General features: G+C 45.5%; 3 protein-coding genes and 3 pseudogenes across 8 annotated transcripts; 3 read left to right on the top strand and 3 right to left on the bottom strand.

The window, feature by feature from the left end:
- Window positions 1-10,355: 10,355 nt before the first annotated feature.
- Window positions 10,356-10,798, bottom strand: LOC102120857 (large ribosomal subunit protein eL31-like). The gene has a single exon (XM_045364470.3). It carries the CDS (start codon window positions 10,781-10,783, stop codon window positions 10,406-10,408), a length of 378 nt encoding a protein of 125 aa, XP_045220405.1. The 5' UTR covers window positions 10,784-10,798; the 3' UTR covers window positions 10,356-10,405.
- Window positions 10,799-30,401: 19,603 nt separating this feature from the next.
- Window positions 30,402-52,982, top strand: AHCY (adenosylhomocysteinase). Of its 3 annotated transcripts, none has more exons than XM_045362789.3 (10): window positions 30,402-30,479; window positions 37,307-37,497; window positions 38,743-38,818; window positions 40,807-40,956; window positions 41,791-41,903; window positions 42,386-42,593; window positions 42,686-42,773; window positions 42,872-42,989; window positions 47,305-47,499; window positions 52,086-52,982. In XM_045362789.3, the coding sequence occupies exons 2-10, from the start codon at window positions 37,363-37,365 to the stop codon at window positions 52,215-52,217; spliced, it is 1,215 nt and encodes a 404-aa protein (XP_045218724.1). In that variant the 5' UTR covers window positions 30,402-30,479; window positions 37,307-37,362; the 3' UTR covers window positions 52,218-52,982. The 3 variants fall into 3 exon arrangements, with proteins under 3 accessions (XP_045218724.1, XP_045218723.1, XP_065379081.1); XM_045362788.3 differs by lacking the exon at window positions 30,402-30,479 and adding an exon at window positions 30,583-30,697; XM_065523009.2 differs by lacking the exon at window positions 30,402-30,479 and adding an exon at window positions 30,924-31,005.
- A 10,804-nt stretch (window positions 52,983-63,786) lies between these two features.
- Window positions 63,787-142,799, bottom strand: ASIP (agouti signaling protein). Of its 4 annotated transcripts, none has more exons than XM_005568758.4 (4): window positions 142,597-142,799; window positions 72,872-73,041; window positions 70,517-70,578; window positions 63,787-64,144 (listed from the first exon to the last, which is right to left on the bottom strand). In XM_005568758.4, exons 2-4 carry the CDS (start codon window positions 73,029-73,031, stop codon window positions 63,968-63,970), a joined length of 399 nt encoding a protein of 132 aa, XP_005568815.1. In that variant the 5' UTR covers window positions 73,032-73,041; window positions 142,597-142,799; the 3' UTR covers window positions 63,787-63,967. The 4 variants fall into 4 exon arrangements, with proteins under 4 accessions (XP_005568815.1, XP_065379083.1, XP_065379082.1 ...); XM_065523011.2 differs by lacking the exon at window positions 142,597-142,799 and adding an exon at window positions 141,972-142,117; XM_065523010.1 differs by lacking the exon at window positions 142,597-142,799 and adding an exon at window positions 122,624-122,825.
- Window positions 83,538-87,342, bottom strand: LOC102115869 (actin-related protein 2/3 complex subunit 5 pseudogene; annotated as a pseudogene).
- On the top strand, window positions 111,661-115,661 carry LOC135965298 (exportin-T pseudogene; annotated as a pseudogene).
- Window positions 115,708-116,909, top strand: LOC123567134 (exportin-T pseudogene; annotated as a pseudogene).
- Window positions 142,800-143,180: the final 381 nt, after the last annotated feature.

The following is a 143,180-nucleotide window of genomic DNA, read 5'->3' as shown; positions in this document are numbered from 1 at the left end:
AACTCCTGGCCTCAAGTGACCCTTCTACTTCCACCCCTCAAAGGGCTGGGATTACATATATGTGAGCCACTGTGCCTGGCTGAGGTTTCTTTTCTATGTAGATGCATATAGAGTTACTACTTTTTGTTTGTTTGTTTGTTTAGATGGAGTTTCGCTCTTTCGCCCAGGCTGGAGTGAAGTGGCGCAATCTCAGCTCACTGCAACCTCTGCCCTCTGGATTCAAGCAATTCTCCTGCCTCAGCCTTTTAAGTAGTTGAGATTACAGGCGCATGTCACCACGCCTGGCTAATTGTTGTATTTTTAGTAGAGATGGAGTTTCACCAAGTTGACCAGGCTGGTCCTGAACTCTTGACCTCAGGTGATCCACCCGCATCAGTCTCCCAAAGTGCTAGGATTACAGATGTGAGATACTGTGCCCAGTCGAATTACTAGTTCTTTATAACATCTGCACAGTATTCCTTAGTATGTATATTATGAAGATACACTTAAGGAGGCTGGATGTAGTGGCTCACGCCTGTAAACCCAGCACTTTGGGAGGTTGCGGGGACGGGGGTGGATCACGAGGTCAGGAGTTCGAGACCAGCCTGGCCAACATAGTGAAACCCTGTCTCTACTAGAAATGCAAAAATTAGCCAGGCAGGGTGGCACGTGCCTGTAGTCCCAGCTACTCAGGAGGCAGAGGCAGGAGAATCTCTTGAACCCAGGAGGTGGAGGTTGTAGTGAGCAAAGATCATGCCACTGCACTCCAGCCTGGACAACACAGCAAGACTCCGTCTCAAAAAAAAAAAAGAAATAAAGAAAAAAAGCATCATTATGTAGGCATGATTGATAAATCACTGGCCATTGGTGATTAACTTCACTTTGAGCCCCTCCCTGGAGGTTGGGGATGGGGCTGAAACTTCCAACCCTCTGACCAAATGGTTGGATCCTCTGGAAGCCAGCCCCCCAGCCCTGTGGTTATCTTGGAACTTTCCCCAAATCTTCTCATTAACATAAACTCAAGTGTGTTTGAAAAGGGGTTGTTATAAATAACAATCTTTTTATCTTTCACCTTCGGGCACAGGAGGCGGAGGTTGCAGTGAGCAGAGATCACGCCACTGCACTTCCGCCTGGGTGACAGAGCGAGACTCTGTCACAACAACAACAACAACAACAACAAAAAAAGAAAAGAAAATACAACCAAGAGCCTATGTGGTACCAGCCTCCATCCTCCATCCTCTGTGCTTCACATGTTGCATTTCCACCTTTCTGCTTCACAGTCTGTGCTCATAGCATTTTTCCTTTTTTTTTTTTTTTTTTTTTTTTTTGAGACAGGGTTTTTATCTGTCACCCAGACTGGAGTATAGTACAGTGGTAGGATCATAGATCACTGCAGTCCTGAACCCCCAAGCTCAAACGTCCCAAGTAGCTGAGACCACAGGTGTGTGACCACCACGCTCCACTAATTTTTAAATTTTTTGTAGAGATGGGGTCTCCCTGTGAAACTAGTCTTGAACTCCTGGGCTCAAGCTATCCTCCCTCCTCAGCCTTCCAAAATGTGCTGGGATTACAGGCCTGAGCCATTGTGCTTGGCCCTATCTCTCTCTTTTTAGATTTAAAATTTCAATCTCCAGATTCTCACCTTCTTGTCTTTCAAATAAGGATAATAATCTCAACTTCGTAGGGAATTGTGAGAATTAGAGGGAATGTTGTTGAGGTGCCTGGCATTCAGAAAGTGCTTAATAAACAGTGCTTAATAAATGATGCCAGTAAACAGTTCTGATTTCATTATGAGATATTAAACGGGAACACTCTTGGCACCTCACTCGGAGAGGCTGATCACATGTTACTCATGGAAGAATACATTCCTTGAGACCACAAACACTAGGAAAAGGCCAAGAGAATCACAGAAACACTGGCCGTAACACTGTTAAGCCAGTAAAATAGCCGGGCGCGGTGGCTCAAGCCTGTAATCCCAGCACTTTGGGAGGCCGAGACGGGCGGATCACGAGGTCAGGAGATCGAGACCATCCTGGCTAACACAGTGAAACCCCGTCTCTACTAAAAAATACAAAAAAAACTAGCTGGGCAAGGTGGCGGGCGCCTGTAGTCCCAGCCACTCGGGAGACAGAGGCAGGAGAATGGCGTGAACCCAGGAGGCGGAGCTTGCAGTGAGCTGAGATCTGGCCACTGCACTCCAGCCTGGGCGACAGAGCGAGACTCCGCCTCAAAAAAAAAAACAAAAAACAAAAAAACACTATTAAGCCAGTAAAATAACATGAGCAGCTCCTGGGCTGGAGTGCAGTGGCACCATCGTCGCTCACTGCAGCCTCGACTTCCCTGGTCTCAGGTGATCCTCCCATCTCAGCCTCCCAAGTGGCTGGGACTATAGGCATGTGCCCCCGTGCCCAGGTAATTTTTTTTTTCGTGAAGGACATGATAGTTTATTTTTAAAAATTGTACCACACTGATCATGATGACCACATACACATGATAATGGCTTTTCTCTTGGGTTTAGCATTGCAGTATTTTTGCATACTGCAATGTTTCAATAGGACCAAGAATGTTAGAGGATAAAGATCTTAGATGAAAATGAACACTAATAATTCTAGTGTTCTCCCGCATAGAATTAATGTAAACCCCTTATGAATCAGTGGCGTTATAATGTTATATGGTTATGATGAATGAAAGTTCTCAGGAGGCTGAGGCAGGAGAATGGCGTAAACCCAGGAGGCGGGGCTTGCAGTGAGCTGAGATCCGGCCACTGCACTCCAGCCTGGGCAACAGAGCGAGACTCCGTCTCAAAAAAAAAAAAAAAAAAAAGTTCTCTTAGAAGTAGGCAGCATGAATTTATACCTGCATAATTTATACTTATACTTCCTTATACTTTCATCTTTAGTTTTTATAATTTAAGCTATGTCCACCCTGGCTAAAGTACAATCATACAATACACCTCAGATAATTTCCATGCTACCATTGCACAAGTTTAGTTATTTTACTATTAAAAAAAAATCAATTTTTTTTTTTTTGAGACAGAGTCTTGCACTGTCGCCCAGGCTGGAGTGCAGTGGTATGATCTTGGCTTACTGCAAGCTCCGCCTCCCAGGTTCATGCCATTCTCCTCTCTTAGCCTCCCGACTAGCTGGGATTATCAGCCTCCTAACTAGCTGGGATTATAGGCGCCCACCACCATGCCCGGCTACTTTTTTGTATTTTTAGTAGAGATGGGGTTTCACCGTGTTAACCAGGATAGTCTCGATCTCCTGACCTCATGATCCACCCACCTCGGCCTCCCAAAGTGCTGGGATTACAGGCGTGAGCCACCACTCCTGGCTTTTTTTTTTTTGAGACGGAATCTTGCTCTGTCACCCAGGCTGGAGGGCAGTGGTACGATCTTAGCTTCACTGCAGCCTCTGCCTCCTGGGTTCAAGCGATTCTCCCATCTCAGCCTCCTGAGTAGCTAGGATCACAGGTACATGCCACCAAGCCCAGCCAATTTTTTTTTTAAATTATACTGTAAGTTCTAGGGTACATGCACACAATGTGCAGGTTTGATACATAGGTATACGTGTGCCATGTTTGGTTTGCTGCACCCATCAACTCATCATTTTCTTTTTTTTTTTTTTTTTTTTTTGAGACAGAGTCTCGCTCTGTCGCCCAGGCTGGAGTGCAGTGGCCGGATCTCGGCTCACTGCAAGCTCCGCCTCCCGGGTTCACGCCATTCTCCTGCCTCAGCCTCCCGAGCAGCTGGGACTACAGGCGCCCACAACCGCGCCCGGCTGATTTTTTGTATTTTTAGTAGAGACGGGGTTTCACCGTGGTCTCGATCTCCTGACCTTGTGATCCGCCCGCCTCGGCCTCCCAAAGTGCTGGGATTACAGGCGTGAGCCACCGCGCCCGGCCAACTCATCATTTTCATTAGGTATTTCTCCTAATGCTATCCCTCCCCCAGCCCCCCAACCCCCAACAGGCCCTGGTGTGTGATGTTCCCCACCCTGTGTCCAAGTGATCTCATTGTTCAATTCCCACAGATGTGTGACCACATGCGGTGTATGGTTTTCTGTCGTCGTGATAGTTTGCTGAGAATGATGGTTTCCAGCTTCATCCATGTCCCTGCAAAGGACATGAACTCATCTTTTTTTATGGCTGCATAGTATTCCATGGTGTATATGTGCCACATTTTCTTAATCCTGCCTATCATTGATGGACATTTGGGTTGGTTCCAAGTCTTTGCTATTGTGAATAGTGCCGCAACAAACATACATATGCACGTGTCTTTATAGTAGCATGATTTATAATCCTTTGGGTATATACCCAATAATGGGATTACTGGGTCAAATGGTAATTCTAGTTCTAGATCCTTGAGGAATCGCCACACTGTCTTCCACAATGGTTGAACTAATTTACACTCCCACCAACAGTGTAAAAGTGTTCCTATTTCTCCACACCCTCTCCAGCATCTGTTGTTTCCTAACTTTTTAATGATTGTCATTCTAACTGTCATGAGATGGTATCTCATTGTGATTTTGATTGGCATTTCTCTGATGACTAGTGACGATGAGCATTTTTTCATGTGTCTGTTGGCTGTATGAGTGTCTTCTTTTGAGAAGTGTCTGTTCATATCCTTTGCCCACTTTTTGATGGGTTTTTTTTTTTTCTGGTACATTTGTTTGAGTTCTTTGTAGATTCTGGATATTAGCCCTTTGTCAGATGGGTAGATTGCAAAAATTTTATCCTATTCTGTAGGTTGCCTGTTCACTCTGATGGTAGTTTCTTTTGCCATGCAGAAGCTCTTTAGTTCAATTAGATCCCATTTGTCTATTTTGGCTTTTGTTGCCATTGTTTTTGGTGTTTTAGTCATGAAGTCCTTGCCCATGCCTATGTCCTGAATGGTATTGCCTAGGTTTTCTTCTAGGGTTCTTATGGTTTTAGGTCTAACATTGAAGTCTTTAATCCATCTTGAATTAATTGTTGTATAAGGTGTAAGTTAGGGATCCAGTTTCAGCTTTCTACATATGGTTAGCCAGTTTTCCCAGCACCATTTATTAAATAGGGAATCCTTTTCCTGTTTCTTGTTTTTGTCAGGTTTGTCAAAGATCAGATGGTTGTAGATGTGTGGTGTTATTTCTGAGGCCTCTGTACTGTTTCATTGGTCTATATATCTGTTTTGGTAGCAGTACCATGCTGTTTTGGTTACTGTAGCCTTGTAGTATAGTTTGAAGTCAGGTAGCATGATGCTTCCAGCTTTGTTATTTTTGCTTAGGATTATCTTGGCAATGTGACACCCAGCCAATTTTTATATTTTTAGTAGAGATGAGGTTTCACCATGTTGGCCAGGCTGGTCTCAAAAGCCTGACCTCTGGCCGTGGTCTCCCAAAGTGCTGGGATTACAGGTGTGAGCCACTGCTCCTGGCCCCTGGCCCCTGGCCCCTGGCTAATGTTTTGGGATTTTTTGTAGAAACAGGGTTTCACCACATTGCCCAGGCTGGTCCTGAACTCTTGGGCTCTGTGATCCTCTGGCCTCTGCATCCCAAAGTGCTTGATTACAGGTGTGAGCCACCATGCCTGGCCTAAGCTTCTGGATTTTTGATGAAACCATGAAGCTGCCATACCAGTCCTGGACAGCCTATCCCCAGGCCAACTTCCAACTGCTTTGTCCATGACAAATGTTTCTTTTTTTTTTTTTTTTTTTTTTTGAGATGGAGTCTTGCTCTGTTGCCCAGGCTGGAGTGCAGTGGCACGGTCTCGGCTCACTGCAACCTCTGCCTCCAAGTTCAAGTGATCCTCCTGCCTCAGCCCCCTAGTAGCTGGGATTACAGGCACGCGCCACCATGCCCGGCTAATTTTTGTATTTTTAGTAGAGACGGGGTTTCACCATGTTGGCTAGGCTGGTCTCAAACTCCTAACCTCAGGTGATCCACCTGCCTCGGCCTCCCAAAATGCTGGGATTACAGGCATGAACCATTGCACCCAGCGCCGTTTCTTTTTGGATACACTTTTATTTTTTCCTTTCTGTTTTATGCAGCTGAATCTAATATTTGTTGACACAACATTTAGTTTAGGCAAGGTTAGGCGATGCAATTCTGGTCACTAGGGAAGTTTATTGACCAGTGGTGGGAGTAGGAGGAGAAGGAGAGCGTATCTGGAAAAGTTTTCCCATCTTCTGCCTCTGGCCATTTTTATAAAGGGGTGATATTTGCGTCTGGAGTAGCCATCTTGTGAACATGTGGGGAGCCAGTTTGATGATACAGTCAGTACCTGAGGGCAGGAGAATAGAATGACAGCAAGAACCTGGGACCTTGATGAAGTCCACAGAGCTGCCACTGAATTAATACACCTTGAGCCACCTAGCCTCCAGATTCTTATTACATGGGATAATAGCATCCCCTCTGTTGTTAAACCCAGTTTGAGTTGGGTTTATGTTATTTGTAACCAAAATTCTGACTAGAGCCAGCAGTATGATATGGTCCAAGGTATGGCCATTGCAGTGGGTGGCAGAGACAAAGCGGAGGCCAAGGCCAAAGTGTATGATGGGTCAACCTCCTGGGATGTGAAATCTTCAGAGGAGATGGCAGGCTTGGGAGGAAAGGAAGAGTTTGGGGCAGGGGCTGAAGTCCTCAGCAAACAGAGAGCGGGAGGATGGCAGGAACTGCTTTTGTCTCTCTTGACTGGAGCAGGGGAAGAAAAAAAAAAACTGGGCGGGTACAGTGGCTCATGCCTGTAATCCCAGCACTTTGGGAGGCCAAGGCAGGTGCATCATTTGAGGTCAGGAGTTCAAGACCAGCCTGGCCAACATGGTGAAACCCTGTCTCTACTAAAAATACAAAAATTAGCCAGTCATGGTGGCACCTGTAGTCCCAGCTACTCGGGAGGCCAAGGCAAGGGAATTGCTTTAATCCGGGAGGTGGAGGTTGCAGTGAGCCCTGATCACACCACTGAACTCCAACCTGGGTGACAGAGCAAGATTCTATCTCAAACAAAAACAAAAACAAAAACAAAAAACAAAAAATAAAACTGCTTTTCTTCTTCTTCTTTTTTTTTTTCGTGGGTTTTTTTGAGACAGGGTCTCACTCTGTCTCCCATACTGGAGTGCAGTGGCACCATCAGGGCTCACTGCAGGCTCTACCTCCTAGGCTCAAGCAATCCTTGCACCTCCTTTGGAGTAGCTGGCACTATAGGCGCCTGCCACCACACCTGGCTAATGTTTTACTTTTATTGTAGAGTGAGGGTCTCTCGCCCTGTCACAAGAGCAGAGGTTTTGATGTGAAGAGGAAGAATGTGTCAAGCAAGATCGAATTGATTGTAAGAAACAGAGAATAATCCTGCCCCCTAGAGATCCTAGTTCGTGAAAAGACTGTTCAAGTCATCTGCCCAGTCTTTCTTCCTTTCTTCTTTTAATGGGATTTGTCTTTTTCTCATTGACATATGGGGATCCTGGTGTGAAGAAGGAAAAGGAAAGGAAGGGGCGTCATCCTCCCTGCATGAGCTCACAGACCTCTGTCCCCTGGCAGCTTCATGACCTAATTTCCTGCCCTCTTCCCTCAGCTCCCTTCACTGCTGGTTCAGCAACCTCCTTGCTACTCCTGGAATGTGCCAGACACATTCTCACCTAAAAGTCTTTGTCCTTGCTGTTTCCTTTGCATAAAATGTCTTTCTCCAAACACTTACTTTGACTCTCAGTTCTCTGCCCTGCAGAGAGGCCTCCCAACACCCTTCCCCACAGTGTCTCCCACCTCCTGGTCACTCCCATCTCTTTTAGTTTTCTTCATAGCACTCACTGCCACTTGACATTACATGGTTCATTATATATTTAGTTTTTTGTTTTTTTAGAGACAGTGTTTCACTCTGTCGCCCAGGCTGGAGTGCAGTAGCACAATGGTAGCTCACTGTAACCTTGAACTCCTGGGCTCAAGCTATCCTCCCACATCAGCCTTCCAAGTAGGTAGAAGTACAGGCGTGCACCACCATGCCTGGCTAGTTTTTACAATTTTTTGTAGAGACAAATCTTGCTGTGTTCCCAGGCTGGTTTTGAACCCCTGGCCTCAAGCGATCCTCCCACCTTGGCCTCCCAAAGTGCTGGGATTACAGGCATGAGCCACTGAGTTCCACCATATTTGTGTATGAATATACACAAATATGTATATCTTTATGTGTGTGTAGATATGTTTTTATACATATTTATTATATATGTAATGTTTATACATATGTAGTATAACTATGTAATGTTTATATATGTGTAGCATAACTATGTAATGTCTATATATATATATATCTCCCCCCTCTAGGACATTAGCTTCTCAAGGACAGGGCTTCACTCACTGCTGTAGCACAGTGCCTGGCCCAGCTAAGAAAAACTAGCTGAATTAAATGTAAAAGAGTTTAATTGAGCGAAGAATGGGCAGCCTCCCAAGCCAGTGTAGGCTCAGAGACTCCCATGCAGCTGTCACTGGGAAGGGGTCCTGATCTAGACTCCAAGGGAGGGTTCTTGGACCTCACGCAAGAAAGAATTCAGGGCAAGTCCGTAAAGTGAAAACAAATTTATTAAGAAAGTAAAGGAATAGGGCCGGGCGTGGTGGCTCACACCTGTAATCCCAGCACTTTGGGAGGCTGAGGCAGGCGGATCAAGAGGTCGGAAGATCGAGACCATCCTGGCTAACACAGGGAAAGCCTATCTCTACTAAAAATACAAAAAATTAGCCGGGTGTGGTGGTGGGCACCTGTAATCCCAGTTACTCGGGAGGTTGAGGCAGGAGAATTGCTTGAACCTGGGAGGCGGAGGTTGCAGTGAGCCGAGATCGCGCCACTGCACTCCAGCCTGGGTGACAGAGTGAGACTCTGTCTCAAAAAAAAAAAAAAAAAAAGAAAGTAAAGGAATAAAAGAGTGGCTACTCCATAGGCAGAGCAGCAGCATGGGCTGCTCAACTGATTATACTTCTCATTATTTCTTGACCATATGCTAAACAAAGGGTGGATTATTCATGAGTTTCCTGGGAAAGGGTTGGGCAATTCCTGGAAGTGAAGCTTCCTTCCCTTCTAGGGTAACTTCCAGCTGTTGCCATGCATCTGTAAACTGTCATGGCACTGGCGAGAGTGTTTCTTAGCATACTAATGCATTATAATTAGGATATAATGAGCAGTGAGGGTGACCAGAGGTCATTTTCATCATCATATTGGTTTTGGTAGGTTTTGGCTGGTTTCTTTACTGCGTCCTGTTTTATCAGCAAGGTCTGTGTAACCTGTATTTTGTGCTGACCTCCTATCTCATCCTGTGACTTAGAATGCCTAAATTCCTGGAATGCAGCCCAGCAGGGTCTCAGCCTTATTTTACCCAGCCCCTATTCAAGATGGTGTTACTGTGCCTCAACCTATGACTGTAGCCTATGGCACAGCCACGTGGTGGAAGATTTATGAACAGAAAAAGGAAAGTGATGTACAGAAACAACCAGATTGGTTATAGCTTGGCGTTTTTGCCTTATTTCAACATGGTTTGAATGGCTGGCCACATCTGATTGGCCAAAACTCGGTGGTTGGCACAAGAGTAGGCTGCAGTCTGTTTACAATTCCATTTAGGTTATAGTTCACAATGTACAGAGTAACCTTTAGGCTGAACTTCAAAATATGTAAGGAGGCAGGTTTAGGCTAAACTTCACTTAAAAGTCGGTACTGAGTAAATGTTTGTTGTATGAATGAACAAATTAACCACTAATAATGATTGGGATGAGGAGGAAGAAGGCCCAGATGTGCAGCTGTCATCTAAAGAGGCAACTGTGTGTAGGAGGCACTTGACCCTAATAGGGTCCCTGGCTCCTTGCCCGAGTGAGATTAGAAACTTCAGAAAAGCCTTTCTCCACACCCCTCCACCTGGCTCGCCTCATCTTCCCACGTGGTCACAGTCCCCAGAGGTTCATTTGCTTCAAACATCTCTGCAAAGCTCTGAAAGTTTTCTTTGTTTCGACATTTTCTCATTTTTTGCAAGTGTCAGGCATGGACAAGCACCATCTGGAAAACACATAACACTCATGCACACATACACCCTCAATCTAACACACATGCTTGGCCATATCTCATACTCTTGTAACCCTCACCAGCTAACTTACCCACACACAGTCCTAATTATTCACACATGCTTACACTTGACCTTAAGACGGTCTCACTCCTCTATCCCACACAACCACAAACATCCATAGTGTTACAGGAAAGGGGTCCTGATCCAAACCCCAAAAGAGGGTTCTTTGATCTCACACAAGAAAGAATTCAGGGCAAACCCGTAAAGTGAAAACAAGTTTATTAGGAAAGTAAAGGAATAAAAGAATGACTACTCCATAGGCAGAGCAGCCCCAATGGCTGCTGGTTGCCCATTTTCATGGTTATTTCTTTTTTTTTTTTCTATTTTATAACTTTATTTGATGTATTTGACCATCAGCGATTAGTTCTCATCCACATTGACTGTCTGTAGATTTTTGAAAGTGGTAACAGGTACATAGGTAACCAAAGTATAGAGCTTATTTGGTGAATCTTCATCCTCATTACGTTTTCTGGACAACCGCGCATGGATCCAGTATGGGACATTCTTTATTCCTTTGGCCCAGACAGCTTTGTTGAGCCTGGTATCAATGCGCACATCTGGAGTTCCCATCTCCTTCATGGCAAATTTCCGAATCTCTTTGAGTGCCTGAGGGGCACGCTTCTTGAAGCCCACTCCATGGATGCGCTTGTCAATGTTGATGGTGTATTCTCGGGTCACCACCTCGTTGATGGCAGAACGGTCCTTTTTCTTCTCACCACCCTTCTTTGCGGGAGCCATTCTGCCAGGTCCAAGTTGGAAAGCGGTTATTTCTTGATTATATGCTAAACGAGGGGTGGATTATTCATCCCTTCCCTTTTAGACCTTGTAGGATAACCTCCTAACATTGCAAAGGCATTTGTAAACTGTCATGGCTCTGGTGGGAATGTAGCAGTGAGGATGACCAGAGGTCACTCTCGTGGCCTTGATGGCTTTGGTGGGTTTTGGTCGGCTTCTTTACTGCAATCTGTTTTGTCAGCAAGATATTTATGACCTGTATTTTGTGCCGATCTCCTATCTTATCCTGTGATTTAGAATGCCTTAAACCTGCCAGGCATGGTGGCCCACACCTGTAATCCCAGCACTTTGGGAGGCCAAAGCAGGCGGATCACCTGAGGTCAGGAGTTCGAGACCAGGCTGGCCAACATGGTGAGACCCCTGTCTCTACTAAAAGTACAAAAAATTAGCCAAGCGTGATGGTGCACGCCTGTAATTGCAGCTACTTGGGAGGCTGAGGCAGAAGAATTGCTTGAACCTGGGAGGTGGAGGTTGTAGTAAGCCGAGATCACGCCATTGCAGTCCAGCCTGGGTGACAAAAGCAAAACTCCACCTCAAAAAAAAAAAAAAAAAAAAAAGAGAGAATGCCTTAAGCCATCTGGGAATGCAGCCCAGTAGGTCTCAGCCTCTCATTTTACCTATCTCCTCTTTAAGATGGAGTCCCTCTGGTTCACACGTCTCTGACAATCTGACAATAGCACTGCATGTGCCTTCATGTATGCAAACCCTGCCCAAGTTTCCACTTATACACCCACTCACAATGACAAACACACACACATTCATTCCCTCAAGCTCAGCTCCTATGGCATGTGCACATGGACCCATTCTAACACTTGTCTTTGAACACCTCTCCAGCTTTCATCACACACATGCAAACAGGCAATGGTCTGGGGCAGTGAACCACACTGGTCAGAGCTGAGTATGATGACCGGTTCCAACAACAGTGATACCCACTGAACATCAGTCATGGGCTAGATATCCTGTACTTTGGAGCTTTATCTTATTCAATTCTCACAATAATCCCCTGAAAGCAGTGCTACTATCAGTCCCATTTCATAGATGAGGAAACGGAGACTCATAGGCATTAAATGGCAAAGCTAGGATTCTAATCCAAGCATCTGACTCCAGAGCTCACCCCCTTATCTGGTGCGGGAAAATATATTTTTCAAAAATGGTCACAACATCTCCCATCCCTCATGCTCTTTGTGAAAGCAAAATCTTGGGACCCCAGACTCACTAAACCAAAGGGAAAAGTCACGCTTGAGAACTGGGTCATGCAAACCCGTCTCCCATCTCCCATTTGGTTCCTAAATCAGAAAGCTACTAAGATAAAAGCGACATACCTCTCTCACAATTTGCCCATCTTTACCCTAAAACAGTTCTGTTGAATTTCACTGTGGCAATGTAAATTGATCATTATATTCACAGGCTTTGGACAAAGGACAGACAGAACTCAAAGTCAGCCCTCTGCCCACCTGAGACAAACGCATATCTGATTGCTTCCTCTGTCCTGCTGTTTACATTATCTTATGTAAAAATGCAGATTCACTGAGCCAGACAGAGACATAAGTTACTATTTCTCAACCCCCCTCTCACATGTAAATTGTGTATTCAGTGAAAGGCTGATCAAAGACTAAAAAAGATATAACAATTTGTCTCTCATCTAGCCACATCTTTAAAAAATTTCTTCTTCTCCCCCAGCATCCACCCCTTCCCCTATAAATATTGAAGTCCTCAAAATCATCTTTGGAGAAAGGCATGAACCTGCCTCCTTGGTACACACCCTTAACTTTGGCGAAGAAACCTCCTAAAACGATTGAGACTTGGCTTGGTTATTTTCATTGATTTACTTTTTTTTTTTTTGAGACGGAGTCTCACTCTGTCACCCAGGCTGGAGTGCAGTGACACAATCTCAGCTGACTGCAACCTCTGCCTCAAGTTCAAGTGATTCTCCTGCCTCAGCCTCCCGAGTAGCTGGGATTACAGGCACTCGCCACCACACCCAGCTAATTTTTGTATTTTTAGTAGAGATGGGGTTTCACCATGTTGGCCAGGCTTGTCTTGAACTCCCGACCTCAGGTGATCCACCCACCTCAACCTCCCAAAGTGTTGGTATTACAGGCATCAGCCACTGCATCTTTTTTTTTTTTTTTTTTTTTTTTGAGATAGGGTCTTATTCCGTCTCCCAGGCTGGAGTTCAGTGGCATGATCACAGCTCACTGCAACCTTGACCTCCTGGGCTCAGGTGATCCTCCTACTTCAATTATCTTTTTTTTTTTTTTTTTTTGAGACAGAGTCTCACTCTGTCGCGCCCAGGCTGGAATGCAGTGGCCGGATCTCAGCTCACTGTAAGCTCTGCCTCCTGGGTTTGCGCCATTCTCCTGCCTCAGCCTCCCGAGTAGCTGGGACTACAGGCGCCCGCCACCTCGCCCGGCTATTTTTTTGTATTTTTTTTTTTTTTTAGTAGAGACGGGGTTTTACCATGTTAGCCAGGATGGTCTCGATCTCCTGACCTTGTGATCCGCCCGTCTCGGCCTCCCAAAGTGCTGGGATTACAGGCTTGAGCCACTGCGCCCGGCTCAATTATCTTTATAGTGGGTAAAGATTATCTTTACAGGTGAGTGCCACCATGCTTAGATAATTTTTGCAAAGACGAGTTTTACCATGTTTCCCAGTCTGGTCTCGAACTCCCAGGTTCAAGCAATCTGCCAGCCTTGACCTCCTAAAGTGTTGGGATTACAGGCATGAGCCACTGCTCCCAACCTTTTATTGATTTACATCTTCTAGCACCTTGTCACTCCCGCATCAAGAGGTAGTTGCTGCACTTTGGATGTCTGTCTTCTCAAACTTTAAGTTGAAATTTGATCTCCAGTGTTAGAGGTGGGGCCTGATGGGAGGTATTTGGGTCATGGGGGTGGATCCCTCATGAATGGCATGTTGCCATTCTTGTGTTAATGAGGAAGTTCTCGCCCTATTAATTTCCACAAGAGCTGAATTTTTTTTTTTTTTTTGAGACCAAGTCTTGCTCTGTTGCCCAGGCTGGAGTGCAGTGGCGCGATCTCGGCTCACTGCAAGCTCTGCCTCCTGGGTTCAAGCCATTCTCCTGCCTCAGCCTCCTGAGTAGTTGGGACTACAGGTGCCCACCACCGCTCCTGGCTAATTTTTTGTATTTTTAGTAGAGACGGGGTTTCACTGTGTTAGCCAGGATGGTCTTGATTTCCTGACCTTGTGATCTGCCCGCCTCGGCCTCCCAAAGTGCTGGGATTACAGGTGTAAGCCACCACGCCCGGCCAAGAGCTGACTGTCAAAAAGAACCTGGCATCCCATTACTGGGGATATACCCAAAGGATTATAAGTCATGCTGCTATAAAGACACATACACATGTATGTTTATTGCAGCACTATTCACAATAGCAAAGACTTGGAATCAACCCAAATGTCCATCAGTGTCAGACTGGATTAAGAAAATGTGGCACATATACACCATGGAATACTATGCAGCCATAAAAAAGGATGAGTTCATGTCCTTTGTAGGGACATGGACGCAGCTGGAAACCATCATTCTCAGCAAACTATCGCAAGAACAGAAAACCAAATACTGCATGTTCTCACTCATAGGTAGGAATTGAACAAGGAGATCACTGGGACACAGGAAGGGGATCATCACACACCGGGTCCTATTGTGGGGAGTGGGGGAGGGGAGGGATAGCATTAGGAGATATACCTAATGTAAATGACGAGTTAATGGGTGCAGCACACCAACATGGCACATGTATACATATGTAACTTGCACGTTGTGCACATGTACCCTAGAACTTAAAGTATAATAAAAACAAAAAACAAAAGAAAAAACAGACCTGGCGCCTTCCGCCTCTCTCTTGCTTCCATTCTCTCACCATGTGATGTCTGCACACGATGGCTCCCTTTTGCCTTCTGCTATGAGTGGAGCAGCCTGAAGCCCTCACCAGAAGCAGATGCAGGCACCATGCTTTTTGTACAGTCTACAGAATCATGAGCCAATAAACTGATACAGCAGGTAGAAAGAAATTATTTAGGCAGATAGTGACGGCAACAGAGTCCTCCACAGAGCATCTCTTTTAACAAAAAGCAGCCCAAGAAATTATTTTTTTCTAACAAAGAGCTGAAAAATTGAGCTGCAAACATAGATAAGCAAGCTGGAAGCTTGCATGGGGAAATGCTGGCAGCTGTGCCAATAAAATTCGGCTACCTGGCCACCAGGCATATCCAACAGGGAGGCTCCATCTTCCCTTTCTTTGTTATCCCATGTACAGTAAAGGAATGGGCAACATGGGTACAGGTCAGGCAGAGAATCTACCTGCATAATGAAAGATTAGGGTGGGGACTACCAGAAATGCATGCCCTATGCAAATGGCATACCTGGTCCAACCAATCTTTCACACCCTATCAGATACTGCCTCGTCACCACGCATCTATAAACTCCCCTGTATTTCACCATGGATCTGGCAACCCATTTCTCTGGGACCCCTCTCTCCAGCAGAGAGCTATTCTCTTTCTTTTGCCTATTAAACTTCTGCACTTAACCTCACTCTTTGTGTGTCCGTGTCCTTTATTTCCTCGGCTGTGAGACAACAAACCTCAGGTATCACCCCCCAGACAACAAGGCTGCTTCAAAACCCCTTTTCCTGATAAGTTACCAAGCCTTAGCTATTCGTTTATAGCAACATAAATGAACTAAGATGATAGTGTATGGCCCCTTCCCTTGAACTTGGGTGGGTCTTTGTGACTACCTCAACTAAATATGATGGAAGTGATGCCACATGACTTCAAAGTCTAGGTCATAAATGGTGATACAACTTGTGCCTGGTTCTCTCTCTTAGGATGGTTATCCTTGGAACCCTTGGAACCCAGCTACCATGCTGTGTGGAAGCCGAGGCCACGTATCATACCCTTGCTGGAAGCCCCAACTGAGGTCCCAGGTAGCCAGCATCAACTGGCTATCTTCAACTAGGAAATCTAGGAAATCTTCAAGCTGACTCCAGCTCAGCCACCACCTGACTGCAACCATATGACAGACCTTGAGCAAGAATGGCATAGCTGAGCCCTATCAATGCTCCCTCCCTGTGAAACAAAAGAAATGAATAACAAATGATTGTTGTGGCCGGGCATGGTGGCTCATGCCTGTAATCCCAACACTTTGCGAGGCCAGGGCAGGTGGATCACGAGGTCAGGAGTTTAAGACCAGCCTAGCCAAGATGGTGAAACCCCATCTCTACTAAAATTACAAAAATTAGGTGCCTGTAATCCCAGCTACTCAGGAGGCTGAGGCAGAGAATCACTTAAACCCGGGAGGTAGAGGTTGCAGTGAGCTGAGATCACGCCACTGCACTCTAGCCTGGGTGACAGAGTGAGATTCCGTCTCAAAAAATAATAATAATAAATACATAAATGATTGTTGTCTTATGCCAATAAATATGGGTGGTTTGTTATGCAGCAATGAATCACTGAGGCCAGGGCAGAGAATTACCCACAATCAGCCTCAGGCCACCATGGGGAGGTGATGCCAATCTTTGTCCCTTTCTGGACCCTCTGCTTCTACCCCCAGGGTCCAGGATCTCAGACCACAACCCCCCATCATTGACTCCTTCATAGCAAGTGAATACCAGCACAGCAATCTCCCTATATGGGCATGAGCTCTCCAGGCCCCAGGCTCTCATCCACAGTGGACTCTGTGGTACTTTAGGCAGGTGCTCATCCCTCAGTTTCCTCTTCTGTAAAATGCACCGTCTATTGATCCCAGCCCTGCCCACGCACACAGAGGCTATGAGGAGCCATCCTTGAAGCCGAAGTTTAAGGGGTTATTGTCAATGTTTGCATTTTAAGATCCAGGTTGGCAACTAGAACCACACAATGTCCTAAAAAGACCTTTCAGCACTATCGTATGCAGCATTCCATATATTATGGAAGGGGAAACTGAAATATTAATTGTGAACACAGTCCTGGCATCGAATACATGCTTATGAATATGAGGGAGTATGAGAAGGGAGAAAACAGGCAGGACTGGATGAAGAATCTACTCTTATTTCTTGAGAAGCCTCACTCCTGCCCTCCTCCTTCTCTCTGCTCCTATGGTTCCCTGCCCATCTCCCCTTCCCCTTCTGGGTTGCCCCTCTGCCCAGGCCTGGAATGGGCACCTGGTGTGAACTCCTGAACTTGGGATGCCAGCCCTGGCTGATTTGCCTCCCTAAAGGCCCACTCTACCACCCTCCCAAGAGCTGTTCCCTTAGAACACTTCCTCCACATGCTTACAATAAAAGGCATTTGAGAAGAAACCCATGGCTCTCCAGGATGACTCATTTCCTGAGAGGCTTTGGAGCCCTGGGGTGCTGGTTGGGATGACCACTCTTGCTGTTGCCCTTAGTACCTCAGCCTTCCCCATATTCTCCACCTCCAAGGCAGGACAAGGGAAACTGAGTCACCAGAGTCACAGGATCAGGCTTCCACCCCACCTATCTCCCCCATCTTCTCTTCCCCTTTCCATCTGTATTGGACTCCTAGAGCTGCCATCACAAAGTACCACACATTTGGTGGCTTACAACAACAGAAATTTATTCTCTCACAGTTCTGGAAGCCAGAAGTCCAAAATCAAGGCACTGTCAAGGTGGGTTCCTTCTGGAGGCTCTGAGGAGAGTCTGTTCCCTGCTTCTCTCCTGGTTTCTGGTGACTGCTGGCAATCCCAGGTTTCCTTGGCTTGTAGATGTGTCACTCCAATCTGCTTCTATCTTTGCCATATGGTCTTCTCTATGTCTGTCTTCTTCCCTTTACTTGTCCTGTAGGGACATTTGACTTCGGATTTAGGGGCCACCCTAATCCAGAATTGTCTCAACTCAAAATCCTTAACTTAATTACATCCACAAAAACGCTTCTTCCAAATAAGGTCACATTCACGGATTCTAGGTGAACATATCTTTTGGGAGGAGGGCCATCATTTAACTGAGAACACCTCTTTTCCCCATATTTCTGGAATAAGGTAGAAACCCCTCCTAGTTCCTCGAAACTGGCAATCAACAGTGTTAGTGGTTCCTGGAGTAGTCCCTTCCTGTGGATCCTACCCCTGTTTTTGGCTGGATGGGTTCAACTCCATTAGGAAGAGAGCAGAGTATGTGAGGTTGGTCTATTTACATCAGCAAGAGGAAGAAGACAAAAGGAGGAGATAGGTAAATCATAAGCAACACAAGAATCCTGCAACATGAGGACATTGAGTATAGAAGAAAATGACTCAGTTGGTGCTATGCAAATGAGAACCAAGGTTATTTAATGACAACCCATGCTCATTGGGATGATCCTGGGCCACTGAGAAAACTTCAAGTCAGGGATCAACAACTGATACGGGCCAGGGATGGGGACATATGTTGGCTTGGGTAACTTATGCACCATTCAAAGAGCGCAGCTAACATTTAGCTCACCCGCCCATTGCTATGACAACATAAGTCCAGTTGCTAAATAATTTTCTCAAGAGAAGCTGGAAATATGGGGTTCCATGCAAACTCCCCCAGTTTTTATATTTATTTATTTATTTATTTATTTGAGACAGAGTCTCACTCTGTCTTCCAGGCTGGAGTGCAATAGCATGATCTCTGCTCACTGAAACCTCTGCCTCCCTGGTACAAGTGATTCTCCTGCCTCAGCCTCCCAAGTAGCTGGGATTACAGGCGCCTGCCACCATGCTTGGCTAATTTTCATATTTTTAGTAGAGATGGGGTTTCACCATGTTGGCCAGGCTGGTCTTGAACTCCTGACCTCAGGTGATCCTCCTGCCTCAGCCTCCCAAAGTGCTGGGCTTACAGGTGTGAGCATCTGTGCCCATTTATTTTGTCTGTACTTTCTTACTCTGTCATGGCTTTGCAAATGTGATCCCCACACGTGCACGGTTCTCTCTCTACCCGACTCATTCTGAAGACTTTGGTGGACGCCTCTTCCTCTGAGAGGTTCCCACAGGCCCTAGGCCTAGTGATTCACCCTCTCCCTCCACTTTAGACTCTCTGCTCTGACCTGCCCTGGCATCCATCATCTGTGTGGTGAACACTGGTGAGTCTTTTTACCCCACTGGCTAGGAAATTCCTTGAGAACAGGGCCCAGGTCTGAGTCATCTGTGTTGCCTGGCTTGAGTGGGCAGTTAACAATGTTTGTGGGATGAATGGAAGGGAAGAGGAAGGGAGGGGTGTCACAAACAGCTCCCGGATTACTGGCTGAATCTTGGGCTCCAGGTATCTGGCAGTTAAAGCACTGGTCAGTATTATAGGGCTGATCTTGGTCAGATGCGGTGGCTCATGCCTGTAACGCCAGCACTTTGGGAGGCCAAGGTGGGAGGATCACTTAAGCCCAGGAGTTTGAGATCAGTATTGGCAACATAGTAAGACCCTTACTCTACAAAAATAAAAAATAAAAATAAAAGAGCTGATTTTTGTATAACCTAACAGAGTGTGTGCAAAGGTGAGGGTCTGAATATGTGTGAGTACTTGAGAATGTGTGAATGTATGTATGAAGTGTATGAGTGTGAATATACGTGTGTGTGTGTGTGTTTGAGACAGAGTCTCGCTGTGTCACCCAGGCTAGAGTGCAGTGGTGCGATCTTGGCTCACGGCAACCTCTTCTGCTGGGGTCAAGCTATTCTCCTGCCTCAGCCTTCCATGTAAGTAGCTGGGTCTACATGTGTGTAAAAGCATGCCCCGCTAATTTTTGTATTTTTAGCAGAGACGGGTTTCACCATATTGGCCAGGCTGGTCTTGAACTCCTGACCTTCAGTGATCCACCTGCCTCGGCCTCCCAAAGTGCTGGGATTACAGGCATGAGCCACCGCACCGGGCCTTATTTCTGCAGTATGTATGTACATAGGTGCATGAGCGTGAGTATTGGTGTGTGATGGTGGGATGTGTGAAAGAGTATGTGTTTGAAGGTTTGTATGGATGTATCTGTAGGTGTAAACATGTTCGCAGAATGGAACTCCAGGGGAGCAGGGACTTTGTCTTGTCCTGTTTTTTTGTCCTTGCCTCTAGCACACTCAAATGAACATGTCTGGCATGGGGGTTGCAGCGGGGAGCATGATTGCAGGAAGGGTAGCCCAGTGGTTACCAGCAGCGACTCTGGAGTCAGACAGCATTGGTGCCTCCTAACTGTGGGCGAATCAACCACTAGGAGCCTCAGTTTTTCCATGTGTAAAATGGGTACCTACCTTATAGGGTATCATCTATAAATAGGGCAACATCTACCTTACAGGTAAGTTCAAAGAGCTTAGAATTGTGTGTGGAGCACAGGACATAATAAATTTGGACTAGTATCGTTATACTGGGTGTCACTATCAACCAGCAGTCCCAACAATGTGGCTCATGCCTGTAGTCCCAGCACTTGGAGGCTGCAGTAGAAGGACTGCTTGAGCCCAGGAGTTTGAGACCAGCCTGGGCAACATATTGAGACTTTGTCTCAAAAAAAAAAAAAAAAAAAATTAGCTGGATGTGGTGATGTGTGCCTGTAGTACCAGCTACTGGGGAGGCTGAAGCGGGGGATTGCTTGAGCTCAGGAGTTTGAGGCTACAGTGATCTCTGATGGTGCCACAGCACTCTGGCCTGGACAAGAGTGACACCTTGGCTCAACAGAACAGAACAGAACAAAAACATCCTGATAGATGTTTCCAAGGACTAAAGCCCCTTCAAAACAAGTCCAAAGACCACTTACTACCAACATCCATTATTCTTCTCTGAACCTCAGTTTCTTCTTCTATGGGAGGGAGTGATAAGCTGTATTTTGCCTTCTCCCAGGGCAGGTGGGAGGTTATCAACACAGCGCTCCAAATCCCGCCCCTCGAGGGAAGGGTTTGCACTGGCGCAGTCTGAAGCCAAAGCTGGGAGCAGGGTGCCCTCTCCTGGCACAGTGGAGTTAAGGGCGACTCCAGTTGCAGGGCACAGGCTGACCTCGGAGGCCCAGGGTGCTATCCGCAAAGGAAGGTGGGCAAGAGGGAGCGGGCTGGGGAGGGCACCTTACAGCTCTCCACTCTTGCAGCGTGGAGCTGCGTGCTTCCTTTCTGTCGACTGAGCTCCTCCAAGATCTCGCTCCAAGGACGTCTCCCACCCTGCCCCCGCCCCGTCAGACTGGACCAACTCCCCACTCCTCCCCATTACAAGTTCTCAGAGTGTTCCTTTTGCTTTTCTGTCATCTGAGAAATGAAGGGCAGGGGTAGAACCCCCGGCTATGTGACTCCTAAGGTCCCTGGACGAGGCTCTTAGCAAATACTAGCATAAAAGGGGCGTGGAAGCTCAGACAAGGCTGGGAAGTGAACCCAGAGGTCATCCAGCCCCACTGGGGAACGATCCAGCCTCAACGGGGGACATCAGAGACCTGGATTAGGGGACTCCCTGGCTCCACCCTGAGGAGAGCCAGGACTGTAGGCTGAAGCCAAGGGGCACCACGGCGTGAGTTCCCGGGCAGACATCCGGGAACATTAATTCATTCCCAAATATCGTGTGCAGTCTCCCTCCTGGAAACAGTGAGACGGGCACATAATCAGATGATTTCGATATAATAATATAGAACCACACCACCTCACATCCCCCTTTTGGGGTGCCTCTTAAAGCCTGTCGCTTAGAGATGACCCGCAGCTAGGGAGGGGCGGTCTCTTGTATTCTACGAGCCTGGAGGGCTCCCCCAACCGGAGAAACCGGGGATAGGTGGGCTGGCAGCTCCTGGGACGCCGGACTCACAGCAGAGCCGCCTGGTTTGAGGAGGATTGAGTGAGAGAGGGGGGTCCTGTCCCAGGGTCTCTAAGAAGTCTCCCACCTCTGTACTCCCCAGCCCAGCGATGACTTCGAGGCGGGCCCAGGGGTGCCTGGAGGGAGGGGCGTGAATAGAGCGGGAAAGGAGAGACCCCTATAGGGGTGGACAAGAAGGGAGGGACTCCCCAGAACTGCATAATCCGGCTCCATCGCCATCAGCGGGGTTTCTCAGCGCCTACACCCCTCTCTATCCCATCTCGAAGCCTCCAACTAATCCAGAGTGAGACGCAGGACCGCCGGGAGGCGAGCGGGGATGCTGGAGCCAGGTCAGGCTGAAGCCCCACGGCCAATGGGCAGGCTCCTGCGCCCTCCGCCCCATCTCCGCCCCTCCGCGCCAGGAACCTAATTGTTTGCAAAAGCAAACACGTAAAAAGCAGGTACAAAGGTCGAGAGGAGGGACCGGGACCTGCTTCTGCCTGGGATTTCGACCTTCCCACGCCCTGCCAGAAGCTCCACTGGAGCCTGGACCTGGAGAAGGGACATCAGCAGTTAAGGTCCAGGGCAACTTTCAGCGGCGTGGGCGGGGACCTCCAGGGAAGCACTGTTAGCAGTTTCTTGTACATCCAGCCTGGTATATTTTCTGCATGTATAGGCAAATACCTGTTTGTGTGTTCTTTTTTTTTCTTTTACATAAATAATCGCATACTAGGCACACCGTTCTGCACTTTGCTTTTTGTCCTTCATCATGTTTTGTTGTTGTTTTGTTTTTTAGACAGTGTCACTCTGTTGCCCAGGCTAGAGTGCAGTGGCACAATCTCGGCTCACTGCAACCTACTGGGTTCAAGAGATTCTCCTGCCTCAGCCTACTGAGTAGCTGGAATTACAGGCGTGTGCCACCGCGCCCGGCTAATTTTTGTATTTTAAGTATGGGATTTCGCCATGTTGGCCAGGCTGATCTCCAACTCCTGACCTCAGGTGATCCCCCCCCCCACCCCCTGCCTCAGCCTTCCAAAGTGCTGGGATTACAGACGTAAGCCACCACACCCGACTGTCGTTTTTTAAAAATAGAGACAGGGTCTTGCTTTGTCGCCCAGGCAGAGTGCAGTGGCGCTTAGGCCTCGGGCTTGGGCCACCGCATCGGGCCACTATATCTGGAAGATCATTCCATATTATTAGATAAACAGCTCCTTTAAACAAAAAAATGGCTGTCTGGGTATTCCACCATGTGGATTGTACCAGTATTTATTTAACAAGTCTTCCATGGAAGGACAATCCTTTGTTCTTAACGTCATTTTGCTCCCATGTGCATACATCTTTGGAAGAAATTCCTAGAAGTGGAACTGTTTGGTCAAAGGGCATGTGAGTTTGTAATCTTGTTAGTTATTACCAGAGTGTTGTTCATTAAAGTTGTGCCAATGTACAATCCCAAAAGCAAAGTATGGGGAAGCCTGTTTCCTCACACTCTTACCAATAATGTGTTAATAAACAGTACTTTTATCCATACTTTTTATCCATGTGATAGTAAACTTAAAAATAAACTTAATCAGCCGGGCACGGTGGCTCACGCCTGTAATCCCAGTATTTTGGGAGGCCGAGGCGGGTGGATCACGAGGTCAGGTGTTCAAGACCAGCCTGGCCAACATAGTGAAACCCTGTCTCTACTAAAAATAAAAATAATTAGCTGAGCATGGCTGTGGGCACCTGTAATCCAAGTTACTTGGGAGGCTGAGGCAGGAGAATTGCTTGAACCTGGGAAGCGGAGGTTGCAGTGAGCCGAGATCGCGCCTCTGCGCCTCCCTCCTTCCCTCCCTACCTCCTTTCCTCCCTCCCTCCTTCTCCCCTGCTCCTCCTCTCTCTTTTCGTTTCTTTTCTTTCTTTTCTTTTCTTTCTTTTTTTTTTTTTTTGAGATGGAGTCTCACTGTGTCGCCCAGGCTGGAGTGCAGTGGTGTGATCTCGGCTCACTGCAAGCTCCGCCTCCCGGGTTCACGCCATTCTCCTGCCTCAGCCTCCTGAGTATGCACACCACCATGCCCAGCTAATTTTTTGTATTTTTAATAGAGATGGGGTTTCACCGTGTTAGCCAGGATGGTCTTGATCTCCTGACCTCGTGATCCGCCCGCCTCAGCCTCCCAAAGTGCTGGGATTACAGGTGTTAAGCACCGCGCCCGGCCTCTCCTTTTCTTCCTTCCTTCCTTCCTTCATTCGTTCTTTCCTTCCTTCCTTCCCTCCTCTCTCTCTCCCTCCCTCCCTCCCTCCCTCCCTTCCTTCCTTCCCTCCTTCCCTCCTTCCATTTATTTATTTTGAGACGAAGTCTTGCTCTTGTAGCCCAGGCTGGAGTGCAATGGCATGATCTTGGATCTCAGCTCACTGCAGCCTCCCCTTCCCAGGTTGAAGCGATTCTCCTGCCTCAGACTCCCAAGTAGCTGGGATTACAAGTGCCCGCCACCACACCCGGCTAATTTTTGTATTTTTAGTAGAGATGGGGGTTTCGTCTTGAAATCCTGACCTCGTGATCCACCAGCCATGGCTTCCTAAAGTGCTAGGATCACAGGCATGAGCCACCATGCCTGGCCTAATTTTTTATTTTAAGAGAGGAGGTCTTGCTGTTAATATATTGCTCGGCTGGCCTTGAATTCCTGGGCTCCAGCGATCCTTCCAACTCAGCCTCACAAGTAGCTGAAGTTACAGGGCACACGAAAACTCCTGGCTCATTTTCATTATTAATAATAAAAGGTCAATCCACTAAGAAAACAGCACTGCGAAGTGTGTATGTATGGAACAGCAGAGCTGCAAAATACGTGAAGCAAAAACTAATAGAAATAGATAAATCTGGCCAGGTGTGGTGGCTCATGCCTGTAATCCCAGCACTTTGGGAAGCCGAGGCAGGTGGATCTTTTGAGGTCAGGGGTTCGAGACCAGCTTGGCCAACATGGTGAAACCCCATCTCTACTAAAAATACAAAAATTAACCGGGTGTGGTGGCACACGCCTGTAATCCCATTTATTTGGGAGACTGAGGCAGCAGAATCGCTTGAACCCAGGAGGTGGAGGTGGCAGTGAGCTGAGATCATGCCATTGCACCCTAGCTAGAGCAGCACAGGGAGACTCCATCTCAAAAAAAAAAAAAAAAAGGCCGGGCGCGGTGGCCCAAGCCTGTAATCCCAGCACTTTGGGAGGCCGAGACGGGCGGATCACGAGTTCGGGAGATCGAGACCATCCTGGCTAACATGGTGAAACCCCGTCTCTACTAAAAAATACAAAAAACTAGCCGGGCGAGGTGGCGGGCACCTGTAGTCCCAGCTACTCGGGAGGCTGAGGCAGGAGAATGGCGTAAACCCGGGAGGCGGAGCTTGCAGTGAGCTGAGATCCGGCCACTGCACTCCAGCCTGGGCGGCAGAGCGAGACTCCGTCTCAAAAAAAAAAAAAAAAAAAAAAAAAAAAAAAAAAAAATTGGCCAGGCGCGGTGGCTCACGCCTGTAATCCCAGCACTTTTGGAGGCCAAGGCAGGCGGATCACCTGAGCTCAGGAGTTCGAGACCGGCCTGGCCAACATGGTGAAACCCCGTCTCTACTAAAAATATAAAAATTAGCTGGGCATTGTGGTGGGTGCTTGTAATCCCAGTTACTCAGGAGGCTGAGACAGGAGAATCACTTGAACCGGGGAGGCAGAGGTTGCAGTGAGCAGAGATCGCACCACTGCACCCCAGCCTGGGTGACAGCAAGTCTCTGTGTGAAAAAAAAAAAAAAAAAATTGTCAAATTAATTACCCTTCAGAAATTTTGTTCCTAGTCTTGATACTCTCCAAAATTGGGTATAATTATGGATTTCAAATCTTAAAAAAAATTTTTTTTTTCTTGAGACAGAGTCTCTGTCACCAAGTCTGGAGTGCAGTGGCACAATCTCGGCTCACTGAAACCTCCACCTCCCAGATTCAAGCAATTGTCCTGCCTCAGCCTCACAAGTAACTGTGATTACAAGTGCATGCCACCATGCCCAGCTAAATTTGTATTTTTAGTAGAGATGGGGTTTTGCCATGTCGGCCAGGCTGGTTTCAAAATCCTGACCTCAAGTGATCCACCTGCCTCGGCCTCCCAAACTGCTGGGACTATAGGCCTGAGCCACCACACCTGGCCAAATCTTTTAAAATTTAATGGGTACTATTCACAATAGCAAAGACATAGAGTCAACCTAAATACCCATTAATGGTAGACTGGATAAAGAAAATGTGGTACATATACACCATGGAATACTATGCATGCATAAAAAAGAACAAGATCATGTCCTCTGCAGGAACATAGATGGAACTGGAGGCCATTATCCTTAACAAACTAAGGCAGGAACAGAAAACCAAATACAGCATGTTCTCACTTATAAGTGGAAGCTAAATAATGAAAACGCATGAAAAGAAAGAGGGTAACAATGGACATGGGGCCTACTTGAGGGATGAGGGTGAGAAAAGGGAGAGGTTTAGGAAAAAAAAAAACCTGTTGGGTACTGTGCTTAGTGCCCACGTGATGACATAATCTGTACACCAAACTCCCAAGTTACCAGTTTACCTATGTACCAAACTGGCACATGTACCCCTGAACTAAAATAAAAGTTACATTTTTTTTAATTTAATGGGTGACAAAACTTTGCCATACACTCACCAACAATGAACATTATCATTTTTAATTAAACCTTTTATTTTGAGATACTTGTAGATTCACACGCAGTTGTAAGAAAACACAGAGGGCCGGGCGTGGTGTCTCACGCCTGTAATCCCAATACTTTGGGAAGCCAAGGCAGGTGGATCACCTGAGGTCAGGAGTTCGAGACCAGCCAGACCAACACAGAGAAATCCCATCTCTACTAAAAATAGAAAATTAGGTGGGCGTGGTGGCACGTGCTTGTAATCCCAGCTACTCAGGAGGCTGAGGCACAAGAATTGCTTGAACTCGGGAGGAGGAGGTTGCGGTGAGCCAAGATTTTGCCATTGGCATTCCAGCCTGGGCAACAAGAGTGAAACTCCGTCAAAAAAAAAAAAAAAAAATCTCAGCACTTTGGGAGGCCAAAGCGGGTGGATCATTTGAGGTCAGAAGTTCAAGACCAGCCTGGCCAACATGGCGAAATCCCATCTCTACTAAAAATACAAATATTAGTCGAGTGGTAGTGACACGCACCTGTAATCCCAGCTACTCAGGAGGCTGAGGCAGGAGAATGGCTTGAGCCTGGGAGAGGTGGAGGTTGTGATGAGCCTAGATTGCACCACTGCACTCCAGTCTGGGCGACAGAGTGAGACCCTGTCTCAAAAAAAAAAAAAAAAAAAGAAAGAAACAAAGAAAGGAAGAAAACACAGAGAAATCCCAATTCCCTTTACTCACTTTCTCCCAATGGTGACATCTTGCAAAACCATAGTAAAACATCTCAACTAGGATATTGACAATGATAAAGCAATATCCAGAACATTCCATCACCACAAAGTTTCCTCATGTTGCCCTTTTACAGCCACACTCACCTCTCTCTTGCTCCTGTCGCCTACTTAATACCTGGCAACCACCAATCTGTGGTTCATTTCTATAATTTGGTTATTTCAAGAATGTTATACAAATGAAATGATACACTATGTAATATATTGGAATTGGTTTTTGTCACTCAGCATAATTCACTAAGGATTCATCCAGGTTGCTGCATTTATCAATAGTTCATTCCTTTTTATTGCTGAGTATTATTTCATGGTATGGCTGTACAAATTTGTTTAACTGTTCATCCATTAAAAGAATCTGGCTGGGCATGGTGGCTCATGCCTATAATCCCAGCAATTTGGGAGGCCAAAGCGGGAGGATCACTTGATGTCAGAAGTTCAAGACCAGTCTGGTCAACATGGTGAAATCCCGTCTCTATTAAAAATACAAAAATTATCCAGGTGTGGGAGTGTGTGCCTGTAGTACCAGCTACTTGGGAGGCTGAGGTACGATAATCACTTTGAACCCAGGAGGCAGAGGTTGCAGTGAGCTGAGATCACGCCATTGCACTCCAGCCTGGGCAACAAAGCGAGACTCTGTCTCAAAAACAAACAAACAAAAAAAGAAGCTGAAACAATAGGAAATTGGCTATATCAATTCTGATATATCCATAGGCTAGAATATTCTGTTGCCAGAGAGGTTGCATAAGGGCAGACTAAGGTGCTTGGACCTTCTCCTGAGACCAGCAGTCTCCAAAGTTTTGTTCATATGAACTTAACGGTACAAATATTAGCAAATATTTCATTAGCTGATATCTCAAAGCACAATATACAGTTAGGATGAGAGTCATCACTAATTAATGAGAGGGCATGTAAATTCATATTTCTTTTCTTTTTTTTTTTGAGACAGAGTCTTGTTCTGTTGCCCAGGCTGGAGTGCAGTGGTGCAATCGTGGCTCACTGCAACCTCCACTTCCTGGGTTCAAACGATTCTTGTGCCTCAGCCTCCTGAGTAGCTGAGTTTACGGACGTGCGCCACCATGTCTGGCTAATTTTTGTATTTTTAGTAGATACAGGGTTTCACTATGTTGGCCAGGCTGGTCTGGATCTCCTGACCTCAAGCGATCCACTCGCTCCGGCTTCCAAAGTGCTAGGATTACAGGTGTGAGCCACTGCGCCTGGCCCATAAATTCATATTTCAAAGTGTCTTTTTGATCATTGTTTTCTCAAATTTTATTACATTCCTTACAACATGGCTGACAAAGACCAGCATTCATACCAGAAAGAGTGACCTGTCAGCTGTGTCCTTTTCTACTTGTTTGCTGTGCTGGTAATTTTCACAGTATCTGGAACTTGCCATTTCTTTGCAGGAATATTTTGAAGCCATTTGTCTGTTTCATAGGACAACCTAGTAACATGATCCTACGTTTAGTTAGACTGACACGACTCATTACACACTGCAATGCACTGCAGAATGCTGAAAGGGATGCGTGAGGACCCTGCTGCCCACCCCCCAGGCGTGGACCCTCATTCACTCAGGAAGTCTCTGCTTGACATCTGCCCTCATGACATTGGCTCTCAGACAGAGGTCAGATGTACAGATCAAGTGAGGCCAAAACATTTACTATGTCATACAAGAGCTTAATTCTTATTTTTATTTTATGTATTTTTTTCTAGATGGAGTCTCTCTCTGTCGCCCAGGCTGGAGTGCAGTGGCCGGATCTCTGCTCACTGCAAGCTCCGCCTCCCGGGTTCACGCCATTCTCCTGCCTCAGCCTTCTGAGTAGCTAGGACTATAGGCGCCCGCCCCCACGCCCGGCTAATTTTTTTCTATTTTTAGTAGAGACGGGGTTTCACCGTGTTAGCCAGCATGGTCTCGATCTCCTGACCTCGTGATCCGCCTGCCTCCGCCTCCCAAAGTGCTAGGATTACAGGCGTGAGCCATGCGCGCGACCAGAAGACCTTCTTTTCTCATTTTTAGGTTAAAAAATGAATAGAGGCCGGACGCAGTAGCTCACGCCTGTAATCCCAGCACTTTGGGAGGTGGAGGCTGGCGGGTCACCTGAGGTCAGGAGTTCGAGACCAGCCTGACCGACATGGTGAAACCCCGTCTCTACTAAAAATACAAAATTAGACAGGTGTGGTGGCACATGCCTGTAATCCCAGCTACTCGGGAGGCTGAGGCAGGAGAATCGCTTGAATCTGGGAGGCGGAGGTTGGAGTGAACTGAGATCATGCCACTGCACTCTAGCCTGGGCAACAAGAGTAAAACTCTGTTTCAAAAAAGGAAAAACAAAATTAGCCGGGTGTGGTGGTGCGTGCCTGTAATCCCAGTTACTCGGGAGGCTGAGATAGGAGAATTACTTGAACCGGGGAGGCAGAGGTTGCAGCCAGACTAGATGGTGCCACTGCACTCCAGTGTAGGCAACAGAGCGAGACTCCATTAAAAAGAAAAATTCAGGGGAAAAGAGCAATTAAAAAAACCCATAACTATAAAAATAATACAAATTACAAAACAACTATTTGCATGAACATTTACATTTTATTAGTTATAAGTAATCTAGATATGATTAAACTGTGTGGGGGAATGTGCGTAGGTTATATGCCAATACTACCTCATTTTATACGAAGGATTTGAGCATAGAAGGATTTTGGAGTCCACAGGGGTCCTGAAACCAATTCCCCCTTCCCATGCCTAGGGATGACTGAATTATACAGCAGCAAAAATGAATATACTCAAGCTATATGCATGAGTCTCACAAATATAATGCTCACAGAAAAAAGTAAGTTGCAGAAGGGTAAATACGGTTGATACATAAAGGTTTTAAACACAGAAAGAACTGTTTAATGACATACGGATGCAGTAAAAGTATAAGAAATGTATGCAAACTTATTTAAATTCAGGGTGGTGGTTACATGGAGTAAGGCGAATGTTTGGGATGTCAGTAGGTACCTGACAAATGACAACTTTACTTTTTTTTTTTTTTTTTTTTTTGAGATAGGGTCTTGCTCTTTCGCCCAGACTGGAGTGCTGTAGTGGGATGATAGCTCACGCAGCCTCGATCTCCAGGCTCAAGCGATCCTCCCTCCCGCCTCAGCGTCCCAAGTAGCTGGGACTACAAGCGCCCGCCACCACGCCCGGCTAATTAAAAAAATTTTTTTGTAGAGATGAGGTCTCACTATGTTGCCCAGGCTGGTCTTGAACTCCTGGGCTCAAGCGATCCTCCCGCCTTGGCCTCCCAAAGTGCTGGCTGGGATCACAGGCGTGAGCAACCGCCCCTGGCCTGCAACTTTACTTATAATAATCTGTGTGGTAGGTGTCATTTGGCCCATTTTACCGGAAATTGAGGCTCAGGGAAGTGAACTGGCGTAATTTCAGTTCCGCTGGGTTTTAACACTGAATTAACTGGCTGAACCTGCGAGAGGACGGCCGGGCTGGCTCTCAGGCCTCTCCCAGCGCTCCCTTCCGGACCGGTGAGTGAGACTCCTGCCCCGCCCTGCGCGTTGGGCCCCGCCCCAGCGGCTCATGAATATGCAAGTCGAGGAAGATATTTAAAGGCGCCGGCGCCACGCGTATATCCCTACCAGGCGCCGCCCGCCCAGTGCGTGTCCGTAGACTGAGGCCCAGCCCCCTTCGCCTGTTTCTATCACGAGCGCCTCCAGCATGTCTGACAAACTGCCCTACAAAGTCGGTGAGTTCCAGGACCTGCAGCCGGTTGCTGCCGCTCGGCACCCGCCCGGGGCTTGTTCGTGACGGGGGCTGCAGGGCCGACCCGGGGCGCTCTGGACCCCTGGAATCGCAGGTTCGGCGCGTTTCTGGCCGCGCGCAGCCACCTGGAAGTTGGAGTTCTCGCGCGGCCGTGAGAGGGCCGTTACGGGTGGCCGCGGACTACAAGTCCCAGCATGCCCCACGACGCCGAGGCTGCCGCGCGGGCTGAGAGCCGCAAACGGGCGGCGTGCTCCGTGGGAGAGCACACCTGGCCGCGGCCTGGGACGGCTGGCACCTGCCGGACCCTGCTCAGGGGGCCTACGCCCGGCCTCCTGGGCCTGGACCGGACCCTGTCCAGCTGGGCGGCCCCGACGAGGTTCCACCCCTCTCTGGGCCTCCTACAGGGACGACGAGGGCACTGGTGCCCCGGAAGGTGTATGAAAAGAGGCCTGGAAAGCGAGCCCCAGGCCGGCTCCGGTCCTTTCCCCTGGGACTTTGGGCCAGTTACCCAAACTGTGGGGTCCCCCACCCCGCCAGCAGGGGCAGGCTTGCAGAAGTCTTGAAGAAAATTTGGAGTGGTTAGAAAAATCCTGCTGTCCCACCGATTGAAGTGTGATACAGGGATAGTTAAACGTTTACTTAGCGTTTCCTGTGGGATCGGCCCTGCCTTCTAGGTTTATTTTAGTCTTATGGCTCTGTAGGGAAGCTGTTCTCGTTTTATGATGAGAATCCTGAGGCAGAGGTAACTTGCTCTCTGTCTTACAGCTGGTGGTGATGGAGCAAGATTGGAACGCAGGCCATCTAGACCTCTGAGCGTACCCTTTCACCACTGTGTGCAAGCGAATACACGCGGAACAATCCTAATGAATTTTCAGCAAAAACCAGTTCAGTCTGGCTAGTAGCTTTTAAGTAACTTGGACACTATTAGACCGGGTGTGGTGGCTCACCCCTGTAATCCCAGCACTTTGGGAGGCCCAGGTGGTAGAATCACTTGAGGTCAAGCGTTTGAGACCAGCCTCGCCAACGTGGTGAAACGCTATCTCTACTAAAAACGCAAAAATTAGCCGGGCGTGGTGGCGGGCGCCTTCAATCCCAGCTACTTGGTAGGCTGAGGCAGGAGAATTGTTTGAACTGGGAAACGGAGGTTACAGTGAGCCGAGATTGCACCACCACACTCCAGCCTGGGCAACAGAGCAAGACCCTGTCTCAAAAAAAAAAAAAAAAAAAAAAGACACTATTAAGTCTGGAGAATGGCATCCACGTTTATGGGACACTTGCTGTATATCTGGTGATTTACATGTGTTTACAGAATAATCTTCATAGAGGTGGACATTATCCCCTGATAGAGCATGAAACTGAGGCCCTTGGGAAGTGACTTGCAAAGATTCAGTTAAAGTAGTTCATCAACTTGCTACCAGAGTAGACTGTCTCCATTGTGTGAATGCTGAAACTGAACCCAGAAAAGTTATGTCAAGGTCACATCAATAGTAGAACTGGAATGGGGGCTTGTCATACTGTGGAGAGATTAGTGGGTCAGGATTGGGGCCATTGGGTTACGTGAGTGGAGATAAAGCTGGTTTTGGGAGAGGGGGAGCTTAGATGGGTGGGAATGGAGGAAGGAGGCCCTGCTGTATGCCAGATCTTGATCATATGGCATTTTCTTTACTTGGGGTGTAGAGCAAGCTAGGGATGATTATCCTCACTTTACAGATGAAGAAACTGATGTTTAGAGGGGCTCTTGCTGTTCCTCTTGGGTTGTCCTGGGGACAGGTGTTCCTGTGACTTCTGCAAGTCCTTAGCTCCAGAGATTGGAGCATTTACCCTCTCCTGTGCCCTTGGAGTTGAGGGTCCCACAGAAAACCGTGGGGCTGGCACAGTGTCCTCGAGGGCACCGAAGGAGTTACTTTTAGGTGGAGGGACATGTAGTGGTGGAGGGGTGGAGCTTAGCAGCACAGGGCATAACCCATTGTCCCATACAGCCGGGCCCCTCCCAGGAGGGGCCTTGAGAGGGGCCTCTGCTGCAGCCCTGCCTGACTGCCAGTTCTGGTTCTGCTGTTAATTGGCTATGGAACCTGCAGCAAACTCCTCTCTGGGTTCTTTCCTCCTTAGTAAATGCTGGGACTCAGGCTAGGTTCAGATTTGTGTTGTTTTTCTTTGCCACCCTTGTCATGTGCCAGCCCCTCTCATGGATCTTCTTTCATTCAGTTCTGATGACAGATATGGTCAGTAAACAGTTGCTGACCCCTTCTCTGAGCCAGGTCATGCTGAAGACACAAAGGTGACCCAAGGACAGGAGTGGCACAGATATGCCATTTTATGTGAGCAGATCTGCCACTTGTCTGTCTCCATGGTCACCACCCCAGTTCTGGTCTCTCTCCTTGCAGGTCTCCCGGGATCTCTTGCTCCACAGATCCACGCAGCAGCCAATGGGGTCTTTTCAAAAGATAAAGCTGGTCTTTGAATGCTGGCCCCCTGAAAACTGTAGACTCCCCACTTCACTGGGACTGAAGTCCCAACTCATCTTACCCCTCTATTTGAGTCACCCTGGTGCCCTCTTTGTTCCTCTAGCAGGGATATACTAAGTTATTTCCTGTTTCCAGGTTTTTTTCAGCACCTACTGTGTGCCAGGTACTGTATTAGGTGCTTGGGAGGAGACTTCCAGGCCGATAACTGCTTGGGTTAAAGCCCTGAGGTGGGAATGAGTGGAGCTTGCCTGAAGTCGGTCAGGAAGACTGTGTTGAGCAGCTAGTGAGGGGGGAAAGTGGAGAGATGGAGGAGGGGCAGGCAGTCATGCAGATGGGGCCCGAAGATTGAGGGAAGCCATTGGAGAATTTGCTTGTTTTGTTTAGTAGAATAATGGAGGTGATGTAACTTACATTTTTAAAAGCCTCCCTCCTCTGGCTACTGTGGGGAGAATGGCATGTTAGAGCATGGGACCAGTGAAGAGGCTGTAGCAGTGTCCAACTGAGAAGTGGCAGTTTATTTCTTTCTTTCTTGTTCTTTATTTTTGGAGACAGAGTCTCCCTCTTTCACCCAGGCTGGAGTGCAGTGGTGCTATTTTGGCTCACTGCAACCTCTGCCTCCCGGGTTCAAGTGATTCTCCTGCCTCAGCCTCCTGAGTAGCTGGGATTATAAGTGCCCGCCACCACGCCCGACTAATTTTTGTATTTTTAGTAGAGATGGGGTTTCACCATGTTGGCCCAGTGGTCTGGAACTCCTGACCTCAAGTGATCTGCCTGCCTCGGCCTCCCAAAGTGCTGGGATTACAGGCTGTGAGCCACCGCGCCCGGCCTGAGAAGTGACACTTTAGATGAAGGTGGTGAGATGCGGTTGGATTGCTTATATATTTCGCTTGTTGAGCCAGAAACATGCGGATTGAGGTGAAAGGGGAAAAGAGGAATCAAATCTTAAGTTTTTGGACAGAGTTGCTGGTTGAATGGTGGTTTTATTTCCTAAAATGGGAAGATTGGGAGAGTAACGGGTAGTGGGGGCAAGGAGCCACGAGGACTCCAACATGACACGTAATAGATCCAATTGGACATCCAAGTGGAGGTGCCATGGAGGCGGTTGGATCACATTGAATCTCAAGTTCAGGGGAGTAGTTTGGGTTGGAGATAAATACGTGGGAGTCATCCGGGTAGAGAAGGTATGTAAAGCCATAAGACTGGATGAGCTTAATTGGTAAACATTAGAGAACTGGGAGATGATGAAGCCCTGAGGGCCCCCAAACGCTAAAGTCTTAGCTAAAGAGGAACCAGGAAGGTAGGTGGAAAAGCACAGGACAGAGTCGCAGAAGCCAAGTAAAGAAGGGGTTTCAGGAAGGAAGACAAGTAGTTTGTGCGATCTGCGCTGCTGGGAGAAACATGGTCATGGGTAATTTTGCATTAGGTGTGGAGGTCAGGCTGGTCTTGGGATAAAAGAGCAGTTTCAGTGGAGTACGGAAGTCCTTAAGAAGGAGAGGGGATGTGGAATCGGGCTCCATGGAGCAGGGATAGCTCATCTATTTTATTTTATTTTATTTTTTTGACTGAGTCTCACTCTGTCACCCAGGCTGGAGTGCAGTGGCATGATCTTGGCTCATTGTAGCCTCTGCCTCCCAGATTCAAGTGATGCTCCTGCCAGCCTCCTGAGTAGCTGGGATTACAGTCACTCACCACCACACCCGGCTAATTTTTGTATTTTTAGTAGAGACGGTGTTTCACCATGTTGGTCAGGCTGTTCTTGAACTCCTGACCTCAAGTGATCTGCCCACCTTGGCCTCCCAAAGTGCTGAGATTACAGGTGTGAGCCACCACGCCTGGCCAGCTCATCTTTGGTAACAGGAAAGAGTGCCTGGTCTGAAGCTGTAGATGACTGCTATAGGTGACTGGTGGATTCCATAGGGGAAAAGTGGCCTGGTTCTGAATTCATCTCAGTGAATTGGAAGGTGAGATTGTTATTCGATGGGGAAAGGTGTTGGAGGGTTGAGGAGAGTAGAAAATGGGAGTAAATTTACTAGGAAAATGTCATAAGATTGCTGCAATGTGCTATGTGTCTTTTATGGTCTTAACAAATGTGATGTGTTGGCCAGGTGTGGTGGCTCACACCTGTAATCCCAGCACTTTGGGAGGCTGAGGCGGGTGGATCACGAGGTCAGGAGTTCAAGACCAGCCTGGCCAACATGGTGAAACCCCGTGTCCTCTAAAAATACAAAAATTAGCTGGACATAGTGACGCATTCCTGTAATCCTAACTATTGGGGAGGCTGAGGCAGGAGAATTGCTTGAACTGGGACCCTGGAGGTGGAGGTTGCAGTGAGCTGAGATCGTGCCACTGCACCCCAGCCTGGTCTACAGAGCCAGACTATGTCTCAAAAATAAATAAATAAATAATTAAATGTGATGTCTTGGTGTGGTTGTGATTGTCCTCCTGCTGGGTTCAGTGGCTCTGGTGCAGTGGAGGGTCGGGTTTAATTGGGCTGAGAGTTTTGCCAAGTGAGTTGTCAAAGGGAAAGGGGGCAGAAGGGACAGCAGAAATTGGTAGGATGAATTGAATAGAAGTTCTGACCTGACAGGCCACAGCCTTGTTGGAGCTCCCTCCAGAGAAGGAGAAACCCAGAAAGATGAGATGTGGTTAGAGTTGGGTGCTTGAAGTCCAGATTTCCAATGACAGCTATCATTGGTGATGGCCTACCGGGGTAGGAGGGCTGGGGTGGGTGGCTTGAGTTGAGGCACAGCCGGAGTGGTCTCTCATGCAGGAGGCATGTTTCATCTCTGAAATTGTTACAATGCACTGTAGGAAGCTGACTGACTTAGATAGTTTTATTATTAAATTCTTAGATTATTAAATTCTCTACAGCATTCTTTGCCTCCCACTGCCTACCTCTTTGGGTGATTGGCAGGATCTAAGCTTCCCTAAAGATAAAAATCATCAGGAGTCTTAGGCCTGCTGAATCAGATTTTCCAGGAGAGATTTACAAGCATGCCAGAGGAGCATTCCTTATCGGGGAAGTCTGCAAACTTTGACCTAGGGACTGACCTAGGGTATGACCTTGGAAATGGACCAAGTGTGATAGGGGAGAGAGGAGGTTGAAATGGATCAGAGGGAAGAGTATTGAGATAGTGAGTTAGCTTGTAATAATATCCTTCTTTCCTGCCTGAGAATTTGAACAAATTCGAGACATTTTAGGTGGCAGATAGCACCTGAAATATACTTTTTATTACTAATAACCTTGAAGCCAGAGGATGTAGATTAGTATTTTAGGTGGCAGATAGCACCCGAAATACTACCTTTTATTACTAATAACCTGGAAGCCAGAGGATATAGATTAATATGAAATCCAAATGATCTTGCTGACTGAACCCTCAGATACATTAGTTACCCAGTCAGTTGCAGGCAAGGTAGGCCAGGGTTGGTTGGTCTCTGGAAAAGCAGAGAACACCAGCTTCCTGTAAGTGGGCAGGTGAGTACTTGCTTGCAGAAAGAAGGGAGAGCTAAGCTGAGCACACCATTTATTCCTGTCAGTTTTACTGGTCAGGCAAGCTCACCCCCCCTCCCCTGGGGCAGAGAGGCCAAGAGCATTAGTTATACGGATGAGTTCCTCCAGCTGAAAAGAAACATCAGGAGGGGGGAAGCATTTTCATGTCTAAAAGGAGATCAAGGAACTGTCATATCCAAAGTGTTAGATAGTGTTGATGAGCATTGAATCACCAGCAGTGATGACTGAGAGAGGGCTATGGAGAACCAGAAGCTAACGTCTTTAGGGAGTGAGGAGTGACCTGGAGGTTGATAGGTGTCAGCAGAAAGGCAGGGTAGTGGGAAGTGTCATGTGAGCTGTTTTCAAAGGGGCACTTCTTTATGTTGTAATTTTTGTGTCCCTGTGTGATTAAATGTGTTCTCCCACAAGTCAGAAAGGGGCAGGTAGGCAGGGACCGTGTCTTTCTTGAGTACTCTGGCTTCATAAATACTTGTTGAACGAGTGAGAGAATGCAGTGACAGTGCTAAGCCCTGGTGTGTTGAGTCCACACGTGGATCGGGGTCCACACACGGTGACTGCCCCTCTGGGTTGGTGGGACAAAGGGGCTCACAGAACTCCCACCTATTTCTCCCCGTAGCTGACATCGGACTGGCTGCCTGGGGACGCAAGGCCCTGGACATTGCTGAGAACGAGATGCCGGGCCTGATGCGTATGCGGGAGCAGTACTCGGCCTCCAAGCCACTGAAGGGCGCTCGTATCGCTGGCTGCCTGCACATGACAGTGGAGACGGCCGTCCTCATTGAGACCCTCGTCGCCCTGGGTGCTGAGGTGAGGCCCACAGCTGTATCACCCCAGAGTCCTTGCCCTCCCTGGATTCAGCCAGGGAAGAAGACAACTGTGCCGGGGTGGGGACCTTCCAGGTGTGGAGCCAACCCCGGGCCTGGAGGGGCTCCTCCCTCTCATTGGGTTTCCTCTCTGTTGCCCAGTGCTGCCACACTTTGTGGTGAGTGTTCTGCAGATTTTCTCCCTGGCTGGGAAGGTCACTGTTGGCTACCCCCAAGGCATCCTCCTGATGGATGCTCTGTCAGGAAAAACTCAATGCCCATGTCCTACTTAGTCCTGTAAGGGCCAGCTTGCCTTGGCCCTCCTGGGGTCACAGGCCTACCCTGGACCCATCATGGTTGGCCAGATGATGGCAGCTCTGATTGGTTCAGCCTGGGTCATGTATGCCAATGAATGACAGCTCTCCTGAGGTCTGAGAGTCAAGAAGCAAGCTGGTTTTGCAAAGCAGGGTAGGACAGTGCAGCCAAAACCCACAGAGGGGCTCAGGGCTCAGTCCTTGGACCTCTTCTTTCTTTTCAGCATTCACTCTTGGCGGTCTGATTTTATAGCTTTAGATACTATTTATCTGGTGATGACTCCCACATTTTTGTACTAGCCTGGACTTCTCCTGGAACTCCAGACTGGCATATCCAGGAGCGAGGGCATTGACGCTACCTGGAAGTCTAGTACTCATCTCAGGCAGAACACTTTCAAACAGACTCAGGATTTTCTGCCCACTCCTCTTCCCGAAGCCTTCCCCACCGGAGTAAATGGAACCTCCACTCCAGCCTTCTGGGTTCTCTCAGTTCAAGAATCTGGGAGTCATCTCCTCCCCACCTTTTCCTCCCCGCTCCCAACCCCTTTTACTCCAACAACTCATCCCTCAGCAAATCCTGTCAGTGCAGCCTTCAGAGTAGACCCAGGATGTGGCAACTACTCATCACCTCCACTGCTGCTGTCATATTTCTTGTCTGGAGTCTTCTTCAACAGTTTCTTCAGTTGTCTCCTTGCTGCTGCCCTTTCCCTTCCACACAGCACCAGAGTGAGGTTTTAAAACCTGAGTTGGATCTCACCTCTGCTCTGGCTCCCATCTACCCACCCAGTGTCCCCAGGCTGTGATCCTAGAGCTTGCTGTGCCTAGATCCCAAGCCTGTCCCCACTACCCGAAGAGCTCTCCCTTTTCCTTGCCCAGCGTCCCTTGTGCTTTTGAGCCACTGGTGACCAACAGCCTTGTTTTGATGGCTCTTCTAGGTGCAGTGGTCCAGCTGCAATATCTTCTCCACCCAGGACCATGCGGCAGCTGCCATTGCCAAGGCTGGCATTCCGGGTGAGTCCTGCTTGCAGCTGGGACATGTGGAATTTGTGAAGGGCCTCTGCCTTCTTTGCTTCACTGACTGCTAGAGCAACAGACTTCCTTACATTACAGAAGGGGAGAGGAGTAACGGCCACAAAATCCTAGCCCAGCGACCCATAGGAAAGAGCTGCTTTGTCCCATCATCGTCTCAAATCCTGTGGAAGTTGTTTATTGACCCAAGTCAAGCCGTGTAACCAGGAAGAGCAAGATCTTATGATTGGGAACTAAATGATGAAGCGGAGGGGAAGTTCATTAAAGGAAGGATGTGGATCTGTTTCCAAAGAACTGGGGAGGGCTACGGGGCAGAAAAAGAGGTTCACTGCCTAGGGTATGGCGGTCTAAAGGACTGAGGAAGGACCAAGACTAACGAGAAAGGAGCTTTCACAGGCTGGGCACATGTCTGCTTGGACTTGGGGAGGGGAGTGGTTAGATCTGACGCAGTGATTAAATAGGACATTCACGATTCCTTCTAACCAACCATAGGTGGAGAGGAGGGGGTGGCACAGTCTCCTTCACAGACTGACCAGGGCTGAATGGGCATGGCACCCATTCCTCAGCCTTGACTGGGCACCATCCTTTCTTCTGGGAAAGGCCTTGTGGCCTTGTTTTCTTTCTTTTTTTTTTTTTTCTTTTCTTTTCTCTGTCTTTTTTTTTTTTTTTTTTTTTTTTGAGACGGAGTCTCACTGTCACCCAGGCTGGAGTGCAGTGGTGCGATCTGGGCTCACTGCAAGCTCCGCCTCCCGGGCTTACGCCATTCTCCTGCCTCAGCCTCCGGAGTAGCGGGGACTACAGACGCCTGCCACCACGCCTGGCTAATTTTTTGTATGTTTAGTAGAGACGGGGTTTCACCATGTTAGTGAGGATGGTCTCAATCTCCTGACCTCGTGATCCACCCACCTTGGCCTCCCAAAGTGCTAGGATTCGCAGCGTGAGCCACCATGCCCGGCCTGTTTTCTCTTTTCTTTTCTCTGTTCTCTCTTTTCTCTCTTCTCTCTTCTCTTTTTCTCTGAGAACGGAGTCTTGCCCTGTTGCCCAGACTAGAGCGCAGTGGTGCGATCTACTGCAATTCTTAAGACCATTGTCTGCTCCAGTTGTGGGTAGGAGCAGCTGGCTCTGCTTGGCCAGCATCCTTTGCTCACAAGAGGATCCTGGGAACCCCACACCTGTGCCCTAGTCATGCCACATGGGAGGAGGAGGAGTGTGGGCTGGTGGTCAGTAACCCTTAGTTCTGGTATCTATTCTGAATTTCATGTAGAGTGACCCAAGTGCATCTTAGCCCCTCTGTGGGCATCTGTAAGTAATGATAATGGTCATGGCTGCCTCACAGGGTTTCTATGAGGAAGAATGAGATAGGGTATGGAGGATTTAGAGTCATGTCTGGCAGAAAGCAAGTACCCCATACATGGTATCTGCTCGTAGTCATTTTTTGGCCAGACTTTGCCTGAGACTCTCCTGCACAGAGGCTGCTGGTGCTCCAGTCCTTTCAGTGCAGAGCAAACCCTGGATCCTGCCTTGTAGATCCTGCTGAGGGGGAGGCATTGTGGGGCATCGAGCTCTGGTCACTTAGAGTTGATGCCTCAGTCCTTGGGGCCCAGGCAGAAGGGGATGGGAAAGGAAATAATTATTTCCTGATATTTATATCTGCGGGGCTGTACATGGCTTCTGTCTCACTTAGTCCATACTATTTATTATGAGCCCTGTTTACAGAGGAGAAGACTGAGGCTTAGAGGAGTGAAGTGATTTGCCCAAGGTCACACAGCTGGCAAGTGGCTGAGCCGGGATTTGAACTCAGATCTATGTGGCTCCAAGTTGTGTTCTTACCACTGCTGAGTCTTCAGAGGGGCTGGAGGTGGCTGGGGATGGAAATTGGGAAGGAGGTAGTTTTGGCTCTGCCAGGGTTATTCCCTGGAGCAAGTACTGGTTGGGGAAGTCCAGGCCCTGATGTGCCACTCACCCTCCAGTGTATGCCTGGAAGGGCGAAACGGACGAGGAGTACCTGTGGTGCATTGAGCAGACGCTGTACTTCAAGGACGGGCCCCTCAACATGATTCTGGATGACGGGGGCGACCTCACCAACCTCATCCACACCAAGTACCCGCAGCTCCTGTCAGGTTAGCAGGGCGGGGCAGGGGGGCTGGGTGTTGGCGGCCTGGGTGGGGCCTGCTTGCCCACATGATGGCCGCAGGCCTGGCAGGACTCCCATCGCCTCAAGCAGCAGGATCTGGAAGATGGGAGGATGGCAGGCTCTGGCATTCATACCGGGGCCTCCTGACTTCTGAGGGTGTGAGGCTAGGGCAGCTGAGCCATTGACCCAAGGGCAGGCACAGGGCCATGGCTGGGAATAGCTGGGAGGGAGCCAGCTTTGTTCAAAGTAGGCACAGGGAGTGCGGAGAGTGCAGAGGCCCTGAGGCAGGAATGGCTGGAGTGTTCAGGAAACAGAAAAGAGGCCCACAGGATAGCAGTGAGCAAAGGGAACCTTCGCTGGGGGGTATGGTGTGAACTTTGGTGAAGGCCAGATGTGTTAAGGCCTAATAGGCCAGTAGAAAAGTGTTTGACCTGATTCTCAGAGCAAGGGAAAATAACTGGAGGGCATTGAGAAGATTTCTCTGAGAAGATACATGTTAGAAATGGCTGCTGCATGGAGGATGGGTTGTGGTAGGGAGACTGGCAAGAAGTGACAGGGTCAGGGACTAGGGCAGTGGCAGTGAGAAAAGAGAAGCTGGGAGTTGCTGGGAGGCACAGTCACTAGGCCTGGTGGTGGCTTCCCGGTAGGAGGGCATCAGGGACTCCTCCCTCACGCTGGTCTGTGTGATTAGGGGGGCCTGTGGGATCAGTCACAGAGGTGGGAACCCAGAAAGAGGAATGGCTTTAGGGGGCAAAGATGAAGAATTTACGTGAGCACAGGTGTGGCATCTCTGAGGCTTGTCTTGTCCTCTTTTGTTTAGGCATCCGAGGCATCTCTGAGGAGACAACGACTGGGGTCCACAACCTCTACAAGATGATGGCCAATGGGATCCTCAAGGTGCCTGCCATCAATGTCAATGACTCCGTCACCAAGGTGAGCTGAGGGGCAGTGACAGCTCCTGCTGCAGTGGCTGCAGCTCAGGGCGAGGCCTCTGAAGAAGAGTGCCCAGGAAGGCTGAGGCTGGGGACATGGAGCCCTCATTTGAGGGGGCAAAAGCGGTTATAGACCAAGGCTAATGAGTGCATTTAAAAGGGATCTCAGAGCTGGGCGTCAGGAACTTTATGGCTTTGGGAAGAAGAGCTTTCAAGTTAAGCAAGGTCTTTGACCGGGCAATCTCTCCTAGTAACTGATGCCTAGGAAGGCTCCACACCAGCAGGGAAAGATTAGACAGAAGCTCTTGGAGCCGATTGGGTTGAAGGGCGTGTGGAGGCATTGGCTGCTGGAGGGGTTCAGCCCAGGCTGGGATGCTTGGTGGGCCCACGACACCCGGGCTCTTCAGAATACCGTGAGGCCATGTGGTCCTGGCCCTAGGGCCTTGCCCGCCCCCATTGTCTCCTTACCCCCTCTCCTTTCAGAGCAAGTTTGACAACCTCTATGGCTGCCGGGAGTCCCTCATAGATGGCATCAAGCGGGCCACAGATGTGATGATTGCCGGCAAGGTAGCGGTGGTAGCAGGCTATGGCGATGTGGGCAAGGGCTGTGCCCAGGCCCTGCGGGGTTTCGGGGCCCGTGTCATCATCACTGAGATTGACCCCATCAATGCACTGCAGGCTGCCATGGAAGGTAGGATAGGGCAAGGGTTGGTAGTCAGCCACTGGGGCCAGAGGGAGGGGCAAGGCCACCATAGATGACCCACAGCCACTGTCTCTGCACAGGCTATGAGGTGACCACCATGGATGAGGCCTGTCAGGAGGGCAACATCTTTGTCACCACCACAGGCTGTGTTGACATCATCCTTGGCCGGTAGGTGCTATGGGGGTCCTGGGGAGTGAGGGAGGAGGGCAGGGTTGGGACAGCTCTCTGTCCCTGACAATCTCCCATGGTCTTGGGCTGTCTGACAGGCACTTTGAGCAGATGAAGGATGATGCCATTGTGTGTAACATTGGACACTTTGACGTGGAGATTGATGTCAAGTGGCTCAATGAGAACGCCGTGGAGAAGGTGAACATCAAGCCGCAGGTGAGAAGCTCCCGCCCTGCCAGCGGGCTGGGCAGATGGGAGTGCAGAGGAGTGCTGGCTGCCAGGGAGGGGAGTTGAGGAGATGGTGGCAACCTGTGCAGGGGCATGGGGAGAAGAGGGCCTAGCATCAGAGCCAGCCGGAGATGGCAACCTTATCCTGAGGGCAGCCGGCATTCCTGAAGGTATCAGGCAGGTGAGCTGTATATGGCGAGCCTGTAGTTTTAGAAAGATCACTCTAGCTACTATGTGCAGAATAAAAGCAACCATGGCAGGTGGTGGGGAGGGAGGCTTTCAGAGGAGGCTCATAGAATCCCTGCAGGGGATGATGGCCACCTCGGCTCGGGGAGTGCTGGGGATGGATGGACAGCATGTAGGGACAGGATGAAGGCAGAGTCACAAATGACACAGCTTTGGCCAGGCACGGTGGCTCACACCTATAATCCCAGCACTTTGGAAGGCCGAAATGGGCAGATTACCTGAGGCCAGGAGTTCGAGACTATCCTGACCAGCATGGTTGAAACTCCATCTCTACTAAAAATACAAAAAAATTAGCTGGGCCGGGCGTGGTGACTCACGCCTGTTATCCCAGCACTTTGGGAGGCCGAGGCGGTCAGTTCACCTGAGGTCAGGAGTTTGAGACCAGCCTGACCAACATGATGAAACCCCATCTCTACTAAAAATACAAAAATTAGCAGGGTGTAGTGGCATGCGCCTGTAATCCCAGCTACTCAGGAGGCTGAAACAGGAGAATTGTTTGAACCCAGGAGGTGGAGGTTGCAATGAGCCGAGATTGCGCCATTGCACTCCAGCCTGGGCAATAAGAGTGAAACTCCATCTCGAAAAAAAAAAAAAGGTGGGGGCCGGGCATGGTGGCTCACGCCTGTAATCCCAGCACTTTGGGAGGCTGAGAGGGGCAAATCATGAGGACAGGAGTTTGAGACCAGTCTGGCCAACATAGTGAAACCCCATCTCTACTAAAAATACAAAAAATTAGCCGGGTGTGGTGGTGTGTGCCTGTAATCCCAGCTACTTGGGAGGCTGAGGCAGGAGAATCATGTGAACTCGGGAGGCGGAGGTTGCAGTGAGCCGAGATCCTGCCATTGCATTCCAGCCTGGGTGATAGTGTGAGACTGTCTCAAAAAAAAAAAAGAAAAAAAATTAGCTGGGCATACTGGTGGGTGCCTGTAATCCCAGCTACTTGGGAGGCTGAGACACGAGAATCTTTTAAACCTGGTAGGCGGAGGTTGCAGTGAGCCGAGATTGCGCCACTGCACTCTAGCCTGGGCAACAGAGCGAGACTCCATCTCAAAAAAACAAACAGATAAAAACAACAAAAAGGGACACAGCTTGAACTGCTGTGTGAGGAGCAGGCCCATGCACTGAGCTGGGAAAGAACAGGTTTGCATTAAGCATTGGGGCACTGAAACTGGAAGATGAGTTCTTGTGGGGGGTGTGAAGTTTTACTTGAGTTGCAATTATTATGGGTTTATTTTTTATCTGATTATAAAAGTAGTATGTTTCTGGAAGACATTTTGGCTTTGGATCTCAAGAGCTTTAAAGTTAAGCAACCTCTTTGGGCAATCTCTCCTGTAATTGGTCCTTAGGAGATAATTAAGTATGTGTATAGAGATGTTCATCTTTTTTTTTTTTTTTTTTGAGACGGAGTCTCACGCTGTTGCCCAGGCTGGAGTGCAGTGGCGCGATCTCGGCTCACTGCAAGCTCCGCCTCCCGGGTTCCCGCCATTCTCCTGCCTCAGCCTCCTGAGTGGCTGGGACTACAGGCGCCCGCCACCGCGCCCGGCTAATTTTTTGTATTTTTAGTAGAGACGGGGTTTCACTGTGGTCTCGATCTCCTGACCTTGTGATCCGCCCGCCTCGGCCTCCCAAAGTGCTGGGATTACAGGCTTGAGCCACCGCGCCCGGCCTTTTTTTTTTTTTTTTTTTTTGAGACGGGCTTGCTCTGTTACTGAAGCTAGAGGGCAATGGCACGATCATGGCTCACTGCAGCCTTGACCTCCTGGGCTGAAGGAGCTGATCCTCCTGCCTCAGTCTCCCAAGTACCTGGGACTACACGTGTGCACTACTACACCTGGCCAATTTTTTGTAGAGATGAGGTCAGGCTGGTCTCAAACTCCTGAGCTTGTTATCTCCCAAAGTGCTGAGATGACAGGTATGAGCTGCTGCACCAGGCCCATCACATTTTTTAAAGGGAGAAGAGCCCATTTAATGTGAGGTCTTTGAGTTGGTGCTGTGCCGTGTTTGAGATATGATACGGAAGATACAGACACAGAGTTGGCCAAAGCCCTGACACCCACCCAGTCATAGCCACACCAGAAGCCCAAGTCCCAGAGAGGCAGACAGGCAGCTCTGTGAACCCACATCCCCTGCACTGCTCCCCTTGGGTGCTCTGCTCCTGCGTGGGAGTTCTCCTTGGCTAGGTCCTGCGCTAGTCTAGGGTGTCAGTTCCCAGCTAGGCAGAGGGCACCTCCATCTCTGCCTAGAAGGCCTGGCACTCATCACAGTGTGGGGGTGGCCAGGGCATGCTTCTGTGGCAGCCACACCCCTGACAGCCAGCCAGACCTCCTTCTGCAAAGGCATCACAGGTGAAACCTGCTACACTGGGGTGATGGGCACCTTTCTGCCAAGCTGCCCTCCAAAGCTGGACTCTATGCCCACCCTCGACATCCTTGACAGTCTTGCCAGCCTTCTGCCCAACCTTATCTCTTGTCCATCCTCTCAAGGGCCTCTGTACTCAGGCCGTATTTGACCACTCCCTGAATACCCACTGCAGCTCCTACTTCTGCTCATCTGTCCAGACAGCTCTGTTTGTTTGGAACAGAACACATGCCCTTCTCCTTGTTCATCTTCTCAGCCCAGCTCAAGAGACCCCTTTCCGGCCAGGTGTGGTGGTTCACGCCTGTAATTCCAGCACTTTGGGAGGCCGAGGCAGGCGGATCACTTGAGGTCAGGAGTTTGAGACCAGCCTGGCCAACATGGTCAAACCCTGTCTCTACTAAAAATACAAAAAATTATGTGGGCATGGTGGGTCATGCCTGTAGTCCCAGCTAGTCTGGAGGCTGAGGCAAGAGAATCACTTGAACCCAGGAGGTAGAGGTTGCGGTGAGCAGAGATCATGCCACTGTACTCCAGCCTGGATGACAGAGTGAGACTCCATCTCAGAAAAAAAAAAAAAAATATTATAAAAAAGGGACCCCCTTCCTGGCCAGCTCCTCAGGCAGAGGCAGTGCCCACACTCTTAGTACAGACCCCTAGTGCAGCATCCATCACTGGCTTTGGTCTCTGACCCCACTGTTGTACCAGGAGTGTAGAGTCCAGGTTGATGTGTCCCTGCAAGGGACTTAGATGGGTATCAGTGAGTGCTTATTGATTGAAGCATCCATCAATGCTTGATGGGCATCAGAGACCTTTCCTTGGACCAGCACTAGGCCTCTGGAGCAGCTGGGAAACCTGGGCTTTGGGGAAATGTTTGGGAGGCCACCTGAGGGTGGAGGGATGGCAAGGGAAGAGCTGAGAGTGGGGAAAAAGCAAGTTTGTGTGTTCAGACAGCTGGGACAGACAGAGGACTGGGGCACTGAGGCTGGGGATTTCCATGTCACGTTCACTCACAAAACCAGGAGTTCTCAACCTTGGCAGTCACCTGGGAGCCACACTATGGGCCACACGAATAGGAGTCTCTGGGAATGAGGCCAGGGTATCCTCATTTTTTAAAGCTTCTGAGGTGATTCCGATGTGAGTGCCATGGCATTCAGCTTTTAGTAAGCTGCATTCAAAACTATTTCATGGTTATTGAGAACATGGGATCTGTCCTCAGACCATCCAGACTCAAATTGCAGCCTCCTCTTAGTGTGTGGCTCTGGACAAGTGACCTAACCCTTGTAAACTTCAGTTTCTAAATCTGAAATGGGGATGACAGCAGTACTGAAATTGCAGGGTTGTTTCTGGGATGAAATGTGGTAGTTACCTGTAAAGGACTTAGGACAGGGCACATGACAGTGATCATAACAATAACATTAGCAGCTGCTTACTGAGTGCCTTGTATGCGCCAAGCAAGTGTGAGCATATGAAGTTCTCACAGCAGAACTGTGCGGTCTGCAGCTTAGCATTTCTTCATAAATATCGGCTAATATATTTGTGCCAGGCCATGTGCTGGAGGTTGTTTTGGGGCAGTTCGGGAATGCCTCATGGGCACTGTTGGAGGCAGGGAGGCCTGCCAGACCAGAGGGTGGGCTGTGGCAGGGGTGGGCTGTGGGAGCGAGGCTCTGCGTGCCCTCACTGTTGCCCTGCCTGTGTGTAGGTGGACCGGTACCGGCTGAAGAATGGGCGCCGCATCATCCTGCTGGCTGAGGGTCGGCTGGTCAACCTGGGTTGTGCCATGGGCCACCCCAGCTTCGTGATGAGTAACTCCTTCACCAACCAGGTGATGGCACAGATCGAGCTGTGGACCCATCCAGACAAGTACCCCGTTGGGGTTCACTTCCTGCCCAAGAAGGTGGGTTTGTTCTTCTATCTGAAGCCAAGGGTCACGTGTCTACTCCCGGGATCCCCACACAGGGCTTGCCAGAGTTTATAAAGTGCTTGTCTGTCTGCCCTCTTAGAGGCCCTCATGGGGTCCTCTACAGTGCAGAAGTCATTCTCCCCATTGACAGAAGAAATTGAGGCCCACAGTGGGGAGTGACTCCCTGGAGCACAGCAGAGCAGCAGGAGCAGGTGGTGAGAAGAGCCTGGGCCTTGGAGCGGGACACACCCCAGTTTGAATCTTAGCCCCACCACTTAGAGGCTGTGTAATCTAGGCAAATTCTTTCATTTCTCTGTGTCTTCGTCTTCTCATCTGTGAAATGAAGGTAATAGCACCCCCCTTCAGGATTGTGAGGATTTCCTGAGATCAGGGTCATGAATCCACACACCCACAGGTACTGGGCAGGTGAATGAGTGACGCTGGCTGAGTAAGGACTGGAAGAGCTGAAGGGGTAAAGGGCTGGTTGCCACCAAGGAATCCAGGTCCATCTGATCCGGGCTTTTGACCTTTCAGGAGAGCCAGAGATACCAAGATCTCTATATGAAATGATTTTCAAATACAGGCAACTCATAATTTTATTTTTATTTTTTTGAGATAGAGTCTCACTCTGTTGCCCAGGCTAGAGTGCAGTGACGTGATCTTGGCTTACTGCAACTTCCACCTGCCAGGTTCAAGCAATCCTCCCACCTCAGCCTCTCGTAGCTAGGATTATAGGCACGTGCTACCACACCTGGCTAATTTTTTTGTATTTTTATTAGAGATGGGGTTTTGCCATATTGGCCAGGCTGGTCTTGAACTCCTGACTTCAAGTAATCCACCCACCTCAGCCACTGCACCTGGCCTCATTATAATTTAAAAAATAACTGGGCGGGTTAACTTGGATGTGTGTATAAACTGAGTGCAGTCTGTAGGCTGCATGTCTGTGGCCTTGTAATAAGATGATACATCCCTGGCTGGGCGCGGTGGCTCACACCTGTAATCCCAGCACTTTGGGAGGCCGAGGTGGGCAGATCATTTGAGGTCAGGAGTTGGAAACTGGCCTGGCCAACCTGGTGAAACGATGTCTCTATTAAAAATAAAAAAAATGAGCCTGGCGTGGTGGTGCACGCCTGTAATCCCAGCTATTCGGGAGACTGAGGCAAGAGAATCGCTTGAACCCAGGAGGTGGAGGTTGCAGTGAGACAAGATCGTGCCACTGCACTCCAGCCTGGCGACAGAGTGAGACCCTGTCTCAAAAAAAAAAAACGATACATCCCTAAACATGGCATCTCACTATGGCTCTGTGTTCTGCGTAACCATGATGATGAAGTCCTCTGACATGAAATCCAGTGCTCACCCTAACACCCCACGCAGTCTTCCCTTCCCTGGAGTCAGGACAGATGTTTTAGTCCTGGCTCTTCTTGGCAGTATTACAGGTGAACTTTGCTTTGTCCCTTACCCTGTCCGATCCTCGGTCTCTGTATGAGCTAAACGGTAAGAGTAGCTCTTGCTCTTCCAGCCTTTGGCTGCTGGAGAAGCTGTGATGGGGTCTATATACCATCCCTTCCTCCTTTGAAAGGCTGGTTCTGTCAACTGAGGAAGATGCAGGAAGAGGCCTGGGGCATCTGCCTCCAGGGCCAGCCAACAACTAATCTCCCTGGAGCAATGTCTTGCTGGACCAAACTTTTTACCCACAAGGACCTCAAGGCATACCTTGTTCTGTGCAACTGGTTGTGGGGTTGAAAGATTCTCACTTGGGCCGGGCGCGGTGGCTCAAGCCTGTAATCCCAGCACTTTGGGAGGCCGAGACGGGCAGATCACGAGGTCAGGAGATCGAGACCATCCTGGCTAACACGGTGAAACCCCATCTCTACTAAAAAAATACAAAAAAAAAACTAGCCGGGCGAGGTGGCGGGCGCCTGTAGTCCCAGCTACTCCGGAGGCTGAGGCAGGAGAATGGTGTGAACCCGGGAGGCGGAGCTTGCAGTGAGCTGAGATCCGGCCACTGCACTCCAGCCTGGGCGACAGAGCGAGACTCCGTCTGAAAAAAAAAAAAAAAAAAAAGAAAGATTCTCACTTGATCCCTATCTGATCCCACCTGGGAGAAATATGGCTGTGAGTTTGGTGAGGAATTGGTCAGGCCTTTGAAATGAGGCCAGGGTTGGAAGTGAAAAAGGCAAAGCTCTCACCTCCTGCCTCAGCACCTGGCCCTGTGCTTACCACTTTTCTTCATCATTGCTAACATGTGGCTTGGGGACAGGACACTCTTGGCATCATGCCTCACATGCTGTATGTAGGCAAGGGACTAGGTAACCTTGGCCAACAAATGACAGAGAAGGCAGCCACCATTTATTAAGTCACCTACTTGCACTAATGACTCTGAGTAGCACTGATCTTTGTAACAGCCTTGAGAGATGAGTGATCCATCCTGTGAATGGGGAAACTAAGGTGTAGAGATTGACTTGCTCTCACAGATGTTAAGTATTGGGCCAGGAATAGAACCTAGCTCTGTCTGTCCAAGGTGTTGACCTTATGACATGACACATACCTTCTGGTTCAGGGTGCTGGGAGAAGGAAAAGTTCTGGGCTAGTCCAGGCCGAGCAGAAGGTTGATTTCAATGTGTACTATGGGGGTTGGAGGCCTTCGTTCTACCTCTGGAACTGATGTGGACTCAGTTCTAGGCTGGGCCCTGGTCCTAATGTTGTCTGCCTCTCAACTGAGCATATCACCTGCAGGCTTGTTGCTTCATCTGAAGATACAAGGATAAACCCCACCCATCCTACTTCTTAAGGGTGTTTGGGAGGCTCTAATGAAACAGTAGATGTGAAACCACTTGGGAATATAAAAGCTATGGGCTGAGCTGTGGTCAAAGGCTGCCATGCCATCATGGGACAGGACAGGGTCCCTCAGCGGTAGGGAGAGGTCTCCCTCATGAGAGAGTTAGAGGCTTGCTTGTATTTAACTCTTGCCTCTGTCCTCAGTTTCTGCATAATCTCTTCAGAGCTGCTCTGGAGGCCATAAGCTGGGATGCTTGAGACACATTTTGGGGCTTTGAAGCCAGATAGACCTGGGTTCAAATCCTAGCTCTGTCATTCACTAGCTTGGTGACTGTGGACAAGTCATTTCACCTTTCTGAACCTTGATTTCCTCATTTTATAAAAGGAGGATGGCAGTGGATTAGAATCCTTTTGGTCACAAGTGATAGAAACACTGTTCAAACCAGTGTATCAGTTATCTATTGCTGCATAACAATCTAACCCCCAGACTTACTGGCTTCAAATAATAAATATTTATTATCTCAGTTTCTGTGGGTCAAGAATTTGAGATCAGCTTAGCTGGCTGCTTCTGACTCAGGCTCTTTCATGAGGTTGCAGTCCAGATTTTCTGCCAGGGCTGCAATCATCTGAAGGTTTGACTGGGTCTGGAAGTTCCTCTTCACATCGCTGTTGACAGGAGGTCTCAATTCCTCATGCATGGGCCTCTCCAGAGGGCTGCTTTTGCATCCTCAGGACATGGCTTCTGGCTTCCTCCAGAGTAAGTCATCCAGAGGAGAGGAAGGATGAAGCCACAGGGTCTCTATGAACTTGTATCCAAAGTCACACACCATCACTTCTGCTTTCTTCTATTCATTAGAAATGAATCACTCGGTGGGGTGGGGGGAGGTGGTGGGGATTAGGCTCTAACTCTTAAAGAAGTACCAAAGAATTTATAGATATATTTTAATCAAAAAAGGAACCAGTTTAATCCAAAAAAGAACTTTATTCTCGGATCTGCCGGGCACGGTGGCTCACGCTTGTAATCCCAGCACTTTGGGAGGCTGAGGCGGGCAGATCACCTGAGGTCAGGAGTTCGAGAACGGCCTGATCAACATGGTGAAACCCCATCTCTACTGAAAACAGAAAATTAGCTAGGCGTGGTGGTGCATGCCTATAATCCCAGCTCCTCGGGAGGCTAAGGCAGGAGAATCAGTTGAACCTGGGATGTGGAAGTTGCAGTGAGCCGAGATTGTGCCACTGCACTTTCGGCCTGGGCATCTGAATGAGACTCTGTCTCAAAAAAAAAAAAGAACTTTATTCTCAGATCCAAACACTGGAAACCTAGGATTCAGTGTCATCATCGCTCTGTCTTTCTGTTTCTCAGATCTGTCTTCATTTCACTTGTAAAACAGACTTGCAACTGGTGAGCTGAGACTGATAAATACCTTTCCCTGTTTAGGAATCCCAGTGGGACTGGAGCACCTTGTCTCTGCCTATCATGGAAAATATGTCCTGTGCATAGATCAATTCCAGAGAAGTGTTTTGGTTAGCTGCTTGAGTTGAAGAATGAGGAAGGGGATGTGATTGATGGTCCTGTCAGGGCTACATGGAGGGGACGGTGTGTCATGGTTCCCTTTTGAGGGGGGCTAGGCAGCCAAAACAACACATTAACTGAGGCTGGATGTGAGGATAGAAAGAGTTAACATGAGTGCCACACATGGCAGATACCCCAACAGAACACTTCTGCCTCTATTGGCAGCCAGATACATGTAGGGATCCCAGAGCATGGCACTGATTGCCAGTCTTTCTTTGTTTCTCCCCAGCTGGATGAGGCAGTGGCTGAAGCCCACCTGGGCAAGCTGAATGTGAAGTTGACCAAGCTGACTGAGAAGCAAGCCCAGTACCTGGGCATGTCCCGTGATGGCCCCTTCAAGCCGGATCACTACCGCTACTGAGAGCCAGGTCTGCGCTTCACCCTCCAGCTGCTGTCCTTGCCCAGGCCCCGCCTCTCCTCCCTAAGAGCTAATGGCACCAACTTTGTGACTGGTTTGTCAGTGTCCCCCATCGACTCTCTGGGGCCGATCGCTCAGTTTTTGGCCTCTGCTGCAGCCATCATACTGTTCCAAATGTGGCAGCAGGAACAGAGGCCTCTCCTCAAGCCTCAGTCATGATGGAGGTCCCAGCCACAGGGAACTATGAACTCAGTGATCTTGGAACAGCGCACTAAGTCAGTCCTTCCTTAACCTCGAAGTCAGTAGTGGAGTCACAAAACCCATGTGTTTTGCCATCTAGGCCTTCACCTGGTCTGTGGACTTATACCTGTGTGCTTGGTTTACAGATCCAGTGGTTCCTCAGCCCACGACAGATGAGAAGGGGGTATATTGAAGGGCAAAGAGGAACTGTTGTTTGAATTTTCCTGAGAGTCTGGCTTAGTGCTGGGTCTTAAACCTCATAACAATGAGGTTAGTACTTTTAGTCCCTGTTTTACAGGGGTTAGAATAGACTGGTAAGGGGCAACTGAGAAAGAATAGAGAAGTGACAGCCAGAGGTTGAGAGGGGCCAGAAAAACACGAATGAATGCAGGCAGATTTCGTGAAATCTGCCACCACTTTATAACTTGATGGTTCCTATCACAACCCTGGGTCAAAAAGAGAATAATTTGACCTATAATGTTAAAAGAAAGCAGGAAGGTGGGTAAATAAAAATCTTGGTGTCTAAAAGAATTTTGAGCCTTTATTTTATAGACAATCCTCTGCCAACAACGTATGCCATGAATAGGGGATTATAGTCATGCTGATGAAGCATTCATGGGGTTGTCTGCGGTGGAATGACTGCCTGTGGTCCTTCGGCTTGAAAGAATGGGTAAAGTGAAGAGGGTATTCTTGTTTTTGCTTTTTGTTTTTCTTGAGACGGAGTCTCGCTCTGTCACCCAGGCTGGAGTGCAGTGGTACAATCTTGGCTCAATGCAACCTTTGCCTCCTGGCTTCAAGTGATCCTCCTGCCTCAGCCTCCCGAATAGCTGAGATCACACCCAGCTAATTTTTTTTTTTTGTATTTTTAGTAGAGATGGGGTTTTACCGTGTTGACCAGGCTGATCTTGAACTCCTGACCTCAAGTGATCTGCCTGCCTCAGCCTCCCAAAGTGTTGGGATTACGGGGGTGAGCCACTGTGCCCAACTGTTTGCAGTATTTTTAAAAGTGCACTAAGTGGGGACTCACATTAAGTTCTAAAGATATGATGTCAAGTAAAACCCTTAAGTCACACTCAGTGGCCCATGATCAGCAAGGCATGAGGGGCTGAAAACTGCTCACTCTGGCTTAGATACTCATCAGTATGTCCTGCCTGACAATTCTTACCTTTTCTTTTTCCCTGAGTGCACACAGTTTAAGTTGCATAAGTTACGTGTGTATGTGATGTGACTCTGCTGTAAATAGTGTACAGACTTTGGTACTTCAACTAATATTAGTACCAAATGACAGGGTACCCACTTCCCAACTGATCACAACACGAGTGGTCAGAATAGGCTGAGATCTTGCACACTTGGGTGACAGGCATCGTGCAAGCATCTTTTAGAGTTTTTTTGTTTTTGTTTTTGTTTTTTTTTGAGACGGAGTCTCGTTCTGTTGCCTAGGCTGGAGTGCAGTGGCACAATCTCGGCTCACTGCAACCTCTGCCTTCCGGATTCACGCCATTCTCCTGCCTCAGCCTCCTGAGTAGCTGGGACTACAGGCACCCGCCACTATGCCTGGCTAAGTTTTTTTGTATTTTTTTTTAGTAGAGATGGGGTTTCACCATGTTAGCCAGGATGATCTCAATCTCCTGACCTCGTGATCCACCTGCCTCAGCCTCCCAGAGTACTGGGATTACAGACGTGAGCCACTGTGCCTAAACTATTTTTTTTTTTTTTTTGAGATGGAGTCTCACTCTTGTCACCCAGGCTGGAGTGCAGTGGCACTATCTTGGCTCACTGCAACCTCTGCCTCCCGAGTTCAACCTATTCTCCTGCCTCAGCCTCCCAAGTAGCTAGGATTACAGATGCTTATCACCACACCTGGCTAATTTTTGTATTTTAGTACAGACAGGGTTTCACCATGTTGGCCTGGCTGGTCTCGAACTCCTAACCTCGGGTGATCCGCTCACCTTGGCCTCCCAAAGTGCTGGGATTACAGGCATGAGCCACCATGCCCGGCCTTAGGTCTTATTTATTCCTCATAGAGACTTGAATTCCCACGTCTGAGGCTCTGAGAGGACCCACGAGCGTGAGCTGACTTTTGTACGTAGTAGGACTTAGACCAAAATCCAAGCCCTTTCCACACCAGCAAGGTCAGGTTTAGGAAGGGAGCCTGGTTTCAGATTTCCCGACACTAGATCAGGAACTCTGGAACTGTAACCCAGAGGGCTGCCCAGAGCCCTGCCTCAGTTCTACTGGGGTGGCTGCTGGGACGATGACTTCACAGTGGGAAAAAGGAGAGGCTGCTGTTCATCTCAGCCAGAGAGGTTGAATGCCTTCTGCTGCACAGCTGCTGCCTGTGTGTGTGCATGCTGCCTTCCCTCTAGCGTGTCTCCTCCTGGATATGGGAAATGCTGTCAGAATGCTTCCTCCTGCCACATCCCATGTAGCCCCCCACCTCCCTTCCAGGAGTTCTGGTTTCTGTCATCCCAGCCTCTTCCTTTCCTGTTCAGAGGTGTCCTGTCAGTTCCCAGAACCTTTTCTTTTGTTTGAGAAAACACAGCCCCTCTTTTCACATCTGGTCTCAGACTTAACTCTGATTTCAGGTCTGCTAATCTGTCACATGTGTGACACTGACCAGGTACCCACAATGAAAGATGATGTGTCTCCTGCTCCACCCCCAATACTCCCACTCCTGATACCCCTGGGCTGTCTCGATCAAAGCTTCATGGGGAAAGAAGGAATTGGCCAGGGGTCCTGCAGTATCCAGGCCTAGCCCTGGCTGGATTTTTTTCCAGGAAAGAGATGGGAAGATGAGGCCTATGGCGGGTGGAAAGTGGCTGTTTATGGAGCAGTGGCCTGAACTTTGGAAAGAGGAGCGCTGGGTCTGCTGCTGACTCACTGTGTTCCCTGCAGGGACAGAAACACCTACTTCAGATGGCTGTCTTGAGGCTCAAATGATAGAACATTAGTGAGGAGTTTTATGCTGAGTTTTAAGGGCCGTGTCAGACACCAGGTGGTGAGAGGGAGCTGTTTTGAGAGCAGGGAATTTAGGATACTTAGGAAATTAGAAAATTAGAGAAGTCATAGAATCTTGGAACTAAGGGAGAACCTTAAGAGTCCTATAGAGCAGAACCCAGCATTTGTATGTGGAGAAACGGAGGCCCACAGAAGTTGTGACTTATCCGGGTCACTCTGCAGGTCTGGGCGTCCCGCCTGAGTCAATTTCAGGGTTCTTTCCCACACACCAAGCCCCATGCCCACCTCTGTGTAACTGGCTGTGGTGGGAGGGGCCTCCTAGGCTAGAGGGGCTGGGATCCCTTTTGAGTCCAGAAGTAATGAGCTTAGAGGGCCTGGAAGTAGCACGGACTAAAACCCAGGAAGGATCATGGGGACTGTTGATGCCAGTGAGAACTCCAGGAAGCCGCTGTCGGGACAGCTTTGCTTTGGGAGTCTAAGGTTCCAGGAAACCCCAGGAATCCAGATTCTTATCCCTGAGACCTACTCAGGACTAACCCAGGGGACCGAGCTAGGAAACCTGCTTGAGATGGTACAGGCAGCCAGGGGTGCACAGTGATTCGGGCAGGCTTCGATCAGTTCCACGTTGATTGCTTCTCCAAACTGGCTCCAAGACAGGCAGGTGGCTCAAGTTGGTCTGGACTCAATCCCGGGACTTTAGGACTTTTGCTAGAAATCTGGTGTGCAAGAGCGACTCCAGAATTCACTCTGTGGGCTGCTTGGACTTAGACCCCCGCCCAGGACTAGAGGCTGCTTCTCCCTGGTGGGAGGAGTTACAACCTTCCCAGGGTTCTAAAGACCCCCAGGTGCTGGGTGCTGGGCTTTTCCTGACAACTTCCATAAGTTATTGGTACCTAAATTCACACTGCCTAGCATCGTAATAGTCTGATCAACCCTGCTAAGTGTTCTCGTACTTGCCTTATTACCAGGGAGAGAAACAGAGAGGTGGGTGCCTCCCTAGAGTATTCACCCACACTATGTTCTGAATGCCCCTCCTCTGCCTGTCTTTCGTGGGGTCCTGAGCCTGCTTTTCCTACTAACTGCTGACTTGTATTTATTCCCCTAAAGCCTGTTCCGTAACCCAGTGTGGTTCTTAGACTTGAGCAAGCCTCAGAACCACCTGGTGGGCTTATCCCCAGTCCTGATTCTGTAGGTCTGGGGTGAGGCCTTATAATGTACATTTTAACAACTTCCCCAGTGTTGCCCAATGCTGCTGGTGCACACCAAGTATAGAATTTGCCTCTGTGCCTGTTGCACAGTAGGTGGAGGTGGCAACTGTAAAAGAGACCCAGCTATCCTAAAAATGGAGAAAAGGTACTTTCTTCAGTGGGGCTGCCAGGATTGGAAGGAATGTGAGTCTGTAGCTGCTCCTTTGCCCCCACGAAGGCCAGCTTGCCTTAGGATGAAGCCAACACAGGCTGGGTGAGGCAGCTCACACCTGTAATCCCAGCACTTTGGGAGGCCAAGGTGGGCAGATCACCTGAGGTCAGGAGTTTGAGACCAGCCTGACCAACATAATGAAACCTTGTCTCTACTAAAAAAAAAAAAATTAGCCAGGCATGGTGGTGCACGCCTGTAATCCCAGCTACTCGGAAGGCTGAGACAGGGAAATCACTTGAACTGGGAGGTGGCAGTTGCAGTGAGCTGAGATCACACACTGCACTCTAGTCTGGGGGACAGAACGAGGCCTCACCTCAAAAAAATGGATGAAGCCAACACAATTGAGAGAGACTGACACATTCCAGAGAATATTGGAGTAGCTGAATCTAGACATGTTTTACACTAACTGGATCTAACCCCTCCCTTTTTAGTGAAATGAGCCCCCCAGAAAGTTACCTTCTTTCCCTAAACCCATCTCAATAGGTTGCTGTCTGACAATTCTGAGTCTCGCTGTAGTGGAGAAGACTTTGAAGACATCATGTTGTAGAAAAACAACAGAGAAAAGAAAATAGAGGGCCTGGTGCGGTGGCTCACGCCTGTAATCCTAGCACTTTGGGAGGCCGAGGCAGGCGAATCACCTGAGGTCAGGAGTTTGAGACCAGCCTGGCCAACATGGTGAAACCCCATCTCTACTAAAAATACAAAATTAGCCTGGCGTGGTGGCGCATGCCTGTAATCCCAGCTACTTGGGAGGCTGAGGTAGGAGAATCACTTGAACCTGTGAGGCGGAGGTTGCAGTGAGCCAAGATCAAGCCACTGCACTCCAGTCTGGGTGACAGCGAGACTCCGTCTCAAAAAAAAAAAAAAAAAGAAAATAGAAAACTTGGGCCAAGTCCCCTCCCAGCTGCACCATGAAGGGACTGGATTCGCCTCTAAGACTCTGCCTTGTCCAAGGTCATACAGCAAGCGAGGGGCAGTGCTGGAACAGGACTTTGGACCATCTGACTCTACAAAGTCTCATTTTCTCATCCAGGCTGGAGTACAGTGCCACGTTCATGGCTCACTGCAGCCTTGAACTCTCGGGCTCAAGCGATCTCCCGCCTCAGCCTCCCAAATAGCTGAGACTACAGGCGCGTGCCACCACGCCTGTCTAATTTAAAAAATTTTTTGTAGAGGTAGGGGCTCACCATGTTTCCCAGGCTGGTCTCAAACTCCTGGACTCAAGCAATCCTCCTGCCTCGGCCTCCCAAAGTGCTGGAATTACAGGAGTGAGCCACCGTACCCCAGCCCCTCTTGATTCTTTATCAGTGCCCTCTCCTGTACCTCCCAAGGCCTCTTGAGTAAGTACTGACCCAAGAAAAGAAGATGCAGCTGCATGTCTCCAGAAGCTCCACTAGTGAGACTACTCCCTGGGGTGGTGTTGACAAGGTCTCATTAGAGAGCTGGGGAGTCACATGGGGAGTCTGTTGGGTATACCTCTTGGGCTAAGTCTCCTGCAAGGTATTGGCTCTATGCAGGCAGAGTCCCCTCTGCCTGGCTTTCAATGGCCTGGTGCTTAAGGGCCTAGGCTCTGGAATGACATGGGCTGGATCTGAATCGCCATGCTGAGGTGCGAGGTCTATCTAGACACATTTCTTAACCTCTTTGAACCCCAGTTCTCTTATTTACAGTGATACTTAGGTCAAGATGTTAATATGGTAGTCTTGGTGTCATGCCTGGCATGAAGTAGCTGCTCCATAAATAATCACTGTTAGTATGGCATGATGATAACTGCAGACCACACAGGCCTCGAGCAGTGAGCAGCAGCCCAATATTTACTATTGCTCTGGTAGCCTATACAGCCAAAGAGTCCACAAATTCCAAAGAGGAGCTCTGGAAAGTGTGAAAAGCCTCTGGACTCCAACGAAGCTATTTGCTGGGCTCCCTGGGCAACAAGAAGGCATAATAATTGTCAGCATCATCATTCTTACCATTAGAAGGTGCCACCTCCCAGACTTTACAACTCATATATCCAGCTGGGAGAGCTACTGTTTCTCTGCAGGCAATCGATTAATAGAAACCTCATTTCTGTAGTGAACCAGAAAGCATTTGGCAATTTTAAAGGATTTTACTGATTAAACAAAAGTCATTCCTTTTCCTCCTTCCTGAATCCAATCCTCCCTCCCAACACACACACCCTCTACTCTTGGTACATGGAAGAAGAAAGAGTAACACATCTACTCTAGACTCATCTTAAATTGACTACAGATGGTTTGGCTAATTCAGTTCAAAGTACATTCTTTTCTTGCCTATTCTGTCCTCTTCACAAATGGGAAGTGGCCCTTGGAGTTAAATTTCTTTCTAAAGTTCCTATTGTATGACTGGGGGTAATTTCTCAACAATGGGTGGTGATGTTAAGATCTGTGGTTGCTCAAAAAGATGGAGGGGCTGGGCTGTGGTGGCTCATGCCTGCTATCCCAGCATTTTGGGAAGCCGAGGCGGGTGGATCATTTGATCACTGTTCTGGGATTACAGGCTATGAGCCACCACACCCAGCCTGAACAAGTCACTTTTGATGCTACCATTTCCACGTTTACAAAGTGAGAAGTAAATCAGTCAGAGTATTTTAGGTGCAAGCAACAGAAACAACTCTAGCTAGCCTGAGAGAAAAAAAAGGTAGAGGGTTAGTCTCCTGGAGAGATTTGGGGACCTCATAGGAAAGATTATACAACGTGCCTCCAAAAAAAAAAAAGGGTCACCACAAGGGCAAATGCATGATTAGGGGTTGGGACTTTCATCCCCATCCCCCAACCTCTGGGGAGGACAGAGGGGCTGAAGGTCAAGTTGATCACCAATGGCCAGTGGTTTAATCAATCATGCCTACGTAATGAAGCCTCCATTAAAAACCCAAGAGGACAGGCTTCAGAGAGCTTCCTGATAGCCAGACACACTGGGGTTCCTAGAAGGTGGCAGGCCCAGGGAGGACACAGAAGCTCTGCACCCCTTCCCATACCTCACCCTATGCATCTCTTCATCTGCAGCCTTTGTAATAGCCTTTATAATAAACCGGTGTGTTTCCCTGAATTCTTTTTGTTTTTTTATTTTTTGAGACACAGCCTGGAATGCAGTGGTATGATCATGACTCACTGCAGCCTTGACCTCCCGGGTTCAAGTGATCCTCCTGCCTCAGCCTCTTGAGTAGCTGGGACTAGAGGCTTGTGCCACCATGCCTGGCTAATTTTATTTTTTATAGAGATGGGGTCTCACTGTTGACCAAGCTAGTCTTGAAATCCTGGGCTTAAGCGATCCTCCCACCTTGGCTTCCCAAAGTACTGGGATTACAGGTGTGAGCCACTGCACCTGGCCTTGCTTCCCTGCGTTCTGTGAGCCCCTCCAGCAAATTAGTTGAGCTCAAAGAGGGTTGTGGAAACCCCAACTTAAAGCCAGTTGTCAGAAGTTCTAGAGGCTCAGACTTTTGACTGGTGTCTGAAATGAGGGCAGTCTTGGGGACTGAGCCCTCAGACTGTGGGATCTGATGCCATCTCCAAGTAGATAGTGTTGGAATTGAATTGGAGGACACCCAGCTGGTGTCCACTGCAGAACTGATTGTTTGCTTGCTGGTGGGGGTAAATCCCCTCATATTTTGGGGTCACACAAGTCTGTTGGGTGTTGATGACTGTTGCGGTGGTGTGAAAGCAGAGGAAAACATGGTTTGAGAATTTTTTCCTGAACAATGGGACTGTCAGTCAAGGTGGACCGCCCTTTCTTGGCCCCACATCAGGTGAATCAGCCTCTCCTGGGAATTATTTTGAATGGTCTAGTGCAAGGACTGAAGAGGTTGGAGCTGACATCCCTGTTGCCGTGCTTGCAAGACATTGTCCACTTGGCTCCTCTAGCACCCCTCAGGGGCTTTTTTTTTTTTTTTCTGGAGGCATGTTGTGTAATCTTTCCTTTGAGGTCCCCAAATCTCTCCAGTAGACTAACCCTCTACCTTTTTTTTCTCTCAGGCTAGCTAGAGTTGTTTCTGTTGCTTGCACCTAAAATACTCTGACTGATTTACTTCTCACTTTGTAAATGTGGAAATGGTAGCATCAAAAGTGACTTGTTCAGGCTGGGTGTGGTGGCTCGTGGCTCATATCCTGTAATCCCAGAACTTTGGGAAGCTGAGGTGGGCAGATCATTTGAGGTCAGGATTTTGAGACCAGCCTGGCCAACATAGTGAAACCCTGTCTCTACTAAAAATACAAAAATTAGCCGGTGTGGTGGCACATGCCTGTAATCCCAGCTACTCGGGAGGCTGAGGCAGGAGAATCACTTGAACCTGGGAGGCAGAGGCTGTGGTGAACCCAGATTGCACCACTACACTACAGCCTGGGTGACAGAGCAAGACTCTGTCTCAAAAAAAAAAAAAAAAAGACTTGTTCAAGGCTACACTATGAGAACTTTGGGCACAAGTTTAAGGCTACGTCCTTCAGGAAGAAATGATCAATCAATGGCCACAAAGGTAGGGTAAATCTTCCTAGGTTAAGTTCACCCCGTGTGTGTGAGACAGAAATAGAATGAATAATGGTGTTGGAGATGGCAGTCCCAGATGCTCCTAACAGTCAAACCGTAACTCTGAGTCACAAATGTGAGTTTCAATTCTGGTCATTAGACCAGCAGAGTTTTGAGAGGCCCAGGACCATGCTCTTAGCACTTTGGGCTTGAGGAGGAATTCTGAAAAGGAGAAGGAGGTGGAGCGTGGTGGCTCATACCTGTAATCCCAGCACTTTGGGAGGCTGAGATGGGTGGATCACTTGAGGCCAAGAGTTCAAGAATGGCAAAACCCTGTCTCTACTAAAAATATAAAAATTAGCCGGTTGTGGTGGTGCACGCCTGTAATCCCAGGTACTCACACACGAGTATCTCTTGAATTCTGAAGTCCCAGCTTGAGTCCTGAAGTCCTAGCTACTTGGGAGGCTGAAGTTGGAGGATAGCTTGAGCCTGGGAAGTGGAGGCTCCAGTGAGACAAGATTGCACCACTGCACTCCCACCTGAGTGACAGAGCGAGACTCTGTCTCAAAACAAACAAAAAAAGCAAAAACCGGCTGGGCACAGTGGCTCATGTCTGTAATCCCAGCACTCTGGGAGGTTGAGGCAGGAGGATTGCTTGAGGCCAGGAGTTTGAGACCAGCTTGGGCAACATAGCAAGACCCCATCTCTAAAGAAAAACCAAAACTGATAGTCTGAGGGAATGGACCACATATGCTAATAATGGTTCTAACCTCTAACAAGGGACAATAGCCATGGGCCACCGGACCATAAGGAGAGGATCCATATTGGACTTCTTCACCACTATGTCCATAGCACTTGGCACACAGTAGGTGCCCAATACACATTTGCTGAATGAATGAATGGGTTGGTCTTCTATGTGGTTTTCTGGACCCAGCAGCCAAATGGCTTTGTTACTAAGGGACTGAGTCTTTAGCTTTGCATCCTGGCCTCACCCTTGGGGACCAAATGATGCCTGCTTGCTTAGTGAACAATGTCTGGAAAACAGGAGGAGTGACTGCAATATCTTCCCAATATGACATTTACTCAGCAGCAGCTGTGGTGCAAGGAACAAAAGGTTCTTGCCCTGTAGGACTGCAGTCTAAATGATAGAAAACAAAACAAGCGTCTGGCAGCTTTCCTGTGTGTGGGGGTGTTGTGTGTTTGTTTCTTGTGTTAAGGAACAGAGAGGGAACACGACACTCACTATCTTGGATTTATAACAAGAATGGGAATGATTATTTCCTTTTTTTTTCTCTCTCTCTCAAACACACGGTTTCACTCTGTTGCCAAGTCTGGAGTGCAGTGGTGTGATCATAGCTCACTGCAGTCTCCAACTCCAGGGCTCAGGTGATTCTCCTGTCTTAGCTGCCTGAGTAGGTGGGACTACTGGCGCATGCCACCACACCCAGTTAATTTTTAAAATTTTTTGTACATATGAGTGGCGTGGCAGGGAGTCTCACTATGTTGCCCAGGCTGGTCTTGAACTTCTGGCCTCAAGTGATCCTCCAGCCTCGGCTTTCTTTCTTTCTTTTTAGACAGAGTTCCGCTCTTGTTGCCCAGGCTGGAGTGCAATGGCCTGATCTTGGCTCACTGCAGCCTCTGCTTCCCGGGTTCAAGCGATTCTCCTGCCTCAGCCTCTCGAGTAGCTGAGCTTTAAGGCATGCACCACTACACTCGGCTAATTTTGTATTTTTTTTTTTTCTTTTTTTTTTTTTGAGACGGAGTCTCGCTCTGTTGCCCAGGCTGGAGTGCAGTGGCCGGATCTCAGCTCACTGCAAGCTCCGCCTCCCGGGTTCACGCTATTCTCCGGCCTCAGCCTCCCGAGTAGCTGGGACTACAGGCGCCCGCCACCTCGCCCGGCTAGTTTTTTTGTATTTCTTAATAGAGACGGGGTTTCACCGTGTTAGCCAGGATGGTCTCGATCTCCTGACCTCGTGATCCGCCCATCTCGGCCTCCCAAAGTGCTGGGATTACAGGCTTGAGCCACCGCGCCCGGCCTAATTTTGTATTTTTAGTAGAGACGGGTTTCCCCATGTTGGTCAGGATGGTCTCGATCTCCAGACCTCAGGTGATCCGCCCGCCTCGGCCTCCCAAAGTGCTGGGAATACAGGCGTGGCCTTTCTTTCTTTCCGTTTCTTCCCCTGGGGAGAGGGGAGCACCTAGGAGGAAATGTGTTAAGACTTAAAGGCGGTTCCTTTCTGCCTGGCTGGTCTGAATTCCCTGGTTTTGGAGGCAGCCTCGGGTGTTCCCCGGTTTAATGGTAGGGGCGGTAGCCTCGTTCCCAACCCCCAGGGCGGGAGCAGCGTTGACTGGGAGTGCAGCTTTGAGGGCTGGGGCGCCCGGGTGTCCTGAGCCCCTGGAGAGCAGCGCGTGCGCAGTCCGCTTGACTCTGTGGCGAAGGCATCGAGAACTTTCGGGACCTTTACAGAAACAGCAGCACACCTTCGAGCAGCCTATATATATTGTATTTCGAGTTTAGCCCAAGCCAGGTCTCCCTGAACTCCCACCTCCTGCAACCTCCGCCCGCCCCCAGTCCTGGGAAGCCGCCCTGTTAGAGATCACCCGCCCGAAAAGCGCCCCGCGTCCCCAAAGCCATGCCCGCCCGCGGCCGGGAGAGGGCGCGCTCAGCAGTTGAGGCTGAGCACGCGGCAGGAACAGGCACTGCGGAAGAAGCGGCACTGGCAGGAGGCGCACGGGTCGCAACAGGCGGGTGCAGGCGGCTTGCAGCTGTCGCGGGTGGCCACGCAGGGCGCAGAGAGGGGGGTCCGGGGCCGCGCCACTTTCTTCATCGAAGCCTCCTTCTGCGTGGGAAACGCCGGGGCTTTATGAGCCGGCCACGCCAGCCCCTCGCGTCCTCACCTGTGCCTGGGAGCTCCTCGGGCTAGGGAGGTCCCGGACCAGAGGTTTCCCCGCCCGATTGCCCACCGCCCACCGCCCGCTCCCCCAGTCTGATTCCTTCACCTCCATCCCCATCCAGACTGACCTGGCTCTTGGCTGGCCCTGGCCCTCTTCTCCCTACTTTTTGTTTTGTTTTGTTTTTTTAGACAGAGTTTCACTCTGTCACCCAGGCTGGACTGCAGTGGCGCGATCTGGGCTCACTGTTCCTGGGTTCAGGCGATTCTGCCACTTCAGCCTCCCAAGTAGCTGGGACCACATGTGTGCGCCACCACGCTTGGCTAATTTTATTTTTATTTTCATTTTCTGTTTTTTATAGACAGGTCTCACTTATTGTCCAGGTTGGTCTCAAACTCCTGGGCTCAAGGGATCTGCCTGCCTCGGCCTCCCAAAGTGCTGGGATTACATTACAGGCGTGAGCCACCGTGCCCGGTCTAAGTGGTCTCTCTTTTAACTTAAAAGGAAACATGAACTTTCTTTTGGCCTTTGAGATTTGGCCCTTGCCTGCCTCTCCAACCCGTGTTAACTTTGCTGCCCCACTGTGCACCGAGTGCAGCAGGTGAGTTCCTGCTGCGGGAACCCAGCAGGAGCTGTCTTGGACACTGCTGTCATAGCTTGCTGCTTCCTTTCTTGGGAAGGAAATAGCCGTTGGGTTTTGTACCTTCCATACAGGTAGCCAGTGGTCATATGTGGCTACTGAGTACGTGAAATGTGTTTAGTGCGACCTAGAAACTGAATTTTCAAATTTAATTTTAATTAATTGAAATGTAAAATGTAAAACTGAAGCAATATAAAAATATTTTTCCCCTTAAACACAACTTTTTAGTTAGAGCTCCATTTCATGCTTGTCAAAACTGAGCACTGGGATGAGATGTGCTGTACTGTAAACTATGCACCAGATTTCAAAGATTTAGCACAACGAAAAGAATAAATTATTTCAATAACTTTTTAAATTAATCACATATTGAAATGTTAACATTTTGAGTATACTGGGTTAAATAAAATATTACAATTAATTGCAGCTTTTTTTTTTTTTTTTTTTTTCTTTTTAAAAATGTGGTTGTCAACTCGGTGTGGTGGCTCATGCCTGTAATCCCAGCACTTTGGGAGACCGAAGCGAATGGATCACCTGAGGTCGGGAGTTCGGGACCAGCCTGACCGACATGGAGAAACCCATCTCTACTAAAAATACAAAAATTAGCCTGGCGTGGTGGCACATGCCTGTAATCCCAGCTACTCGGGAGACTGAGGCAGGAGAATTGCTTGAACCCGGGAGGCGGAGGCTGCAGTGAGCCGAGATTGTGCCATTGCACTCCAGCCTGGGCAACAAGAGCAAAACTCCATCTCAAAAAAAAAAAAAAAAAGTGGCTATAAGCAAATTTAAAATTATTATGTAGCTCACATCACAGTTCTTTGCTAATTTTTTTCTTTTCTTTTTTTGAGAGGGAGTCTTGCTCTGTCGCCCAGGCTGGAGTACAGTGGCGCCATCTCGGCTCACTGCAAGCTCCGCCTCCCGGGTTCACGCCATTCTCCTGCCTCAGCCTCCTGAGTAGCCTTTGTTTTTTTGAGAGCCAGTTTCATTCTTGTCATCCAGGCTGGAGTACAATGGTGCGATCTTGGCTCACCACAACCTCCGCCTCCTGGGTTCAAGTGATTCTCCTGCCTCAGCCTCCTGAGTACCTGGGATTATAGGTATGCGCCACTACGCCCGGCTAATATTTGTATTTTTAGTAGAGACGTGGCTTCACCATGTTGGCCAGGGTGGTCTCGAACTCCTGACTTCAGGTGATCCACCCGCCTTGGCCTCCCAAAGTGCTGGGATTACATTACAGGCGTGAACCACCATGCCCAGTCTAAGTGGTCTCTCTTTCAACTTAAAAGGAAACATGAACTTTCTTTTGGCCTTTGAGATTTGGCCCTTGCCTGCCTCTCCAACCCGTGTTAACTTTGCTGCCCCACTGTGCACCGAGTGCAGCAGGTGAGTTCCTGCTGCGGGAACCCAGCAGGAGCTGTCTTGGACACTGCTGTCATAGCTTGCTGCTTCCTTTCCTGGGAAGGAAATAGCCGTTGGGTTTTGTACCTTCGATACAGGTAGCCAGTGGTCATATGTGGCTACTGAGTATGTGAAATGTGTTTAGTGCGACCTAGAAACTGAATTTTCAAATTTAATTTTAATTAATTGAAATGTAAAATGTAAAACTGAAGCAATATAAAAATATTTTTCCCCTTAAACACAACTTTTTAGTTAGAGCTCCATTTCATGCTTGTCAAAACTGAGCATTGGGATGAGATGTGCTGTACTGTAAACTATGCACCAGATTTCAAAGATTTAGTACAATGAAAAGAATAAATTATTTCAATAACTTTTTAAATTAATCACATATTGAAATGTTAACATTTTGAGTATACTGGGTTAAATAAAATATTACAATTAATTGCAGCTGTTTTTTTTTTTTTTTTCTTTTTAAAAATGTGGTTGTCAACTCGGTGTGGTGGCTCATGCCTGTAATCCCAGCACTTTGGGAGACCGAAGTGAATGGATCACCTGAGGTCGGGAGTTCGGGACCAGCCTGACCGACATGGAGAAACCCATCTCTACTAAAAATACAAAAATTAGCCTGGCGTGGTGGCACATGCCTGTAATCCCAGCTACTCGGGAGACTGAGGCAGGAGAATTGCTTGAACCCGGGAGGCGGAGGCTGCAGTGAGCCGAGATTGTGCCATTGCACTCCAGCCTGGGCAACAAGAGCAAAACTCCATCTCAAAAAAAAAAAAAAAAGTGGCTATAAGCAAATTTAAAATTATTATGTAGCTCACATCACAGTTCTTTGCTTTTTTTTTCTTTTTTTTGAGAGGGAGTCTTGCTCTGTCGCCCAGGCTGGAGTATACTGGCGCCATCTCGGCTCACTGCAAGCTCCGCCTCCCGGGTTCATGCCATTCTCCTGCCTCAGCCTCCTGAGTAGCCTTTGTTTTTTTGAGAGCCAGTTTCATTCTTGTCACCCAGGCTGGAGTACAATGGTGCGATCTTGGCTCACCACAACCTCCGCCTCCTGGGTTCAAGTGATTCTCCTGCCTCAGCCTCCTGAGTAGCTGGGATTACAGGTATGCGCCACTATGCCCGGCTAATTTTTGTACTTTTAGTAGAGACGGGGCTTCACCATGTTGGCCAGGGTGGTCTCGAACTCCTGACCTCAGGTGATCCGCCCGCCTCGGCCTCCCAAAGTGCTGGTATTATAGCCGTGAGCCACTGCGCCCGGCCTCACATTGTATTTCTATTGGACGCTGCTGCTCTAGGTTACTGAATTTTCAGTCTATTTAAATACTGCTTCCTCAGAGAGGCCTTCCCAGACCACTCTTCCCTTCACTCTCATTACCGTGCTGTAATTTCTTCGCACTCTTTATCATCTGAATTTATTTACCTATTTATTGATATACTTGCTGTTCACCTGTTTTGTCCACAAGAATGTAAACTCCATGAGAGCAGGGATAGGATATATCTTTCTTTTTCACTGCTATGTTCCCAGTGCTTAGCATATAAATATATTTGTCAGTTATATATTTTTATCTGTCAATAATCTCATCTTGCTTGTTCACTTTACAGCCAAAAAAATAGGCCCAGAGAAGAGCAGGGACTTCCAAGATCACACAGTACCAGATCCTGCCTCCTGATACCTAATCCAGTGCTCCTCGCTCTGGTTACAGTTGATATGATAAACTGAGGCACACTAAGACAGGAATAAGGTGTGCATTTCAGCAATGCCTCAGTCCAGTGTTTCCCAAAGTGGGAACCTGTGTTAACGGTGGTATGATTTTAGGTGGAACGTTAATGTTAAACGACCCTGAATTATACAATGAGAAAGCATTCTTTTTTCAATCTTTTTCAACTTGAAAGGGCTAATTTGGTGCTAACATGTCCTTAGTGCTGTTCTAACACTTTCTAATCTGCCTTTTTGCTTGAATCAAGCAATTCAAGCAACTTTTTCTTGTAATGTCATGACTCTTCTCTGCTTCTTGGGAACACTTCCAGAATCACTAGTAGCACCTAGTATGGGCCCTTGGTACTACTCAAGGCTTACAATATTGCATTAAACACATTGAAAAATACACGAGAACCGGCCGGGCGCGGTGGCTCAAGCCTGTAATCCCAGCACTTTGGGAGGCCGAGACGGGTGGATCACGAGGTCAGGAGATCGAGACCATCCTGGCTAACACGGTGAAACCGTGAAACCCCGTCTCTACTAAAAAATACAAAAAACTAGCCGGGCGAGGTGGCGGCCGCCTGTAGTCCCAGCTACTCAGGAGGCTGAGGCAGGAGAATGGCGTAAACCCGGGAGGCGGAGCTTGCAGTGAGCTGAGATCCGGCCACTGCACTCCAGCCTGGGTGACAGAGCCAGACTCCGTCTCAAAAAAAAAAAAAAAAAAAAAAAGAAAAATACACGAGAACCTTGAGGGATCACATTTTACTGCAATATGTGATTTACTGGTGAGACTCCTTGTGCAGAGATGATTAGCTCACAGAGCGTTTTAAGCACGTACTCACAACACCAGAGCACGCTGCAGTGGCAACAGGAGGTAGCTTCACAATTATGATGGTAGTACAGTATGTACTACAGTTGTTTATGTAGTTATGATTTAATACTGCATCTTTACATTTAGTTATATTTCTATTTTGAATGGCATCATGTACTGTCTGTGTATTGTATATGTTTTGGGCAATTTTAATTTTTTATAATAGATTTATGTATATTTTATGGTAGCAAGTGGTAAAATAGACTAGTATCTACATATATTTTATGCATTAATGACATACTTTTTTTTCATTTTAAAAAATATTTCTAGGTAATAAGATTCACCTGTTTTTTCCTAATTGTCAGTCTTTAAAAAATTTTTTCCGATTTAAAAAATCAGCTGGGCATGGTGGCTCACCCCTGTAATCCTAGCACTTTGGTAGGCTGAGGCAGGCAGATCACCTGAGGTCAGGAGTTTGAGACCAGCCTGGCAAACTTGGCAAAACCCCATCTCTACTAAAAATACAAAAACATTAGCTGGGCATGGTGGCATGTGCCTATAATCCCAGCTACTCGAGAGACTGAGGCATGATAATTGCTTGAACTCGCCAGGTGAGGGTTGCAGTGAGCCAAGATCACGCTACCGAACTCTGGCCTGGGCAACAAGAGTGAAAACTGAAAACTCCATCTCAAAAAAAAAAAAAAAAAAAAAAAGAAGGCTGGGCACAGTGGCTCACGCCTGTAATCCCAGCACTCTGGGAGGCTGAGGTGGGCAGATCACAAGGTCAGGAGATCGAGACCATCCTGGCTAACATGGTGAAACCCCATCTCTACTAAATATATAAAAAAATTATCCAGGCGTGATGGTGGGCATCTGGGAGGCTGAGGCAGGAGAATGGCGTGAACCTGGGAGGCGGAGCCTACAGTGAGCTGGGATCACGCCACTGCACTCCAGCCTGGGTGACAGAGCGAGACTCCATCTCAAAAAAAAAAAAAAGAGAAAATAAATAAAATAATCAATGTATAAGTGGACCCATGAGTTCAAACCCATGTTGTTCAAGAGTCAATTGTATTTTTTAAGTTTTAATTTTTTTTGTTGTTGTTTTGAGACAGAGTTTCACTCTTGTCACCCAGGCTGGAGTGCAATGGCTCAGGCTCACTGCAACCTCAATCTCCCGGGTACAAGCAATTCTCCTGCCTCAGCCTCCCAAGTAGCTGGGATTACAGGTGCCCACCACCACGCCTGGCTAATTTTTGTATTTTTAGTAGAGACGGGGTTTCGCCATGTTGGCCAGGCTAGTCTCAAACTCCTGACCTCAGTTGATCTGCCCATCTTGGCATCCCAAAGTGCTGGGATTACAGGCGTGAGCCACCGCATCCGGCCTAAGTTTTAATTTTAAATAAATATGTTAAATAAATAGGTGGAACTCAGATGTGGCAAAAGTTGTAAATGTGGTTCTGAAATGAGGTTTCGGAAACACCACATTCATCCAAAAGTATGAGTGATGGTGAAATTTCAGGCAGGGGCTAACTAGAAGAGGAAGCTGCTTTTCATAATCTATTTTGCTCAGTGGACTTCAGCTCCCTGGGCTTCTGTGGGTGTCTGGCTCAGAGCTGAAGCCAGGAAGTCTTTAGTAGCTTTCAGTTTCTTTTGTTAATAGAGGCCTGAAAAATCTCTCATTTAGTTCCCAGCCAGAGCTTGGGGGTCCTCCTTCTGTAAGTCCAGTCTCACCCCAACAGTGAGAACTCCCAGAACTTCCCTGCCCTTACCTTGGAAGATCTCTTCTTTTCTGCTTCTTTTCTGCTGATCTGTTTGGAATTCTTGTTCAGTGCTTCAAAGAGAGACAAAAGGAGGAGAGTCAGATGTTTCTGAGGACGTTGAGTTGCAGTGAAGTGAGAGGGGCAGAGGGGCTCGGGAAGTTGCCAGGTGGGGGAGAGGAGAAGCAGCGTGCCGGATGAATCACACTGTAGGACTCAAGCCAGTAGGTTCTTGCCAGCCCGGATGGTGACCTGGAGCCAGGCACTGATAGCAACGTGTCCTCTGAGGGAAGGCAAATGGGATGTCCAAGCAGGCACTGGGATCTGCCTGTGGTGCTCTTGTGGGGCCTGGTCCCTCGACCTAGGTGAGCCTGGGCCACTCAGAGTCACCCCAAGTGCCTCTTCCTTCATCTCCATTGTGGCAGGTGCAGGAACATTGTGATACTCAGAAAATGGACTCCCGTCTTGCACACAGATGCACCTGTGTTTCCTATTTTCCATTCCTCAGAGCTTTGGAGCCAGGAGGACCTGATTTGAATCCTGACTCTGCCAATATAATGACTATGTGGCTGTCGGTAACTTACTTATCTTCCATGAGACTCAGTTTTTTCATCTGCACAAAAGATTCCATAATATCTACCTTGCAGTATTATCTTGAGGATAAATGAAGTCTGCTTATAAAGTGAAAAGTCTGTTACACTGAAGAGAAATAAATGTTGATGTTCCTCCACTTCCCTGTCTGATATGTGTAGAATATCCTCTTTTCTTTCTTTTTCTTCTTCTTCTTCTTTTTTTTTTTTTCTTTTGAGACAGAATCTCACTCTGTCACCCAGGCTGGAGTGCAGTGGTGCAATCTCAGCTCACTATAACCTCTCTCTCCTGAGTTCAAGTGATTCTCCTGCCTCAGCCTCCCAAGTAGCTGGGATTATAGGTGTGCACCACCACGCCTGGCTAATTTTTGTATTTTTAGTAGAGATGGGGTTTTGCCATGTTGGCCAGGCTGGTTTCAAACTCTTGACCTCAGGTGATCTGCCCACCTCGGCCTCCCAAAGTGCTGGGATTATAGGTGTGAACTACTGTGACTGGCCGATTATTTATTTATTTATTTAAAAATTTCTTTTTTGAGACAGAGTCTGTCACCCAGGCTGGAGTGCAATGGTGTGATCACAGCTCACTACAGTCTCAACCTCCTGAGCTCAAGCAATCCTCCTGCCTCAGCCTCCCAAATAGCTGGAACCATAGGCATACACCACCATTCCCGGCTAGTTTTTGTTTGCTTGTTTTTGAGACAGGGTCTCACTCTGTCACCCAGGCTGGAGTGCAGTGGCACAATCATGGCTCACAATCATTGTAGGCTCAAACTCCTGGGCTCAAGTGATTCTCCTGCCTCAGCCTCCCAAGTAGCTAGGACTACAAGCGCACGCCACCATGCCTGGTTAATTTTTGTATTTTTAGTAGAGATGGGGTTTCACCCTGTTGACCAGGCTGGTCTTGAACACCTGAGCTCAAGAGATCTGCCCACCTTAGCCTACCAAAGTGCTGGGATTACAGGTACATGCCACCATGCCTTGCTAGTTTTTAAATTTTTCCATAGAGACAGGGTCTCTGTATATCACTCAGTCTGGTCTTGAACTCCTAGGCTCAAACAATCCTCATGCCTCAGCTTCCCAAAGTGCTGGGATTACAGGCATGAGCCACCTCACCCAGCCTCAGATATCCTCTTTTCCTAGCAAAAGGCAAGGTAGTAAGGGATATTAGTTTTGAGCTTAGGTTCTGGAGTTAAGCATCTGATTTTGAATTCTGGCTTTGCCAGTTAAAAACTGTGTGATCCATGCTAGTTACTTAACTCTCCTAAGCCTAAAGTTCCTCAACTGTGAAATACAAATAAAGACCATACTCGCCTCACAGTGCCTACCACACAGTATGCCTATGATTATTATCAGGTGAAGTCAAACCAGATCTCCAAGGCCCCTCATATTTTCCCCTGAGTCATCATTCCCAACTCTGACATGACAGGGCTGGTCCATCCTAGTCTTGCATATGTTCTGGAGCATTTTGAAGTTTGTTACTGTTGACAGGAGTTCTGTGATTAAGTTTCAGAAATGCTACATTAAACAAAGTTTAGCAAGTGTCTTCACTTCAGGCCTTTCAGAGGCTCTACCATATGCTAAGCTGCATATTAGATTGGTAGCATGCAGGACTTTCCCAAACCAAATGGGTCAAGGGACACTATTCTCCCAGGATTATTTCGTGGAACGAGCAAGAAGGAGCTGTCCATGGCGGTGGGTCCTGGTAGCACCCCGGGAAGCATGCTTGATTTCCTGCAGCCCCTCTGCTGGGCCAGAGCCCGGAGGCTAGGTGACTTACCCACAATAGAGACAGAAGGGAAGTCCAGGAGGTTCACAGAGGAGTTGCTTCTCAGGCTCCTGTCATCTCGGAGCTTCTCCTCAGGTGGCGGGTGGCTGTAGGCAGTGAAGAAGCAGAGGAAGACCAGCAGGGTGGCCAGGAGTAGGCGGGTGACATCCATCCCAGGAGGCCTGAGTGGGACAGAGAAGGTGGTCAGATGGGTGGGTCGGGGTAATGGTAAGAGGCCTTCCTGCTTTCTTTGTGCTTCTTTGGGCTGGTGTTGTGACTGTGTTAGGCAAGTGTCCTGGTGGAGTCGGAGGGTTAGCAAGGCCTAGGATGGGGAAGGGGAATTGATGAGGGAAGAAGAGAGAAGAGAGATGGGAAGAGGAAGAAAGACTAGGAACAGAAGGAGATTGGAGCAAAGATAAAAGGAATGCATTGCACTGGTCTCTGCTGTCCAGAGGGTGGTGTGTTGGCTGCTTCTGGTTTTTTTAATGTCTGTGGCCCCAGGAGACCCTAGGCCTGGGCAGAGTTGTTGAAGGGCCCCCAGTAGGGCCTCACAGTAGCAGAGGTTTTATTAAGGTGCACAGAATAAGGCTAATAAATTAAGAATCAGTGAGAAAGATGCAGAGGTAAGTGGCTCCTTCAGACAAGCATATATGTTGGCTCATACCCTAGATTCCCAAACCCAGAGAGAACGAATGCAGGTATAGTTTGTGGCAGGAGGATGGACCTGTCAACATAGGCCACCTGGATTTATGTATTTATTTATTTGCTAGCTGGATTTTTTTTTTTTTTTTTTAAGATGGAGTCTCACTCTTGTTGCCCAGGCTGGAGTGCAGTGGCACAGTCTCAGCTCACTACAACCTCCACCTCCCAGGTACAAGCAATTCTCCTACCTCAGCCTCCTGAGTAGCTAGGGCTACAGGCACCCACCACTAAGCCAGGCTAATTTTTGTATTTTTTGGTAGAGACGGGGTTTTACCACTTTGGCCAGGCTAAGCATTTTATATTTTCTAACTCTTTTTATTTTTTTTGAGACAGAGTCTTGCTCTGTCAGCCAGACTAGAGTGCAGTGGCACGATCTTGGCCCACTGCAACCTCTGCCTCCCAGCTTCAAGCGATTCTTCTTCCTCAGCCTCTGGAGTAGCTGGGATTACAGGTGCCCACCACCACACCTGGCTAATTTTTGTATTTTTAGTAGAGATGGGGTTTCACCATGTTGGCCAGGCTGGTCTCAAACTCCTGGCCTGAAGTGATCTGCCAGCCACTGCCACTGCACCTGGCCTATATTTTCTAACTCAAGCTCGTATAGTTTTTTTTCTGTTGTCATTGTTTGTTTTGAGACAGAGTCTCACCCTGTCACCCAGGCTGGAGTGCAGTGGCACGATCTTGGGCCACTGCAGCCTCAACCTCCCACGTTCAAGCCATCCTCCCACCTCATCTTCCTGAGTAGCTGGCACTACAGGCATGTGCCCACATGCCTGGCTAATTAAATTTTTTTTTTTTTTGTAGAGAGGAGGGCTCACTCTATTACCCAAGTTGGCCTTGAGCTCCTGGGCTCAAGTGATCCTCCCACCTCAGCCTCCCAAAGTGAGCCACCACTTGGCCATATTTGTTCATTTGTGTGTATATATTTTATATATATATGGCATTCCCCTTTTTAGGATATTAACTCCTGAATGACAGGGGCTCTCCACCATCCTTTCCAGCTTTATATTTTCTCACAGGAAGCAATGAATTCTGACCAAGCTTGGCTACTTCCTGGTCCCCATATGATGCTTGTCCTTTCCCACCAATTGCAATGCTTAGCTTGCTATACAAACATTTATTTACTTATCATTTGTCAATGGTCATCAAAGCCCTTAGTGACTACGGTACTCATTTGCCCTTCTCACATTTCATATGGCATTTATCCAGTCTGGGAAGTAAGAACAGTTTTAACATTTTAAAATGATGCTATTAAAAAAAAAAAGAGCCTGTAATCCCAGCACTTTGGGAGGCCGAGACGGGCGGATCACGAGGTCAGGAGATCGAGACCATCCTGGCTAACACGGTGAAACCCCGTCTCTACTAAAAAATACAAAAAACTAGCCGGGCGTGGTGGCGGGCGCCTGTAGTCCCAACTACTCGGGAGGCTGAGGCAGGAGAATGGCGTGAACCCGGGAGGCGGAGCTTGCAGTGAGCTGAGATCCGGCCACTGCACTCCAGCCTGGGCGGCAGAGCGAGACTCCGTCTCAAAAAAAAAAAAAAAAAAAAAAAAAAAAAAAAAAGAATATCCAACAGAGACCCTATATGGTCCACAAAGCATAAAATATTTACTATCTGGCCTTTTACAGAAAAAGTTTGCCAACCCCATCTAGATTGTAAGAATCATGACGGATTGGAACAAGAACATCATGTTTGCTCCATCAATATCTATTAACCAGTGGACCACTTAACTATTTCTTTTCTTTTTTAAGATGGAATCTCACTCTGTTGTCCAGCCTGGAGTGCAGTGGTGTGATCTTGGCTCACTGCAACCTCCGCCTCCTGGATTCAAGTAATTCTTCTGCTTCAGCCTCCCGAGTAGCTGGGACTACAGGTGCCCACCACCACGCCCGGCTAATTTTTGTATTTTTTGTAGAGACAAGGTTTCACCATGTTGGCCAAGCTGGTCTCAAACTCCTGACCTCAAGTGATCCGCCTGCCTTGGCCTCCCAAAGTGCTGGGGCTACAAGTGTGAGCCACTGCACCCAGTCCAACTATTTCTTCAGGTGAAGATATTGATGACATTTATTAAAAGGCTAATGTGCCGATAATATTTCTCATTAATTTATCAGATTTCAGATTTGTTTTAGTACAGGACTGGGTCCTAGTGAGACAAGAGCTAGGACTGGTAAGCTTGGATTGTGGATGCAGAGGAAAAATCTACATCATGAATAGTTATCATAATGTTTTGAAACATTATTATACCATGCTGTCTAGAATTCATAAAGATTCAATACAGTAACATTTGGAATATAAATATGAAATATTTGTAAACTAGATAATATTTTAGTTACATAAAATTAAATATATATTTAAAATTTTTATTCTGTATCATTGACCTCTTCCAAAAGCAATATTGTATTTAATTTTTAGCTTCTGATTGTTGCTAAAAAGACCATGTTTCAAATACAGCATCTAGCTTTAATGGGTATTAATTAGGAAGGCAAATCAGAAATAAATTCAACCCGGCTGGGCCAGTGGCTCACGCCTGTAATCCCAGCACTTTGGGAGGCCGCAGCGAATGGATCACCTGAGGTCAGGATTTCGAGACCAGCCTGGCCAACATGGCGAAACCCCGTTTCTACTAAAAATACAAAAATTAGCTAGGCGGTGGCCTCCTGAGTAGGTAGGTGCCTATAAGTCTACCTACTCAGGAGGCTGAGGCAGGAGAATTGCCTGAACCCAGGGCTAGGAGGTTGCAGTGAGCTGAGATCATGCCACTTCCAGCCTGGGTGAAAGAAACTGTCTCCAAAAAAAAAAAAAAAAGAAAGAAAGAAAGAAAGAAATTCAACTTTAAAAAACAAGGAAAGTAAAGGATGAGGATGTGGTGGAATGTGGTAGGGAGAAGCTCTGATTAACAAAAGGCTCTTAGCCGGGAGTGGTGGCACAAGACTGTGGTCCCAGCTACTCGGGTGGCTGAGGTGGGAGAATCACCTGACCCCAGGAAGTTGAGGCTACAGTGAGCCATGATTGTGCCATTGCACTCCAGCCTGGGCGACAGAGTGATACTCTGTCTCAAAAACAAGAACAAATAAGCTCGATTAAGGCAAGTTACAAGAGGCATGTTATTAATTGGGAGGCGGTATGTGCAGTTATTTTATGTCTTTGGGTTTTCCTTACCATAAATAATATACTCATGGGCCAAAAACTGTAATGGGAATTTCTGCAAAGAAGTGAGAGTGGCCAGAAAATCTGAATTAGAAAAAGAGGCCAGGCATGGTGGCTAACGCTCTGTGGGGTTTTTCTCCTCATGTGCGGAGACGAGAGATTGTAGAAATAAAGACACAAGACAAAGAGATAGAAGAAAAGACAGCTGGGTCTGGGGGACCACTACCACCAAGGCGCAGAGACTGGTAGTGGCCCTGAATGCCTGGCTGCGCTGTTATTTATGGGATACAAGACAAGGGGGCAGGGTAAGGAGTGTGGGCCATCTCCAATGATAGGTAAGGTCACACGAGTCATGTGTCCACCAGACAGGGGGCCCTTCCCTGTTTGGCAGCCGAGGCAGAGAGACAGAGAGGACAGCTTGTGCCATTATTTCTTCTATACATTTCAAAGACTTTAGTACTTTCACTAATTCTGCTACTGCTATCTAGAAGGTGGAGCCAGGTGTACAGGGTGGAATATGAAAGCAGACCAGCAGCATGACCACTGAAGCACAGCATCACAGGGAGATAGTCAGTCCTCCGGATGGCTGTGGGCAGGCCTGACTGATGTCAGGCCTTCCACAAGAGATGGTGGAGCAGAGTCTTCTCTAACTCCCCCGGGGAAAGGGAGAGTCCCTTTCCCAGTCTGCTGAGTAACTGGTGCCTTCCCCAGGCACTGACGCTATCACTAGACCAAGGACCGCTAGGTAACAGGTGCCTTCCCAGGCGCTGGCATTACTGCTAGACCAGGGAGCCCTCTAGTGGCTTTGTCCAGGTGTGACAGAGGGCTTATACTCGTCTTCTGGTCACTTTCTCACCGTGTCCCTTCAGCTCCTATCTCTGTATGGCCCGGCCTTTCCTAGGTTATAATTGTAGAACAAAGATTATCATAATATTGGAATAAAGAGGAATGCTACAAACTAATGATTAATGATATTCATATATAATCATATCTATAATCTATTTCTAGTGTAACTATTCTTATTCTATATATTTTCTTTATTATACTGGAACAGCTTGTGCCCTCAGTCTCTTGCCATGGCACCTGGGTGGCTGGCCGCCCACAGGTGTGATAGTACACACCTGTGGTCCCAGCCACTTGGGAGGGTGAGGTGGGAGGGAGGATTGCTTGAACCTGGGAGGTTGAGGCTGTAGTGAGCTGTGATCGTACCAGAAAAGAAAAGAAGAAAGAAAAAGGTGGCAGGAGTTTGGGGAAGATTAACTTAGACCCAGGAACAGGATTGAGAATGAGGGGACTGAATCAACAGTCCAATTCAGTATTACAAGTCTAAGGAGTAGTGGGACAGCTCATGACCAGAGGCCAATATCCATGGGACCAAAGTCCACACTGATCACTTGCTATGAACACTTGATAATGTAGGTACAAGCTCACTTCACCATCAGAGCAGCCACAAGCCTAATGTAAACACTAGTCACTGCACAATGGGCAGGCAGGAGATCTCACCAGGTCAAATCCCCAGCCTAACTCACGACAAGTGAATCCTAGGGGTTAGTTTAAGACAGACCAACCCCTGGCAAAACAGTTCTCCTGGTAGAACCATACAATTGGACTGAGTCTTGGATTGGTGAAGTCTCAGTGGAGTAAATCTTATTTAGGTATTATAGGGAGAGAGTTAAAGACCAGTATTCCCTACCTCAGTTCTGGAGGGATATGTATATTCTAAATGTAATACAGGTCCATAATGTTTAGTTGTATTAGGACCCTTGGGGTCAGATATTTTTTAGAATTCAGAACTTTGTGAATGTTAGAAAAGTAGTATCATCTATATATTATATTAAACCACATATAAGGGTCTGGGAAAGCCCTATAATAAAAATCTTAATGCTTCTATAGCAAAAAGGCACGGATCTTCATAATAGGCAGGATGAATACAGACTATGAATTGATTCACATCAATTCAGGACGCATTTTGTTGCCAAATATCTTCAGATAAGTTCAGATTTTGCTGCCAAATGAGTTGCCAAAGGAGGAACAAAACCTTATAGTTTTCAGGGTGTTGGGATTTTGCAATTACAGGTAAAGGTTTGTGGATCTGTACAGACCTCGTTGCTGTTACTACTCATCAGAGAAACACTCCCTGCTATTAATACAGGACAATGATGCTAGGCCGGGCACTGTGGCTCACGCCTATAATCCCAGCACTTTGGGAGGCCGAGGCAAGTGGATCACCTGAGGTCAGGAGTTCGAGACCAGCCTGACCAACGTGGTGAAAGCTCATCTCTACTAAAAATACAAAAATTAGCTGGGCATGGTGGCGCATGCCTGTAATCCCAACTACTTGGAAGGCTAAGGCAGGAGAATCACTTGAATCCAGGAGGCAGAGGTTGTAGTGAGCCAAGATTGTGCCACTGCACTCCAGCCTGGGTGACAGAGTAAGAGACTCTGTCTCAAAAAACAAAACAAAACAAAAAAAGCAGGACAATAATGCTGACAGCAAGCAGTAGCTGTGTAACTGGGTTTCTCAACTGTCTTTCCACTCCACAGTGATGAAGACTGTTACTTGATCTGTGATATTTCTGATGACAAGTCTCCTTTTAAATTCATCATCTGTGTTAAGTTAGTATTTAGGACTTAAGATGAGTTTCTCTTCAGCGTGGTGGATAAAAAGAAGAATCCAGACACACGAGTAAGATCATCTGGATGAACCTGTCATTTAAACGGCTGTGTGACCCTAGGTCCATCTGAGTCTCAGCTTTCTCAGTTTTAAAATAAGGGGATAGGGCCTGGCACTCACGCCTGTAAGCCCAGCACTTTGGGAGGCTGAGGCAGGTGAGTCACTTGAGGCCAGGAATTTGAGACCAGCCTGGCCAACATGGTGAAACCCCGTCTCTACTAAAAATACAAAAATTAGCTGGGCTTGATGGTGGATGCCTACTACTCGGGAGGCTGAAGCTCAAGAATTGCTTGAACCCAGGAGGTGGAGGTTGCAGTGAGCTGAGATTGTGCCATTGCACTCCAGCCCGGGCAATGGAGCGAGACTCTGTCTCAATAAATAAATAAATTTAAAAAAAAAAAAAAAAAAAAAGAGTGTAGGGAAAAGAAAGAGAGATCAGGCTGGGCACGATGGCTCACAACTGTAATCCCAGCACTTTGGGAGGGCGAGGCAGGTGGATCACGAGGTCAGGAGATCGAGACCATCCTGGCTAACATGGTGAAACCCCGTCTCTACTAAAAATACAAAAAAATTAGCCGGGCATGGTGGTGGGTGCCTGTAGTCCCAGCTACTCGGGAGGCTGAGGCAGGAGAATGGCATGAACTCGAGAGGCAGAGCTTGCAGTGAGCTGAGATTGTGCCACTGCACTCTAGCCTGGGCAACAGAGCGAGACTCCGTCTCAAAAAAAAAAAAAAGAAAGAGAGATCAGGTTGTTACTGTGTCTATGTAGAAAAGGAAGACATAAGAAACTCCATTTTGATCTGTACTAAGAAAAATTGTTTCTGCTTTGAGATGCTGTTAACCTGTAACTTTAGCTCCAACCCTGTGCTCACAGAAACATGTGCTGTATTGAATCAAAGTTTAATGGATTTAGGGCTGTGTAGGATATGCCTTGTTAACAATATGTTTGCAGGCAGTATGCCTGGTAAAAGTCATCGCCATTCTCCATTCTCGATTAACCAGGGACACAATGCTCTGCGGAAAGCCGCAGGGACCTCTGCCCAAGAAAGCCTGGGTATTGTCCAAGGTTTCCCTCCACTGAGACAGCCTGAGATATGGCCTCGTGGGAAAGGAAAGACCTTACACCCCCAGCCCGACACCCGTGAAGGGTCTGTGCTGAGGAGGAGTAGGGAAAGAGGGAGACCTCTTTGCAGTTGAGATGAGAGGAAGGTTTCTGTCTCCTGCTCCTCCCTGGGAATGGAATGTCTCGGTGTAAAGCCGACCATTCTCATTCATTCTATTCTAAGATAGGAGAAAACCGCCCTGTGGCTAGAGACAAGATATACTGACAGCAATACTGCTCTGTTGCTCTTTGCTACACTGAGATGTTTGGGTAAAGAAAAACATAAATCTAGCCTACATGCACATCTGGGCACGTACCTTTCCTTGAACTTATTCATGATACAGATTCCTTTGCTCACGTTTCCCTGCTGACCTTCTCCCCACCTGTTGCCCTGCTACACTCCCCTCACTAAAATATTAAAAATAATAATCAATAAATACTGAGGGAACTCAGAGAGTGGCGCCAGTGCGGGTCCTCCATATACTGAGTGCCGGTCCCCTGGGCCCACTGTTCTTTCTCTATACTTTGTCTCTGTGTCTTATTTCTTTTCTCAGTCTCTTGTCCCACCTGATGAGAAATACCCACAGGTGTGGAGGGGCAGGCCCCCTTCATAAGAGGATAGGACTATATGACTTAGTATAGAGTATGAGGCACAGAGTAGCAACTTGACAAAAATTTGTGAAATGAGTGAAAGAATCTACCTGCTATCCTTAAATTCTATGAATCCTGTCTTAGTCTATTTAGGTGACTATAACAAAATATCATAGACTGGGTGGTTTCTAAATAACAGAAATTTATTTCTCACAGTTCTGGAGGCTGGGAAGTCTAAGATCAAGGTGCAGGCAGATTCAATATCTAGTGAGGGCCTATTTCTTCATAGACAGCCATCATCTCTCTAATCTCACAAAGTGGAAGGGGTTTCCCTTGGGCTTCTTTTTTTTTTTTTTTTTTTTGAGACGGAGTCTCGCTGTGTCTCCCAGGCTGGAGTGCAGTGGCGTGATCTCGGCTCACTGCAAGCTCCGCCTCCCGGGTTCACGCCATTCTCCCGCCTCAGCCTCCCAAGTAGCTGAGACTACAGGCGCCCGCCACCACGCCCGGCTAGTTTTTTGTATTTTTAGTAGAGACGGGGTTTCACCATGTTAGCCAGGATAGTCTCGATCTCCTGACCTCGTGATCCACCCGCCTCGGCCTCCCAAAGTGCTGGGATTACAGGCTTGAGCCACCGCGCCCGGCCCCCTTGGGCTTCTTTTATAAAGGCACTAGTCTCATTCATGAGGGCTCTGCCACCATGACCTAGTCACCTCCAAAAGGCCCCACCCCCTTACACTATCACCTTGGCAGTGAGGATTTCAACATCTGAATCTGAGAGGGCATAAACATTCAGAACATAGCAAATTCCTCATTTCCGATTCTTGCCTCCCCATCACTGTGCCATTGGGCAGCTTAAATAGTTACACAGAGAAAGATTTTATAAGGGCCACTTACTATACTTCCTTAAGAGCTGAAGAATTTACAAATGCATAAGTGTGACTGAATCTGACTAAGCCTGGAAAAGAGGGCATGGAAAGTCATGGAAAGTTTGTACAAGCCCACTGCAATTGTATTTTTTTTTTTTTTAATTATTCAACACTGATATTTTATTTTCTGAAGTTTTATCATTTTTACAAAACAAAACAAAATGAAACAAAAAGCAGGTATCGAAATCAGCAAAGAGTTTATAGAATTTCTGCACCAGTTTGCACATAAGTCAGTGATTACAAAACTGGTGTCCAATGTAAATACTAATCACAAGCTGACTTCCTCCTTGGTCAGGTGGTTTGTTTTGGAACTACTGGATATTTATAACTTTTTATAAGCACCGGTCATTTTTTGAGAACTGATTTGGTTTGTCCAACAAAGTAAACAATTTTTTGCTGTGTGGCAGCTTCTTTTTAAAAAAAAAACACTGAGCTAAAACACAGAACGTGTATTTGTTTGGATCTGAACCAAATCTTCTGAGATCCCAATGACCCTGAAGAGCACTGAAGATATTTATGGGGCATATTAAATAGTATCTTAAATACTAGTTGTGTACCTCATAATGTCTAAGGCAGCTATTATATTTCTAAAGAAAGTAGCATTTCATTCAGAGGCTGCCCAGAGTTTGAATTACACCATAGTTTTTCTTTCTTTCTGCAAATCATTCTTTCTGATTTACAATTTTCCCCAAACAGAGCCATAATATTAGAACAAAAGTTTGATGTTCATGCCCAACAAGCTCTGATATTTTATGGATACATTTGTATAGAGCAAGACTTCTTGCTCTGAACCCTGGGCGACCACAAATCAATTGAGAGGCCATGATTATTGGATGCTGAGAGAAAGTAGCACACTTAAACCCACAGTACAGTTAATCAGGAGGCAAGCAAAAACAAAGCTAGAACTCGGTAGTGGTATTCACCCACCACTTATTCCAAAAACATATTTTGCTTAAATAAGGGAAATAGTCCAGTTTTGCAATGGTCCAGTTTTGCAGTTTTTTTTTTTTTTTTTTTTTTTTGGAGACGGAGTCTTGCTCTGTCACCCGGGCTGGAGTGCAGTGGCCGGATCTCAGCTCAATGCAAGCTCCGCCTCCCGGGTTTAGGCCATTCTCCTGCCTCAGCCTCCCGTGTAGCTGGGACTACAGGCGTCCGCCACCTCGCCCAGCTAGTTTTTTGTATTTTTTAGTAGAGACGGGGTTTCACTGTGTTAGCCAGGATAGTCTCGATCTCCTGACCTCGTGATCCGCTCGTATCGGCCTCCCAAAGTGCTGGGATTACAGGCTTGAGCCACTGCGCCCGGCCTCAGTTTTGCAATGTTAATAACTGCCAGTCTCTCATATTTTTTATAAATATCATTTCCCGACTAGCAGTGAGCTAGGAAACTGGCCTCAAATTCTGACCAAATCTCTCAGTATTAGGTAAAAATAACACAAAACAAAACAAAAAACCAGCCAATAGGGGTTAAAAATTGCACAATTAAACTTGAATGTAAATTATACTATATACAGACTGGTATAAACATCACTGAAATGGTTTTGAAAGGATGAAACATTTATATTTTAACACAATTTCTTCTATATTATCCCAATTTTCATTAAAGGAAAACTGATATGTAATTTTCTTCTTTATAGATATGAAAAAGCAAGAAGGCACAGCTGCGAGAAACAGATGCTACCCACAGGGCAGCGGTGGCATTTGGTTGTTTTGGTCTTTGTACCAGCAATTCCCACTCCCGAGGCAGATTTCTGCTTCCTGCCAATCTACACGGTTTCTCTTGCAGTCAAGACACGAACAATGGACCCTACTCCTCCAGCAGCAAGTGCCTTTTCCTGCCACTGCAGTAACACAGCACTGCTATTGTCAGAGGGGCTCTCAAATCCTTTATAAATACACTTCATTAGGAGATCCACACCATTCTTGTCCGGAGATTGAACTGTCTTTTCAATATCATTAGCTTTAAAAGAGATGAGCACCTTCAAGACAATGCTGCCTGCCCGGTCCTTCACTGCCTGACTCTTGGTGTTGATGGGGAGGTTCTTCAGAGCTGCCTGTAGGGCAGCTGTCACATTTCCTTGCCGCAGGCGGGAGTCCACCTCGCCCTCGTCGGGCCCGGCCTGGCCGTCGCCCCCATCTTCTTCGTCCATGAACTTGTTCTCGTCATATTCATCCACGTCCACCTTCCGGAACCGGGCCGACGACGCTGTTCTTCGACATCCCAATCCCTACCAGTGGCAAAGGCCTCTTCTTGGCGCTGCCTCTACCTCAGCAAGCCGAGCCCAGCAGCCCACTGCCCGGCGCCTGATTCACTTCCCTCTTCCACTCTGGGGCTACAATTGTATTAATAGCAGTGAGTGTGTCCCTCATGAGTGGTAACAGCAATGAGGGTTTGTACGGGTCCAGGGCAATTGGTTGATGTAACCCAGGAGTCTTGTTGATGTGTGTGCACACACGTATGTTAATATGTAAGATCTCTGCTTGAGGGAATATAGGAGACGACAGTGTCGAGAGCATTCCTGAGTAGGGTACACTCAGCGTCCTGAGTATGCACTGAGGGAATCCCCTTAGCGACAGCACTGGGGATAGCATTGTATCTTAATCCTTCAGGGTTAAGGCCTTGTTCCCCACAGCAAAGGAAAGGACTACAGTCTCCCAGTCATGTGGCATGACTAAGTACCTATTGGGACGGAGATGTAGCGAGAGATGAGAACGGAAGAAGAGGCAAAGGCACCTCCACCTCCTGGGTTCAAGCGATTCTCCCACCTCAGCCTCCTGAGTAGCTGGGATTACAGGCATGCACCACCACCAGGCCCGTCTAATTTTGTACTTTTAGTAGATATCGGGTTTCACCATGTTGGCCAGGCTGGTCTCAAACTCCTGATCTCAAGTGATCCACCCGCCCCAGCCTCCCAAAGTGCTGGGATTACAGGCATGAGCCACTGCTCTCGGCCTTTTTAATGTTTTTGAGATGTGGGCTCACTGTGTTGCCCAGGCTGGCCTGAAACTCCTGGCCTTAGGTAATCCTCCTGCTTCAGCCACTCAAGTAGCTGGGACTATAGGGGCACCACTGCACCTGGCTTCCCTTTTAATTTTTATTTTAGCATTGTTTTACTATTTTTTTTTTTTGTTTGTTTAAGCAGTCTTCTTGAAGACAGTGAACAGTGTCAGCTGCTGACCACACTAGGTGTTCGTGAGGCACAACTCTGACAGCCTGCCCTGGGCTTTGCTAGTGACACTAGTCAAGGTAGCCAGAGTGTCTGGGTAGCCAGCAAGCTGGCATTGGAGGGGAGGTGACTGGGCTCAGTTAGTCATAATAGTGGCTTCCACCAGCCCTGCCAAGCACCAATGGCCAGAGACCTGGGGGATCTGGGTGAGGCTCATCCCTTTGAAGGAGAGTGAACAGAAATCAAAAAGTATCAGCTGGACCGCAGCACGGAGGAGCAGCGGCAGACTTCAGCAGACTCATTCAGGTTAGTGCGGATGGAGGCAGGCTTTCCTTTGATCACGCTTTTGAAACAAAGCATATACTTGGGAAGAAAGGGAAATGATAGCAAGAGGGAATTCTTGACCTCGAAATCGTCTGTGAAACGTTGTGCATATGTGATTTTTCAGGGAGAGGGTCCATAGCTTTCTCTGGGTCCATAACGGGTTCTCTGGCCCTGAAAAACCTCAGAATGTTTGTATATGATATTCCTATAACCTGCATGTGGTTCATCCACAATCACAGACACATAAGGGCAGGGGAGGTTGTTGATTTCTTTCAGTTTAGGTAGTAGTAGTGCAGTTCTACAGTGGGGAAAGTGTCTTGTTGAAAGGGGCACATCATTCTAGACTGGTACTGGTTCAGAGTATATTTTAAAAATGTAATACTGAAACAAATTAAAGATTGTAAAAAGTGGCTGGGCGCGGTGGCTCAGGCCTATAATCCCAGCACTTTGGGAGGCCGAGGCGGGTGGATCACGAGGTCAGGAGTTCAAGACCAGCCTGGCTAACACGGTGAAACTCCGTCTCTACTAAAATACAAAAATTAGCCGAGCGTGGTGGTGAGCGCCTGTAATTCCAGCTACTCAGGAGGCTGAGGCAGGAGAATCACTTGAACCCGGGAGGTAGAGGTTGTAGTGAGCCAAGATTGTGCCATTACATTCCAGCCTGGGCAACAGAGTGAGACTCCATCTCAAAAAAAAAAAAAAATTATAAAAAGTATGATCCTGTAAATATCAAAACATATTCAAATATGTACATGTTTGCATATGCAGAGAAAAAAGTCTGGAAGGATAAACATTTAAGTGATGATTGCTCCTTAGGAGTGGGATTGAGGATGGAGAGTGAAGTAGAAACCTGCATGTTTTCCTTTATGTACTTCTGTATTTGAATTTTAAAAATAAGCGTGTCTTATTTACTTTTTTATTACTTTGCAATTAAAAAAACAAACAAACAAAGGATGGCCAAGTGCAGTGTCTCACACCTGTACTCCCAGCACTTTGGGAGGCCAAGGTGGGAGGATCGCTGGAGTCCAGGAGTTTGAGACCAGCCTGGGCGACACAGGGAGACCGCGTCCCTACAAATTATTTAAAAATTAGTCAGTTGCAGTGGTGTACGCCTGTGGTCCCAGTTACTCAGGAGGCTGATGTGGGAGAATTGCCTGAGCTCAGGAGGTTGAGGTTGCAGCGAGCCATGATTGTGCCACTGCACTCCAGCCTGGGCAACAGAGCAAGTCCCTGTCTTAAAAATAAAAATAAAAACAAAAACAAAGGATGATATTATAGAAATAAAATACTGGATGCTACCTGACATACCCTGAAAAGATTTAAAGAAGCTGGATGGAGAGTCATATACAGTTTGTGACAATGATGTTGAGGAATTTGTAGGACTCTCCTTCCCTTTCATAGTTCAAATTCAGGGTGGAGTTTGCTCTCAACAACTACTGCTCTGTCACCAAAACATACAGCTTGTTTGTCGTGTATCTTCTTTCACCTGAGGCCCCTTTTTGCCCTGGGATACTCTCAAACTCTATTACCCTTCTGGTTCATCGGCCACTGTTTCTGAAATGCTAAAACTTGGGAAAGGCAACACACAATTTTGTTGGGGTTTAGTTTCTTAGCCAAACTAGCTGTCCCAAATTCTGAGGGTCAGGGCCCAGGGGAGAACCACCTGTCATTATTAGTTACCTCAATTCTGCATACCAGATGTTCAGCAGCTGCAGGGGGACCCTGCTTCCCCCAACATCTTCCACCTACCTGGGTTATGTTACAGCTGCGGCAAGAGCCTGGCTGGGGTGAGCATAGGAGGCTAGCTGAGGGACTTTCAGTAAAGTCCACTCAGGTTTATCAGTAATGTCCATGATCAGACATAATTTCTGGGGTAGCATGAGGGTGGCAATATGTTTCATTTACTTAGTGTCGTCCTAGAATAGCCAATCAATCATCACATTTACTTTTATTTATATTTTAATTTTTTAGAGACAGGGTCTTGCTCTGCTGTCCAGGCAGTAGTGCAGTGGCACAATCATAGCTCACTGTGGTCTCAACCTCCTGGGCTTAAGTGATCCTTCCACCTCAGCCTCCTGAGTAGCTGGGACTACACGCACACGCCACCACGACTGGCTAATTTTAAAATATTTTGTAGATATGAGGGTCTTGCTATGTTGCCCAGGCTGGTCTTGAACTCCTGACCTCAAGTGATCCTCCTGCCTCAGCCTCCCACACTGTTGGGATTACAGGCATGAGCCACTGAGCCTGGCTAACAAATATGTTTTGAATGCTATTCAAAAGTCTTATCTGATGGTTCCCTTCCAGGGGAGTTAATCTCTCTTCTCTGAACACATTCTATTATAATTATTTGTTCATTTGTCTGCTTCTTCTAGACTGAGGATTCATCAAGGGCAGGACCCGTGCCTTATTCATCTACATACCCACTACTCCATCCCCCACCACTCCCAGGCCACACCAACCCAGGGCCTAACATTGTGCTCAGCGCAAAATAAGGCCTCAGGAAATGTTTCTGTCAACTGAATCAAGTTACTGTATGTTCGATATATGTGAAGAACAGATGCCTTACCTTTAAATGGCTTTCAGTACTTCAGGGAAGAGAGACAAGTAACTAACAAAAGGAGGAGGGAGAAGTGCTAGAGTTGAGGCACAAGTGAAACAAATGCCTTGGGTATGCAGAAGAGAGTGGTTCCACGTATGGGGTCTTGGGCCTCTCTAATTTCCTCAGACCCCTGATTTCGGTCTGCAGCTCCTAGAGAGCTCCACACTCACCTCTGTGTGGCTCCTGCTGGGCCCCCCTCTCTAAAGTGGTTCTGTATAGCAGGCAGGAGTGCCCTTTCTTCTCCACACTCTGCAGCCTTTTCCCTCTGGCAGTCTCCTTGAATTTCCTGCTTTACAGGGTGGCTTTTTTTTTCTTTCTGAGACAGCGTCTTGCTCTGTCACTCAGGCTGGAGTGCAGTGGTGCCATCTCAGCTCACTGTAACCTCTGCCTTCAGGGTTCAAGCAATTCTCCCACCTCAGCCTCCTTTGTAGCTGGGTCGACAGGCATGTGCCACCAAGCCTGGCTAATTTGTTTTTTTTTTTTTTGTATTTTTGGTAGAGATGGGGTTTTACCATGTTGCCCAGGCTGATGAATTATTCGATTTTTAAGTTCTTTTCTAACGTTGACTTGCTGTTATTCCAAATAAGTGGCATCCCTTTCAGAGAGGCTACAGCATATTCCGTTGAATATTTCTTTCTTTCTGTTTTTATAGATAGGATCTTGCTCTGTCACCCAGGCTGGAAGGCAATGGCAAGATCATAGCTCACTGCAGCCTTGACCTCCTGGGCTCAAGCAATTCTCCCACCTCAGCCTCCCAAGCAGCTGAGACTACAGGTGTGAGCCACCATGCCAGGCCAATTATTTTTTTAGTAGAGGTGAGGTCTCACAATGTTGCCCAGGTTGGTCTCGAACTCCTGGGCTCAAGAGACACTCTCTCCTCAGCCTCCCAAAGTGCTGGAATTACAAGGGTGAGCCATTGTGCCTGGCCTGAATATTTCTTTTATTGTGAGGATTTGCCCTCTGAGAATAAATCTGACCTCTGAAAATAGACAATGATTTCCAGCTAACTCTGGGAAGAATAATAATATTTTTGATTGAAAATGAGCTATGGCATAAGTAATGGGATTTTAATAACTTAAAACTGATTTTAGTTTTTAGCTAATACAGCCAGAATTGAGACAGTCAGTAGAATGTTTTTCCCCAAAGTTGTAATATTGAGATGTCATAAGTTCATTCTAATGCTGCAAGTAGATTAAAATATCTTTGAATTCTAGACATGCCTTCAGAGGCATTTTTTTTTTTTTTTTTTTTTTTTTTTTTTTTGAGACGGAGTCTTGATCTGTTGCCGGGCTGGAGTGCAGTGGCGTGATCTCGGCTCACTGCAACCTCCACCTCCCGGGTTCAAGCGATTCTCCTTCCTCAGCCTCCTGAGTAGCTGGGATTACAGGTGCCCATCACCACACCAGGCTAATTTTTGTATTTTTAGGAGCGACAGGGTTTTACCATGTTGGCCAGGCTGGTCTCGAACTCTTGATCTCAGGCGATCTGCCCTCCTTGGCCTTCCAAAGTGCTGGGATTACAGGCATGTGCCACTGTGCCTGGCCCTCAGGGGCAATTTAAAAGTCACACAAGACAGGGCACCAAGGCTTATGCCTGTAATCCCAGCACTTTGGGAGGTGGAGTCAGGAAGATTGCTTGAGACCAGGAGTTTGAGACCAGCCTGGACAACATGGCAAGACCTCATCTCCACAAAAATTTAAAAAATTAGCTGGGCGCGGTAGTGCATGCCTATAGTTTCAGCTATCTTGGGAGGCTGAGGCAGGAGGATCACTTGAGCCTAGGAGATCAAGGCTGCAGTGAGCTGTGCTTGTGCCACTGCATTCCAGTCTGGGGAACAGAGAGAGACCATGTCTCAAAAAAAAAGTCATATAAGAAAAAGCACTGGCAGGGTGCAGTGACTCACACCTGTAGTCCCACCATTTTGGGAGGCCGAGGCAGGTACACGACAAGGTCAGGAGTTCAAGACCAGCCTGACTAACATGATGAAACCTCGTCTCTACTAAAAATATAAAAAATTTGCTGGGCATGGTGGCATGCGCCTGTAATCCCAGTTACTCAGGAGGCTGAGGCAGGAGAATCACTTGAACCCAGGAGGCGGAGGTTGCAGTGAGCCAAGATCACACCATTGCACTCCAGCCTGGGTGACAGAAGGAGACTCTGTCTCAAAAAAAAAAAAGCATTATATAATATAATATTCATAGCTTTCATAATAAGATGGAAACCTGTTTCAATTGAGGACCATGTGAGGTAAATATCAATTTAAATCAGTCTTTTCTGAAAACGGCTATTTAGGAGAGAGGCATATACTATGTTAAACACGGCAGGGTACATTGGCTCATGCCTGTAGTCCCAGCTACTTGATAGCCTGAGGCAGGTGGCTCACCTAAGCCTGGGAGGTTGAGGCTGTGGTGAGCCGTGATCATGCCACTGCACTCCAGCCTGGGTGATAGAGTGAGACCCTGTCTCAAAATAAAAAAAACAAAAAAGAAAAAAAATAATGACAACTCAAACTGAAACAAAAAAACCTAAAAACATAAAATGTTAAACTTACTAGATTTTTAAATTAAAGACAGGAGTACAAAACAGGCAGAAAAGGAAAGGAGAGAGGAGAAAAGTACACAGGAAAAGAAATAAATAGAAGAGTTGTGGGAATTGGAGTTAATCAGTAAAGGGAGCTTCACGTTTATCTGCAATTTTTAAAAATATAAAAGATGAAGGCCCGGCGCAGGGGCTCATGCCTGTAATCCCAGCACTTTGGGAGGCCGAGGTGGGCAGATCACTTGAGGTCAGGAGTTCAAGACCGGCCTGGGCAACATGGCGAAACCCCATCTCTACCAAAAATACAAAAAATTAGTCAGGCATGATGGCATGTGCCTGTGGTCCTAGGAGGCGGAGGTGGGAGGATTGCTTGAGCCCAGAGGCAGAGGTTGCAGTGAGCTGAGATTTCTGAATCCAGTGGGACTGATTGCAAAGGAGACCCAAGGAACAGTGCTAAGTTAGATGCCGATTACCCACTTTAAGTCCTTTATTGTGGAGTCTGTTCATTATCAACAGAATAGAGTACTGTGAATATATGCCTGATGTTGCTCATTGTAGACAATGGTGAGAGAAGAATTTTCCAAAGGAACTTGCAAAACTTACTGTAGAAAATTCACCCAAACAAGAAGCTGGAATTAGTGAGGGTCAAGGAACAGCAGGGGAAGAAGAAGAGAAGAAAAAACAGAAGAGAGGTGGAAGACACCAAATAAAACAAAAAAAGACCGTGCCACAAAAGGTTAGAGGCTAGAGTTTCTTATTCTGGCTATAAATTATGTGAGTAAAATTCTGCTAACCATTTAAAAATACTGTACACCCATGCTCAATATATAGTCCTGGAAATAGCAATTGAAACATCTCTTCTCACAAGAGAAAATGAGAGTTTTAATGGTGCGTTAGATGAATTTAAACTTTAAATCAGATGCTGCAAATTGGAAGGAAGACTTGTGGTGTTCTAAATTGCTGTGAACACTTCTAAGAAACTTAGAGCCCATGAAACCATTATTTATTGCCATGCAAATTATAATCTTGAATGAGGAGTTTTTTTTAAAAAAAATAAAGTATTAGAAAAATGTAAAGTATTTGAAAGATGTAAAATTAAAACATGAAATTCTGCATTAACTATGAATTTTACTAAATAGAATTACTTTTGAAGCACATTTATCCATTGAGACTATCTTGTATGTGTTACGTATGTATTGTGTTGGTGCTGGAAGATGTCTGTGTGCCTGTGTCATCATGTGCTCCACAGTTCTTAGCAAACGCAGTTTCAATCCATAGATAGCCAGCAGTGGATGTTACTATAGGAAAATGCAGGATTAAAATTGTCCTTGCGTTAAAAAAAATCAGAATAATTTTTTCTTAACAACACTAAAATTATTTAATCTCTTGGGCTGTATCTACATACACATACCGATTTCAGTATTGTGACTGCATTGGCTAGTCTAATTGTTATGCCTAACAGATGCCAAATTGAATAATATTTTAATGGGTGGTTTGAATCTTATGTAGACAGCCTGCTTCAGAACTCTTCTTTGAGACCAAGAACCATATAGCAGGCTCAGACTGTCTGAAGGGCCCTGAGTTAGAATTTGAGAGAAGACTTGAGGCTGTGTCCCTTCTCAACGGACAAAAGGACAAGACTCCTTCAGGCAGCTGTTTGTCAGTGTGAAATCTGTCACCCTGTTCCACTGAAACAGGGGTCAGAGTCCAGGGTTCCTAGCTGTTTATTCCCACAATGTACAAGGAATACAATGCTGATAGGCGATGCTAAATGATTGTTTTAGATCTCCTGACATCATTCCTTTTAGGCTGTTTTATCTATCATTACTCAACAAAGACCTTAGTGGGTACAATATTGATTTTGTTTATGCTCTCCAGAAATCACTTCTCTGCATTTTCTCCTTCTCAGTAATCATGTCTTTTGATTTCTGAATTCCTTTACCTGGGGTGCATTGTGCACAAGCACTCATTAAGCATAGCTGAAGCTGAGCTGATAGTCTGTGACAGCTCTCAACAACTTTACAGCAGAAGGAGGGAAGAGGCTTTGATGTGAGATGAAATTTTCTGCAGAAGAGGATTAAGTCAGAACCAAGGAGGTATAGCTGAGCAAATCTTAAGACTGTGTATGCATTAGTTCTATTTGGAGAAAGTAGAAAAGGTTTTGAGACAGACATTTATGAAAGTGTTTTTCATTTTGTTTTGCTTTGTTGTTTGTTTTTTGAGTGGGTCCCAGTAAGGCATCCAAAATAACCACAGGAAACCCAAAATGACTGGCTGGGTGCGCTGGCTCATGCTTGTAATCCCAGCACTTTGGGAGGCTGAGGTGGACAGATCACCTGAGGCTAGGAGTTCGAGACTAGCCTGGCCAACATAGTGGAACCATGTCTCTACTAAAAATACAAAAATTAGCCAGGCGTGGTGGCATGTGCCTGTTGTCCCAGCTACTCAGGAGGCTGAGGTGAGAGAATCGTTTGAACTCACGAGGCAGAGGTTGCAGTGAGCCAAGATCAATCCATTGCACTCCAGCCTGGGCGACAGAGTAAGACTCCGTCTCAAAAATAATAAAAATAAAAACAAAAATAAAATAAAATAAAATAAAAATTTAAAAAAGAAAACCAAAAAAGACTTCAATATGCCATCCCATTTAGCCTCTTTAATCTCCTCCAATGGAAACAGCAGAACAAAATGTTCCATATCACTGAAGCAGAGCAAACTCACCCACAATTGCAAACATTAACCTGAGCTTCCTTTAATGGGCATTACAATGTGTGAAAATGGATATCCATTCAGAAAAGTCAAGCATTTACAAAGGAAAAGGAGAGTCTGCAATAAATGGAATTTTGGTCATCTGTTTCATCTCTAATAAATATGAAATGAACAAATGCTACATGTGCAGACTGATCCCCAAATCCTAAATTCTGCTCTGTAAGAGTTATTAGAAATCTGAAACTACAAGCAACTTTCTGAAGACATTTAAAGAAACACTAAAGTGTGACTTTGGGGTCAGGGTTGACATTTAGGAATACTTCTTTCTTAGATATACATATACATATATTTATTTATTTATTTACTGCTAGGCAATGGAAAATGCACAGAGTAAAGAGAAAGAGGCCGGGCGCGGTGGCTCACGCCTGTAATCCCAGCACCTTGGGAGGCCGAGGTGGGCGGATCACGAGGTCAGGAGATCAAGACCATCCTGGCTAACACAGGTGAAACCCCGTCTCTACTAAAAATACAAAAAAAAATTAGTCGGGCGTGGTGGCGGGCGCCTGTAGTCCCAGCTACTCAGGGAGGCTGAGGCAGGAGAATGGCGTGAACCCCGGAGGTGGAGCTTGCAGTGAGCCGACATTGCGCCACTGCACTCCAGACTGGGCGACAAAGCGAGACTCCGTCTCAAAAAAAAAAAAAAAAAAGAAGCCACTAGTTAGCAAAAGATCAACTGCTTTCTTCACTGAACTCTTCTTAACTACTCTGACCCACAAAAGTGAATCAAAAAAATCTGTTTAACTTTCCAAGAAAGGAGGAAAAACTGTTAAGTTCTTTAAACTTTCCAAAGTAGCAGCAGCTTCACTCATTCTGGAAGCAGATTAAAGTTGCCATCTAAACTCATATGCTTTCCCACAAAGAGCCCAGGCCAAGGAACTTCCTTTTTCACCTTGCAGCAGTGGAGATTTGCTGCTTACTTGTCTATAACTTCAAAGACAAGAACAGGAAAACAGCCAATCATACTATAAAATTATTTCAAACTTCACCACATCTCCCAGGCAGGAAGGTTCTTACAGACCCACAGTGAAAAGAAGAAACGTTTCATCAACTGAAAGACAGCTGTAAGCAGACCAAGAGAGGTTTTACAAAAGAAGCAAAAGTAGAGGGTATCCTTTATTTTACAGAGGGGCTCTCTAGCAACCCAGTTCATATAAAACTAAAATTTAAAGAAGAAAATAGAATCTCTGTAGGCGGCAGAAGAAAAGAAAATTGTTTCCTCCTACTTACAGCGCAAGTGACTATCCCTCTAAGGCTAGGCAGAGCAGAGGGTCTCTCCTGTCCTTGGATAGCAGAGGCAAGTCGTGTTGCTGTGAGACTTTTTAAAGATCCCAGTAACTCCCAGCAGCTGGATTCCCCATCTCATCTCTTTGCTTTCAGCCAAGCAAACATCATGCCTTCATACTCATTCTGGTTGCCAGAAGTCTTGTGGTCTGTTCTTCTATATTTCTCCCCATTCCTTAGAATTGGAATTGATGTTGACATGGAGGTTAAAAGGGATTGGAAGGGAAGTGGTTGCATCACGGACACTTCATCGGCGAGTTTAATGAGAATTTAATTCAGAATGGATCCCAAGAGACGGAATAAAACTAAGTCTAGTTGAGTTAACCTAGAAAAACAAGTCCTGCCAAAGAAGGGTCTAATTCAGCTTCTTTCAGAAATTCCGGGTGAGTTAAGGAGAAACTGGTGGAGAAGTTAAACTTTGATGGGCAGATTGCCAAGGCCCAGCCCACCTTATTAGTAAAATCTCGTTGGGACCCTTTTTTGCGGGAATATTGGTCTCATAATTTTCGGATTTCAGTTGAAGGGCTGTACTTACGTGGACTCAAAAACTATGACGCTGCAGTTCTTTTATTCTCCTTACTCAGTTGGCTTTTCCTTGGATCAACTAGAATTTACAAGGTTATGTGAAAGCTGATCATGCATACTGGGTCATTCTTGTCATACCCAACTAAATCAGAGTCTAGGGGCCAGGAGGGAAGAAGCACTTGGGGCACAGCACCTGCTCCATGAATTAAATTTTTCACAAACCCAGCTGCTAAAATGACCCTGCTGTAACCCCAAGAGCAGTTTAGTAGCTGCTGAAACATGACTTTAAGAATAGTTTTGCCTACCACCATCACTCACCAATCAGAGTTTGCCAGCTCCCAAATGCTTCCTTTTTTCTTTTTTTTTTTTTTTTTTTTTTGAGACGGTGTCTCGCTGTGTCTCCCAGGCTGGAGTGCAGTGGCGTGATCTCGGCTCACTGCAAGCTCCGCCTCCCGGGTTCACACCATTCTCCCGCCTCAGCCTCCCGAGTAGCTGAGACTACAGGCGCCCGCCACCACGCCCGGCTAGTTTTTTTGTATTTTTAGTAGAGACGGGGTTTCACCGTGTTAGCCAGGATAGTCTCGATCTCCTGACCTCGTGATCCACCCGCCTCGGCCTCCCAAAGTGCTGGGATTACAGGCTTGAGCCACTGCGCCCGGCCTCCTGTTTTCTTTTTTTTAAACCTTCTTTCCAAATGCTTCTTTAGTGCCAATAAACTTCCTTTCAAAACAATACAGAACATTTCTCTAATAAAACTCCCAACCTTCTTTCTGTTCCTCAGACACACTGAAGACCAACTGGTTAGTGTGTGTGCCTCAAACTGCAATCCTTGTTCCAGAATAGAATGCTTTAAAGTTAGAGATTTATCACTGTTTTATTTTGACTTCAACAGTCACAATTTATTGCTTCCTGGATAATGTGGAGCTTAGAGGCTCTGCAGAAGAAAGTAGGTTATTATGGGCCCTGCAATAAACGTTGTTTGGTTTTGATGTGATGGGTGTAGAAGAGTGGGATAGGAGATGGCACACCCCTACATTGATTTATCCTTATTTCTAGGAACCAATTTCTTTTTGGTAATTTGTAGAGACAAGGGCAACTGGAAAGATAAGTGAATAGGGAGTCAGGAGATCTGGATTCCAGTTTAGGCTTTGTTACTTTCTCTCTGATCTTGGACAAGTCACATAAACTGAACACTGCTATCTCATCTACCAACCACACTGGGCTGAAAAGAGGATCCAATGAGATAATGTAGACACCTTGAAAACTGTGAAGCATTCCACAAATGTGAATGTTTTCCAAATTTTAGTTCATTATATGACCCACCAAGTAAGGCTTTGGATAAATAATTTGATTGGGAGGCCGAGGCAGGCCGATCACCTGAGGTCAGGAGTTCGAGAGGAGCCTGGCCAACATGGTGAAATCCCGTCTGTACTAAAAATACAGAAATTAGCCAGGTGTGGTGGCGGGTGCCTGTAGTCCCAGCTACTCGGGAGGCTGAAGCAGAAGAATCGCTTGAACATGGAAGGCAGAGGTTGCGGTGAGCCGAGATTGCACCACTGCACTCTAGCCTGGGCAACAGAGCGAAACTCTGTCTCAGAAAAAAAAAGAAAAAAGAAAAAAAAAAAGAAAAAATATTTGAACGTGGGGTTGGGAGGAGAAGAGGAACATATGGAGTCTGATGGATACTAGGTGGTGGGATGGGGGATGGGAGTGGAACTAAGTAGAAAAGAAAAAGCAGGGAAAGAAAGCAGAAAATATATCAAGTTTCTAGAGAAAGACTTGTCCGAGGTGTCTTTGGGGGCTTACATTACTCCCTTAGAAATAATTAGCCAGGAAAGTATTCTGGGAAGATGGCAGAGTAGGAAGCTCTAGGATTCTGTTTCCTTACCTAACCAAAACTTGTACTGGCAGAATCTGTAACTATTTTAAAGCCATGGAGTCTATTGAAGGCTTGCAACTTCTAGGGGAAGGCTTGGATGGCAAAGTGTCCTTGGCACAGAGATGGCCTATAACAATAAAAAACAAACAACAACAATAACAAAAAACAGTAACAAAATAAAGTAAACCCTGAGGAAAGGGGAGAACCTGGTTTCTAGAGTTATCACATCATTAAACTCAAATGTCTAGTTTTCAACCAAAAAATCACAAGGCATACAAATAAAAGAAAAAATATGGCACATTCAAAGAAAAAAAGTCAACAGAAACTCTAAAAGTCCTCATGGCAGACCTACTAGACAAATACATTAAAACAGTTATCTTAGAGATGCTCAGAGAACTAAAGGAAGATGTGGGGAGTGAAAAAAAAAAAAGTACAAGTAAAAGGAGAATATCTAAATAGAGATATGGAAAACCTAGAAAGAAACCAGAAAGCACAATAACTTTTTATAGTATTGATTAGTACAATAACCAAAATTTAAAATGCACTAGAGGGATTCAAAGGCAGATTGGATTAGACAAAAACTTTGGAGGCCAGAGGCTGTGGGCCAATAAATTCAAAGTTCTGAAAGAGAAAACTGTCAACCAATACTCCTATATCAGATCATCTCAATTGATTCAGGAAGAGCATTTGACAAACTACCACAGTTTCATAATAAAAAACACTCAACAAACCAGGAATAGGAGAAGACTGCTTCAACATAATAAAAGCCAAAAGCCACATATGAAATACCCACAGCCAACATCATACACAAGGATAAAATAATGAAAGATTTTACTCCAACATTAAGAACAAGACAAATATGCCTGCTTTCACCACATCTATTCAGAATAGTACTGGAAGTTCTACTTAGAACAATTAGGCAAGAAAAAGAAAGCAAAGGCATCCACATTAAAAAGGAAGGAGTAAAATGATCTCTGTTCACAGATGATATGATCTTAAAAGTAGAAAAGCCTAAAGATTCCGCAAAACACTGTTAGAACTAATACATGAGTTTAGCAAAGTAGCAGGATACAAAGTTATATCAATTACATCAGTTACATTTCTATATATTAACGATGAACAATCTGAAAAGGAAATTAAGAAAATGATTCAATTTACAAAAGCATCAAAAGAATTAGGAATTAACGTAGCCAAGGGGGTGAAAGATGTGTACAATGACAACTATAGAACATTGCTGAAATAAATTAAATAAGACATAAATATAAGCAATCTACAGATTCAATACAATTCCTATCAAAATCTCCAGGAGGTTTTTTTGCAGAAATAGAAAAAAAAAATCCATTCTAAAATTTGTATGGAATCTCAAAGGACTCCAAATAGCCAAAACAATCTTCAAAAACAAGAATAAAGCTGGAGGACTCACACTTCTTGATTTCAAAACTTACTACAAAGCCACAGTAATCAAAACAGTGTGGTACTTGCATAAAGACAAACATGTAGAAAAATGAAATAGAATAGAGAGCCCAGAAATAAACCTTTATATATATGGTCAAATGATTTTTGACAAAGGTGCCAAGGCCATTTAATGGGAGAAAGAAGAGGTTTTTTCAACAAATGGTACTAGGAAAACTGGATATCTACATGCAAAACAATGAAGTTAGACTCTTACCTAACACCACATACAAAAACTTACCCAAAATGAATCATAGACCTAAATGTATTAATAAGACCTGAAACTATAAAACTCAAGAAGATTTTTCCAGGCAAATAATTTTCCTCCACACTCACCTTATCTAGAGTTTCCCAAAATTCTTCAGCTGCCTTCGTATCAGCACTTGCATACTCCCCTCTCACATTCACATTATATAATGCATAATGATTTATTTTTAAGATGGGGGTCTTGCCATCTTTCTCAGACTGGTTTCAAACTCCTGGGCTCAGGCAATTCTCCCACCCCAGACTCCCAAAGTGTTAGGATTACAGGTGCGAGCCACCGTGACAGGCTGAATAACGATTGTTTTTTATTTTTTTGAGACAGAGATTTCACTCTTGTTGCCCAGACTGGAGTGGAGTGGTGCGATCTCAGCTCACTGCAACCTCCGCCTCCTGGGTTCAAGCTATTCTTCTGCCTCAACTTCCCAAGTAGCTGGGATTACAGGCACGCACCACCATGCCTGGCTAATTTTTTTGTGTGTATTTTTAGTAGAGACAGGGTTTCACCATGTTGGCCAGGCTGGTCTCAGACTCCTGACCTCAGGTGATCTGCCCGCTTCAGCCTCCGTGCTGGGATCATAGGCGTTAGCCTTTGCGCCAGGCCATGACCATGATTCTTGAATCATTTAAACCACCTAGAGCTAGCAGTAAATTCAACATCCTAGTCAGGTTTAGCCTTTTCTGTCTGTCTTTCTTTTCTTTCGCTCCCTCCCTCCTTTCTCCTTTCCTTTCTCTCTTTCTCCTTCCTCCCTCCCTCCCTTCCTTCTCTCTTTCTCTCTCTCTTTCTTTTCTCTCTTTCTCTCTCTTTCTCCCTCCTTCCTTCCTTCTCTCTTTCTCTCTTTCTCTTTCTTTCTCTCTCTCTCTTTCTTTCTTTCTCCTTCCCTCCCTCCCTCCCTGCCTTCCTTCCTACCTTCTTCCCTCCCTCCCTCCCTCCTTTCTTTCTTTCTTTCTTTCTTTCTTTCTTTCTTTCTTTCTTTCTTTCTTTCTTTCTTTCTTTCTTTCTTTCTCTCTCTCTCTCTCTCTCTCTCTGTCTCTCTCTCTCTCTTTCTTTCTTTTCTTCTTTCTTTCCTTCTTTCTTTCACAGAGTCTCACTCTGTCACACAGGCTGGAGTGCAGTGGCATGATCATGAGCCCACTTCAGCTTTGACTTCTGGGCTCTAGCAATCCTCCCATCTCTGCCTCCTGAGTAGTAGGGGCCACAGCCATGCACTACCATGCCCAGCCAGACTTTTCTCTCAACATCACAAACAAACTTTGTTTTGGCCATGATTGTTATCATGCTAAGAGAGATATGCTTCTGTTGCCTGGTCTTCAATCTAGGTCATTAGAAGTTTCTCCATATTCCATATAGACCCTTCGTGAACTTTTGTTAGTCTCATTGCCTTCAGTGAAGCAGATTCTTTTTTTTCTTTGTTTTTGAGATGGAGTCTCACTGTGTCACCCAGGCTGGAGTGCAATGACATGATCTCAGCTCACTGCAACCTCAGCCTCCCCGGTTCAAGCAATTGTCCTGCCTCAGCCTCCCAAGTAGCTGGGATTACATGTGCCTGCCATCACACTCAGCTAATTTTTGTGTTTTTAGTAGAGACAGGGGTTTCACCATGTTGGTCAGGCTGGTCTCGAACTCCTGACCTCATGATCTGCCCACCTTGGACTCCCAAAGTGCTGGGATTACAGGCGTGAGCCACTGCACCCAGCTGAAGCAGATTCTTTAACAGCTTTGGTCACTTTGCTCTTGTTCTTCAAGATGGTAGCTATGGTGGAATGGGACATGCCTGACTAGTGAGCAATAATCATCACTGACTTTTTACCTTTGTAGCTCTTAATTACTTTAAATTTCATTTCTAGGTCAATCACTTGATGTGGCCTCTTACTGGCAACACTAGCCATGGATTTTGTGTGCTTTAGGAGCCATGATGAAAACAACAACATGAGACTGAATCAAATGCAAGAGAAAATAGTGTGCAAACAAGAGATGCAGTAAGCATGAAATATATGAGGATACTGTGGGTATAACATGACATACTGTTTTACAGTAAACTGTTTGGTTGTTTTCTGAGTTTCGCTCTGTCACGCAGGCTGAGTACAGTGGCGCGATCTCGGCTCACTGCAACGTCTGCCTCCTGGGTTCAACTGATTCTCCTGGCTCAGCCTCAGCCTTGGCCGCCCGAGTAGCTGGGATTACAGGCGCCTGCCACCACCCTTGGTGAATTTTTGTATTTTTAGTAGAGATGGGGTTTCACCATGTTGGTCAGGCTGGTTTATAGGACCACTGTCATATATGCAGTCCGTCATATACACTTGGGCAACAGAGTGAGGAAGAAAGAAAGGAAAGAAAGAAAGGGAGGGAAGGAAGGAAAGAAGGAAGGAAGGAAGGAAGGAAGAAAAAAAAAAGGAAAGAAAGAAAAGAAGAAAAGAAAAGAAAAGAGAAAAGAAAAAAGAAAGAAGGCTGATAGTGCCACTGGATGCCTGGCCCCAACCACAACTCTGGAAGACCTATTGCATTAAGGGCCAATTAGCACAATGGTCTAAAACAAAAGCTATCACCTTTCCCTTAGGACTGACTAGTTATGCTATATTTTTACTGATTCTTAGGCACTAGTGGCCTTGTCTAATACTTAGAAGATTACAGACTGGCAGATTAAAGGCACCTCTCTTTGGGTCATGAGCCCTGGAAACAAATGGCAGCCACTAAACAGTCTGGATCACTCTTGTGGTGTACATGGTAAGGGCTCATTCTCTGATGAGACCAACTAGAATCAAGCTTTTGATCAAGCTTGTGTCAATCAGATGGCCACAGTTGCCACCTAGATCCATCATCACACTGGAGATGGCAACATCATCATCAACTAGGCACAAAGTAAGGGATTCTGTGTTTCTGATGCAGAAGCTGCCACTACATGCCAGACCTGTGACCTCTGCCAAAAGTTAGCCTATTTATCTCATGGTGAAAGAGGCCATATTGCACTGAGTATTGACTGGCTGCAGAGTGTTCACTGGCTCCCGGTAAATTGGTGACATCAGACCTTTGACCTCGTCCAAGCTATTCCACTTGTATCTTATTGCTGTTGACTTTTACTCAGGTAATGGTTTTGCTGTTCTAGTCTGATCAGCCAACTCTGGCTACATCATTGTGGCCTTGAAACTAATCTGTGTCATGATTTTGGCTTTCCGGATGGTGATAATACTGCATTTTTTAGTGCAAAAACTCATCAACAATGGGTTTATAGTCAAAGTATTTGGTAGCCAATTCATTCCCCTTATTATCTTCAGACTGGTGGTATCATTGAGAGATGGAATAAACTTTTAATTTAAAAAACAGCTTTATTGAGATGTAATTCACACATCATAAAATTCACCCTTTTGAAGGTTTTTAGTATATTCACAGAGTTGTGCAACCATCCTACAGTATGCAGTCTTTGTGGCTGGCTTCTCTCACTTAGCAAAATGTTTTCAAAGTTTATCCATGTGGTAGCACATATCAGTACTTCATTCCTTGTCACGGCTAAATTGTCTCCTCTTAGCTTTACTGGTTAATGATTAGAATGAATAGGATGGATAGTTTTATAGACCTCTTTGGAAAATTCAGGGTTCTACCTGACCATTCCTGGGCATAATGTACCTTTCTTTTCCCTAACAGCAACTCCATTCCAGCCTGAGTTTTAAAACTTCTGAAGGACAGCCCAGGAAAAAATTGATCTGGAGGATTCAAACGTAATTCCAGTACAGTCACGTGAATTCTTTGTTAGACTGACAAGGTCTTGTCATGAGGACAATGACCATTCGGTTGAGTACACTTCTCACTAAGTCTTCAAATAGTTGCCCAAGCTGGGTAGGATTCGAGATATAACAGGTCTCTGATTTTTTTTTTAAAAATGCTCTTGTTGGCCAGGTGCAATGGCTCACGCCTGTAATCCCAGCACTTTGGGAGGCCAAGGCAGGCAGATCATGAGGTCAGGAGATCAAGAGCATCCTGGCTAACAGAGTGAAACCCCATCTCTAATAGAAAAATATATAAAAAATTAGCTGGGCCTGGTGGCAGGTGCCTGTAGTCCCAGCTACTCAGGAGGCTGAGGCAGGAGAATGGTGTGAACCCAGGAGGTGGAGCTTGCAGTGAGCCGAGATCACACCACTGCACTCCACTCCAGCCTGCGCGACAGAGCGAGACTCTGTCTCTGTCTCAAAAAAAAAAAAAAAAAAAAAAAAAAAAATCTCTTGTCCCACTCACAATTGACTCTTTCAGATGAAAAGTGTTGGTGTGAGTGGGGAAGAATTGGAGAAAAGGTGAAGTTATAGCTACTGGGTTGGAATACACTGATTTTGTAACTGTGGAAGGAGAACAACGATCCCAGTATCTGGATGGAGAACACGTTAAACCTCAGGAAGTATGGAGAGGTAGGGAACAGTTAATGTTCTCTTTGTCCCTTAGATCCAGCACGGCAACCTGGCAAACAGTTACATGGTTTGTTTGAGGCACACTGTCATCAGGCAGTCAATCTCATCTGCTGCTGGATTTGTCAAACCAGTCCATGTGCTATGAAAACAGAGAAATTCATGTGGACATGCCTGACACTATGCCTTCTATGCCTGGTGCTGTCAAAGGTGGACAAACAGACTGGCACAACTATATTTTAATCTGACTGATACAAAATCATATGCCTCTCCTGATGCCTGAGTGGCCTTGGTTATGCTATGTATGGTGATTGAGACTGGCCTTAAACTGTATACTGGATGTCTAAAATAAGTCCCTGATCCACCTGGGACTTATTCACAGATGGCTGAATCTGGGACTCTGAGGTCAATACTGCAGGTTTGTCTCATCTTGCTGCTTGGGGATTTATTGACAGTGATCTATGCTGTATGAGATAAATTGAATGGATTTGGTTCCAACCTCGACTAATCAGATTAATCAAAATGGCCTGCAGAATGGCATGCTCAAGTGAAAATCTCCCAAGAAGCCAAGATGATGTAGAACTGAGGGTGGATGCTGTTGAGAGACATTCTGCCATGAGTCTCTTATGCTCCTCCTCATCTTATAGAGTATACCAAGAATGTAAGGTATTGACTGCTCTTTAGCCAGGCCATTTCTCAGGATTATCTTTGCAGCAAGCAACTTTGAGGTGTGAAATAATATCTCCCTGGGTTAAAAAGCAAGTTTGCTTACTGCTTTCTATAAAACAGTGGGTTCTCCAAACTCAGTGCTATTGTCATGTAACACATTTACCACATGTGTAGACCTTCATCTGGGCCTTTGTGTTGTCCCTGTTGGAGTTAGGGAGCAAGAGCTGATGCAAAAGTTAATGCTCATGCTGCTTGCTGTGTGGTGAATAATAAAGTTCATTGTCTCTGACCTAAGTCTCATGTCTTCTGTTAGAATTCATGAAACAACAACAAGCTAACTTACTAGCTTAAAAGTAGGGTAAAGTCAAATCCTACACCTGACATATATGAGAGTTCCATTTACTCAATGTCCTTGTCAACACTTGTTATAGTCAGTCTTTTTAATTTGAGAAATTCTAATAGGTACATAGTAGTATCTCATTGCAGTGTAATTTGTATTTCCCTAATAAGCTTATTTCCATCTGTATGAGCTTATTTCAATTTGTATATTTTTTGGTAGAGTATCCGTTCAAATCTTTTGTTCATTTAAAAAACATTCCAGCACTTTGGGAGGCCGAGGCGGGTGACCTCCTTACCTGAGGTCAGGAGTTCAAGACCAGCCTGCCCAACATGGTGAAACCCCGTCTCTACTAAAAATACAAAAATTAGCTGGGTGTAGTGGCACATAGCTGTAATCCCAGCTACTCAGGAGGCTGAGGCAGGAGAATTGCTTGAACCTGGGAGGTGGAAGTTGCAGTGAGCCAAGACTGCGCCACTACACTCTAGCTTGGACGACAGAGTGAGACTCCGTTTCAAAAAAAGAAAAAAAAAAAGTAGGCGCACATCTAGTTTATTACATAAGTATTTTTAAATCAGTGGTTTTTGTATATGCCACCAAGAACCCATTAAAAATGAACAAAAACAGGCCGGGCGCGGTGGCTCAAGCCTGTAATCCCAGCACTTTGGGAGGCCGAGATGGGCGGATCACGAAGTCAGGAGATCGAGACCATCCTGGGTAACACAGTGAAACCCCGTCTCTACTAAAAAATACAAAAAACTAGCCGGGCGCGGTGGCCGGCGCCTGTAGTCCCAGCTACTCAGGAGGCTGAGGCAGGAGAATGGCGTAAACCCGGGAGGCGGAGCTTGCAGTGAGCTGAGATCCGGATACTGTACTCCAGCCTGGGCGACAGAGCGAGACTCCATCTCAAAAAAAAACAAAAAAAACAAAAAAAAAAAACAAAAACAGATCTCATTCATAGCCGAAACAACAACAATAAAATAATTAGGAATATATTCAAGCAATTATGAGAACTTACGTGAAAAAAGCTACAAACTGTACTAAGAGACATGAGAAAAAACGTGAATCGGTGGAGAGAGAAGCTATTTTCCTTCATGGTAAGAATTATTATTATAAAACAAAACTTCTCCAGATTAACACATAAATTTAACATAATTTCCATCTAAATACCAATGTAATTTTAATTTTTTTTTGTAAATTACATCTGAAGTTGAGCTGAGAAAAACTGAGAATGACAAAATTTTGAAAAAGAAGGATGATAAGGGGAGCACATCCTGTCAGATGTCAAAAAGTATTATAAACGTATAATTTTAATGTGTGGTACTAGAACCAGAATAGTTCAATAGAACAAAATAAAGTCTAAAAGTAGACAATAATGTTGATAAGAATTTTCTGTATAACAAAGGTGCAGGCAGGGCGTGGTGGCTCACACCTGTAATCCCAGCACTTTGAGAGGCCAAGGCAGGCAGATCACGGGATCAGAAGTTTGAGACCAGTCTGACCAACACGGTGAAACCTCGTCTCAATAAAAACACAAAAATTAGCTGGGGGTGGTGGCATGCACGTGTAATCCCAGCTACTCAGGAAGCTGAGGCAGGAGAATCGCTTGAACCCAGGAGGCAGAGGTTGCAGTGAGCTGACATTATGACATTGCACTCCAGCCTGGAAGACAGAGCAAGACTCTGTCTCAAAACAAACAAACAAACAAAACCCCCAAAAAACAAAGGTGCTATATTTCAGGAAGCCTAGAGGTAGGACTGCCAGGAGTATAAAGATGAAAAGCATGCAGGATCCAATCTAGAAAGAAGATTGAGACAAGAGCACAACTTTTAATGTAAAATAAAAAGAATTAAGTGGCATATGGGACAAAAAATTAGGCAACTAAAACAATTCGAAGAAAAGAGAAAAGGTCTTGGTTATGTTTGCCAAGCTTTGAATATTAGACCTGCTTTGTGTCCCAGAGACTGTCCGTGCACCCTGGTTGTGCCATTTTAACCAGGATTAGGCCAGTGTGGGAGCCACAGAGGCCACTCCACCACACTTCTAAGTCATTTCATTAGAGTCGCCTCAGAAGTCCTGGTGAGACAATCCCAGGAGCCCTCTTTGGCTGCTTACTTGATTTTCTTAAGCAAGGATTCTGCTAGACCCCTGAATCTGAGTACTCCTCCCTTTTTAGCTCCAGTCCCCACAGAGCCATTTAAGAAAATGTACGCAAGTTTCTGATTCATTACTATGTTATGATGGCTATTCTTATAAACGCTTTTGACGTCTATAAGCCTCAGAGCCACTCAGAAGTCCTGTTTGGGCCACTCTCCTGGCACATGAGAGTCCCTCTTTATGGCCAGTGGTGCAGAATGGCTTTCATCGGAGAGAACAGACTGGCAGTCTTAAGGCTTGGTGTGGTAAAGTCACATGGATCCTGAGAAGGCATATGCACAGACACCAGCTCAGTCATCCCAAGGAGACAGCTCATCTTTCCGTAAGTATTTCTCAGTGGGTCTCCTGAGTAACTTTTGCATTACCATCACCTTAGAGCTTGTTAAATATTCCTGGCTCCCACTTCAGATCTGCAAAAAAGGATCTCAGAATCTAGGGCCTGAAAAAATATATATATATATATTTTTTACAAGTTTCTCTGCATGTTAGGCTTCTAAAATGACACCTGTTCTACATCTAGTTTCAGAGTTGCTCAATGCTGCCCTCTAAGCAATGATTCTGAGGCCGGGGTCCTTACTGGTTTTTCTAAAGACACTCCACAGTTCCGGATCCCTAAACCACAATGGAAAACACCTAAGCCCTGGGCTACTTATTAGCTGTAGATCGTAGCAGCTATAGCCTAATCCTCCTCCATCAGTAGCCTTTTTTTTTTTTTTTTTTTTTTTATCCTTCCTCCCTGTAGCCTTCCATTGCCAACTCAAATTCTTTTAGGTTTTATGAGCTGTAACTGTGTATTTTCCATGGCAAAAACTGGTATCCTAGAGCTAAAGATTCTTTATATCCACATGCCTGGTCAATCTTTTCTTTTTACTTATTTATTTATTTTTGAGATAGGGTCTCACTTGTTGCCCAGGCTGGAATGCAGTGGCACAATCATGGCTCACTGCAGCCTCTATCTCCCAGGCTCAAGCAATCCTCCCACTTCAGCCTCCCAAGTAGCTGGGACTACAGGCACATGCCACTACGCCTGGCTAATTTTTGTATTTTTTGTAGGGACAAGGTTTTGCCGTGTTGCCCAGACTGGTCTTGAACTCCTGAGCTCAAGCAATCCATCCACCTTGGCCTCCCAAAGTGCTGGGACTACAGGTATGAGCCACTGTGCCTGGCCTAATCTTTTCATTACAATATCCTTTGCTCTTTTCTTTCTATTCCTTCTGGCATGCCCTAGAGATCTTTACTGCCAGAATTAGGCTCACACACACCTTCTTAGTCTATATGGTTCCAGTTTTCTCTTTCTAAAATCTTTTCCACCTACTTTCTGCTCAAAAACCTAAAAGGACTCCTGGTATCATCCATATCAAGTCTAAATGTGTCTGTTTTCCAGGCCCTTTATAACCTATCCCATTTTGCTTATTAGACTTTACTTCTAACTATTCTACATATGTTTTCCATTTATTGCCCACATATGTGTCCTGCTGATTTCAACCCATGGGTCAGATTCATCTCAGTGTCCCCGGAACATGATAAAAAGAGGCAGGGTAGGGCCCAATAAATGCAAGCTGACTGAGTCAACATTTGTCATTTGTTTCCCTTTCTTTTCTTTTCTTTTCTTTTCTTTTTTTTTTTGAGACAGTCTTGCTCTGTTGCCCAGGCTGGAGTGCGGTGGCGCCATCTTGGCTTACTGCAAGCTCCGCCTCCCAGGTTCATGCCATTCTCCTGCCTCAGCCTCCCAAGTAGCTGGGACTACAGGTGCCCGTCACCACACTCGGCCAATTTTTTTGTATTTTTAGTAGAGATGGGGTTTCACCGTGTTAGCCAGGATGGTCTCGATCTCCTGACCTCATTGATCCACCTGCCTCAGCCTCCCAAAGAGCTGGGATTACAGGCGTGAGCCATCGCGCCGGGCCCTGCCATTTATTTCCCTTTCAACATCCTCTTTTTATATTCCACATATTCTTCAAGTCCCACATTCTGCTTGAAGACCTCCTCAGTTTCTCCAGCTCTTATGACCTCCTCCTTCACTGAAGAAAAAAAAAAAAAAAAAAAGGAAGGAAAGAAGAAAGAAAGGAAGAAAAAAATTCCCACAATGGGCTTTTGGAGCGACAAAAGCATAGGGAAGAGAAAGGAAGATTTTTTTTTTTTTTTTTTTTTTTTTTGGCGGAGTCTCGCTCTGTGGCCCAGGCTGGAGTGCAGTGGCCGGATCTCAGCTCACTGCAAGCTCCGCCTCCCGGGTTCACGCCATTCTCCTGCCTCAGCCTCCCGAGTAGCTGGGACTACAGGCGCCCGCTACCTCGCCCGGCTAGATTTTTGTATTTTTTTAGTAGAGACGGGGTTTCACTGTGTTAGCCAGGATGGTCTTGATCTCCTGACCTCGTGATCCGCCCGTCTCGGCCTCCCAAAGTGCTGGGATTACAGGCTTGAGCCACCGCACCCGGCCGAGAAAGGAAGATTAATAGTCTGATAGCAAACACTCTTTAGTTATTCAGGAAATACGTCAATCATGAGTCACTAACTTTCTATGGTACCATATAATCTGTATTATTCTGTTTAGAACACATATACTGTCAGTGTTCCGTGCTAAGCATGTGCAATGAATTCATTCTGCCTCCCTATGTCAGTTCAGAAGTAATTGCTTCCTTCTTCCCTGATTCCTCGTGTTGAGTTAAATGCTCACTTTCCATGGTCTCATGACACCTTGTTCTTACTTTTTTTGTTTTCTGAGAGAGGATCTCGCCCTGTCATCCAGGCTGGAGTGCAGTGGCATGATCTCGGCACACTGCAACCTCTGCCTCCTGGGTTCAAGCGATCCTCCTGCCTCAGCCTCCCGAGTAGCTGGGACTAAAGGGGCATGCCACCATACCTGGCTAATTTTTGTATTTTTTGTAGAGACAGGGTTTCATCATGTTGCCCAGGCTGGTCTTGAACTCCTGGGTTCAAGTGATCTGCCTGCCTCGGCCTCCCAAAGTGTTGGGATTACAGGCGTGTGCCACTACACTCGGCCCCTGTGCTTACTATTAACTTAATCTCTTGTATTAAAAATGCCCATTTATTAGTCTGATTCCCCCTTAGACTTTGAGTTTCACGAGAGAAGGTCCAGGCTTACTAGTTTTTTTTTTTAATCTGTTCCTTTTACAGGTGTATCAATTCTATACGTGTACATGGCACATAAACCATCTCTGAAGTAACTAGACTGTAAACTTTGGAAGATAATGATCATGTTTTGTAATATATATATATATTTTTTGAGACAGAGTCTCACTCTGTCGCCCAGGCTGGAGTGCAGTACCATGATCTCGGCTCACTGCAAGCTCCACCTCCCAGGTTCACCCCATTCTCCTGCCTCAGCCTCCCAAGTAGCTGAGACTACAGGCGCCCGCCACCACACCCAGCTAATTTTTTTGTATTTTTAGTAGAGACGGGGTTTCACCATGTTAGCCAGGATGGTCTCGATCTGCTGACCTCGTGATCTGCCTGTCTTGGCCTCCCAAAGTGCTGGGATTGCAGGTGTGAGCCACCACTCCCGGCTCATGTTTTGTGTTTTTTATCTTTATATTCTGGGTTCCCAGCTCAGTGCTCAGGTGTTCAGAAAGTTTGTGAATGTTAACATTTCTGTGCGCTGTTCCTTTCACCACTCACAAGCAACCTTACACTTGCCCATCAAAACCTAGTAACTGAGCACTTTTATTCTAGTAAGTGCTTATATGGTGTTATTCACTGAGATTAATGCTGTTGACCACTGTGAGACAGAAACAGTAAGCAAATTTATTAATTATATTTTGCTTGGAAACTCTATAAAAGAGTGTGTTTAAATAAGAACTTCTGCCTCTCTTTCCTACTTTCAGAGAATAAGTTTTGGAGCCAGGCAGAATTAGATATGAATCTTGGGTTTGCAAATACACTAGCTCCTGGCCTTGGGTATGGCCTTTTGGGATATTAAATTAAAGATGGGGATAACAATACCTGTTCTGTAGGATCATTATGATGATTGAATGTGTAAAGAGAGAAAAGGTAGCCGGGCACGGTGGCTCAAGCCTGTAATCCCAGCACTTTGGGAGGCTGAGACGGGCGGATCACAAGGTCAGGAGATCGAGACCATCCTGGCTAACACGGTGAAACCCCGTCTCTACTAAAAAATACAAAAAAAAAAAACTAGCCGGGCGAGGTGGTGGGCGCCTGTGGTCCCAGCTACTCCGGAGGCTGAGGCAGGAGAATGGCGCAAACCCGGGAGGCGGAGCTTGCAGTGAGCTGAGATCCGGCCACTGCACTCCAGCCTGGGCGACAGAGCCAGACTCAGTCTCAAAAAAAAAAAAAAAAGAGAGAAAAGGTGTTTAAGCACCACACTTGGCACATAACAAGCATCCACAAAAGTTAGTTTTTACTCCTTGATTCTCTCCTTCCTCAAGAGGATCACTTGGATCACCTCTTTCCACACAGTATCTAGTGTATTACATGACATTGTCTAGTTTAGCCTAAGGTTAGGCTTCCTTTTCTTATACTACCTGTTTCCCAGGAGCTTTGAGTCTATATTTATATACATTTGAACATGTAATGTGTACATGTTTGGAAGTCTATACAACTGCCCATAGTGTTCATCTGTATACAAGAGCCATAGGTTTCCAGCTATTCTCACATTTAGTTTGAGAAACTTCAGAGGGTTACGTTAAAATTGCTGAAAAGCGGCCAGGTGTGGTGGCTCACGGCTGTAATCCCAGCACTGTGGGAGGCCGGAGCGGGCGGATCATGAGGTCAGGAGATTGAGACCATCCTGGCGAACACGGTGAAACCCTGTCTCTACCAAAAATACAAAAAAATTAGCCAGGAGTGGTGGCGGGCACCTGTAGTCCCATCTACTCCGGAGGCTTAGGCAGGAGAATGGCATGAACCCAGGGGGTGGAGCTTGCAGTGAGCGGACATCACGCCACTGCACTCCAGCCTGGGTGACAGAGTGAGACTCCGTCTCAAAAAAAAAAAAAAAAAAAAAAAAAAACTGCCGAAAAGAACACACATGCTCCTTTCCCCTTGCTACTGCCATCTCCACCAGCCTGATTCCCCCTGTTAAATGACAGCACTGTGAAAAATTCCTGGGATTAAGCTAGGGTGAACAGATTCCACTGTCAGTATCTAAAAGCAAATAGGAGGAGTGCTCCCCAGAAGTATCCAGCTATAAGACCTGCATGCTGTTATTGCTCAGTAATAAAAAATGATAAATGGGTGATGCCACTTTGCCTCAGTGGGACTGGATAAAAGTAATGAACAACGCTATATTTTTTCCAATCTTTCCTTTTTAGAAGAGAGTGGTGAAGAAATGGTAGATGTACAAGGCACCCCAGATAGCCTTAGTGAACAGCTCCAAATATCATATCCTGTCTGTGGCCTCTCTCATCCCAATCTGAGGGTTTGTGGGAGTTTTTCATCCTCATAATGCTGAATCCAAACCTCCATGCTCGCATTTTCCCAATTGTCTCCAAAATCATCAATAAAGTCTGAACATATTTTCCAAAACAAAGTTAATTTTAATGAACTTAATATTTCTAAAAATGTGTGTCAAAGAATTCCATTTTTGGCAAAGGGTGACTAGTTGGTCTTTTTCAGACATCTTGCTGATAACGATTACAAATGCTGAACAAATTAGCACTTTTTAAAAACACCAATTTGGAGGTATAGAAGAACAATCAAAGCAGTGAGAATTTGCTAGTTCAAGATCTGGAGAAAAAGAGAGGTCAAGAAAGGTGAGACTGGTATTTGGGGACACTTTACCCTGAAGATAATTGCTGATTCCAAAAGCAAAAGTAGCGCTGAGGGGCTGAAAAGAGCTTTCGGCAGGTTCCCAGCCAGGATTGATGAGACAAAAATTGTAGTAAAGTACCTGAAAAGGAGGAAGGGTCCTGGTAAATATCCCCAGGATTTCTTTTTCTTTTTTTGAGATGGAGTCTCACTCTGTCCCCAGGCTGGAGTGCAGCGGCGAGATCTCGGCTCACTGCAACCTGCGCCTCCCAGGTTCAAGCGATTCTCCTGCCTCAGCCTCCTGAGTATCTGGGACTACAGGCACCCACCACCACGCCCAGCTAATATTTGTATTTTTTTTGGAGAGATGGGGTTTCGTCATATTGCCCAGGCTGGTCCTGAACTCCTGGGTTCAAATGATCCACCTGCCTCGGCCTCTCAAAGTGTTTGGATTACCGGCGTGAGCCACCGCGCCCAGCCTCTCCAGGCTTTCAGCTGGGACCATGAAGCCTCCACTCTAGGGATAAGGGCAAACTGGGAATAGATTAGCTCTCAAAAAGCCCAGCTTTGACTTCCTCAGACACTTATTAGATGAAAGTTTCAGCCTCTAGCCTGTTCGCTTGACAGAAACAAAAGGAAACCCTTCTAGAGAGAGGTAACATCATATAGAACCTCAACTCATCTCCAGAGCTCAACAGGCTTTTTTGAAGAAATTGACAACATGGTTCTAAAATTTATATGGAAATGCAAAGGACCTAGAATAATCAAAACAATATTGAAAAAAGAACAAATTTAGAATATTTATACTCACAAGTTCAAGATTTGCCATAAAGCTAGAGTAGACACATACAGATTAATGGAACAGGATCAAGTCCAAATATAGATCTACACATATATATAGTCAACTGATTATCAACCAAGGCATCAAATCAATTCAATGAGGCAAAGGAATGCCTATTTAACAGATGCGTGAAAAAACTAGGTATCTCTATGGAAAGACAACTCTGACTCCTATGGCATTCCATACAAAAAATTAATTCAAGATGGATCGTAAACCTACATTAAAAACTAGAACCATAAAACTTCTAGAAGGATATCTTTGTGACTATGGAGTAGATGGAACTTTCATAGGTAGAATATAAAATGTACTAGCCATAAAAGTAAAAATAAAATATTGGACTTCAAGAAAATTAATTTTTTTGCTTATCATAAGACACCATTTTGAAAGGAATAAGTAAGAAATAGACAGGAGACGGCCCCAGCCCGCGGGCTAACGCGGGCACTCTCCATGAGACTGCTGGCGCCAGCGCCTGCCAGCGCTGCACCGGCCTGGGGAGCTCGCTTCCCGCTGACTCAGCGGCGACCGCGGCGGTGTTAGCCGCTCTTGCGCTCTTTCCTTTCCTGGGCGCCCACCCTGCCCGCTTGCTTGCTTGCCAGCCTGCCTGCCTGCCTGCCCGGCGTCACGCAAGAGAAGGTGCCAGGGGACGCGGAGCGACGAGGGGCGCGCAGTCCCGGCCAGCTCCGTCCCTGCGGCCGTGGCGAGGACTGCGGTGACAAGGACGAGGGCCGCTGTCCCTGCTCTCTGCGTGCAGCTCCGCTGGCTGACCATCTGGAGTGCGTGCTGGGAGGCCAGATGGAGTGATAAGGAAGATGTTTACGAATTCCTAAGGAAGATGTTTACGAATTCCTCGGTGGGATCAGAGGGCACGCCTATTATAACCAGAAGACTCCAAGTATAGCAGCAAGGACGGATGAACAGGCTCTATTAGGGCTAAATCCAAATGCTGATTCAGACTTTAGATAAAGGGCCCTGGCCTATTTTGAGAAGTTAAAGATTTCCCCAGATGCCTGGCAGGTGTGTGCTGAAGCTCTAGCCCAGATGATCATGTAAAGTTTTTCTGCTTTCAAGTACTGGAACATCAAGTTAAATAGAAATATTCAGAACTAACCACTGTTCAACAACAACTAATTAGGGAGACGCTCGTATCACGGCTGCAAGCTCAGAAGCTGAATCCCCAACCAGAGAAGACCTTCATACGAAATAAAGCCGCCCAAGTCTTCGCCTTGCTTTTTGTTAACAGAATATCTCACTAAGTGGCCCAAGTTTTTTTTTTTTTTTTTACATTCTCTCAGTAGTGGATCTAAATCCAAGGGGAGTAGATCTGTACCTGCGAATCCTCATGCCTATTGATTCAGAGTTGTTGGATCGTGATGTGGTGCATGCATACATCAGAGGAGGCTCGTAGGAATACTCTCACAAAAGATACCATGAGGGAACAGTGCATTCCAAATCTGGTGGAATCATGGTACCAAATATTACAAAATTATCAGTGTACTAATTCTGAAGTGACCTATCAGTGCCTTGAAGTAGTGGGGGCTTATGTGTCTTGGATAGACTCATCCCTTATAGCCAATGATAGGTTTATAAATATGCGGCTAGGTCAGATGTCAATAGAAGTTCTATGGGAAGAAGCATGTGACTGTTTATTTGAAGTTGTAAATAAAGGAATGGACCCTATTGATAAAATGAAACTAGTAGAATCTTTGTATCAAGTATTACAGTCCGCTGGGTTTTTCAGCATTGACCAGGAAGATGTTGACTTCCTGGCCAGATTTTCTAAGCTGGTAAATGAAATGGGACAGTCATTGATAGTTAGTTGGAGTAAATTAGTTAAGAATGGGGATATTAAGAATACTCAAGAGGCACTACAAGCTATTGAAACAAAAGTGGCACTGATGTTGCAGCTACTAATTCATGAGGATGATGATATTTCTTCTAATATTATTGGATTTTGTTATGATTATCTTCATATTTTGAAACAGCTTACAGTGCTCTCGGATCAGCAAAAAGCTAATGTAGAGGCAATCATGTTGGCCGTTATGAAAAAAGTTGGCTTATGGTGAAGAATATAACTTTGAAAATGAGGGTGAAGATGAAGCCATGTTTGTAGAATATAGAAAACAACTGAAGTTACTGTTGGACAGGCTTGCTCAAGTTTCACCAGTTACTGCTGGCCTCTGTTCACAGAGTTTTTGGTTCTACACTGCAGAATTGGCAGACTACACGGTTTATGGAAGTTGAAGTAGCAATAAGATTGCTGTATATGTTGGCAGAAGCTCTTCCAGTATCTCATGGTGCTCACTTCTCAGGTGATGTTTCAAAAGCTAGTGGTTTGCAGGATATGATGTGAACTCTGGTAACATCAGGAATCAGTTCCTATCAGCATACATCTGTGACTTTGGAGTTCTTCGAAACTGTTAGATATGAAAGTTTTTCATAGCTGAACCTCAGCACATTCCATGTGTACTAATGGCTTTCTTAGATCACAGAGGTCTGCGGCATTCCAGTGCAAAAGTTCGGAGCAGGACGGCTTACCCGTTTTCTAGATTTGTCAGATCTCTCAATAAGCAAATGAATCCTTTCATTGAGGATATTTTGAATAGAATACAAGATTTATTAGAGCTTTCTCCGCCTGAGAATGGCCACCAGTCCTTACTGAGCAGCGATGATCAACTTTTTATTTATGAGACAGCTGGAATGCTGATTTTTTCGTCTCGGCCTCCCAAAGTGCTGGGATTACAGGCTTGAGCCACTGTGCCCGGCCAAGAATGCTGATTGTTAATAGTGATACCCAGCAGAATGGAGACAAGCCTTAATGAGTAATCTGTTGACTCCACTAATGGAAAAGTTTAAAATTCTGTTAGAAAAGTTGATGCTGGCACAAGATGAAGAAAGGCAAGCCTCTCTAGCAGACTGTCTCAACCATGCTGTTGGATTTGCAAGTCGAACCAGTAACGCTTTCAGCAACAAGCAGACTGTGAAACAATGTGGCCATTCCGAAGTTTATCTGAACTGTTTACAGACATTCTTGCCGGCCCTCAGTTGTCCCTTACACAAGGGTATTCTCAGAAGTGGAGTACGTACTTTCCTTCATCGAATGATTATTTGCCCGGAGGAAGAAGTTCTTCCTTTCATCCCATCTGCTTCAGAACATATGCTCAAAGATTGTGAAGCAGAAGACCTCCAGGAGTTCATTCCTCTTATCAACCAGATTATGGACAAATTCAAGATACAGGTATCCCCGTTTTTACGACAGATGTTCATGCCCCTGCTTCATGCAGTTTTTGAAGTGCTGCTCCGGCCAGTGGAAGAAAATGACCAGTCTGCTGCTTTAGAGAAGCAGATGTTGCGAAGGAGTTACTTTGCTTTCCTGCGAACAGTCCCAGGCAGTGGGATGCGCGAAGTTACAGCAAATCAAGGTGCAGAGAATGTAGAAAAGTGCTGATTACTGTTATCCAAGGAGCAGTTGAATATCCAGATCCAACTGCACAGAAAACATGTTTTATTGTCCTCTCAAAGTTGGAAGAACTCTGGGGAGGTAAAGATGGACCAGTGGGATTTGCTGATTTTGTTTATAAGCACATTGTCCCTGCATGTGTCCTAGCACCTTTAAAACAAACCTTTGACCTGGCAGATGCACCAACAGTATTGGCTTTATCTGAGTGTGCAGTGACACTGAAAACAATTCATCTCAAACGAGGCCCAGAATGTGTTCAGTATCTTCAACAAGAATACCTGCCCTCCTTGCAAGCGGTTCCAGAAATAATTCAGGAGTTTTGTCAAGCACTTCGGCAGTCTGATGCTAAAGTTTTTAAAAATTACTTAAGGCCGGGCATGGTGGCTCACGCCTGTAATCCCAGCACTTTGGGAGGCTGAGGCGGGTGGATCACGAGGTCAGGAGATCAAGACCATCCTGGCTAACATGGTGAACCCTGTCTCTATTAAATATACAAAAAATTAGCTGGGCGTGGTAGCAGGCGCTTATAGTCCCCAGCTACTTGGGAGGCTGAGGCAGGAGAATGGCATGAGCCCAGGGGGCAGAGCTTGCAGTGAGCCGAGATTGCGCCACTGTACTCCAGTGTGGGTGACAGAGTGAGACTCTGTCTCAAAAAAAAAAAAAAGAAAAAAAATTACTTAAAGGTGTTCTTCCAGAGAGCAAAGCCCTAAGGACTGGATTTCCCTGTGTCTACTTCCTGATGAGGAATCCCAGTTAATTTATAAAAAAGCGATTTTTGTGTGTCATTCACACTGGTCTTTTTCACATTGTTTTGAGCTTATTGCAGTATATGTTTTGGGATTTTTCTGTCAAATGGGTGTAATTTTCCTAATACAGCTATGAAACAACAAAAGAAGTTGCCTGCATGCCAGTCCAAATTGTTCTGTATAAAGATGCTCTTAAAAGACACACAGTTATCCTAGAACCTTAATTCTTTTTTATTTGAAAATTTAAGTAAAGTCCTTTATAAAGACCACAGCAGTGGAAAAACTGTACTTTTTAAAAAATTGCTGAATATAAAATGTTTGAAAATTTTCTTTATGTATGAAGACACACAAAGTATGCGGGGAATACAACAAACAAAACTAAGTTTTTATAGATAGCCATTTCATTTGTTTAAACTGTTTCAATGCCAATATGTATTCTACAAAAGAGAATGGTTTTAGGCTCCAGTGTTATACTTTTTTATATATATAAATTTTACATAGTGAAATCTAAAAAAAAAAAGAAAGAAATGGGAGAAAGTTCCTCTAATATATGTATCTGGCAAAAGAGCATAGAGCATATAAACAACAAGTCAATAATAAAACATAAATGGGCCAGCTGAAAAATGAGCAAAAGACTTGGACACTTCACAAAACATAAACAAATGGTTAATAAGGATATGAAAAAAAAAATGCCAGTCTTCTTGGTCTTAAGACAAATGCAAATTAAAACCTCAATATGATACCACTAGACTGGCTAAAATATAAAAGGCAAACAATACCAAATATTGGCAAAGATGTAAAGCAACCAGAACTCTCATAGGAACATAAAATGGTACAAATACTTTAGAGAACTGGCAGAGCTTTTTAGTGTGTTTTGTTTGGAGACAGGCTCTTGCTCTGTCACCCAGGCTGGAGTACAGTAGCATGATCATAGCTCACTGTAACCTTAATCTCCTGGGCTCAACTGATCCTCTCACCTCAGCCACCTGAGTAGCTAGGCCTACAGGTGCACATCACCTTATCTGGCTATTTTTTCTTTTTATAGAGATGGGGTCTTGCTATGTTGCCCGGGCTGGTCTTGAATGGCAGTTTCTTATACAGTTAAATATACACCTATCCTACGGTCAGCAATTTCATTCCTACATATCTACCCAAGAGAAACAAAATGTATGTCCACAAAAATACTTGAACAATATATTCACAGAAACACTATTCATAATAGCTCAAAACTGGAAACAATCTAAATGATTATCAATAGGAAAATGGATAAATAAATGGTGGTATACAACGAAATATTATAACTGATAAGAATGAACTACTGATATAAGTAACAACATGGATGAATTTCAAAAGCATTATGTTGAGTAAAATGAGACAGATCACAATAATACATAATGTATGTTTCCATTTATATTAAGTTCTAGAACAAGCAAAACTATCCATTTTAGTCCTTTCAGTATTGCTATAGCAGAATATCCAAGACTGAGTAATTTATAAAGAAAATAAGTTTATTTATTTTTATTTTACTTAAAAATTTTGTTTTCATGTAAGAAAAGATGTTTATTTAGCTCATAGTTCTGCAGGCAGGGAAGTTCAAGGACATGGCCCTGACTTCTGGCAAGGATTTTTGTGCTGTGTCATAACTTGATAGAGAAGGTCAAAGGGGAAGCAGACATGTATGAAGACAGAGAAAATCTTTATTTTTTTGAGATGGAGTTTCGCTCTTGTCGCTCAGGCTGGAGGTTGCTCACTGCAACCTCTGCTCACTGCAACCTCTGCTCACTGCAACCTCCACCTCCCAGGTTCAAGTGATTCTCCTGCCTCAGCCTCATCAGAATTGCTGTTGCTGTCCATATGTCTAACAACATTCTGATCAAAATCACTTGGGTAATTGCTAAGAAGTTTCAGACTTTCTCTATAGCTGTCCTCTTTTTCTGAACCCTCAGCAGAATTGCCCTTAATGTTCTGTTCATGGCAATACAGACTTTTTCAGTATTCACTTCAAAACTGTCCCAGTCTCTACCTATGACTCAATTCCAAAGCCACTTTCACATTTTTCAGGTGTTGGTTATAGCAACACTCCACTCTCTGGCATCAACTTTCTGTCTTAGACTGTTTTGTGCTGCTATAAAATAATACCACAGACTAGGTAATTTATAATGAAAAGAAAGTTATTGGTTCACAGTTCTGGAGGCTGGCAAGTCCAAGATAGAAGGGCTGGCATCTGGTGAGGGACTTTTTGCTATGTCATAACATGGTAGAAGGCATCACATGGCAGAAGGATAAAGAAATGATGGAGGAGAAGGAGCAAGAAGGGTGAACCCACCTTGCAATAATGATAGCAGCATTAGTCTATTCACAAGGGTGGAGCCCTCATGGCCTAATCACCTCTTAAAGGTCTCACCTCTTGACACTGTTACAATGGCAACTAAGTTTAAAGTGGGTTTTGGAGGGGATAAACATTCTAGGAGGATTCTTGCTTATAGTAGTGTGCCAAGCGCTGACTGGTAAGTCCTACACTCACTCAAAAGCAGTGCTGGAGTTGGAAAATCTTAATTTTGCAACCATCATAGTAAGAATTGATTCAAGTAAGAATCATCAATACATGCAAGATATATGCATCTTCTTAAACTATTTCCCCTACAGATTGCTTATTAGTTATAAGGGTAAAGTATGGAAATATCTCAATGGAACGATCAAAATGAATAAGGGCAGGTGAGAAAACATCAGATAAACTCAAAATTAAAAGAATGCTATTGCTGGGCGCAGTGGCTCACGCCTGTAATCCCAGCACTTTGGGAGGCTGAGGCAAGTGGATCACGAGGTCAGCAGATCGAGATCATCCTGGCTAACATGATGAAACTCCCTCTCTACTAAAAATACAAAAAATTAGCCGGGCATGGTGGCAGGTGCCTGTAGTCCCAGCTACTCAGGAGGCTGAGGCAGGAGAATGGCGTGAACCCGGGAGGCGGAGCTTGCAGTGAGTTGAGATTGCGCCACTGCACTCCAGCCTGGGCAACAGAGCAAGACTCTGTCAAAAAAAAAACAAAAAGAATTCTATCACACAAAAGAAGAATTTTTTTTTCCTCAAAAATGTCAATGTCATAAAAGACAAAGAATAGCTGAGGAACTGCTCCAGATTAAAGGAGACTGTAATGAAGGAAAATAAATACTATATAAGACAATATTGGGTTAATTGTTAAAATTGTAAAATAGACAGTAGCTAATGTATTGCATCAATATTAAAATATACTAAATAAGTTTATAGAAGTGACAACTGTATCATGGTTACTTACGATAATATTCTTATTCTTTGGAAATTCACAATGAAATATTTAGTAGAAAAGGGTCATAATGTGTATGTATGAAATTTACTCTCAAATTGTATGTGTAAAAAAAATTGTGTGCGTGTGTATGCATGTGTGTGCACATTTGAAGAAAGAGAGAGTGAACACACAGGCATACAATAATAAAGCAAATGAGACAAAGTATTAACAATCAGAGACTGGGTGTATGGGAGTTTGTGCAATTTTTCTTACTAGTCTTGCAACTTTTCTTTAAGTTTTGAAATTATTTACAAATAAAAATTTAAAGAATAATCTATTAGGAAAGTTTAATAATAAATTAGACTCAGCTTAAAGCAAAATTGGTGAAATGAAAGAAAATTCAGAAGAAAATACACAGACTTAAACATGGAGTTACAAAATGATGAAAAATACAGAAAAGAATGTAAAAGTCATATAGGACATAGTAAGCAGTTATAATCTTAGAAGGATAAGAGAGAGAAAATGGGACACAAGCAATAGTTGAGAAGACAATTACTGAGAATGTACCAAAGCTTTATATACTTGATATCTTTATCTGGTTACAGATTCAAGAAATGCCACAAAGCCCAAGCAGGATAAATGTACACCTAGGCATATGACTGTAAATCTATAAAAAGCTAAAGACTTGGAGAAAAATCTTAGAAGTAGCACAAGAAAAAAGCCAGTTTACTTGCAAAAGATCAAAAAGTAAGACTGACTGCTAATTTCTCAAAGGAAACAACATAAGTCAGAAAATAATGGAATGATATATTCAAAATGAAAGAAAATAACTAAGTTAGGATTCTACATTCAGCAAAAACATTTTTTCATAAATGAACGTGGAAATAAAGACAATTTCAGACAAATAATACCTGAGAAAAATTTGTCACCCATAGACCTATACTAAAAGACATGCTAAATGGTATTTTTTAGGCAGAAAGAAAATTATCTCAATGGAAGCACAAAACTGAAAAAAGAAATATAGAACAACATTAAGTTAACAAAAGTGGGTAAATCTTAATTAATGATGATTGTATAAAACAACAGCACTGACAACAATAATAACAACATTTTGTAGAACTTAAAATATATATAAAATGAAAATATATGGCAATGAGGCTAGGCACGGTGGCTCACGTCTGTAATCCCAGCACTTTGGGAGACCAAGGTGGGTAGATCATCTGAGGTCAGGAGTTCGAGACCAGCCTGGCCAACATGGTGAAACCCTGTCTCCACTAAAAATACAAAAATTAGCTGGGCATGGTGGCACAGGCCTGTAGTCCCAGCTACTCAGGAGGCTGAGGCAGGAGAATTGCTTGAACCCGGAAGGCGGAGGTTGCAGTGACCCAAGATCGCTGCCACTGCACTCCAACCTGGGTGACAAAGTGAGACTCTGTCTCAAAATAAATAAATAAAATAAAATAAAATAAAAATATATGGCAATGAGAACACAAAGAGAATGCGTATGCACACGCATGTGTGTGTGTGTGTCTGTTGGGTGGTAATTGAACTTAAAGGGTTTTAAGGTCCTTGCATTGCCTGGGAAATAGTAAAAGTTTCTATTTGATTCATGATGTAATTTCCAGGGCACCCATTTTAAAGGATCACGTCCTTTTTTTTTTTTTTTGAGATGGGGTCTCACTTTGTCACCCAGACTGGAGTGCAATGGTGCAATCTTAGCTCACTGCACCCTTTGCCTCCCAGGCTTGAGTGATCCTACCACCTCAGCCTCCTGAGTAACTGGCACTACAGGCTCATGCCACCATGCCTGACTGATTTTTTGTATTTTTTGTAGAGATGGGGTTTCACCATGTTGGCCAGGCTGGTCTCAAACTCCTGAGCTCAAGTGATCCATCTGCTTCAGCCTCCCAAAGTGCTGGGCATAAGCCACTGCACCTGGCCTTCAGGGTGCCCAGTTAAAAAAAAAAAAAAATTGTGTATAACTAATAAACTAATAGGGTAAATAAAATTAAAAATTAATTAGTCCAAAATATGGAAAAAAGGAAAGGAAATGAAACATAAAACAAGTGGGACAAATAAAAACAAATACTAAGATGATATATTTAAGTTCAAATAAATAATTACATTAATGTAAATGGGTTAAAATTAAACATTGTCAGACTGTGCATTACTTTCCTATGGCTACTATAACAAATTACCACAAATTTAGTGGCTTAAAACAACACAAATTTATTATCTTACAGTTCTGGAGGTCAGAAGTCCAAAATAGATTTCATAGGCTAAAATCAAGATGTTGCGAGGGCTGTATTCTTTCTGGAGCCTCTAGGGGAGAATCTATTCCCTGCCTCTTCCAGCTTCTAGAGGCCATCTTCGTTCCTTGCCTCATAGATCTTTCCATCTTCAAAGTCAGCAGTGTAGCATCTTTAAATCTCTCCCTGGCTCTGACTGTCTGCCTCCCTCTTTCACTTATAAGGACACTCAGATAATCCAGCATAATCTCCCTATCTCAAGGTCCTTCATCACATCTGTGTAGTGCCTTTTGCCAGATTAGATAACATATTCACAGTTTCCAGGGATAGAACGTAGATATCTGTGATGGTTAATTTTTTTTTTTTTTTTTTTTTTTTTTGAGACGGAGTCTCGCTCTGTCGCCCAGGCTGGAGTGCAGTGGCCGGATCTCAGCTCATTGCAAGCTCCGCCTCCCAGGTTTACGCCATTGTGATGGTTAATTTTATGTATCAATTTGACTAGGCCATGAGGTACCCATATACTTGGTCAGACATCACTCTAGGTGTTTCTGTGCGGGTGTTCTGGATGAGATGAGCATTTCGGTCATTAGACTGAGTAAAATAAATTGCCTTCTGAAATGTGGACATACCTCATACAATCAGTTGAAGGCCTGAACGAAATAAAAGGCTGATCCTCCCTCAAGTAAAAGATAATTCTCCTGATAAATGGCCTTCAAACTGGAACATCGGCTCTTGCTGCTTCTACAGCAGCTTCTGGACTTCAGACTCAAACGAGGACATCAGTTCCGCAGATTTAGAACTTGCCAGCCTCCATAATCATATAAGCCAATTCCTTATAATATATATGTATATCTTCTTCTGTTTCTTTGCAGAACTTAGACTAATACATCTTGGAGGGGGGCATTATTATGACTACCACAGACTGGATAACAAAATCCAATTTTATGCTGCTTATAAAATATACCCCTTAACTATGAGATTTAGATAATTTTAAGTAAAAGAATGGAAAAAGATATAACCTAAAAAGACAAACCAAAAGAAAGCTGATGAACAAATATCGGACAAAGTAAACTTTGAGGAAAGAAGCATTACTATAGATAAAGAGGATTCTGCATAACAATAAAAAATCACAGCTGGGCATGGTGGCTCATGCCTGTAATCCCAGCACTTTGAGGGGGCCAAGGCAGGTGGACCACTTCAGGTCAGGAGTTCAAACCCAGGCTGGCCAACATGGTGAAAACCCATATCCACAGAAAAATGCAAAAATTAGCCGGGTGTGGTGGCATGTGCCTGTAATCCTGGCTACTTGGGAGGCTGAGGCAGGAGAATTGCTTGAACCTGGGAGGCGGAGGTTATAGTGAGCAGAGATTGTGCCACTGCACTCCAGCCTGGACAGCAGAGTGAGACTTCATCTCAAAAAAAAAAAAAAAAAAAAAAAAAAAAAAAAAAATCAGCTCAACAGCAAGATATAACAGTTCCAAATGTATTTGTAGCTAATAACATGGTCTCAAAATATATAAAGCAAAAATGAACAGAACTACAAGAAAAATAGACAATTCCACTTTTTAAAATGTGAGATTTTAATATTCCTCCCACAGTAATAAAGAGATAAAAATATTTAATGCTGTAAAAGACTTAACATAATTTGCAAACTTGACCTTACTGAGTTAATTGAACACTGCTCACCAACTGCAGAATATATATTCTTTAAAGTGTGTATAGAACCAAAATAGAACATGCACTGAGCCATACAGCAAGCTTAAATACATTACAAAGGACAGAAATCATACAAAATATGTTCTCAACACAAAATGGAAATCAGTAATAGAAAATTAAAAAGTCACTATGTAGATATAACAAAGATAATAAGAGAATATTCTGAATATCTCTTTAGAGAACCTGAAAATTTAGATGAAATGAACGAATACCTGGAAAAATGCCAACTACCTAAACTGACATAAGAAAAAAGAGAAAATCTGAACAATCCTTATCTGAAAGAAATAAAATCAGTAATTCATTTTTTAAATTAAAAAAAATTTTTTTGACACAATCTCACTCTGCTACCTAGGCTGGACTGCAGTGGCGTGATCTCAGCTCACTGCAACCTCAACCTCCCAGGCTCAAGTGATTCTCCCACCTCAGCCTCCCAAGTAGCTGGGACTACAGGTGTGTGTCACCATACTCAGCTAATTTTTGTATTTTTTTTTTTTTTTTGGTAGAGATAGGGTTTCACCATGTTGCCCAGGTTCGTCTTGAACTCCTGAGCTCAAGCAAACTCCCAGGCTCAAGCAATCCTCCTGCATCGACCTCCCAAAGTGTTTGGATTACAGGCATGAGCCACTGCACCTAGCCTGAATCAATAACTTAAAACTTCTAGGCCGGGCATGGTGGCTCACACCTATAATCCCAGCACTTTGGGGGGCCGAGGTGGAAAGATCACTGGAGGTCAGGAGTTTGATGCCAGCCTGGCCATTCTGGTGAAGTCCTATCTCCACTAAAAATACAAAAATTAAGCCAGGCATGGTGGCACACGTCTGTAGTCCCAGCCACTAGGGAGGCTGAAGCAGGAGAATTGCTTGAACCCGGGCGGCAGAGGTTGCAGTGAGCCGAGACGATGCCACTGCACTCCAGCTTGGGTGACAGAGCGAGACTCTGTCTCAACAAACAAACAAGCAAGCAAACAAACAAACAAGAACAAAAACTTCTACACCAAGAAAGTGACAGCCTTGGATGTTGTTCACCAGTGGGTTGATCTAAACATTCAAAGAGAAAAAAATACCAATTTTATTCAAACTCTTCTTGAGAACTAAAATAAGATAGAATTTCCAACTCATTTTATGACACTAACATGACTTTTATATCAAACCATAATAAGAACATTACAAGAGAAGCTGGGCACTGTGGCTCATACCTATAATTCTGGCACTTTGAGAGGCCGAAGTGGGAGGATCATTTGAGGAAGGCCAAACTGGGAGGATCGTTTGAGATCAGGAGTTTGAGATCAGCCTGGGCAACAACAGTGAGACCCTGTCTCTATAAAACATTAAATAAAAATCTAGCCAGGCATGGTGGCATGCTGCTGTAGTCCTAGGTACCTGGGAGGCAGAGGCAGAAGGATTGCTTAAGTTCAGGAGTTCAAGGTTGCAGAGAGTTATAGTCAAGCCACTAAGCCACTATAGTCCAGCCTGGTGACACAGCAAAACCTGTCTCTTTAAAAAAGAGAGAGACCACTACAAGAGAAAAATTACATGTCAAATTTTAAAATTAATATAAATGTAAAATCTTAACCAAAATATTAGCATACCCAAACTAGCAATATATAAAAGGACTAATACTCCATGACCAAATTGGGTTTATTCCAGGAATACAAGATTAAGTTACCATTCAAACAAATCAGTCACTGTGGTTCATCATAAAATGAATAAGGTCCCCACAGCTAACAGCATGCTAAATGGGGAAAAGCTGAAAGCCTTTCATCTAACATCTGGGACAAGACAAGGACAACTGCTTTCACCACTTTCATTCAACCTAGTACTGTTGCAGGATCCTTGGGGTGTTGCTTTTCTGGCTGGGAACCTCTGTGGCTGGTGGCACCTTTGCCTGAGTTTTGCTCAGACCTGCTGGTCTTATTCTGCCCACTCAGCCTGGCAGGCTGTGCTCAGCCCACACTAAGGGCCTGGATCCCACGCCTGCCAAGGGCAAGCCAGGCATGGAGTGGCAGCAGGTGTGTGAGTGAGCAAGCATGGGGGTCTGGCCACTGCGCACAGTCAGGCATGTCAGCTGCTGCCATGGGGCAGGCAGCTCCAGGTACTGATGTGGGTGCTGACTCTGTGAGGCTGCAACTGGACCATGCACATTGCAAGCAGCTTCCACGCCTGCCACTGGGGAATGTGGTGGCTCCCAGAAGCTTGGAGACTCCGGGAGTCACAGGGCCCCAAAGACAGAGTCATAGCACCGGCTCAGGGAGTTCCCAGGTCTGGGCTCCCTAAAGGGCCACAGTTCTTCTTTCCTTCTCTTCACCCTCAATGTGGTGAGCAAGGGGCATTTCAGTCTTGTTTGTGTTACACCTCTTTCAGTCCCACCATTTGGTAGGTCCTGAGTTCTTGACCTGCGTGCAGGAGGAATGAGATGTGCAGGCAAATGGAGAGTGAGCAAAGTGAAGAGGACCTTTACTGAGTGACAAAGTGGCTCAGAGGAGGCCCTGGAGTGGGTAGCTCCTCTCTGCAGCTGGTTGTCCCAAAATCTGCTCAGCTCTGGCTGAATTGGGGGCTTTTCTGGCTGAAATGGGTCTCAAAAGGGAGGAAGTGCACACCGATTGGTCCATGGGAAGCCATGGGTGGGCTGGGAAAAGGCACCACTATTTCCCACTCTGGTCTGTGGGACTGGCAAGCAGGCTCCCAGCCTTCAGGCCCTCCCTTCCACCCAGGAGCCTGTCTGCCTCCCACTGCTGTCCATGACATCCAGGTTATCATGCCAAGGGACACCTGCAGGCCAACACCAAGCTGCCCTCAGCCCCTCCTTAGCTTCCCTCCCATTCTCATTGGTGCCCCAAATCCAGAGGGGCCCAAGGCAGCAGGGGACTGTCATGTCAACACTGCCTCAAATGTGTGCCCACCCGGCTGGGTTGCAACACTGCCTGGGCCCAGTCCCAACCTTACTCCAAGATTGGAGTGGGTGCTGGGTGCAGGGAGAGGCCAGGCCGTGGGAGCAGACTTCTCTGAGCCTGGTGGGGGGTGGGGGGTGTCTTCCCAGGCTGCCAAGAGTGCAGAGATGCCTGGCTCTGCAGCTGTGGCTTGGGTGACTGCAGCTGCACCCAGAAGGGTGGGGCTCCTGCCTGCTCCTGGACCACCCAAGAGCACAGGGAGGCCCAGGTCAGTAGCCACGACTTGGGCAGCTGTAGCTGCAGCCGTGAGGGCAGGCCTCCTGCCTGCTCTGTGGAGTGAGAGGCCTGAGTCTGCAGCCACGACTTGGTGCAGCAGCTGCACCTGGAGAGCTCCCACTCCACCAACTTGGAAGGGGTAGGGCTCCCACTTGTTGCTGGCTCCTGCCGGCTCTGTGCAATGTGCAGCTGGAATGATGGCAGCAGCCGCTCCAGATGGGCCACTGCTATCATCAGTACTACAAGTCCTAGCCAGAGCAACTATGCAAAAGAAAGAAACAAAGGGCATCTGAAATGGAAAGGAAACTGTCCAAACTGTCCTTGGTTGCAGACAATATGATCTTATGTTTAGAAAAGCCTAAAGATTCCACCAAAACACTATTGGAACTGATAAACAAATTAAGTAGCAGGATACACAATCAACATACAAAAATTAGTATTATAGCTTTTCTGTATTTCAACAGTGAACCATTTGAGAAAGAAAACAAAGCAATCTCATTTACAATAGCTACAGAAAAACAAAACAAAACAAACTTAGGAATAAACAACCAAAGAAGTGAAAGATCTCTACAATGAAAACTATAAAACATTGATTCAAGAAATTGAAGAGGTTACCAAAAAATGGAAAGCCATCTCATGTTCATAGATTGGAAGAATCAATATTGTTAAAATGTCCATACTACTTAAAGTGATTTACAGATTCAATGCAGTCCTTATCTACACACCAATGAAGGCCAGGTGCTGTGTATCGCTCATGTGTATAATTCCAGCACTTTGAGACGCCAAGATGGGAGGATCACTTGAGCCCAGGAGTTTGAGTCAGCTTAGGCACACAGTAAGACCCTGTCTCTTCAAAAAATAAAAAGATTTGCCAGGAGTAATGGTGCACACCTGTAATCCCAGCTACTCAGGAGGCTGAGGCAGGAGGATTAATTGGGCCCAGGAGGTAGATACTTCAGTGAGCTGTGATCACACCACTGCACTCCAGCCTGGGTGACAGGGAGAACTTGTCTCAAAAGCAAAACAAAACAAACAAAAATACCAATGATATTCTTCATAAAAATATTTATTAAAGTTCTAAAATTCCAAAGCTATCCTGATCAAACAGAAAAAAACTATAGGCATCACATACCTGATTTCAAATTATACTACAAAGTGATAGTAACCCAAACAGCATGGCACTAGCATAAAAACAGATACATAGACCAGTGGAACAGAATAGAAAACCCAGAATCAAATCTACACATTTACAGTCAACTCATTATTGACAAAGATACCAAGAAAATATGCTAGGGGAAGTACAATTTCTTTAATAAATGGTTCTGGAGGCCAGGCGTGGTGGCTTACACTTGTAATCCCAGCACTTTGGGAAGCCGAGGCGGGCAGATCATAACGTCAGGAGATTGAGATCGCAGTGAAACCCTGTCTGTACTAAAAATACAAAAAACTAGCCAGGCATGCTGGCGGGTGCCTGTAGTCCCAGCTACTTGGAAGGAGACAGGAGAATAGCATGAACCCAGAAGGCAGAGCTTGCAGTGAGCTGAGATCGCACCTCTGCACTCCAGCCTGGGCGACAGAGCGAGACTCCATCTCAAAAAAATAAAAATAAAAATAAATAAATAAATGGTGCTGGAAAAGCTGGATATCCATATGAATAAGAATTAAACCATACCCCCATTTCTCACCATATGCAAAAATCAAATCAAAATGGATTAAAAATTTAAGTGTAAGAACTTAAACTATGAAACCACTAGAAGAAAACATTGTGGAAATGCTTGAGGGTATTGGTCTGGGCAAAGATTTCTTGAGTAAGACCTCAAAAGCACAGGCAACCAAAGCAAAAATGGACACATGGGATCATATTAAGGCAAAAATCTGCACAGCAAAGGAAACAATCCATAAAGTGAAGAGATAACCTACAGAGTGGGAAAAAATACACACTACACACTAGTCAACTGACAAAGGATTAATAACCAGAATATGTAAGGAACTCAACTCACTAGTTAAAAAAAATCCAATTTAAAAACGAACAGGCATTTCTCAAAAGAAGGCATACAAAGGTTCAACAGGCATATGAATAAATGGTCAATATCACTAATCATCAGGGAAATACAAATCAAAACCACAGTGAGATTTCATCTAATCTCCAGTTAAAATGGCTATTATCAAAAAGACAGAAAATATCAGCAGTAATGTCTGGGAGGAAGGAAAAGAAATTTTAAAAGATAGCAAATGCTGGTAAGGATGCAGAGAGAGGGGGATGCTTGTATACTGTTAATGGGAATATAAATTAGTACAGTCACTATGGAAAACAATATAGAGATTCCTCAAAAAAATAAAAATAGAACTACCATATGATCCAGCAATCTCAGTGATAGGTATATATCCAAAAGAAAGGAATTCAGTATATCAAAAAACTCCCATGTTTATTGTAGCTCTATCCACAATAATCAAGATATGAAATCAACCTAAGTGTCCATCAACAAATGAATGGATTTTAAAAATGTGGTATATGGGCCAGGAGCGGTGGCTAACGCCTGTAATCTCAGCACTTTATGAGGCCGAGGCAGGTGGATCACGAGGTCAGGAGTTCAAGACCAGCCTGGCCAATATAGTGAAACTCTGTCTCTACTAAAAATTTAAAAATTAGCCAGGTGTGGTGGCTTGCGCGTGTAATCCCAGCTACTCGGGAGGCTAAGGCGGGAGAATAGCTTGAACCCGGGAGGCGGAGGTTGCAGTGAGCCGGGATCATGCCACTGCACTCCAGTCTGGATGACAGAGCGAGACTATCTCAAAAAAAAAAAACAAAACCCAAAAAAGTGGTATATGTACACAGTGGAATATTATTCTGCCATTAAAAAAGAATGAAATTCTGTCATTTGCAACAATATGGATGGAACTGGAGGTCATCGTTAAGTTAGATAAGGCAAACACAGAAAGATAAATGTCACATATTCTCACTCATGTGGAGTTAAAAAAATTGTTATCAGAAAGGTGGTGAATGGAATGGTGTTTTTGAGAAGCTGGGAAGGGTAGTAGGGAGGAAGAGATAAAATGGGGTTGGTTAATAAATACAAAAATACAATTAGAGGCCAGGCGTGGTAGCTCATACCTGCAATCCCAGCACTTTGGGAGGCTGAGGCAGGCAGATCACTTGAGGCCAGGAGTTTGAGACCAGTCTGGCCAACATGGTGAAACCCCGTTTCTACTAAAAACACACACACAAAAATTATCTTGGTATAGTGGTGGGCACCTGTAATCCCAGCTACTTGGGAGACTGAGGCAGGAGAATCGCTTGAACCTGGGAGGCAGAGGTTGTAGTGAGCCGAGATGGTGCCACTGCACTCCAGCCTGGGTGACAGAACAACACTCTGTCTCAAAAATCAAATCAAAACAAAATATAATTAGAATAGAAGAAATAAGACCTTGTGAGAGGTAAAGCTGGCTGGGCTTCTGGGTCAGGTGGGGACTTGGAGAACTTTTCTGTCTAGCTAAAGGATTGTAAATGCACCAATCAGCACTCTGTGTCTAGCTAATTGGGAGGGACAAGGAGAACTTTTGTGTCTAGCTAAAGGATTGTAAATGCACCAATCAGCACTCTGTGTCTGGCTAAAGGATTGTAAATGCACCAATCAGCACTCTGTGTCTAGCTAAAGGATTGTAAATGCACCAATCAGCACTCTGTAAAACAGACCAATCAGCAGGATGTGGGTGGGGCCAAAAAAGGGAATAAAAGCAGGCCATCTGAGCCAGCAGTGACAACCTGCTTGGGTCCCCTTTCAGACTGTGGAAGCTTTGTTCTTTCACTCTTCGCAGTAAATCTTGCTACTGCGAAGTAAATCTTTGGGTCCGCACTACTTTTATGAGCTATAACACTCACCAAGAAGGTCTGCAGCTTCACTCCTGAAGCCAGCAAGACCACAAACCCACCGGGAGGAATGAACAACTCCAGATGTGCCGCCTCTATGAGCTGTAACACAACGAAGGTCCGCAGCTTCACTCCTGAAGCCAGCGAGACCATGAACCCACTGGGAGGAACGAACAACTCTGGACGTGCCGCCCTTAAGAGCTGTAACACTCACTGCGAAGGTCTATGGCTTCACTCCTGAAGTCAGCAAGACTACCAACCCACCAGAAGGAAGAAACTCTGGACGCATCTGAACAACTGAAGGAACAAACTCCAGACACACCATCTTTAAGAACTGTAACACTCACTGTGAGGGTCCACAGCTTCATTCCTGAAGTCAGCGACACCAAGAACGCACCAATTCCAGACACACTTGTATTTTGTAGCACAATAGGTTGAGTACAATTAAGTATAATTTATTGTACCTTTCAAAATAACTAGAAGAGTAGATTTGGAATGTTCCCAACACAAATAAATGATAAATGCTTGAGGTGATGGATATTCCAATTATCCTGATTTGATCATTACACATTGTATGCTCATATCAAAGTATCACATGTACCACATAAATTGTACAACTATTACCTATCCATAAAAGAAGAAAATAAATAAAATGAATAAAGTGTAAATATCACAGGCTCATTTTAATTAATGAGAAAAATGCATTTTATAACATTCACCATCTGTTAATGTTTAAAAATTATATCAAATTAGAATTAGAAGAAAAATTCCTCAATCTGATAAAGAGTAACTACAAAAAGTAAACTACAGCAACCATCATATTTAGCTGAAATTATTGAGTGCTTTCTTTCTATCAGAACTAAGATAAGGATGCCTGTTATTTTCACTTTTATTTCAGCATTGTTCTTAAGGTTTTACCCAGTCCAATTAAGTCAAGAAAAAGAAGTTAAAAAACTGGCCAGGAGCAGTGGCTCATGCCTATAATCCCAGAACTTTGGGAGGCCAAGGTGGGTGGATCACCTGAGGTCAGGAGTTCAAGACCAGCCTAACCAACATGGAGAAACGCCATCTTCACTAAAAATACAAAATTAACTGGCGTGGTGGCATGTGCCTATAATCCCAGCTACTCGGAAGGCTGAGGTAGGAGAATCGCTTGAACCCGGGAGGTAGAGGTTGCGGTGAGCCGAGATTGCACCACTGCACTCCAGCCTGGGCAACAAGTGCAAAACTCCATCTCAAAAAAAAAAAAAGAATTTAAAAAACAACTATCTGAAAGAAATCACTACACACTCCACTACATGATTGTGAATCTATAAATAAACTATAAGAATTATTAAGTTAATTGAGTAGGGTTGCTGTATGCAAGGTAAATGCAAAATTTTAATTATTTTATTTTTTTTTTTTTTTGAGGCGGAGTCTCGCTCTGTCGCCCAGGCTGGAGTGCAGTGGCGCGATCTCGGCTCACTGCAAGCTCCGCCTCCCGGGTTCCCGCCATTCTCCTGCCTCAGCCTCCCGAGTAGCTGGGACTACAGGCGCCGCCACCACGCCCGGCTAATTTTTTTGTATTTTTAGTGGAGACGGGGTTTCATTGTGTTAGCCAGGATGGTCTCGATCTCCTGACCTCGTGATCCGCCCGTCTCGGCCTCCCAAAGTGCTGGGATTACAGGCTTGAGCCACCACGCCCGGCCCAAAATTTTAATTATTATGTCAATATGCCAGTATCAAACAACTAAAAATGAACATTAAAACATGCCAATATGGCTGGGCATGGTGGCTTACGCCTGTAATCCCAGAACTTTGAGGTCAAGGCGGGTGGATCACCTGAGGTCAGGAGTTTGAGACCAGCCTGGCCAACATCGTGAAACCCCGTCTCTACTAAAAATACAAAATTAGCCGGGTATGGTGGCGTGTGCCTCTAATTCCAGCTACTTGGGAGGCTGAGGCAGGAGAATTGCTTGAACCTAGGAGGCGGAGGTTGCAGTGAGGCAGCATTGTGCCATTGCACTCCAGCCTGGGCCAAAAGGAGTGAAACTCCATCTCAAAAAAGAAATTAATTAATTAAAACTAAAATTAAAATATGCCACTTATAAGGCTGGGTGCATTGGCTCATTCCTGTAATCCCAGCACTTTGGGAGGCCGAGGTGGGCAGAATACTTGAAGTTAGGCATTCAAGACCAGCCTGGCCAACATGGCAAAATCCTGTCTCTACAATAATGCAAAGATTAGCCACACATGGTGGCAGGTGCCTGTAATCCCAGCTCCTTGGGAGGCTGAGGCACGAGAATCACTTGAACCCAGGAGGGAGAGATTGCAGTGTGCCAAAATCATGCCACTGCACTCCAGCCTGGGCAACAGAGTGTAATTGTGTCTCAAAAAATATATATATATAAAATATGCATATATATGCCACTTATAAAATAAATAGATAATAATTAGGAATAAATCCAATGAAAGTTATGCCAGGTTTCTACATAGAAAACTATAAAACATTATCAAAAAATTTTAATAAGACTTCAACTAGTGAAGAGATATACCGTATTCATGAATCAGAAAAATTAGTATTGTAAAGACTTTCATATTAATCGATGTACAGATTTAATGTAATCCCAATAAAAATTCCAGCAGGGTTTTTTTTGGCTGGAATTTATAAAGTTATCATAAAGTTTATGTGGAAATACAGAAGTTCAAGAATAGCCAAGGCAATCTTGGGGAAGACCAGAAACATGAAGGACTTACTCTACCATATATCAAAACTTATTGCAAAGTTGCAGGAAATGGAAACAGGGTGCATGTGGCAGAAAGATAGACTAATGGACAAATGGAAAAGAATGGAGATTCCAGAACAACACACACATATTAGATAGACAATGGATTAATAAAGTGGAAAATTAATAGTGTTTTCAGTACATGATGCTGGGTTGATTGAATATCCATACAGAATTTAAGAAAAGGGAAACTTGACCTCACATGATACCTGAAAATCAATTCCAGGTGCAACAACATTAACAGAACTACATTGCCATTCACCACAATTCATCTAAATTAAAAGTAAATAAAATTTAAAATTCATTTCATCATATGTACTATTTCAGAAAAGATTGATACAATCATTTTGGAAAACTGACAATATCTGTAAAATATTTCAGGGTGGTATGGCCGTAGACCATATGTACCATTTCAGTTGCTCAATAGCCATATGTGGCTAGTGCTATTTCAAGTAGTCAATAGCCATTCAGTGGCTACATCTTGGACAATGCAGATATAGAGTATTTCCATTATTGCAGAAAGTTCAAGTGGACAGTGCTTGCTGTCTAGAAGATATAAGATCGAATATCTTTAAGACTGGGTAAGACAAAATTTCTTATAAGGGATTTAAAAAAGGCACTAATCTTTTTTTTTTTTTTTTTTTTTTTTTTTTACAATTTTATCATTCTTTTAATCAAGTAACTTAGCTGTTTGAAACAAATCCTTAAGACAGCTCAATAGAACAAAATGAAGGATTATTCTATTAGGATAACCTGTGAACAAACTTCAGATTATGTGAATTTGAATTCCATTGGAAGTTTGACACCAGACTGAACACTGTTTAAGCCAAAATTTTTAGTGTTCTAGAAGCCCTGAACATGTTTTCTCTCAGATTAAAAGTAGAAGCTTTATAACAGAACCTCATTAACTTGACACTGAGTATGTTGAGTGCAACTTAGCTTAGGTCACCAGTATCTCCTACAGAACTCCAGTTAATGTAAGCAAATCGGCCTTGCGGCAAAGAATTTGAAACCTAGGCCACATGTGAGTTTGAAGAAAAAAAAATCCTCTTTGTTGTGACAAACCACGTTCCCTCCAGGTATATGGCTCCGGCTCCACTCACACCCAAATATATCAAAGGCAGCTGGAGACCAATTCTTGTCTCTCCAGTAAGATTGCTAGATTTCAGTTCCTTGAAATATCAAGCCAACGGCCGGGCGCGGTGGCAAAGCCTGTAATCCCAGCACTTTGGGAGGCCGAGATGGGCGGATCACGAGGTCAGGAGATCGAGACCATCCTGGCTAACACGGTGAAACCCCGTCTCTACTAAAAAATACAAAAAAGTAGCCGGGTGAGGTGGCGGGCGCCTGTAGTCCCAGCTACTCGGGAGGCTGAGGCAGGAGAATGGCGTAAACCTGGGAGGCGGAGCTTGCAGTGAGCTGAGATCCGGCCACTGCACCCCAGCCTGGGCGGCAGAGCAAGACTCCGTCTCAAAAAAAAAAAAAAAAAAAAAAGAAATATCAAGCCAACAAAGTTTTATTACATCAAATGTTTGTATCATTTCAATGTGAAATTTTTTCACGCCTATTTGTTATTAAGGTCTCATTATCTGTGAGATAAGTCAGAAAAAAAAAGAAAAATGAAAGAGGTGAATGGTATAAGCCACTGCTCCAAAATTAACCCTACAGATTCTCAATTCCCACTGTGCACTTTGTGAAAAGGGGTAACTGCCAACAGGTTTAACCTTGAAGATGATCACTCAAACACAGTCAGAATCCATATTGAGTTTAGATCAGGCAAGGAGTTCACAAGGAAGTTATCAACTCTTGTGTGTCCAAATCTAAAGCCCTACATGGACTCTGTCAGGTCCTTGTCACCTGCACTCAGGTGGCCATCAGACTTCTTGGGTGTCTGGCTATATTCAATGTGAAGTAAAAAATTAAAAGTAATAAAGTAAAAACTTTTACACCAAAATAGAAGCTCTGACTTAGAAGTATACTTTTAGCTTTCTTTTTAAATAAGACATTCTGGTGGCAAAAAAGAAAGAAAATCAAGTTTGAAACACAGCTAACACTTATTTTGACAAAATAGCAACCAAAATCTAAAAAGCATAAACTGTGTGTCCAAATGTAAAAAACCATAAGGGGGGGGGGAATTAAAGCCACGCTGAACAAAAAGATACAGAATGTCTAACATTTTTGAATTATAATTTAAACCTTAATTAAAACTTTAAGGGCAAAAGCTGAAAAATTATGCTTACGTTGCTAGTAAGTGCACCCTTCCCTGTTTCTCCCAAATAAAATCAGTTTATTGTTTAATTGCACCCCAAAGCAAGTTCTCTTAGTACAAAGTAACTACTACATACACACAAAATGCTTGTTAATGTAATAATGCACGCAACTTCAAAAACTACAATTTGGGGCAAGTGTATGTGAAATGAGAAAACAGCTCTCCAAACTTCAAAACCTGCTCTTACATTATTTATAGGACACTCAGGTCATATTTACTTCTTGGTAAGATGTTGCACTGTCATTTGATTATCGGTCTACCTCACAATGTACATTACCAGATGCCAATTTGAGGGATGCCAATTTGAGAGACTAGAGATAAAACTTTAGTACTGTATTTCTTAATGGGCTGAATAAGGTAATTACAACTAAGTTTGCTTTACATCCTGTTGAAGACCTCTTTACAGCCTCAGGACCTAACAATATCTAGCAGGCGCCAAGAATGCTCATCAGGTGAAATGATGGCACAACATTTTAAAAAAGGAGCCAGTTGGCCGGGCGCGGTGGCTCAAGCCTGTAATCCCAGCACTTTGGGAGGCCGAGGCGGGCGGATCACGAGGTCAGGAGATCCAGACCATCCTGGCTAACACGGTGAAACCCCGTCTCTACTAAAAATACAAAAAGAAATTAGCCGGGCGAGGTGGCGGGCGCCTGTAGTCCCAGCTACTCCGGAGGCTGAGGCAGGAGAATGGCGTGAACCCGGGAGGCGGAGCTTGCAGTGAGCTGAGAGCGCCACTGCACTCCAGTCTGGGCGACAGAGCGAGACTCCGTCTCAAAAAAAATAAAAATAAAAATAAAAATAAAAAATAAAAAAGTAGCCAGTTACTTCAGCTTAACTCATTCAGAGCCAAACATCTGAAGAATGACCAAAATCAAATCTTTATTTTTGTAACTGTATAAATGTGATCCAAATGAAAAGACACTAATCTTAAAAGAAAAGCTTGAACATTTGGACTTCATTAGATTAGAAACTCCTTTTCATCAAATAACACTCTATAAAGAGCATGAAAATGCAAGATACAGAATGAGACGGGCCAGGACTGCAGGGAGGCAAGTGAGGCTCTTGCCTTGGATACAGTTCTTTAAGGGGGTGACAAAAAAAAACTCAGTAATCAGGAGAAATAAAAATTTGATGCAATATTAAAAAAATCAAATGTAATGCAAAAAAATCCATGCTGAACAAAATATCAAAATTTAAAATAAACACAGGAATCTATAATATATATATATATATATATTTTTTTTTTGTCTGAAGCTGCAATGTGACTCAACATAGCCTTGTGGGAGATGGTATTTGCAACATGTACACAACAAAGGGCTCATATCAACATTTAAAGAATGCTTACAAGTCAATAAAAATGTCAGACAACCCAGTAGAGAAACAGGTTCAAAATCCGAACAGATATTTCTCAAAACAAGATAGTCAAAAGGCCAATAAATATATGAAAAGGTGCTAAACTTCATTACTCTTCAAGGAATAGAAATTAAAATAAAGAAGCATTCCACTATACACCCATCAAAATGGCTAAATGTAAAAGACAGACAATACCAACTCTTGATGAGGATGTAAGAAAAAACAAATCTCAGACATTGCTGATGGGAGTGTAAAATGATACAATCATTTTGGAAAACTGACAATATCTGTAAAAGCGGAACACACATGTCCTATGATTCAGCAATTCTACTTCTAGATAGAAATGCACTCAAAAGCATTCACAAATGTTCCTAGTGCTTCTGTTCAGTAATAGCCCCCAACTGCAAACACTCCATGTGTCCATCAATAAGACAATGAATAAATAAATTGTGGCATTTATCCATGTAAATTGTAGATAAATTGTGGATAAACAAATGGATAAATAAATTGTGGTATTAATTCATGTAATACCACACAATAATGAGAACAAATAAAATATTACCATAGACAACATAAATGAATCTCACAAACCTAATATTAAGCAAAAGAAGTCAGGCATAAAAACCCCTACACACACATATAAAGCCCCTAAACAGACAAAACTTAATTTATGGTGTTAGAAGTCAGGGACTTGAAGAGGGAATGAGGAGCCTTCTGGGTGCTGGTAATGCTCTGTTTCTAGATCTAGATTCTGGTTTTCTGAGTGTGTTCACATAGTTAAAATTCATCGATATGAACACTTTTCTGTAAGTGTATTTTATATCAATAAAAACTTACAAGAAAATAAGGGCTAGGCATGGTGGTTCAGACCTATAATCCCAGCACTTTGGGAGGTTGGGGTGGGAGGTTCACTTGAAGTTAGAGACTAGCCTGGGCAACACAGCAAGACCCTATCTCTATAAAAAATCTAAAAATCAGCTGGGTATGGTGGTGTGTGCCTGTAATCCTAGCGACTTGGGAACCTGAGGGGGAGGATTACTTGAGCCCAGGAGTTCAAGGCTGCAGTGAACAATGATCATACCACTGCACTCCAGCCTGGGTGACAGAGGGAGATCCTGTCTCTGAAAAATAAATAAATACATACATACATCCATAAATACATAAAAAAGAAAATAAAAGTGTATCCAGGTCATTTAGGAGCCCAAGAAAATGGAAGATGAAGATTTAAAACATTAAGCAATGGCCAGGATCGGTGGCTCCCGCCTGTAATCCTAGCAGTTTGGAAGCCCAACGTGGGCAGATCACCTGAGGTCAGGAGTTCAAGGCCAGCCTGGCCAACATGGTGAAACCCCGTCTCTACTAAAAATACAAAAATTAGCTGGGTGTGGTGGCACGTGGCTGTAGTCCCAGCTACTTGGGAGACTGAGGCATGAGAATTGCTTGAATTTATTTAATATTGAGGCAATACAGAAGCAGATCTTGGAGGCGGAGGTTGCAGTGAGTTGAGATCACGCCACTGCACTCCAGCCTGGGCAGCAGAGTGAGACTCCGTCACAAAAAAAAAAAAAAAAATCAATCAAGTAAAAAAGTTAGCTACCACAACATCAAGGGTCTGAACCCATTCTCTCTTCCCCGGCTATGGCAAATACTTTTAACCTGTCATGGTATCTACAAGAATTCTTGCTACTAGAGGAGGCGAGTCTTTGTTTTCCCATTTGATTCATAGGAAGATGGAACCCCTGAGGCGGTCAATACATAGATTAAAGTCTCACAGGTAGTTATAGGCAGATGCAAGACCTGAATCTGGTCTCCTAATTCCTGATCATGAGCTTGGTGCACTACAGCCAGTGGTCAGGCTGCATGATCTTGCCGAGTCTGGGTTCCAAGCAGTGAATGCCTTCACTAGGAGCCAGCAAAGTTTTCTCTGTGTCCCTAATTTGTAATAATGCTGAGGATGAGAAATTTGTCCCTAACTTAGAGTAACGCCAAGGACTAGGAGTCTGCTTTAAGTCAGTTCTACCACGAAATAAGCAGATACCCACTCAAAGGTCACTGCGTACGCTTCCCTGGACGCACAGGGGGTGCAGCTACAGGACGTAAGCAGGCAATTTTACATAAATACTTCTCCTCTTTCTAAAAGCCTAATTACTAACTGTGTTGAACAAGTTCTGAAGGCAGCTGAGATGAGGATAACCGGAGGGAAGAGTGAAAATGCATAACACCTGGGATCCCGTCTAGTATGGCTACTCCTTTTTTTCTATTTTTGAGACGGAGTCTTGCTCTGTTGCTCAGGCTACAGTGCAGTGGTGCAATCTCGGCTCACTGTAACTCCCACTTCCCGGGTTCAAGAAATTCTCTTGCCTCAGCCTCCAGAGTAGGCACCCGCCATCACACCTGGCTAATTTTTGTATTTTTAGTAGAGACAGGGTTTCACCATGTTGGCCAGGCTGGTGTCAAACTCTTGACCTTGTGATTCACCTGCCTCTCAGCCTCCCAAAGTGTTGGGATTACAGGCTTGAGCCACTGCACCCGACCTGCTATGTCTATTTCTAAACAAGCCAAGAGAATCACACTTCTCATCCTTCCATCTTTTAAACAAGATTCAAATTGTGGTTTTGAATTTTTTTTTTTAAAGAATGTTTTAGTTCAGTATTTTTGCTTCAAGCTCATTCTTCTGAAAAATACCTGAATATCAAATCCGTAAGCACGAGTTTGGGGAACAGATGGAGACGGAACTGGTGGCTCTCTAGAGGCCATTTACAGCTGGATCCTACCTTTGTAGTGACCATCAGAGGGGCGTATGCCCCCCATAACACTCCCATTCTTCATCTTTTTCCTCAAGACAGCTGCCCTGTGAGCAAAATGCAGACCTCTCAGGGCTCCAGGGAGCATCTCACCCCTCAGAACTGTCTACACATGTGTAGGAACTAATTACAGACTCTAGCTTTATAGTTCTTTCCAATTTCCTCCCAAAATCTGAATAAATCTCCCCAACAAAACTAAAGTCAGTTTTCTCTCAACTCACAGTCTTTTTGTGTACATTTCCCCTAGGAATCGTACTCTTTTTTATTTCAAAAGATGACGTACTGCCCGCACCTCCTCCCAGCCATCTCAACTTTTTAGTTCCTATTTTCTATAAGAAATCTCCCTTTTTGTCCAGGCGCGGTGGCTCAAGCCTGTAATCCCAGCACTTTGGGAGGCCGAGACGGGCGGATCACGAGGTCAGGAGATCGAGACCATCCTGGCTAACACAGTGAAACCCCGTCTCTACTAAAAAATACAAAAAACTAGCCGGGCGAGGTGGTGGGCGCCTGTAGTCCCAGCTACTCGGGAGGCTGAGGCAGGAGAATGGCGTGAACCCGGGAGGCAGAGCTTGCAGTGAGCTGAGATCCGGCCACCGTACTCTGGGCGAGAGCGAGACTCCGTCTCAAAACAAAAAGAAAAAAGAAAAAAGAAAAAAAAAAATCTCCCGTTTCAGTGAGAGTTCTGGCTCTGGTTCCTTATCTCTTTTGCCCAACACTTGGCTCCTTTTATTTCTCCGTGCTGGACTGTAATGGCATCTTTGCTGGAATGCTCATAGGCAGAAGTGCTTAGAAGAGAAACACTCGTAGTGGAACCAAGATATGGCAAGTTTTACGTTATTTTAACTTTGAAGTTTCCTGCAGGCTGTCTCAAAGAAGCAGAAACAGGCCCTTTCCCAGATTGCCTTCCAACGCAGAGCCAGTTACAATATACGGGGGTTACTGCGCTGGACCGTAAAATAGACTGTTAAAAGTAATTGTTCCTCACTCGAGCTAGTCCAGCAAAAAAAAAAAAAAAAAGTAATTGTCTCAATTTTGGCTATACATGTCCTTATGTGCTTGAATTTGCAAGAGCTCCAAAGCAACAGAATCTGGTATTTGGTTTCCTGAAGGCATAACATTCTGTTTTTTCAAAGCCTCAACCTGACAGAGGCTGAAACCAAATCCTTCAACCTGCAATTTAGTCACTTTCATGTAAATGTCGGTCAGTTTTCTGACATCTGTCTAACAGTATGTTGGAGTGACCAGATCAAGGCTGTAATGAGCCCACCATTCCTGGTAATTATCTTTGCATGGGGCTGTCCTGCTGAAGGTTGGGCCCAAAGTGAAGCCATCAGTGTAAGTGCCCTGATCCTTAATGAGATCCCTGTGGCTTGAGAAGAGGAGATGCAGATGAACTCCTTACCTTCATCTGGATCAGATTCTTCTTTATTTTCACAGAGCCACTTGACCAAAGGAAAGGCTTGACCAAAGGGAGACTCCCAACCAAACGCTTCCAGGGCCTGGTTCCATTTATGCCCCGGGTTTGCTCTTTCGATCGCCGGTGTTGTCAGCTCAGTACAACATGGCTCCTCCTTCCATGAGGAGCAGCTCAGTAGGGTTCTGCATTCTGGTACAGTGAATGGTACAGACCTGCAGCCTTTTTTTTTTTTTTTTTTGGTACCTTCTCAGCTGCCTGTCTACAAGGCATGGGCAGTGGCCAGCCACCACTACAATAATTTAGGCACTTAAACACTTTTGAAAATTCTGCACCCAAGCAAGAAAACTGTGATTCTGGAACTCCAATTAGCAGAACGTACCAGGCAAAAATCATGCAGGCACATCGGCTTTCAGAAAGTTTTACTATGGAAGAAGCAAATAAACAAACAAAAGAAGATGATGATGAGGAAGGAGGGGGCTGGAGAAAGAGGAAAAAGTGGAGAAGGAGAAGTTGAGCCCACCGATATATTACTATAGCATAGATATTGTACTGTACCAAAGCACCCACTCAGAAAGCGAAAGAAATTTCTTCTTCCCTCACTGGAGCTCACCTCTCTCTATACAGGGCCTTGTTCCAGGAAATCGTCAGTGGCTGCTCTCTGTGGTCAATAATAGATAATTCCAGATGAAAAGAAGTGTTCTGAAGTCAAGATGTAGTTTTTAGATCAATGGTTTTACGCAATAGTTGAATCCAGGGATCTCCAGTGGGTCTGCGAAAATTCTTCCAGCTGCTCAGTGGGCTGAGTCTAAATGCAGGGCTCACAGTGTGTTGGGTGGTTTTTTCTTTCTTCTTTCTTTTTTTTTCCCCCTTTGAAACATATTTTCCACTGCAGATTTGAGACAAAATTTAAATGCACCAAAGCAAATATTTTTGAAAGGAGCTACAAATAATCACAAGAGATTCAGCGAAAACACCTCAAAGGTGTTTTTTGTCTGCTTGCTTCTGTATTTAATCTGGTAAATAGGTGAGACTCTTGTTCTGCTTAAGTAGCCTAAAGACTAAAAATTTCGAGACTCACCAGATTAAAAGATGAAAAGATGAACCTTGCAAAGCGCATCTTTTTCAGGAAAGGAAAGTAAGATTTTTTTTTCTTCTCTGAATTTCCCATTTCCCAGTGTCATTTATTCCTAGTTC

The sequence above is a fragment of the Macaca fascicularis genome, chromosome 10 (genome assembly GCF_037993035.2).
Source record: "Macaca fascicularis isolate 582-1 chromosome 10, T2T-MFA8v1.1".
In the NCBI taxonomy this organism is placed as follows: domain Eukaryota; kingdom Metazoa; phylum Chordata; class Mammalia; order Primates; family Cercopithecidae; genus Macaca; species Macaca fascicularis.
This window is presented reverse-complemented; position numbering and strand designations above follow the sequence as displayed.

What these genes read in the sequence shown, in the direction of transcription:
- LOC102120857 (XM_045364470.3), bottom strand. Translation starts at nt 10,783, where the DNA reads ATGGCTCCCGCAAAGAAGGGTGGTGAGAAGAAAAAGGACCGTTCTGCC.
- AHCY (XM_045362788.3), top strand. Translation starts at nt 30,670, where the DNA reads ATGTCTGACAAACTGCCCTACAAAGTCG. An exon ending in TGCCAAGGCTGGCATTCCGG is followed by an intron (nt 38,819 to 40,806) that starts GTGAGTCCTGCT and finishes CTCACCCTCCAG; the next exon opens with TGTATGCCTGGAAGGGCGAA. An exon ending in GTACCCGCAGCTCCTGTCAG is followed by an intron (nt 40,957 to 41,790) that starts GTTAGCAGGGCG and finishes TCTTTTGTTTAG; the next exon opens with GCATCCGAGGCATCTCTGAG.
- ASIP (XM_005568758.4), bottom strand. Translation starts at nt 73,031, where the DNA reads ATGGATGTCACCCGCCTACTCCTGGCCACCCTGCTGGTCTTCCTCTGC. An exon ending in CCCTTCTGTCTCTATTGTGG is followed by an intron (nt 70,579 to 72,871) that starts GTAAGTCACCTA and finishes CTCTCTTTGAAG; the next exon opens with CACTGAACAAGAATTCCAAA. An exon ending in AAAAGAAGAGATCTTCCAAG is followed by an intron (nt 64,145 to 70,516) that starts GTAAGGGCAGGG and finishes TTTCCCACGCAG; the next exon opens with AAGGAGGCTTCGATGAAGAA.